Source organism: Neomonachus schauinslandi, chromosome X (genome assembly GCF_002201575.2).
Source record: "Neomonachus schauinslandi chromosome X, ASM220157v2, whole genome shotgun sequence".
NCBI classification, from domain to species: Eukaryota; Metazoa; Chordata; class Mammalia; order Carnivora; family Phocidae; genus Neomonachus; species Neomonachus schauinslandi.
This window is the reverse complement of record NC_058419.1, coordinates 100,471,430-100,593,770: the sequence shown is the minus strand read 5'-3', so window position 1 is coordinate 100,593,770 and position 122,341 is coordinate 100,471,430. Positions and strand designations below refer to the sequence as shown.

Here is a 122,341-nt window from a genome sequence, read left to right as displayed (position 1 = left end):
AAATGGTGATCTTTCCTATTATATGACTGCCTATCAATATTCCTGCCAGTTTTCACACACATGAAGGGAATATATATGATTCAAGTAATTACGTGCAATGGGGCCATAGGTAATTACACATAAGTAATTAATATTCGACTAAATCCATGTGGCAAAAAAAGTGGGAAAATCCCTGGTGTGGACGATTGCTGTATACAGCTCAACGTGTTCCCTCTGAAAAGAAAGACTGCTTTTTGGTCAGAGTCCACAGGAAGCTTAACCATGGGTTGGGGGTCAGAAGAGAAAGGGGGAGCAGTTTGCTTTGGAGCTAGCCTTTAGGTATGAGTAGAATGTTGACAGAGGAAGGTGGAGTAAAAAGATGAGATCATGAGGTGTGTTCAGCACAGGGAAGGTGGTAGACAATGGCTGAGTTTAAGTCAGTCCACCTGAGGCTAAATCATGTATTACCTGCATTACCCTTGACAACACTGTAGGTCCAGGTAGTGGGAACAGGAATTGCGAAGGCCCGATGGGCAGCAGAGGATGGGCTTGGAGAGGTAGCCACAGCTTTGCCGATCATGATTGAATAGCTTTGATCAACAAATGTAACAAAATAAGAATGGGATTTTATGTTAAAAAAAATTCTAAGCAAAAGTACAGTAAGATGGCTCAAAAGGCAGAGGAAGGAAGAAAAAATAAGGGGTAAATGTAGCCATCTAGAGAAGAAGCAAGGTGGTGGCCACATTGATGGAAAAGATGCATCCAATTCAAAGCCTGCTACAGAATCTGAATTGTCAGGACTTAAAGACCAGGTAGATGAGGAGGGTGAAATCCAGGGAAGAAACATAGATGACTAATGCTTTGAAAGTATATGGAAGAAGTAACTTTAAAAGTAATCTCTATGCCCAAGGTGGGGCTCAAACTCACGACCCTGAGATCAAGAGTTGCATGCTCTACTGACTGGGCGAGCCAGGTACCCAGGAGAAGTAATCTTTGATACCAGCTGTATGCCAAGCACTTTATACTCCATGTCTCCTTTAATTTTTTTATTAATCCTAAATGGCATAAATATATCCTTCCCATGGTACAGAAGAGGAAACTGAAGCTACAGATGGTTCAAAAATGTGCCCAGTTTCAAGGGGTGGTAAAGTCAGAATGTGAACTGAAGCTCATGTAACCTCTGGTTGGCTGGGGGGATAATGATGTCATAAACACGGGGCAGAGTGGAGGGAGGGATGGATGAAGTGGAGGTTGAAACCTGCGTCTCAGGCACTGGCAAGCATTTGTGGATGGATATCCAACCATCAGGAGGAATGGGGACTTGCAAGGGTCTTGGAAGAGATCAGGAAGCAAATTGGGATCAGCTACGTTTGACTTCCCTCAGTTTACTTGCTTCACACAATCATACATGAGTAAATCCCTTTTTTCCCCCTAGGCAAAGAACTTTATTAACCTTGTTTCAAACTTTATTCCCAGGCTTCTTCAGCTTAATTAGCTGCAACAAATGAATTGTGTATAAGCAAAAACTGAAAAGGGCTGCAGTGTCCAAAGGGCTTGGGCTTAAAAGTATTAGAGATCTAGATTTTATGAGATCCATGAACAAAATTTTAAAAAGCAGTCATAATATAAAATAGCAGCTCCCAGTAACTTCTTCAAGTTTTATCTTCTTCAGAAGTTGACTCAATTCAGTTTGCTTCATTCTTGGAAGCTTCATTAAATTCTCCACAAGATCTGGAACTCCATCATCAACCTCTCCGGTGGCAAGTGGTGCTTTTCCATCCACAGATTGTTTGGGCAGAGCTTCAGCCAGTCTTCTTAAACTAGTCAGACTGTCTGCACCAAGTTGGTTTTACTGGGTAGCATTTCTGTTAGCTGCTTTGTGTCAGCATGGCCTGGAATGGTGAAAGTGTTCCCTGCCAGAGATGCCTGAACTTTGGGGTTGTTGAAGTGGATCACTGTTCCTTGGTTTGTGAACATACTCACTTCAATACCAGAGATATTGTTTACCCCTAACTTATTTAAGGAGAACTGAAGTTTTTTTTATCATCTACTGTAGCCATTTTATGAACCACCACCTTCTTTCGGCGAGCAGTTCCTTTCCCACCAATGCGCACTTGTGCTTGCACTTTGGCGAGTTTCTCCTGGTTCGTGATAGTTTCTTTCATCTTGTTGGAGCGGAAATGGGACCGCAAGGGGGAATAGGGTTGGCGCTCAGGGGGTCTCGGGCAGACCAGCTGAGATTAGGTGCACACACGCGGGGACGCAAGATGGCAGCTAGAGCAAGTAAATCCTTTTTTAAATAGGCTTTGCTTTTGCTTTTATTCTTTTGAAGATTTTATTGATTAGAGTGAGGGAGCACACGAGTAGGGGGAGGGACAGGGGGAGAGGCCGACTCCCCACCAAGCAGGGAGCTCCACGTGGGGCTTGATCCCAGGGCCCTGAGATCATGATCTGAGTGAAAGGCAGATGCCCAACCGACTGAGCCACCCAGGCGCCCCAAATCCTTTTTTTTTTTTTTAAAGTTTATTCATTTTAGAGGGAGAGAGAGCTAGGAAACGAGCATGAGCAGGAGGGGCAGAGGGAGATGCAGAGAGAACCCCAAGCTGACTCCGAGCTGAGCTTCATTTCAGACCCCCAAGATCACAACCCCAGGTGAAATGAAGAGTCGGATGCCCAACCGACTGAGCCACCCAAGTAGCCCATACACGAGTAAATTCTACTGAAACAAATTAAAGTTTAATTCTAAATAAAACGTTGCATGTCAGTTTGGATTCTCATCTATGTATGGAAGATCATCCCATAAATTTCATCTAAGCCAAGCAAGTCCAACCTTGATCACCTTGAACAGAATGAGTTATCTCTCAACCAAAAATAAACATCTGTTAGTTGAAGTGTTCTTTTAATGTTTTCAAGGCAACAGTAACACAAGGGATCAAGGTCTTGGATTACTGATGTTGATTTACTGTCCATTGAATTTGTAGGAAGCCAAGAACCAGAGAGTCAAATGCAGGTAAAATATTTGGAGAACTTGATATAAATACCTGTTATTTAATATTTTATGTCCATATTTTTTCTCCCTAGTATATGTGCTACCGAAGAGAGCACAGTATTCATTCTCCTTGGATAACGGGTTGGGAAATGGTCCAGTAGTGAATATGCTAGACTTTGCAGGCTTAGACGGTTTCCATCACAACTATTTAATTCTGTTACAACTACTCTGTCACTGTAACAGGAAAGCAGTCATAGAAGATATGTAAACCAAAGGGTATGGGTGTGTTCCAATAAAACTTCATTTGTATCCAAACAGTGGGCTGGGTTTGGCCCACAGGCTGCTCTTTGCTAACCTCTGCCTTAGATAATTATATAAGCTAGTAATGCTTTTTTCTGATTTACATGTATTTTGCAAACTTTAGCTTGGAATGGGGGTACTATAGTCCTTTTGTTTAGAAAATTATTTTGTGATTATGTTATCTGAGAATCTGGAATATTGGAGATCATTCAGATTTTGAAGGGAGTAACCATTTCTTGTTTATCTTTGTATCTCCTGCCCAGTGCTCAGTGCCTGCAATGTATACATTGCAGTTCCTGGCCATTTATACATTGCTGAATGAATTGCATGTTATTAACTGCCTTGTCTAAGAGGCAAGGATATGGTACCTTTGAAGAAGCAGTGTGGCTAGTGGGGGATGCTCAGAACTGCACAATAAGAAGGTATAGTTTCCAGATTCTGGCCATAACACTGAAGTGGTACAAGTCAACATCCCTTCTCTAGACCCATTTTCATCATCTGTAGAACTAGGGAGTTGGATTTGGGCAGACTTCTGGCTGCCTAGCTGACTGCCATTCCCAACTTCCCCTTCCTTGCCTATCTCCTTATAGAGGCTGAAAATGCCAAATCCTCACTTAATCCAGCCTCCTTTGCAGTCAGAATTGACCAGAATTGACCATATGACCCAATCTGGCCAATTGGGTAGAAGGGAAATGATAGGAGCTCTCTGGGAAAGATTGGCTTCCCCCACCCCACCAACCCATGAAAGAAGCAGGCCATGTAAGGAGAGCTCCTTTTCCTTGCTCCCTGTGGACACCCTGTCATGTGAGGACTTAACGCCAGAGCTGTGGCAGACATAGCCTATCATAAGGCCATAGGCCTTTAGGAAGCTTTGGTACCATTATTTTGTAGCCAAATGCATTTTAACCAATACGGTGAACTTTAGGGTACCTTTTATTTATTTTTTAAAATATTTTATTTATTTATTTGACAGAGAGCGCGAACAAGCAGGGGGGAGCAGCAAAGGGAGAGGGAGAAGCAGGCTCCCGGCTGAACAGAAAGCCCAGCACGGGGCTCAATCCCAGGACCCTGGGAAGATGACCTGGGCTGAAGGCAGATGCTTAACCGACTGAGCCACCCAGGCGCCCCTAGGGTACCTTCTAGATCTGTGACTGAAGGGCACCTGGACGGCTCAGATGGTTAAATGTCTGCCTTCGGCTCAGGTCATGATCCCAGAGTCCTGGGATCGAGCCCCGTGTCGGGCTCCCTGCTCGATGGGGAGCCTGCTTCTCCCTCTCCCTCTGCCTGTCCCCACTGCTTGTGTTCTCTCTCTCTCTCTCAAATCTTTAAAAATCTGTGACTAAAGTACATGTGCAGCTAATCAAAGATCTCAGCCTTGAACTTACTGATCTTAATTGGCTTTTACTGAAACTAGTCTACAAGGTTGTCATTCTCCTAGGGAGACATTGATACCCACATTTACATGGATGATCTCAAAAAGGACATGCACTCAACTGAGATATGCTTCAATAGAGGTTGAGGGTTGGGTGGTTTCTTTTTCTTTTTTTTTTTTTTTTCCAGATAAGTGATCAAATACAAAATATAAAATGATTTTTTAAAAGTTGGAAAACGTTGAACAGTATCATTTGATGCTTGATCAAAACCAAATGGTTCATCAAAGTTCTAATTAAGCCAAACAATACTTGCAGTTGAGCTGAAACAAAGTTGCTGTCAAAAGAAATGTCAAAAAGAAATACGTAGTCTTAGATTGTACCAGAAGCACTTAGAAGCTATATGCTAATCAAAATTTATTAAGTTGCCTTCAATTCAGAAAAATTGTTTTTCATTAGATTTAAAAAAAAAAAAGATTTTATTTGAGAAAGGAGGAGTGCACGAGTGGGGAGAGGGGCAGAGGGAGAGCGAGAACCCCAAACAGACTCCCCACTAAGTATGGAGTCCTACGTGGGGCTCGACCTCATGACCCTGAGATGATGACCTGAACTGAAACCAAGAGTTGGATGCCCAACCAACTGAACCACCCAGGTGTCCCCTTTAGGTATTTTCTTTATTTTCTTTTTTTCATAATGAGATAAACTACCTTTGTATAACAGTGAAACATTTGAGAACAAATATTTGGGGAAGATGGATTTTTCTGCATCTAATGTACCAGAGAGGATTTTAGAAAACTAGGGATAAATCTGAGAGTTGGAGGGAAATTAATAAAAATCTGATAATCTAGGCCATTAAAGGCAGATGGGAATGTCGGGAAACTAGAATATAAAAATACTGTTAAGATACTGATAACAGGGGTGCCTGGGTGGCTCAGTGAGTTAAGCGTCTGCCTTCGGCTCAGGTCATGATCTCAGGGTCCTGGGATCAAGCCCCAAGTCAGGCATGTTGCTCAAGGAGGGAGCCTGCTTCTCTCTCTCCCTCTGTCCTTCCCCCTTCCTCGTGCTCTCTCATGCTCTCTGTCTCTCTCAGATAAACAAAATCTTAAAAAAAAATATTGATAACAATTGAGTTAATGACAAAATGCTATCACAGAATAATTACACAATTATAAGAAGTTTATGAAATAGAGACTAAAACTGAGGAAAAAGGAAGGTAACAAGTTCATGATGTACGTAGGAATAACAAGTTAAATAATACTTGTTCTTTCTAAAGAACAGAATTTTTAGGCAAAAATTTTTTTTAGTAGAGAATGACTTTTTGGTGACAAAAATATCCTAGCCAGTCTTTCAGAAATGAGTCATTTTTATAATTATAAAAAATTGTTAAATATTTTTAATATTCTAATTTTGTATTTATGGTCTGCCAAGGTATGATTTTGGGCCTTCATCTCCCACATCATTTGTATTGTTGTAGAATGTCTCACTTTTGGGACGCCTGGGTGGCTCAGTCAGTTAAGCGTCTGCCTTCAGCTCAGGTCATGGTCCCAGGGTCCTGGGATCGAGCCCTGCATCGGGCTCCTTGCTCAGCGGGAAGCCTGCTTCTCCCTCTCCCACTCCCCCTGCTGTGTTCCCTCTCTCGCTGTGTCTCTCTCTGTCAAATAAATAAATAAACTCTTTAAAGAAAAAAAAATTTCCCTCTTGAGCCCAGCCCAAACTGCTGACCCATAGAATACTGAGCTAAATGTAGATTGTTTTTTTTTTCTTTTTAAAAAAAGATTTTTAAGTCGTCTCTACATCCATTGTGGAGCTCGAACTCATGACCCTGAGATCAAGAGTTGCATGTTCTGGGCGCCTGGGTGGCTCAGTTGGTTGGGCGACTGCTTTCGGCTCAGGTCATGATCCTGGAGTCCCGGGATCGAGTCCCGCATCGGGCTCCCTGCTCGGCAGAGAGCCTGCTTCTCCCTCCGACCCTCCCCCCTCTCATGTGCTCTCTCTCTCTCTCTCCTTCTCTCTGGCTCAAATAAATAAATAAAATCTTTAAAAAAAAAAAAAAAAAAGAGTTGCATGTTCTACCCACTGAGCCAGCTAGGTGCCCCTGTAGATTGTTCTTTTAAGACCGTCAGTTTGGGACTAGTTAGTTACACAAGCAATAGTTAACGGACACGATCTGCCTCTAACATGTTAGTGCATTTTTCCACTTTTATGTGTGTTTCTTACATGTTTATTCTTTTATAATTTGGTAAGCCTTAAAGATGCTGTAGGTGATAGAATTTAAAAATTTATAGTCGAGTATGACAAGAAGAGATGTGTTAGTTTGAGAGGGATTGGTCATAACCTCCTTCCCTTCCAACTTCCACTCAAGTTTAAAACTGATTAAGTGACAGACCCAGGAGTAAGGCAGAGGAGAATAACGTATCAGTGTAATGACTGGTTAGGCCTGGCTTGGAGGAAATGGCTTAGATTATGAGCTTTATGCTACTGAGTTGATGGAATGAGAATTATACCCCCACTCCGAGGCCCTGGCTGAACTGAATGACTTCAGGCCCCTCTGGGAGGTGCGGTGGGGGCAGGGAGAAGCCAAGCGGACCGTATGCCCTCTGTAGGCAGGAAGTGCCTGACGACCGAGAGGAAACATTGGGTCAAGAGGGACAGTCCCTTCTCCCACTTTTACCAACAGATTAGTCACTGCCCTCAGCAGAGGAGCAGAGAGAGGCCAGGTGTCCTGTTTTAATGGACTGTTTCCCCAAATGTAAAGCTACATCCGAAGCAGTGGACGAGTATCCCTGCTAACCACCATCACAAACTGGACATGCTATGGGCAACCTGTACATGACTCAAAAGTTAGTAGATTTACGGTAAGAAATGCAATGGAAAGGCAAAACTCTTTGTCATAGATAAGAGTAGTGATAATAGCTCATGGTTTTTGAGCATTTATTATGGCCGGGCAATGCCCTAAGGAAAGTACGTCATCATAGAAGCCTATGATATAGGTACCTTTGTTAGCCCCTTTTTATAGATAATGGGGTTAATGAGATAGACAGCCTGGTACCAGCCCCACAGTAGACAACATGGAATGGACTAGGGATCTTTTCTGGATTGTTTCCACCCACGAGTAACAAGTGTATTTTGAAAGTCAGGTAATAAATGTTGGTGGGTATGTGGAGAAATCGGAAGCTTCATGCGTTTTCAAAAAGATTTTAAGTAAACTCTACACCAGCATGGGGCTCGAGCTGACAACCCCAAGATGAAGAGTTGTGCGCTCCACCAACTGAGTCAGCCAGGCGCCCTGCCTCATAGGTATCTGATGAGAATACAAGTGTTGTGATTTCATTTCTTCCTCATCGACACCTATACGTGGGGATGCTGGATCACAGGGCCGTTCACTTTGTAAGCTTTTGAGGATCCTCCATACTGCTTTTCATTATGGCTGTTCCAGCGTACCTTCCCACCCAGTTTTCTTCACATCCTCACCAACACTCCTCTCTTCTCTTTGCTAATAGACATCCTAACAGCCGAATGGTGATACCTGACTATGGGCTTTTTTGAGAGAGGAAAAAAACACCTTATTCTTGAAGCTGCATCCGAGAGCTTCCACCCTATGTAAAACCCTGGCCAGCTGTGAGCTCTGCTGGGTCCAGAGAAAGTCCTCTGGGTTTATACTCCCTGGGCCTGGGCAGGGGGACTTTGCCCTTCTAGCTCTCTCCAGGCTCCCCCCATGGGGAGGCCCCGCTGAGTATGCTAGTGGGGGGATATAACTCTGCAACCCCGAGGGGGCAGTCCTCAGAACCTATTGCTCTGGCCCAATCTGGCTTTGTTCTTTCTGTCTAGCTTGGAGAGGGTGCTAGGGCAATTGGCAATGAGGGCAGGGGGAGGTGAGGCTGCACGAAGAGGCAGGTGGGAACAGACCACGTTGCTCCCTCTCAGGGCAGGGGCTGCAAGCATTCCAACTTCTCTCAGTTCTGTCTCTTTTCTTCATGGTCAGTCCTGTCCCTACCGTGGTCTCCCACCCCTGAACCTTTGGAGGAGGAAGTGGGGCCTGCGGGCCTATCACAGCCCCTCACCTAGCCCTCTGCGGATTGAGACCTCCCACATGGGGCTTCCCTACCTCCCCAAGGCCTAGAACACAGGAGCTGAGAAGATCCTTATCCAACTGGCTCACTGCACGGATGTGCTACGGGGAGGCGAGGACTGGGATGACTTGTCCAAGGTTACCCAGAAGGTCATTGGCAAGGCTAGGACTCAGGCCTCCTAGGCCTCACAGGAGCCCAATTCCCAGCTTCTGAGTCCCCAGGCCCCCAGCCCATAAGGGTGGGTGGGGCGCTGTGGCAGAGAAGTGCTTAGGGGTCTCGGGGAGGTGGCTCCGGGGAGGCTGGCAGAGCTGCGCTGGGGGTGACTCCGTGGGCTGGTGGTAGTGGCTGTGGGGGGTTGCTGCTGCTGTTGGTCCTGCTGCTTGTTCACGTCGCGCTCCTTTGGCCCCGGGTTTTGGAGCCTGATATTCGGCTGCACTTCGCTGAGCCCCAGATTGACGGCCAGCTCCGACTTCTGCCAGACGGTGACGCCGTGGCTCTAGGGGCCGCTCCTTTTCCAGCTCCATGTACTGGTCGTCTGTGTAGACCACTCAGTACTTACCCTGGGTCCCAGTCTGGGTAGCTCCACCAGCTTTAACTCAGCGGTTTCCAGACACGTCAGCACGGCACACACTCGGGGAGTTTGTGAAAACGCAGCTTCCAGGGCATCCCTGACGCCGGGAATTGTCTGTGTGGTTTTTTTTTTTTTTTTTTAAAGATTTTATTTATTTATTTGACAGAGAAAGACACAGCGAGAGAGGGAACACAAACGGGGAGTGGGAGAGGGAGAAACAGACTCCCCGCCGAGCAGGGAGCCCGATGCGGGACTCGATCCAGGGACTCCAGGATCATGACCTGAGCCGAAGGCAGTCGCTTAACCAACTGAGCCACCCAGGCGCCCTGTCTGTGTGGTTTTGATTTGCGTTTCCCTGATGATGAGTGACGTTGAGCACCTTTTCCTAGACTTGTTGGCCATTTTTAGCTCTTTGGGAAAATGTCCAGGTCCTTGGCCCATTTTTTAATTGGGTTATTCCTTTTTTTTTTTTTTGCTATTGAGTTGTGGGAGTTCCTTGTATGTTGCGGATATCAATCCCTCATTGGGGGTCCATCCTTCAAGCAGCAGCTTTAAAAGTTGGAGCATTGGATGTGTGGTCCAAACCCCTCCCTCTTTAGGAAGAAGCTGCAAGTTGGGGATTCCCTCCCAATTGCATGATGTTGTGCTGGAGTAGGATTTATGGTGAGAGCATGTCTCAGCCTTTCCCGATTACTTATTTCCATGTCGGCATTTCCTCAGTTGCCAACTATGTAGGAATCACTCAACTAGTTTCTGAATTTCGGAGGGATTTGGTCTGTGTGAGCTGTGTACTCAGTGCCTCTGTGGGAGTAGAGAAATTCAAGAACCTCCTTCGTTGCCGTCTTTCTCTAGAGTCTCCTTTGTGCTCTAAGCAATACCATCAAGTTAATGATTTTGAGGTATCCAGTTGATCTATTTTTCCTTTGATGCTTGTGCTTTTGGTGTCCTATCTGGAAACAGTGGTCTACTCCAAAGGTAGAAGGTTTACTCCTATGTTTTCTTCTAAGAAGAAAGTTGCAGTTCTTACATTTAGGTCTTAGATCCATTTTGAGTTAGTTTTTGTATATGTCATAAGGAGGGGGTTGAAGTTTATTCCTTGGCAGATAAATATCCAATTGTCCTAACACCACTTATTGAAAAGACCATTTCTCCGCCATTCAGTCGTCTCGGCACCATTGTTGAAAATCAGTTGGCCGTAAATGTAAGAGTTTATTTCTTGACTCTCACTTGTATTCCATGGATCTACATGTCTATCTTTATGGCAGTACCATGCTATAGCTTCATAGGAAGTTTCAAAATTGGGAAGTGTTGTCCTCCAACGTTGTTTTCTTTTCAAGATCGTGTTGGCTTCTGGTAACTTGCCTTTCCATAAGAATTTTAGGATCAGCTTGTCAATTTCTACAAAGAAATCAGCTGTGATTCTGATAGGCATTGCATGGAATCTGTAGGTCATTTTGGGGAGTATTGTCGTTTTAACAATGTTAAGTCTTCCAATCCATACACAATGGGATGTCTTTGCACTTACTTAGATTTATGATTTCTTTCAACCATGCCTTTTAGTTTTCAATGTACAAGTCTTTCACTTCTTTTTTAGTCCTAAGAGTTTTATTTTTGATGCTGTTATAGATGGAATTTTTTTTTATTTTTATTTTTCATGTGGTACATTGCTAGTATATAGAATGCAATTGATTTTCCATATCGATCTTCCACCTTGCAACCTTGCTGAACTTACTACTTGTAATAGCTTTTTTCTTGGATTCCTTAGGATTTTCTGTATACAAGATCATGTCATCTACAAATACAGATAGTTTTACTTTTTCCTTTGTAATAGAGATGCCTTTTATTTCTTTTTCTTGCCTTAGTACCATGGGTAGAACCTCAAGTACAATGTTGAGTAGAAGTGGTGAGTGAGAATCCTTGTCTTGTTCCTGGTCTTAGGTGGAAAGCATCCAGCCTTTCAACACTAAGTATAATGTTAGCTGTGGGTTTTTCACAAATGTCCTTTATCATGTTGAGGAAGTTCCCTTATATTCCTATTTTGTTGAATGTTTTAACCACAAAGGTGTGTTGGATTTTTGTGAGCTGCTTTTTCTGCATCAATAGACATGATCATGTGGTTTTTGTCATTGGTTCTATTAATGTGATGTATTAGATTGATTTTCAGATGTTAAATCAATCTTACATTCCTGGGATAAATCCCACTTGGTTGTAGTGTATAATCATTTTTATATATTGCTAGATTCAATTTGCTAGTGTTTTGTTGAGGGTTTTGGCATCAATATTTGTAAAGGATATTGACCTGTAGTTTTCTTGAGATGTTTTTGTCTAGTTTTGATACCTAGGTAATACTGGTTTCATGGAATGAGTTGAAAGTGTTCTTTTCTATTCTGTTTTTAGAAAAGGTTGCAAAGGATTGGTAATAATTCTTTACATATTGAGTAGAATTCTCCAGTGAAGCCATCTGGGCCTGGGATTTACTTTGCAGGATGTTTTTAATTATTAATCTAATTTTTTCCTTACACCTCTATTAAGCTTTTCTATTTCTTTTTGAGTCAGTTTCAGTAGTTTATGTTTCTCTTGGAATTTGTTTCATCTAAGTTATCTAATTTGTTGGCTTACAGTTGAATAATATTCCTTTATTTTTTAAAAGATTTTATTTCTATATTGAGAGAGAGTGCACGCGTGTGCACTCACAAATGGGGGGGAGGGGCAGAGGGAGAAGAAGAAGCAGACTCCCTGCTGAGCAGGGAGCCTGATACAGGGCTCAATCCCGGGACCCTGGGATCATGACCTGAGTAGAAGGCAGACACTTAACTGACAGAGCCACCCAGGCACCCTGATAATAATCCTTTATAACCATTTTTATTTCTGTAATTTCAGTAGTGATGGCTCCTCTTTCATTCCTGACTGAATAATTTGAATTCTCTTTCCTTCTCTTTTTATTTTTCATTTATTTTTTTAAGATTTTATTTATTTATTTGACAGAGACATAGAGAGGGAACACAAGCAGGGGGAGCGGGAGAGGGAGAAGCAGACTCCCCGCTGAGCAGGGAGCCCGACGCGGGACTCGATCCCAGGACCCTGGGATCATGACCCGAGCCAAAGGCAGACGCTCAATGACTGAGCCACCCAGGCGCCCCTCTTCCCCTCTCTTTTGAAAAAATACTTATTTATTTGAAAGAGAGAGTGGGAGGAGCAGAGGGAGTGGAGAGAGAGAATCTCAAGCAGACTCCCTGCTGAGCTCACGCTCAGCAGGGGCTGAATCCCGGGGCCATTAGATCACGACCTGAGCTGAAATCCAGAGTGGATGCTTAACTGAGGGAACCACCCATGCGTGCCTCTCTTTCTCTCTTTTTATTTTGGTCAGTGTTGTAAAGGTTTATCAATTTTGCTGATTTTTTCAAATAATCAACATTTCAGTGGTTTTTCTTTATTCTATTCTCTTTCGTTTAATTCTATTCCAATCTTAATTATTTCCTTCCCTGTTTGCTTTAGGTTGAGTTTGCTTTTATTTTTCCATTGTCTTTAGGTGGAAGATTAGGTTATTGATTTGACAACTTTTTTTTTTTTAATATAGGTGTTTACAGCTATAAATTTCCCTCTTGGGGCACCTGGGTGGCTCAGTTAGGTAAGCGTCAGACTTCAGCTTAGGTCATGATCTCAGGGTCCTGGGATTGAACCCTGCATCAGGCTCCATACCTAGCTGGGAGTCTGCTTGTCCCTCTCCCTCTGCCCCTCCCCGCCTTGTGCGCGCTCTCTCTCTCTCTCAAATAAAATATTTTTTAGTCATTTGTGCAAGCAAGAGTGAGAGAGAACGCATGCATGCACAGGGGGAGGAACAGAGAGAGAGGGACCAGCAGCCACTGTGCTGAGCGGGGAGCCCAATGCAGGGCTCATTCTCATGACCCTGCGATCAAGAGTGAGCGCTTAACTGACAGAGCCACGCAAGCTCCCCTCAAAGAAATAAATATAATCTAAAAAAAAATTTCCCTCTAGGCCCATAAGTTTTGGTATCTTTTGTCTTTGAATGTGTTGAGTTTGATATGTTAATGGAATGTTTAGATGAAGCAGTTTTAATAGGAAGTTGAAAACAGTCCTGGCATTTAAGAGAAAGTTCAAGAATAGAGGTAAAGGGAGAAAAGAGTCATCAGTGTCCAAATGACGATTGAGAGGAGTGAGTGGTTTTCTCCAAGGGGAGGATATGGAGCAAAAAAGAAAACAGGGCCAGTGGTGAAACACTGTGTCAACAGCATGAATAGGGTGGGCGGGGGAGGAGGCATCTAAGAAGGAGACTTAGAAAGTCATCAATAGTAGAAAGAAACCAGGAAGGTCCTGAGATATTAGAGGCCAGCCCAAGAGAGGACAAGAAGTAGTTAACATCACAAGGTCAAGTGAGATATAAGGCTTGAGACCACATCATTCTTTTTTTTTTTTTTAAGATTTTAGTTATTTATTTGAGAGAGAGAGAAAGAGCACAAAAGGGGGGAGCGGGAGAGGGAGAAGCAGACTCCCTGCCGAGCAGGGAGCCCGATGCGGGACTCGATCCCGGGACTCCAGGATCACGACCTGAGCCAAAGGCAGTCGCTTAACCAACTGAGCCACCCAGGCGCCCTGAGACCACATCATTCTTAATTTATTTTATTTTTTTTTAAAGATTTTATTTATTTATTTGACAGAGACACAGCGAGAGAGGGAACACAAGCAGGGGGAGCAGGAGAGGGAGAAGCAGGCTTCCTGCGGAGCGGGGAGCCCGATGTGGGACTCGATCCCAGGACCCCGGGATCATGACCTGAGCTGAAGGCAGTCGCTTAACCAACTGAGCCACCCAGGCACCCACATCATTCTTAATTTAAAAATCCATTTCAGGGGCACCTGGGTGGCTCAGTAGGTTAAGCATCTGCCTTCGGCTCAGGTCATGATCCTGGGGTCCTGGGATCGAGCCCCGCATCGGGCTCCCTGCTCCGCGGGAAGCCTGCTTCTCTCTCTCTCCCACTCCCCTTGCTTGTGTTCCTGCTCTCGCTGTCTCTCTCTCTGTCAAATAAATAAATAAAATCTTCTTAAAAAAAAATCAATTTCAGGGGCGCCTGGGTGGCTGAGTTCGTTAAGTGCCCAGCTCTTGATTTTGGCTGAGGTCCTGGGATCAAGCCCCAAGTTGGGCTCAGTGCCAGGCATGGAGCCTGCTTAGGGTTCTCTCTCTCCCTCTGCCTCGCCCCTGCTCACATGTACTCTCTCTTCCAAAAAAAAAAAAAAAAACCCAAAAAACCCCCAAAAAACAAAAAACATTTTCAGCAGGCAGTTTGGCGCCGAGTCCGGTCTATGGCAGAGGAATGCGTAGTTGAGAAAGAGTAGAAAGCTAGTATAAAGTTATAAGTGTCCCTGTGAAAGGAACAGGAGAGAGAGAGGAGGAATTTTTTTTTTGGGAAATCAAAAAAGTACAGTTAAAAAATTGAAGTCACGGATGCACATAGTTCAGATGATACAGAAGGACTACTACTGAAAAGCAACCGTCGTCTACCCCGAGGTAAACACTAACTCTCTGCCCAGTGTCATGTTGGTAAATCATAGGTTTATATAAATTCTTAACTTACCAACTTTCAATAATAACTAGTGACTTTCTGCTTCCACAGATGAGGATTTAACTCATTCACACCCACACCCCTTCTCCTCTTTCCTCCCAATATAGTCCTATTAATGACTGTAGTTACCTTCCTAGTTGCCTTTGAGACTTTAGTGATAGGCTTAGAGCTCTGCTTCTTAGCTTATCAACTATGGCCAGTGTCCTTTGTCTCTCCACTTGATAAGATTGGGACATCAATGCTAATGCCCTCTTTTTGTCACTACTCCCGCCTCCAGGCTGACGTCCTGTGTCCTTTCACACTGACCACATTGATAGCATTTATACTCTTTTCCTTAACCACAGTGCGCCCCTGATTTGGTCTCCAGGTTGATTCTAAAAGGTAACAACCAGTAGCGTTCATATTGCTCGGACTTTGTTAACTGTAGAACCAAAGTGGATATTGATGTGTTACCTCCTGGGGTTTCTAAGAAATTAGAACACTTCCTTCTGGAGCCTTCTGTTCACCTGTGGTGGTCTAAGCTGATGGCCCCTGCACAGCTGTTTTCCAGGGGCTTCTTTCATGGCTTTGCTAAGACGCACCATTGGTTTCCTACTTACTGTTCCTCCTCTCGCTTACCCCCTCATTTTGCCAGAACATATTCTCCAGAAATTTCTCTGAAAGCATACGGAAAAGGTAAACTGCTGAGTCCTGGCTTTGACTAAAAATGTCTTTATTCTGTTTTGAGACTATATAATTTTAGTTTGAAAATCACCTTGACTCAAAATTGAGGATGGGGGCGCCTGGATGGCTCAGTCGTTAAGCGTCTGCCTTTGGCTCAGGTCATGATCCCAGGGTCCTGGGATGGAGCCCCGCATCGGGCTCCCTGCTCTGCGGGAAGCCTGCTTCTCCCTCTCCCACTCCCCCTGCTTGTGTTCCCTCTCTCGCTATGTCTCTGTCAAATAAATAAATAAAATCTTTAAAAAAAAAATTGAGGATGAAAACACATGTGGTATTAATGTTGAGAATTCTCAAACCAGGCTGATCATTATTTCTCTTTGAGTGATGTGTTTATTCGTCCTGGAAGCTTTCTGGGTCATCCCATTATGATTTTTAGGTAAGCTCTACACCCAGCGTGGGGTTTGAACTCAAAATGCCGAGATCAAGAGTTGCACGCACCTCTTACTGAGGCAGCCAGGCACCATTGGGTCTCACCATTATTCAGGAAGTTCACTGTGACAGTGCAAGTCTTTCGCTACTGATCTTCAATATCACTGAGTAAACCTTGTATTTTCCTGAAATCCTAGGAATGTTCTCTTGTTTCTTCTGTGGTAAGTTTCTCCCTCTGTATCTGTTTTCTCTCGGGAACTCCGTATTTGGGGATTGAACCTCCTGAATTGAGTCTCTATAGGTCTTCGTAATTGTATTTTTTAATTTCAAAAGTTTATTTGGTATTCCAGTTATTCCATGATGTTACAGCATCATGTTCTAGCTTAAAGAATACAATTTCTTTTCCTATTTCTCCTAAAGAAATAATGTGCTTTGGTTTTGTAAGCTTGCTTTTTATCCCTGAATTTTCTTTGTTGTTGGTTGTTGTGTTTTTGCTTTGTTTTTTGGGTTTGTGTGTGGTTTTTGTTGTTTTGCTAGAGTTATTTCTATTGTAAGTTGCAGGCTTACTCAGCTGTCTGGTGATCTTGATTGTTGGTGACGGTACAGGGCTCACTGGGCACAGGACTTATTTACTGTCTGGCCATGTGAATGGGCAGGAAGCTGCCATTAGCTCCGAATTGTTCTCCTTTCTTAGAGGAAAATCCTCCATTTTGTTGCTGTTCCTTGCTGGACAATTAACCACGTGGTCACAAGCAGTGTTTTGAGTTGGAGTTTGGGAGTAGATGGTAGGTATTTGATGGTTATCCATTCGGCTTCTCCCTCCTGTCCTCTCCAGAACCTAGAGACTCTGAACCCAAGACATTCCGTGCACTTGGCAGTCCTGTCGGCTGCCTCTCACATACCCTTGGCTGCAGGTTATTCCCATCTGCTGTCATCAGTCTGCTCTTAACCGCCCGCCAGATATTTGTTGTCCTCTCTCGTCCCTCAATAACCCCCATTCTGTTTATTCAGTGTTGTGCTTTCGTACCTTTTTAATTCCTTTATTATCATTTTAATGGAGTCTTGATGGGGAGAAGGTAAAGAAGTGTACTCATTCCACAGCCCAGAACTCCAATTCTGGGAGATTTGGGGAGGATCACTTCTTATATAGATGTAATTTCAAACTTCCAAAATTATTTTGCTTCATTTGCATATCAGTCCCCTCTGTGTGTATATGGATACATATAGATCACAAAGCTATACACACACATGCGTCTATCAGTTTTGTTGTGAACAATTGGACAGTCTGTTAATGATACCATCCTTTTTACCCCTAAATACTTAACGTATGTACTTGCTGAGAATTGGACCCTTTCGGGGCGCCTGGGTGGCTCCGTCGTTAAGCTTCTGCCTTCAGCTCAGGTCATGATCCCCGGGGCCTGGGATCGAGCCCCATGTCGGGCTCCCTGCTCAGCGGCAGGTCTGCTTCTCCCTCTCCCTCTGTGATCTCTCTGGCTCTCATTCTCTCTCAAATAAATAAAAATCTTAAAAAAAGAATTGGACATTTTCTTACAAAAGACAGTGTAATTTCAAAAGCAGGGAAATTATTTGATGTACTGTTACCTAACCCATGGCCCTTAGTCGAGTATTGTCAATTTTCATCATCATGTTTTTATAGCAAGTTTTCCTGGTCTAGGAGCAAATTCAAGATCTTACACATTACACTGAGTCACTGTGTCTCATTAATATAGAACAGTTCTGCCTTCTTTGTCTTTCATAATATTGGTGTTTTCTGACCATTATTTCGTAGAATGTCATGGAATATTGGGTTGCTCTGATACTTAGGATTGGATAGAGTAGTGCTATTGGGGCAGGAATACCATGTGAGGGATGTTTTCTTATCAGGAGCCACATGCTGTCCATTGGACATACTACTGGTGATGGTAATTCTGATCACTTGTTTAAGTTAGTGTCTGACGGGTTTCTCCACTATCAAGCTATCCTTTTTCCTCTTTAAGTTATAAGCTGTTTGTTTTTAAAGATTTTATTTTTAAGTAATCTCCACACCCATCACTGGGCTTGAACTCAAGCCCTGACATCAAGAGTCACACGCTCCACCGACTGAGCCAGCCAGGTGTCCCCCGCCCCACCCCAGTTATAAGCTATTTGTAAGGAGATGAGGGTATTTAAGGGTGGGAAGCCCTGAACATATTTGAGAAGGAAGGAGCCCCTGGAGAAGCAGAGTTAGGGAAGACTACTGAAAGCATGGGAGCCTGGCGATAGGGAAGAAGTGATGCCATTGTGTAAATGAAAACTCCTACCTAAAGTACCATACAAAACAGTAGTAGTCCCAAGAATAGGCATGTCATTAATTCATTCATCTAAAACTATAGACCTGATTAATAGATGATTCATGTTATTTTAGTGCTTCTAACATCTAAAGCTGCTCCCCAAACTGGTATCAGGTTGTCACTGGTGAGAAGTACACCGGTGAGGAACAGGGGTGGAGAAGACAATTTTCTATTCTATGCTTTTGTGTAACATTTGGATGATGAGCTTTTTGGTTACATTACCTATTGTAAACTATAAATTAAATAGAAATTTTCTGGGTACCTGGCTGGCTCAGTCTGTTAAGTGTCTGCCTTCAGCTCAGGTCATGATCCCAGGATGCTGGGATCGAGTCCTGCATCAGGCTCCCTGCTCAGTGGGGAGTCTGCTTCTCCCTCTCCTTCTGCCCCTCCCCTTGCTCATGTTCTCTCTCTCCCTCTTTCTCTCTGTCTCTCAAATAAATAAAATCTTTAAAAAAATAAATAGAAAATTTCTGACCATTGTGAAAAGTAGTTGATAATTTCTCCTCTTTACAAGTTTAACTTGGCCAAGGAAATCAATATTAATATGGCTCATAATTATCAAATCGTATATCTGTAGCATTATTAATATATTCTTTGAGCACAACTATTTTTCCCTTTCTTTACCATTTTTTGTCTTTAGGTCTTTGTAATTAAACTTGTTTTTAAAAAGATTTCATTTTTAGGGCGCTTGGGTGGCTCACTTGTTAGGCATCTGCCTTGGGCTCGGGTCATAATCCCGGGGTCCTGGGATCGAGCCCCGCATCAGGCTCCCTGCTCTGCGGGAAGCCTGCTTCTCCCTCTCCCACTCCCCCGGCTTGTGTTCCCTCTCTCGCTGTGTCTCTGTCAAATAAATAAATAAAATCTTAAAAAAAATTCATTTTTAAGTAATCTTTATACCCAACATGGGGCTTGAACTCACAACCTTGAGATGAAGGGTCGCATGCTCTACCGACTGAGCCAGCCAGGTGCCCCCGTTTTTTAAAAAATTTTTCTTGTTCTTGTCTTCATTTATTTTTTATTACATATATGTATATATCATTGAAGTAAAATTAATAGGCAGTATTGTATTAGTTTAGGTGTACAACATAATGATTCAACAATTCTTTACGTTACTCAGTGCTCACCATGGTAAGCATAGACCCCATCTCTCACCAAACAACATTATTACAATCTTACTGACTATATTCCATATACTGTACTTTTCATCTCCATGATTTATTTTTTTTTACAACTAGAAGTTTGTACCTCTTAATCCCCTTCACCCATTTTGCCCAACTCATGTCCACCTCCCCTCTGGCAACCACCAGTTCTCTGTAGTTAAGAGTCTGTTTTTTTGGTTTATTTCTTAGTTTCTTTGTATTTTTTTTCTTTTTTAAATAAAGATGTATTTATTTTAGAGTATGTGCAAGCGAGGGGAGGGGCAGAGAGAGAGAGCGATCTCAAGCAGACTCCACGCTGAGCACAGAGCCCAATGCAGGGCTCATTCTCAAGACCCTGAGATCATGACCTTCTAGTGTTTTCATTTTCTTTGGATAAATACCTGGTGGTGGAATTACTGCCTCATATGGGAGTTCAATTTTTAATTTTTTGAGGATCATGCATAGTCTTGTCTACAGTGGCTGTACCAATTCAGAATCCCACCAACAGTGCATGAGGGTTCCTTTTTCTCCACATCACTGGCAATGTTTTGTTGTTTTGTTTTGTTTTTTTTTAAAGATTTTATTTGACAGAGAGAGACACAGCGAGAGAGGGAACACAGGCAGGGGGAGTGGGAGAGAGAGAAGCAGGCTTCCCATGGAGCAGGGAGCCCGATGTGGGGCTCGATCCCAGGACCCCGGGATCATGACCTGAGCCGAAGGTAGATGCTTAACCTACTGAGCCACCCAGGTGCCCTCATTGCCAATGTTTGTCTTTGTCTTTTTGATTTTAGCCATTCTGACAGGTGTAAGGTGCTATCTCAGTGTGGTTTTGATTTGCATTTCCCTGATGATTAGTTATGTTGAACATTCTTTCATGTGCCCATTGGCCATCTGTGTGTCGTCTTTGGAAAAACGTCTCTTGAGGTCCTCTGCTTATTTTTAAGCAGATTATTGGGTTTTTTGGTGTTAGGTTGTATAAGTTCTCTATATATTTTATTTTATTTTAAAGATTTCATTTATTTATTTGACAGAGACACAGAGAGAGAGAGAACACAAGCAGGGGGAGTGGGAGAGGAAGAAGCAGGCTTCCCGCGGAGCAGGGAGCCCGATGCGGGGCTCGATCCCAGGATCCTGGGATCATGACCCGAGCTGAAGGCAGAGGCTTAACGACTGAGCCACCCAGGCGCCCCTCTCTATATATTTTAGACTTTAATCCCTTATCAGACCTATCAGTTGCAAATATCTTCTCCCATTCAGTAGGTTGTCTTTTTTGTTTTATTGATGGTTTCCTGTACTGTGCAAAAGCTTTTCATTTTGATGTAGTCCCAATACTTTATTTTTGCTTTTGTTCACCTTTCCTGAGGAGACCTATCTAGAAAAATGTTTCTATGACCGATGTCAAAGAAATTACCGCCTATGTTTTCTTCTAAGAGTTTTATAGTTTCAGGCCTCACATTTAGGTCTTTAATTGATTTTGAATTGATTTTTATGTACAATGCAAGAAAGAGGTCCAGTTTCATTCTTTTGCATGTAGCTTTTGTGTGTATTTTTTAAAGCACCAGTCGTTGAAGAGCCCATCTTTTCCCCATTGTATATTCTTGCCTCCCCTGTCGTAGATTAATAGAGCAGATAAGTGTGGGTTTATTTCTGGGTTCTCTGTGCTCTTGCACAGACCCAAGTCCATTTTAGTGCCAGTCCTATATTCTTTTGATTATTATAGCTTTGCAGTATATCATGAAATCTGGAATTGTGATGCCTCCAGCTTCGCTCCTCTTTTTCAAGGTTGCTTTGACTATTCGGGGTCTTTTGTGGTTCCATACAAATTTTGGGATTATTTGTTCTGGTTCTGTGAAAAATGCTGTTGGTATTTTGATAGGCATTGCATTGAACGTGTAAATTGCTCTAAGTAGTATGGACAATTTAATGGTACGGATTCTACCAGTGTATGAGCATGGGATATCTTTACATTTGTTTGCATCATCTTTAATTTCTTTCATCAATTTTTTTATAGTTTTCAGAGTAAGCGTCTTTCACCTCCTTGGTTAAGTTTATTCCTAGGTGTTACACTCTTTAATGCACCTGTAAATGGGATTTTTTTTTTCTTATTTTCTCTTTCTGATACTTTATTTGTGTATAGAAACGCAACAGATTTCTGTATATTTTGTATCTTGTGACTTGACTAAAGTCATATATATCAGTACTAGTAGTTTTTTGATGGAGTCATTAGGGTTTTCTCTGTATCATGTCATCTGTACATAGTGACAGTTTTTTACTTCTGTCTTTCCAATTTGGATGCCTTTTATTTCTTTTTCTCGTCTGATTGCTAAGACTAGGACTTCCAGTACCATGTTGAAGAAAAGGGGTGAGAGTGGACATAAGGATGTTATTATGTTATTTGTTTCTGATTTTAGGCAGAAAGTTGTCAGTTTTTCACCACTGAGTTGATATTAGCTGTGGGTTTGACATATATGGCCTTCACTTTGTTGAGGTGTGTTCCCTCAAACCTACTTAGTTAAGAGTTTTTATCATGAAGAGATGTGTTTTGCCAAATGATTTTTCTGTTCCTTTTGAGATGATCATAGGCTTTTATCCTTTCTCATTTTTTTTAAAGATTTTTTTTTATTATTTGAGACAGAGGTAGAGCTAGAGCTATCACGGAGGCAGGGGGAGAGGGAGAAGCAGACTTGCTGCTGAGCAGAGAGCCTGACTTGGGGCTCCATCCCAGAACCCTAGATGATGACCTGAGCCAAAGGCAGGCACTTAACAGAGCCACCCAGGTGCCCCATATCCTTTCTGTATTACTGTCAATGTCTCCCTTTATGTCTGTTAATAGTTGCTTTATGTATTTAGGTACTCCCACCACTGGTGCATAAATATTGACAATTGGTACATCTTCTTGTTGGATTTTCCCTTTATTATTATGTAGTGCCTTTCTTTGCAGCTATAGACTTTGTTTCAAAGTCTCTTTTGTCTGATAGAAGCATTGCTTCCCCAGTTGTTTTTGTTTTTGTGTTTTGGAGGGATTTTTGCTTCCATTTACATGGTAGATGTTTTCCTATCTCTTCGCTTTCAGTCTGCACGTGTCTTTAGGTCTGAAGTGAGTTTCTTGTAGGCAGCATATAGATGGGTCTGGCTTTTTATCCATTCAATCACCCTATGTCTTTCAATTTGAGCATTTAGTCCATTTACATTTGAAGTACTTATTGAGGGGCACCTGGGTGGCTCAGTCGTTAAGCATCTGCCTTCAGCTCAGGTCATGATCCCGGGGTCCTGGGATGGAGCCCCGCGTCGGGCTCCCTGCTCCACGGGGGGGCCTGCTTCTCCCTCTCCCACTCCCCCTGCTTGTGTTCCCTCTCTCGCTGTGTCTCTCTCTTTCAAATAAATAAAATCTTTAAAAAAAAAAATAAATGAAGTACTTATTGATTACTTACTGCCTTTTTTATTACCTCACAGGTTTTTCTTTTTCTTTCTTTCTTTCTTTTTTTTTTTGGTAGTTCTTCTCTGCTCCTTTCTTTGGCTCTCTTCCCTGTGGTTTGACTTTTTTTTAAGTGTTATGGACGGATTCCTTTCTGGTTTTCTGTATATATGTATGTAGGATTTTGATTTGTAGTTACCATTAGGTTCATATATATGATCTGTGTGTTACATATAGCAGTTTATATTAAATTGATGGTTGCTTAAGTTTGAACCCATTCTAAAAGTCATAAATTTTTACTTCCCCCTGAATTTTATAAACATGACATCATATATATATTGCCTTGTATGTGTTTGGTTCCCTCTTGCTGCTTTTAAAATTCTCTATCACTCCTTTTTGCCATTTTAATTACTGCATGTTTTGGTGTGGACCTCCTTGGTTTTCATGTTGTTAGGGGTTCTCTACACTTCCTGGATGTCAATGTCTGTTTCCTTCCCTTCATTAGGGAAAATTTCAACTATTGTTTTTCACATAGGTTTGCCATCCTTCCCCCTTTCTCCCCCTGGGATCCCCATAATGCAGCTGTTACTATGCTTGATGATGTTGCTGAGTTGCCTTAACCTGTTTGTGTTTTTTTTTTTTTTTAAGATTTATTTATTTGAGAGAGCGAGAATGAGAGAGAGAGAGAGAGTACATGAGAGGGGGGAGGGTTAGAGGGAGAAGCAGGGAGCCCAATGCGGGACTTGATCCAGGGACTCCAGGATCATGACCTGAGCCAAAGGCAGTCGCTTAACCAACTGAGCCACCCAGGTGCCCCTCCTGTTTGCATTTTAAAATAGTTTTCTTCCTCTTGCTGTTTTGCTTAGTTGCTTTCCATTACTTTGTCTTCCAGATCCCCCATCCTCTCTTCTGCATCCTCTAATCTGCTGGTGATTCCCTCTAGTGTATTTTTTACTTCAGCCCCTGAGTTCTCCATCTCTGATTGGTTTTTTATATTTTCCTGCTCTTTGTTGAAGGTCTCACCGAGATCCTCCACTTGTTTCTCCAGTCTAGTATCTTCGTGACCATTGCTTTGAATTCTTGATCAGGCATGTTGTTTATCTCGAGTTCATTTAGCTTTTTTTGTTGTGATTTTGTCCTGTTCTTTTATTGGAAGAATACTCCTCTGACTCCTCATTTCATCTAAGTCCGTGTGTTTCAATGCGTTAGGAAGGTCAACTGTGTCTTCTGGTCTTGGAAGTAGTGGCTTTATGAAGAAGAGGTCCGATGCTGCTCTGTAGCGCAGTGCCCCCTGGTCACCAGAACCAGGCGCTCTCGGAGTGTCCCCTCTGTGGGCTGTGTGCGCCCTGCTGTGGCGGAGCCACGTTTCTCTTCAGCCCCGGCAGCCACAACGACCCACCTGGCCTGCACCCTGAATGGCAGGGCACCACCCCTGCTTGACCTCCTTCGAAGCTGTTGTTGGGGGGCCGGGGCTGGCAGTGTGCTAGCTGTCTGTAAGGGGCCTTCCTGCCACAGCAGCAGCTGCACCAAAGGGCAGGGCCTGCTCCCTGTGCAGCCAGCTGGGAGGCGAAGCTGCTGGAACTGTAGCCGTGTGTGTGGTTATTCCTACCTCGCCCCAGGGCAGGAGTCACTTCCCAGTGACACTGGTCCCTGCCCGTGCCGCCTGCAGGGTGTGGCTGGGCAGGAGCTACTTTGGAGGGACACCTGCCCATGTGGGCGGATGGGATGGGGGATCTCCACAGGGGAACGTGGGGGTGGTCACCTGGTGCTAGCAAGATAGGTGGGAAGTGTTAGCGCTGGCTCCTGCCAGTATCCAGCTATTTGGGCTGGGAGAGGGGAAGAAAAATGGCATCTGCCAGCACTTCGTTCCCAGAGATGTCTCCTGAAAAATCCCTGCCCCTCCAGTGCATGTTCTAAGTAAATACCTGTCCTCTACGTGTACCCCAGGTGCTTTTTAAACTACTGCTTCTACCCTGTGTCTCTGCCGGCTTATTTATTATCCGGGCTCTTGAGGGGTGGGGGCACCATTTCCTGTTGCCCTCTGGCTCTCCTGGAGTTAAGCTTCCTGATTTTTCAAGTCCCTGGAGTTAAGCCCCTCTGATTTTAAAAGGTCTCCAAGTTAAGCCCCACTGGTTTTCTTTTTTTTTTTTAAGATTTTATTTATTTGCGAGAGAGAGAATGAGAGACAGAGAGCATGAGAGGGAGGAGGGTCAGAGGGAGAAGCAGACTCCCTGCTGAGCAGGGAGCCCGATGCAGGACTCGATCCCAGGACTCCAGGATCATGACCTGAGCCCAAGGCAGTCGCTTAACCAACTGAGCCACCCAGGCGCCCGCCCCACTGGTTTTCAAAGCCAAATGCCATGGGGACTTGTGTTCCCAGTGCATGTCCCCCATCTCTGGGGTGTCTGGTGTGGAAGTTGACCCTCTTGCTTCTTAGTGCTTGTGGCATCCCTCCCATTGGTGGTGAGTCTCCTTGGGGTTTTGGTTCCCATCATTATCTCTGCTTCTGCGGTCTTTTTTGATGTGGCCTCCTTTCTATGATTAAGTGTGGAAGGTGTGTTTTGCTAGTCCTCAGGTCATTTTTAGAGGTAGTTACACAGATGTAACTCTTATCTTGTGTCCGTGGGAAAAGCTGCACTCAGGATCCTTCTTTTCTGCTATTTTCCTCCCTTTGATCACCAAGAAGTGTTTTAAGCCCTTGGGACTCAGCAGTGCACACTGGACATCCTGCTTATAAAGGGTCCCAGTCTCTACTCACAAATCATAACAACTGTTGTAATTATTCTAGCTTTTAGCAATCGTGTTTGTTTCTGCAGATATATCCATATCACACTGAAATACTAAGCATTCACTTTCTGCCATTGAGACTGTAGTCATCACTAAATCCCTCTTTTCAAATAGGCAGAGTGTTTTCTTTCCTGCTATGAGAAGGGTTTTCTATTTCACCCAGGCTTTTTTGTTAGGATGAGAACACCTCCAGAGTACATACGACTGGAAAAGAGACATTCCTTATATTCTACATTGGTTTGTTGACTTAATCCCACCATCACATGTCCTCTGGGCTACAGCATTCTTAGTTAAAAACTAAGAATATAACAAAACACATAACAAAACACACAGTCTGTATCATTTCTTTATATAAAGTTCAAAATAGGCAAAACTGATTTATGACAATAAATTAAAATAATGGTTATCCTTTGGGGGAAACCAACATAAAGAAGCCGCAAGGGAGCCTTTGAGGTGCTGGAAATATTCCATATCTTGATGTGGTTGGTGATTTATATGTATGTCTATATATGTAGAATTTTTCAGCTTGTACCTTTAAGATTTATGTACTTTTATATATCCTCATTTACATAAATCAGCAAACAGACCCTTATTATCCTCTCTCATTAAAATCTTGTCTTACTATTTGTGTTACTATGATTTATAATGAGAAATACATATTTGTTCTTTGTCCCTTTCCTGGTACGGAGCTCCTAAAAGCATTAGCATTTCCTGTGATGAGAGTGGTAAAGGTGTTTGTTACGTTAATAAGTGATTTTGGGAAAGCACCTAAGGATGGGGGCTGATTGCCAGGGGCACCGACCACATGCTTAGACAGTTGAACTGTTCCCTCCTGCTGCCTGACCTCTGGGGAGAGGAGAAGGGCTGGAGATGAAGTTCAATCCCTAGGGGCCAATGAATGAATCATTCATGCCTATGTAATGAAGCTTCCATAAAGACCCCAAAAGGGGTGGGGTTCAAAGAGATTCTGAATTGGTGACCGCCTGGAGATTCAGGGAAAGTCATGTGCTGGAGAGAGCCCAGCAGCTCTGCTCCTTTCCTCTTCCCTTGCTCTGTGCATCTCTTCCATCTGGCTGTTCCTGATTTCTATCCTGATATAATACACTAGGAATCTGGGAAGGCAAATGTTTCTCTGAGTTCTGTGAGCTGTTCTAGCAAATTAATTGAACCTAAGAAGCGGGCAGTGGGAACCTCTGATGTATAGCCAGTCAGACAGAAGCGTAGGTGACCAACTGGACTTGTGATTGGTGTCTGAAAGGACAGGCATTCTTTTAGGACTGAGTTCTTAACCTCTGGGATCTGATACTATCTTTGGGTAGATAGTGTCAGAATTGAGTTGAATTGTAAGACACCTGGTTACTGTCTGCTGAGAATTGGATTTCACACACACACACACACACACACACACACACACACACGTTTATCTCTGTAGAGTAGTTCCACTTAATCTTACATTTATTTACATGTGTAGGTTTATTTTCAGTTTTCAGTTCAAGAGCTCTATCAAAACTGTTTAGGGGCACCTGGGTGGCTCAGTTCGTTAAGCCTCTGACTCTTAGTTTCAGCTCACGTCATGATCTCAGGGTCCTGGGATCAAGCCCCACATAGGGCTCTGCGCTTGGTGCTGAATCTGCTGGAGACTCTTTCTCCCTGTCCCTTGGCCCCTCACACTGCTTGTGCAATCTCTCTCTCTCTTTCAAATAAATAAATTAATTAAAAAAAAAAAACCTCTTCCTTTAGCTTTGCATTCTAGAATATTAGTAAAATCCCTGGTATGGTAATATGGTAGGCAATCTGGAGTAGGTTAGAATTGCGTGGAGAATAAAAGTTCTCTGTTAAATCACAGAAACCCTCACATATAACACAAACAGAAGCCATAGACTTTTTTTTTTAAGATTTTATTTATTTGACAGAGAGAGACAGTGAGCTAGGGAACACAAGCAGGGGGAGTGGGAGAGGGAGAAGCAGGCTTCCCCCTGAGCAAGGAGCCCAACGCGGGGCTCGATCCCTGGGACCACGATCTGAGCCGAAGGTAGACGCTTAACGACTGAGCCACCCAGGCACACCAGCCATAGACTTTTTTGCCATAAACTTGAACTCAAGGGGTTGTAGAACTACGGAAGAGGTAGAAAATGAGTCCTGTGGGACGCTTAGGAGGCTCTATCAGACCACATGTTCTTGGGAACCCTCCAGACCCTTCACAAGTGTCCACTTGTGGCAGAGGAGGCTGTCAGGGCGAGGGAGGTGGAGAGCCCACTGCTGAATGCCCACTGGAGCTCAAGTTCTCAGCTGTGTCTTCATGTCCATTTCTGATAACTTAAAAATTTCTCCCGCCATTTATGCTCCAGAAAGAAAACAAAGAGGCACAGGACACTCTTTCCCTCCGTGTTTTTCTCCGTGAAGGAGTGATCCTCTACAAGGGCGCTGGCAGCTGATAAACACTGTGCGTGGTTCCGTTCGTGCGGACGGCCTGGGTTCCAGACCACTCTCCATGGTCTTTTTTTTTGATGTCTGATCTTATTTGTCACTCTTAGAAAATCTAATTTTTGACTGGACTCAGACTTAGAGGTAGGAGCTCTCAGAGAGGACAGCCTCCGTCTCTTAGCAATCTGTTTCTGGTGTTTTTCTTTGGCCTCCTTCATTCTCTTGGCCAAAAGTTTAGCATATTCTTCAGCGTCTTCCTTATTTTTCCGAGTGCGCTGCTTCTTCAAAGCAATACGCCGATGTTTGGGCTAGAGGACACGTGGAGTGACAAGACGCTGAATCGTAGGCGCTTTGGTTCTAGGTTTCTTACCTTCTTTGTTCAGGGGCTTTCTCACAGCATACTGGTGGACATGATCTTCTTTAGAGAGATGAAAAGTTTGCGGATTTTGCTGGCTCTTTTGGGCCCCAGGCGACGAGGCAAAGTGAGTCCGGGAATATCCTTCTCCCCTTTTTCTACAATGACCAAGTTGAGAACACTGAGATTGGCGTCCACAGTGAAACCCTGAACAGATTTGCACTTTCTCTCTCCCATCCTCCTTGGTCTATAGCAGGAATGCCCCTTAATCAGCAGCAGGTGGACACGGCCATGGGTCAAGACACCCTGCTTCATGGGGAAGCCTTCTTTGTCATTGCCACCACTGATTCGGACCACATAACCCTTTCATTCTTCACCCAGAGCATCAGCAGCAACTTCTGTAGCCAATACACTTCTCATAAAAGGTATGAAGTTTGCGTTCATCGTCCACTTCAATGAGTTTCTGGCGGCCAGTAGCCACCTGCAGCTGGCTTGGTATACCAAGCTTCTGTTTCCCTTAGGACAAAATCTCTCTCAGTGGTCTTAATGTGCATTCATAAAATATGATTTTGTCAGCACCCTGTCGCCCCTCCCATTAACACTCATTAACCCACTACATTCGTTAACTCAAGTATAGTAGACATTGATTCAACCGGGTCTTCATTAAGCATCTCTTATTTGCCAGGCAATGTGCACTGTGTCTATGTGTATATAAAACACCTCTGGGGACACGGGTTGAGTTTTTCTTTAGTCCGAAGTTGCTCCGTCTGTGGTATATACTTCAGGGGATGAAACTAGGGAGTAAAGAGATGTCACATAGGGGCGCCTGGGTGGCACAGTCCGTGAGGCGTCCGACTCTTGGTTCCAGCTCAGACCCTGATCTCAGGGTCGTGACATCAAGCCCCACACTGGGCTCCATGCTCAGCACGGAGTGTGCTTAAGACTCTCTCTGCCCCTCTCCCCTGCTCTCACGTGTGCTCCCTCTCAAGTAAATAAATCTTCAAAAAAAAAAAAAGTTGCTTAAATCTACCTACCAGAAGACTGAAGTCCCAGCCCCAAGTTAGCCAAAACACTCAGTTATGTTTTCTTGTAAGAGAGGGAAAACCTAGACTGTTCCACATGGAAAGCTTGTTCATTGCCCAAAGATAGTGTGTGTATGGCAGCCCCAATATCTGGTGAGCAAAAAGTCAGCCCGAATTCTGAGGCTAAAATTAAAAAGCGTGTGTGTGTGTGTGTGCACGTGTATACACGAGACGAAGGGGAGAAAGAGGGGTACTCTTCACTGGAATTCTTCTTGTGCTAAAAACACAAAATTTGTCCGAGTTGGAAAAGAGCTAATAATTTAAGGGTACTTCAGACCAAATACGTCTTGATGAGCATGTGATTCAACCACATCTATGACTCAGTTCCAATGACAATACCCTTAAAAGTCTCACAAGGAATAAGCCCCACTCCCACAGAATTGGCACAGCCACATTGTTGAGGCAGTTGCTTTATGCGCACAGGACCGCGGGCACTTCACTAGCTGGCGGGTCTTTAACTGAAAGAGGTGATGTGTCAGGAGGACCAAATCCTAGTGCTCGGACATTTTAAAGTAAACGGGCTAGCCTGGTCTAGTGGTTCTAACCCTCGGCTGGAAATCAGAAGTACCTATGGGGCTTTGTTAAAATGCTGACTGCTGGGTTCTCCCAGCCATAAATTCTGACTCCTGCAGCCTGGGGCGATCCTGTAGAACAGCACTGTGCCTTCGAAGATTGGGGAGTAAATCTCTGTTGTCCACATTGGTCTCAAAAGCCAATAAAAGGAATAAAACAACAATCCATCCATCAACTGAAATTCCGTAAGTGCAGCAATCTTAGGAGACCCAGTCATTAGGTATCATGCTCCGGGCCAACATCCTTACAGACGACACCAAGGACAAAGGTCATCTGCTCAAAGCAGATGAGGCAAAAATGGACTCTCATCAAGTTTCTAGAGCATAGATGAGCCAGCCCCATCCCACTGCTGGGGGTGAGATATGGGGCTCCCTCCGAGGAGACCTAGAGATCAGAGATGAAGTCATCAGATGCTTTTGTCAAAATACCCATGCGTGAGAGTTAGCTCGAACTTAGGAACATGAAAAAGCAGTCCATTGGATAGTCTTAACACAGTTGTGAAGTCATCTGCTGCCAAAGCTTCCCTAATCCTCCTTCTGTAAATAATTAGAATCCTTTTTAGCCTGTTTTTGAAAACCATAGACTTCAGCCATGGTTTAGAATTCTAAACTTTTTGGGGGGTGAAACAATTGAAAAGACCCTAAAAATTAGACACATTTTCAATGAGGCTAGCATTTGAGATCCACACAAATACATGCTTGGCACCTGCCACACACATTGCTTTGTTCTTTTGATTTCACCGCCCTGAGAGGGAGTGTATGCAAGTGTATGGAAGAAATACTTTCCAATTGGGGAAGTAAGGCATGGTCTATAAGAATTTTTATCAGGGGGGCGCCTGGGTGGCTCAGTTGGTTAAGCGACTGCCTTCGGCTCAGGTCATGATCCTGGAGTCCCTGGATCGAGTCCCGCATCGGGCTCCCTGCTCAGCAAGGAACCTGCTTCTCCCTCTGACCCTCCCCCGTCTCATGTGCTCTCTCTCTCTCTCTCATTCTCTCTGTCTCAAAAAAAATTTTTTTTTAATTTATTTATCAGGGCACACGCAATGATTCTGGGAAAAAAGCAGATATCTAAGCAGACAGAGATCAAGCCTATATTTCTCTACGAACGAACAAATATTTGTGTCTCCAAATGCACAAATACATGTGATGTTTTTCTTGAGGTGTAATTGACATACATTATATTTCAGGTATATAACATAATGATTCGATATTTGTATACACTGTGAAATAATCACTATAGTAAGTCTAGTGAACATATGTCACCATATGTAATTACAGAGTTGTTTTTTTTCTTATGAGGACAGTTACTAAGATCTGCTCTTAGCAACGTTCAAACATGCAACACAGTGTTAACTGTACTCACCATTCTGTACATGACATACTCATGACTTACTTTATAAGTGGGAGTTTGTACTGTTTCTCTGCCCTCACCCATTTGCTCCCTTCCCCTGGGACAACCACCAATAGGATCTCTGTATGTGAGCTTTTTTTTTTTTTTTTTTATGATTCCACATACAGGTGCGATCATACAGTATTTGTCTTTCTCTGACTTCATTTAGTATAATGCCTTCAAGGTTCATACATGCTGTTACAAATGGGAAGATTTCCTCCTTTTTATGGCTGAATAATATTTCATTGTACATATACATCACATTTTCCTTATCCATCTGTTGATGGATGCTAAGATTATTTCCATGTCTTGGCTCTTGTAAATAATGCTGCAATGAACGTGCAGGTGTAGATAGCTCTTAGAATTAGTGTTTTCATTTTCTTGGCATAAATGCCCAGAAGTGGAGTTGCTGAAACATATATGGTAGTTCTATTTTAGTAACTTTTGAGCAAGCTCCATACTGTTGTCCACAGTGCTTATACCCATTTACATTCCCACCAACAGCACACGAGGGCTCCCTTTTCTCCACATCCTCGCCAACACCTGCTATTTCTTGTATTTTTGAGTCTAGCCATTCTGACAGGTGTAAGGTGATGTCTCCTTGTGGTTTTGATTTGCATTTCCCTGATAATAAGTGATGGTGAGCATCTTTTCATGTACTGAGGTCATTTTTATGTATTTTTTGGTAAAATGTCTCTTTAGATCTTCTGCCCATTTTTAAGTTGGATTGTTTATTTGCTATTGAGTTGTAGGAACTCTTTATATATTTTGGTTATTAACCACTTATCAAATACGATTTACAAATGTTTTCTTCCATTCAGTAAGTTGCCTTTTCATTTTGTTGATGGTTCCCCCCCCCCTTTTTTTTTAGAGACGGAGGAGGGGCGCGGAGGGAGAGGGAGAGAATTTTAAGCAGGCTCCACGCCCACTGTGGGGCCCTAACATGGGGCTTGATCTCAGAACCCTGAGATTATGACCTGAGCCAAAATCAAGAATCAGATGCTGGGGCGCCTGGGTGGCTCAGTTGTTAAGTGTCTGCCTTCAGCTCAGGTCATGATCCCAGGGTGGTGGGATCGAGCCCCACATCGGGCTCCCTGCTCCGCGCTGCTTCTCCCTCTCTCACACCCCCCTGCTTGTGTTCCCTCTCTCGCTGTGTCTCTCTCTGTCAAATAAATAAAATCTTTAAAGAAAAAAAAAAGTCAGATGCTTAGCTGAATGAGCCACCCAGGTGACTCAACGGTTCCCTTTTCTTTCTTTTTTTTTTTTAAAGATTTTATTTATTTATTTGACAGAGAGAGAGACAACGAGAGAGAGAACACAAGCAGGGGGAGTGGGAGAGGGAGAAGCAGGCTTCCTGCAGAGCAGGAGGCTGATGCGGGGCTCGATCCCAGGACCGTGGGATCATGACCTGAGCCAAAGGCAGACGCTTAACAACGGAGCCACCCAGGCGCCCCAACGGTTCCCTTTTCTAATGTAGTCCCACGTGTTTTATTTTTGTTGTTGTTATCTCTGCTTTTGGTGTCAGATCCAAAAAATCCTCTCCAAGACCAACATTAAGGAGCTTACCCCTATTTTCATCTAGTAGTTTTATGGTTAAAGATCTTACATTCATGTCTTTGATTCATTATCAGTTAATTTTTGTGTATGGTGTAAGATGGTGGTCCAGTTTCATTCTTTTGCATGTAGCTGTCCAGTTTTCCCAATACCATTTATTAAAGAGATTGTCCTTTTCCCATTGTTGATTATTGGCTCACTTGTCATGTGTTAATTGACCATATGTGCATGGGTTTATTTCTGGGTGCTCTGTTCGGTTACCTTGATCTGTGGGTCTGTATTTATGCCAATACCATACTGTTGTGATTACTACAGGCTTTAGTTTGAAATGAGGCTGTGACAAAGATTCACATCCCCACCAGCACAAATACATGCAAATTTTAATGCCATAATTTTTTTAAAGAACTAAACTGTTTGGGGGGGCGCCTGAGTGGCTCAGTCGGTTAAGCAACTGCCTTCAGCTCAGGTCACTGTCTCGGGGTCCTGGGATCGAGCCCCACATTGGGCTCCTAGCTCAGCGGGGAGCCTGCTTCTCCCTCTCCCTCTGCTGCTCCCCCTGCTTGTGCTCTCTCAGTCTCTCTCTCTCTCTCTCTCTGTGTCAAGTAAATAAATAAAATATTTTTTTAAAAGTAAACTGTTGGGGCACCTGGGTGGCTCAATTGGTTAAGCGACTGCCTTCGGCTCAGGTCATGATCTCAGGGTCCTGGGATTGAGCCCTGCGTCGGGCTCCCTGCTCGGCCAGGAGCCTGCTTCTCCCTCTCCCACTCCCCCTGCTTGTGTTCCCGCTCTCGCTATCTCTCTCTCTGTCAAATAAATAAATAAAATCTTTAAAAATAATAATAATAAAAGTAAACTTTTTAAATTTATTTATTTTTAAATGGAATATATTTGAAATATGAAACTAAATTGAAGGTGTACAGCATGTTACCCTGATACACTTCTCTATGGTAAGAGGAGTGCCATCGTAGTGACGATACTGTTAGCGGTTGGATTGGGAGCAGAGTTTTAAAAAACTCTTAGGAATGACAAAGGAGGAATGAAATAGTTACTTTTGGTATGTTGCTGAGGAAATTTCCATAATTAGGTCTAAAAATTGGAGTGAAAATTTTTATGATTCCATTGTATTAACATGAAGTTCAGGGGCGCCTGGGTGGCTCAGTCGTTAAGCGTCTGCCTTCAACTCAAGTCATGATCCCAGGATCCTGGGATCGAGCCCCGCATCGGGCTCCCAGCTCTGCGGGAAGCCTGCTTCTCCCTCTCCCACTCCCCCTGCTTGTGTTCCCTCTCTCGCTGTGGCTCTCTCTGTCAAATAAATTAAAAGTCTTTTTAAAATAACTTATCAAACTCAATACCACCCCAAAAAAAATCTAGTTAAGAAATGGGCAGAAGACATGGGGCACCTGGGTGGCTCAGTCGTTAAGCGTCTGCCTTCGGCTCGGGTCATGATCCCAAGGTCCTGGGATCGAGCCCCACATCGGGCTCCCTGCTCGGCGGGAAGCCTGCTTCGCCCTCTCCCACTCCCCCTGCTTGTGTTCCCTCTCTCGCTGTGTGTGTCTCTCTCTCTCTCTCTCTGTCAAATAAATAAATAAAATCTTTAAAAACAAAAACATGAAGTTCACTTGGGTCTAATTCAGATTTTCGAAAGTCAGCATTACAGAGCATTCTTTTCAAAATGAGGGTTTGTAGCCACATTGTGAAAACTTGAAGATCCCGTCTGCATGCAGCATTCAGTGAATCACTTTGGAGAGCAGGGTTACGGTCTGGGTACCTAACATAAACTGATGTCTTTGCAAACCATTGGGACCATTTTTTATTTATTTAGTTTTTAAGATTTTATTTATTTATTTGACAGAGAGAGACAGCGAGAGAGGGGAACACAAGCAGGGGAGTGGGAGAGGGAGAAACAGACTCCCCGCCGAGCAGGGAGCCCGATGTGGGGCTCGATCCCAGGACCCTGGGACCATGACCTGAGCCAAAGGCAGACGCTTAACGACTGAGCCACCCAGGCGCCCCTGGGACCATTTTTCAAATGCTTTTATTTTGGAATAACCGTAGAGTCACAGGAAGTAGCAAAATAGTTCATAGAGTCCCATGAAATCCTATAGGGTCCCCTCACCCAACTTCTCCCCACAATGGGCCCATCCTATATAACTGTAGTTTAATGCCACAATAACATTTTATATTGATAATGGTATTAAGTTCAGTCACGATTTGCAGTAAAGCAAACCAGCTGTTCAAATAATTGTGTCTTTGAGATAATGTCTTCTGATTTTACTGAAGAAGATTGTGTAGAACAAGAGTCCTGGCCTGCTCTTTTAAGACAGATAACCTTTAATCATATACAAGGTGGTAATTCTTTTGTGCAGGGGAATCCTTCTGTAGTTAGAACATGTTTTGCTAAAACTTCATCTGCTTTAAATTTAACAAAGTGTATAATTATTAGTCGAGCAAACTTTGATTCTTTCTAAACTCATATATCCTCAAAATTTTAGTTGAATGTCTTCTATATTCAGTTGCCTATAATTAATGTGACAATCCTTAAGTCACATCATAAGACATTCAATTCTGTAGAGTAAATTGTGCTATTCTAAGAAATGATGTGGCAGTTGAAAACCTAATGATACACCTACAGATTAGTATTTCAATATAAATAATCATTATATTCACTACTTGATATCTGCTTAATTGAAGTATATATAAATATTTTGACAAAGCAGCCCATCCACATGGATGGATGAAAAGAGCTAAGATTTCCAGTATCTTACTTTAAGTTCATAATTTATTCTGTAGACATCTTAAATTTGCCTTGTAGGCATGCTGAGACCTAAGTGATAGAGACCAGCAAAGTCAAGAGAAGTTGAGAACCATCAAGGCCAAGACCGACAGCACTAATTTGATTGTACACCTGATCCTAGGGAAGCATATTTTCATTTTTTTTTTAAGATTTTATTTATTTATTTGACAGAGACACAGTGAGAGAGGGAACACAAGCAGGGGGAGTGGGAGAGGGAGAAGCAGGCTTCCCGCTGAGCAGGGAGCCCGATGCGGGGCTCGATCCCAGGACCCTGGGATCATGACCTGAGCCGAAGGCAGGCGCCTAACGACTGAGCCACCCAGACGCCCCGCATATTTTCATTTTTAAATAGAATGTTTTCTATGGTGGAAGCTTTTTTTTTTTTTTTTTTAAGATTTCACTTCTTTATTTGAGAGAGTGAGAATGAGAGAGAGAGAGAGTGCACAAACAGGGGGAGTGGCAGAGGGGGAGGGAGAAGCAGGCTCCCCGCTGAGCAGGAAGCCTGATGCGGGACATATTTATTGAATGATAGATAGTTTAGGAGAACAATCTTCAATCTCTTTAGTATTAGCATGTGTTACTATATTTTCTTCAGAAGGATGTGGGAACTTCAACATACTCCAAATTGATTGGATCGCTGTTAATCGTAGGGGATTCTTTCTAGTTCTAAGAAAGCCCAGGCAAATGTTAGGTTAATTTTTTAATTAGTGGTTTTTCTATTTACTTATTTCCATGAGACTAACAGTTTGCCCTGAATTAGAAACATGGTCTACTTTAGATGCACGTGGACTCGATCCCAGGATCCTGGGATCATGACCTGAGCCGAAGGCAGACACTTAACCAACTGAACCACCCAGGCACCCCTATGATGGAAGCTTTAAACATGTTGGTATTACCTGTGCATTTATTTTTCAAGGGGAGGAAGAAAAACCTAATAATTCGCAGAAAAAAGTTTGCCAATTTAGAACGCATCATTTGCTTTACCTTTTGATGTAACAGACAAGGTTAGATGTAATTCCAACCATATTTTCTTATTTTTTTAAGTAGGCTCCATGCCCAAGAGGGCTTGAACTCCGGACCCTGAGGTTGAGAGTCACACGTCCTACCCGCTGAGCCAGCCAGGTGCCCCCCAACCATATTTTAAAGAACTATGCTTTACATTGGGGATTTTCACTGAGCTGATCTCAGCCTTTTATGGGTGGTGGTATGCCAACTCATCTGCCTGGTACTTGGGACATCATCTGGATCAGGACAAAAATAGTTTTAAAGGACAGAAGAAATATTTTCATGATGTAAAGAAATCACGATATCAGCTGATTTTGGACTATACCAAAGCTTGATTATAGTTATATTTTGCTTTTCTTAGCAATTTGAAATGTGTCACCTGAAGTATTTATTGCTAGACACAGTAACTTGAATTTGCCAGGAAAGAAAGACTAGATAATAAAAGTTGAAATCATCTGAAATGGGTATTTGAGAAATGGTACCAGTGCTGCTGGAAATGGCTACCACTGGAGTTAGGCCAACGAAGTTGTTTTGTATAGGGAATTAGATGCTCACACCATCATTGGAAGGGCCAGAGGAGTAGAAGTCTGGGGAGTCTGCCATAATCTTCCAGATTAACTGAGATCCAGAAATTAGGAAGGCCAGCACACTTTGAAATAAGCATCTAGATTTCATACCCTTCTCCCCACACAGCTGGTATATAAATGGTGATGGGTGGAACATGGCCACTGCAAGAATTCGCGAACGTTCGAAACTATCAGCCACCACCCTGCAAGATTTTTCTCTTCTCAGCCATCCAAATCTCACATGAATTGACTAAAGTTGAATTGCATCCAGTGCCTTAATGGAAAGCTATCTGTGAAATAAAATTTTCAAGTTATTGTAATAGAAGAAGGAACCGAGAAGGGATTGAAAAGATGCCAAGTGCTATTTGACAAGATGTGGGATAGAAGTAATCTCTATGCACTTGGAAATCCCATATGTGTGTATGTTACATGGTTCAGCATGGCCCAGAGAGTAATCCATGGAACATTGATTCTGCAGATACTTATCAGGGAGAGATAGGACTCATGCTCCAAAGTGTTTAGAGATCTCTGCATCCCCACCTTTTGCAAAGTCCTGATGCAAATTAGCACATTCAAGACTCGGAGAAGCCGCCTTTTCTTTCTGGAGAGTGCACATCATACGGTCACAGTGGTGATCTCTGGGAAGTGGAAAAGGGCCTCAAAAGACCGTTCCTTGCCACTCTCTACTGTTTTGAACAAACAGAACTTGATAGAATGTTAAGAAATTCTTATCTTTTATAAAAATAAAGTTTGTTTTCCTTCTTTCTAAGATTCAAATAAGAAGTTGAGATGTAGGAGCTGAAGGCATGAATCCCCTGGAGGAAGAGGCCCCGGTGTTATTTACAGCCAAGGAACAATACCAGTGGTTTTCAGTGTGAGATCTTAGGGCTCCCTGTATCAGAATTACTTGGGGGGAAGAGTGGCTTATGACTAAAATGAAAATTCTGGGCCCCTCTTGAGATCTACTCTATCAGAATTCCTGAGGTTGGGACGTGATTATTTGCATTTTTTAAACAGATGTCCCATAAGTTTAGTTTTTTTCACTTTCTTAGTGTGATAAAATAGATATAACAAAATGTGCCTTAACCATTTTTAAGTGTACAATTAAGTGGCATTAATCACATTGACAGTGCTGTGCACCAGTCACCACTGTTTCCAAAGCTTTTCATCACTTGAAACAAAGACTCTGGGGGGCGCCCGGCGGGCTCAGTCGGTAGAGCATGTGACTCTTGATCTCAGGGTCGTGAATTCAAGCCCCATGTTGGGCATGGAGCCTACTTAATAATAATAATAGTAATAATAATAATAAACAACAGAGACTCTGCAATTATTAAGCAATAGTTCCCATTTCCCCCTTTCCCCTAGGCCCCTGTAACCTGTAATCTACTTTCTGTCTCTATTAATTGGCCTATTCTAGATATGTTATGTAAGTGGGACCATACAGTATTTGTCCTTTTGTCGGGCTTCTTTCAATTAGCATAATGTTTTCAAGCTTCATCAGTGTTGCAGCAGGTGTCAGGACTTGATTCCTTTTTTTTTTTAATGGCGGAAGTGTCCATTATGTATGCATAGACCACATTTTATTTATCTCTTCCTCTGCTGCTGGACACTTGCGTTGTTGCCATCTTTTGGCCTCTGTGAATAATGCTGCAGTGAACATTGGTGTGCACGTAACTGTTTAAGTCTCTCTTCAATTCTTTGGGTAGTGTTTTCCCAAGAATATCCGAACATTTTAATGATACTAATGCTTGCAGCCCATGAGCATTGAGTATCTTTTCATTTGTTTGTGTCATCTGCCATTTCTTCTTTTAGGTACTTTTATCTCTCTCTCTCTTTTTTTTTTCCTTTGTCATTATAACTAAAGGTTTTTTTCTTTCCAGAGAGCCAAATTTTGGTTTCATAGGTTCTCTTATTTTTTCTCTATTTTATTTCTCTCTGCTCTAGTCTTTACTGTTTCCTTCCCTCTTCTAGCTCTTAGTCTGCTCTTCTTTTTCTAGTTCCTCAAAGTGTAAATTTAGGTTACTGATTTGAGATCTTTGTGGGTTTTTTTTTTTTTTTTTAACACAGGCATTTATACTTAGAACTTTGCCTCTAAGTCCTGCTCTCACAACATCCCAAAAGCTTTGGTAGTTGTATTTTTTTTTTTTTTTTTTACTCTAAATATTTTCTGTTTTCCTTTGCAATTTCTTCTTTGATGCACTGGTTGTTTAAGAGTATGTTGTTTCATTTCCACATACTTGTGAATTTCCCAGTTTTCCATTTTTTAAGGTGATTTCTAATTTTATTCCCTTATGGTTGGAGAAGATACTTTGTAAGATTTCAGTCTTTTAAAATTTATTGAGACCTGTTTAGCCTAGCATCTCTCCGGGAGAAGGTTCTGTGTGCACTTGTGAAGACTGTGTTTTCCAGCATGGTTGGATGGAGTGTTCTTTGTGTCTGTTAAGTATAGATGGTTTATAGTGTTGTTCCAGTTCTCTGTTTCTTTATTGATTTTCTGTCTAGATGTTTTATCCGTAACTTAAAGTGTTATATTGAAGTGTCCAACCGTTTGCAGAACTATTTCTCCCTTCAGTTATGAAAGTTTCTTCCAATGTTAATAATTTTTATGTTTTTTAAAGATTTTATTTATTTATTTTATATAATAAATAAATATAAATATTTATTTATTTATTTATTTATTTATTTATTTATTTTAAAGATATTATTTATTTGACAGAGACACAGCGAGAGAGGGAACACAAGCAGGGGAGGTGGGAGAGGGAGAAGCAGGCTCCCCACTGAGCAGGGAGCCCGACATGGGGCTCCATCCCAGGACCCTGGGATCATGACCTGAGCCGAAGGCAGACGGTTAACCGACTGAGCCACCCAGGCACCCAATGTTAATAATTTTTAAAAGTAAAAATAACATAATAATAATAGCTAACAGCTTTTGAGCATTTAGATTATACTAGGAGCTCTTCTATGTGCCTCAAATAGAGTAATTCATTTAATCTTCACAACAACCCCACAAGGTCGAGTGCTGTTAATGTCCACATTTCATAGAGGAGGTGATTGAGTTTGAATGAAATTAAGCAATTTGTAGAAGATCACACAGCAAGTAGGTAGTTTACCTCCACAGACAGAATCCTTAACCATTAATGCTCCAGGCACTTCTCCCTGCTAAAACAAATACAAAACACTGTCATAAGAATTTGTGTGGCACTAGACACACACACACACAGCGTGTGTGCTTATAGAGGAACATGGTTATTTTAGAGAATAAACACAAATGGAGGACTGAATATAGTGCTTCATCCATTGTGGCTCTTGGAAGTTAAACTGGTGTTCTTTGTACCTAAACATCGATCCTACGACTAATTCATATTTGCTCTTGGAAACTAGCATATTGATGGGATAGGAAGACAGATTTATTTTATTTATTAAATTTTTAGTCCTTAAAGAATTTTTTTTACTCCTTGGTGCAAATTCTCCTTCTAAAATGAAAATGTTCTTAGATACAACGTCAGGGATTCTAAGTTTTTGGTCCCCAAATAACTTCTTTATCACATTTTTTAAAAAGATTTTATTTATTTGAGACAGAGAGAATGAGAGAGACAGAGAGCACATGAGAGGGGGAAGGGTCAGAGGGAGAAGCAGGCTCCCCGCCGAGCAGGGAGCCCGATGCGGGACTCGATCCTGGGACTCCAGGATCATGACCTGAGCCGAAGGCAGTCACTTAACCAACTGAGCCACCCAGGCGCCCCTCTTTATCACATTTTAAAAAATGAATAAAATCGACAAGACTTGGCAGGTTAGGAAAGGTACAATTTTCTTGATTCTCTGTGTAGAGCATGTAACTGTGTCTCACAGATTTTATATCAAGATATTCCCATCTTGCATCACCTCTTTATTCTTCCTTAGACTTCTTGACAGTTATGATTATGAAATTATTACATGCCCATTATAAACAACAATTCCAATATGGACTTTATCATTATTAAGGCATGTTCTCTCTCAACCCATTTTCTTGAGAGTTTTTGTCATGAAAACATGTTGTATTTTGTCAAACGCTTTTTCTGCATCTGTTGAGTTTCGTTATATGCCGTTTATCTTTCCTCTTGTTAATGTGATGTATCACATTCATTGATGTATAAATTTTGAACCACCGTCATATCCCTGGAATCAATCCTACCTGATCTTGGTGAATGATTTTTTAATGTATTGTTGAATTCAGTTTGCTAATACCTCATTGAGGATTTTTGCATCTGCATTTACCTGAGATACTGGTCTGTAGTTTTCCTTTTTGTAACGTCTCTCGTTTCAGTATCAGAGTAATGATGGCCTTGTAGAGTGAATATGGAAGTTTTCCTTCCTCTTTTATTTTTTGGAATAGTTTGAGAAGAACAGGTATTCTTTTTTACGTGTTTGCTAGAATTCGCCTGTGAGGCCATCTGGTCCTGAGCTTTCATTTGTTGGGAGTGTTTGGATTGCTGATTGAATTTCATTACTAGTAATTGGTCTGTTCAAATTGTCTATTTCTCCCTGATTCACTTTTGAAAGATAGGATGTATCTAGGAATTTATCCATTTCTTCTAGGTTGTCCAATTTGATGGCATAAAATTTTTCATGACATTCTCTTACGATCCTTTGTATTTCTTGGTGTCCATTGTTATTTCTTCACCTTTACTTCTGATTTCAGTCCTCTTTTTTTCTTGATGAGCCTGGCTAAAGGTTTATCAGTTGTTGATCCATTCAAAGATGCAGCTCTTGGCTTCATTGATCTTTTCTTTTGTTTTTTAGTCTGTATTGCATTTACTTCCACTCAATTTTTATTACCTTCCTTTTACTAGCTCTGGGTTTTATTAGTTCTTCTTTTTCTAGGTCTTTTAGGTGTAAGGTTAGGTTGTTTGAGATTCTTCTTGTTCCTTAAGATAGACCTGTATTGCTATAAAATTTCCTCTTAAAACAGCTTTTGCTGAATCCCACAGATTTTGGACAGTTGTGTTTTCAATATCATTTGTCTTCATGTATTTTTTAAATTTCCTTTTTGATTTCATGTTTGGCCCACTTGTTGTTGAGCAGCATGTTATTCAGCTTGCATGTATTTGTGTGTTCTCCAGATTTGATTTCCAGTTTCATACTGTAGAAATTGATTGTCACTGTAATTGATTTCTAGTTTAAGACTTTTGTGGTTGCAAAAGATGCTTGATATAATTGCAGGCTTATTAAATTTATTGAGTCTTGTTTTGTGTCCTAACATCCACCCTGGAGAATGTTCTATGTGCACTTGAAAAAAAATTTGTATTCTGTTGTTTTAGGATGGAATATCTGTATATATCTGTTAGATCCATCTGGTCTAATGTGTCATTCAAAGCCACTGTTTCCTTGATGTTCTGTTGGGATGATCTATCCACTGATGTAAGTGGGGTACTAAAGGCCCCTACTGTTACTTCTATTAATTTCACTTTGTCCTTTTATGTCTGTTAAAAGTTGCTTTATGTTTATAGATACTCCTGTGTTGGGTATATGGATTAATATTTCTGTCATTACATAATGCCCTTCTTTTTTCTGTTATTAGTCTTTGTTTTATTTTTTTAAAAGATTATTTATTTTAGGGGTGCCTGGGTGGCTCAGTTGGTTAAGCATCTGCCTTCGGCTCAGGTCATGATCCGGGGTCCTGGGATTGAGCCCTGCATCGGGCTCCCTGCTCAGCAGGGAGTCTGCTTCTCCCTCTCCCTCTGCTGCTCCCCCTGCTTGTACTCTCTCTCTCTCTGTCAAATAAATAAATAAAATCTTTTCTTAAAAAAAAAAAAGAGTATTTATTTTAGAGAGAGGGCAAGCGGGGGGAGGGGTATCCTGAAGCCGACTCCCCACTAAGCGTGGAGCCCAGTGTGGGGCTCGATCTCACAACCCTGAGATCATGGCCTGAGCTGAAAGCAAGAGTCCACTGCTCAACCGACTGAGGCACCCAGCCACCCCTAGTCTTTGTTTTAAAGCCTTTTTTAAATCTGAAGTAAGTATTGTTACCCCTACTTTTTTTTCACTTCCATTTGTATGGTACATGGTTTTCCAACTTTGCATTTGCAGTCTGTGTCTTTACATATGTAGTGAGTCTCTTGTAGACAGCATGTACATGGGTTTTGCTTTTTTATCTATTCAGTTTTTTGATTGGAGCATTTAGTCCCTTTACATTTAAAGTAATTATTGGGGTGCCTTGGTGGCTCAGTCAGTTAAGCACCCAGCTCTTGATTTCAGCTCAGGTCATGATCTCAGGGTCATGAGATGGAGCCCTGTGTCAGGAGTGGTGCCTGCCTAAGATTCTTTCTCTCCCTCTCCCTCTGCCCCCCCCAATTCACTTGCTCTCTTTGTGTCTCAAAAAAATAAATAATGTACACTTAAAAAAATAATTATTGATAGGTTTTACTGATTGCCATTTTGTTAATTTTTTCTGGTGTGTGTGTGTGTGTGTGTGTGTGTGTGTGAGAGAGAGAGAGAGAGAGAGAGAGAGCGCGCGCACAAGCTCCACACCCAATGTGGGGCTTGAACTCAGGACCCCAAGATCCAGAGTCATACACTCTACTGACTGAGCCAGCCAGGTGCCCCTTTCTGGTTGTTTTTGTAGTTCTTCTTTGTTAGTTTTTTTCTTCTCTTTCTCTCTTCCCTTGTAGTTTGATAGCTTTCTTTATTGTTACATTTGGATTCCTTTCTCTTTTTTTGTATGTATTGCAGGTTTTGATTGTGGTTACCATTAGGTTCACATATATATTATATGCATAGCACCCTATACTAAGTGGATGGTAGCTTAAGTTTGAACATGGTCTAAAAACACTACATTTTTACTCCTCCCTCCTCATTTTATATAGATGGTGTCATATTTTATATCTTTTTCTTTTGTGTATTCCTTGACTATATTTTGTAGATATCATTGATTTTGCTATTTTGGTGTTTTATCCTCCACATTAGCTTTGTAAGTGATTAATGTACTACTTTTACTATATCTTTGCTTTTACCTGTGGAATTCTTTCCTTTCACAATTTTCTTCTTGTTACGGACTTTCCACTTAAAGAATTTCCTTTAATATTTCTTGTAAGGCTGGATTAGTGAGGCTGAGTATCTTGATGACCATTATTCTGAATTTTATCGAGCATATTGTTTATCTCCATTTTATTTGGCTCTTCTACTGATTTTGTCTTGTTCTTTCATTTTGCGGAGATTCCTCTATTTTGTCTTAGTTTCAGTGTTGGTTTCTTAAAAGTAGTGGCCTCATGTAGCACAGTCCCCCCCCCCCCCACTCACCCCACCCCCCAGTTACCAGAATTAGGTGCTCCAAGGGGTATTCACTCTGTGGGCTACCTAAACACTACCACTGGAGCTGAGCCATGGGTTATCTTTAGCTGAGCCAGCTGCAATGAGCTCCTTTGCCTGCTTTGGGTCCACAGGGCAGGGTTTGGTCTCTGCATTGAGAGGTTTGAGGCCACTGTGAGTTCTTTGGTGGGCAGGGCTGACAGTCAGCCAAGATGTCTGCAATTAGCCTCTGGGCCATCACTGCAGGTGCACCCAAGATCAGGGTTTGCTTCCTGTGTAGCCAGCTAAGAGGCAACGTTGCTGAAACTTGTGTGTGGAGTTATCCCCACCTCTCGCCAGGGCAGGAGTCACTTCGGAGTGGCCCTGGTCCCTGCTGGGGCTGCCAGTGGGGTGTGGCAGGGCAGGAGCTGCTTTGGGGGGGACAATTGCTCTGGCAGGTGGGTTGGATGGGTGGGTCTGCAGGGGAATCCTGGGGCAGGGCATGTGCTGCTAGCAAGATAGATGGGAGAGCTATCTAGGCTGGGGGAGTGGAGGAGAAATGGTGCCCACCAGCTTTTTTCTTCCCGGAGACATCTGAAGGTCCCTGCCCCTCTAGCACATGTTCTAAGATTAGTCAATAAATCTTCACAAGTACTGGGGCGCCTGGGTGGCTCAGTCATTCAGTGTCTGCCTTCGGCTCGGGTCACGATCCCAGGGTCCTGGGATCGAGCCCCGCATCGGGCTCCCTGCCCCGCGGGAAGCCTGCTCCTCCCTCTCCCACTCCCCCTGCTTGTGTTCCCTCTCTCGCTGTCTCTCTCTCTGTCAAATAAATAAATAAAATCTAAAAAAAAAAAAAAGTCTTCACAAGTACCCCAGGCAGTTTCAAACCACTGTATGTGCTGTGTCTTGGATGGAGTTATTTATTCTGACTCCTGAAGGGCAGGGACTCCATTTCCTTTTGCCTTCCTGCCCTCCTAGAGGTGAGCCCGCTGGTGTTCAAAGCTCCCACAATTACACACAACAGGTTTTCAAAGCGAGGGACTCATCTTCCCCGTGTGGGTCCCCAGTGCCAGGGGTGCCTGGTGTGAGGTCTCATCGTCCTGTTTCTCCTGTCTGTGGTTAGTCTTACCTGGGATTTGGTTCCCAGCTGCATCTCCGCCTTCCCGTTTTGCTGATGTGGCCTCTTCTCTGCAGTTAACTGGAAGATGTGTTCTGCCAGTCTTCAGGTAATTTTCAGAGTTAGTGGCATAGATGTATCTGTTTGCTTCACGGTGTCCGTGGGATGAGATGAGCTTAGGATCCTCCTATTCTGCCATCTTCCCCCTCAGTCTAGCCTTTCTTAGTGATGAAATCCGTTTCTGTTGAGCTGAAGTTCTTCTCCAGATAACCACCTATGTATGGTTTTCTCCTGTATGTTTCCTTAAGTGTGTGTGACAGGAAAACAAGAGACAGCAAATGCCTGTTCAAAGATATGACACACGTAGGACTTCCCTCCAGTATTCCTATGACCTGGATCGGTCAGTATGCTGGCTTCTTTCTGCTTTGTGTCCCTGCATGAATTTCGAGATTACAATAAGTTGTAAATTGTAAATCCCATACATCATATTGGTAGTGGTTTTCTCACCAGAATGCTTGTGATTATGGATATATAACCAGCATTTTTGCGCAGACTTTATCACATAATTCACTTTGGTATGGCTTCTCACCTGGATGACTCATTACATGAGTTTTCAGCTGGTTACATGGGTATCTTTCCACACACATGGCAGCCGTAGAGTTTGACCCCTTTATATAGTCTCACATACCTTCTCAAGCTCTTGGCTTGGATAAACACTTTGCCATATATGTTACTCATCAGCCTGGCCTTGGAATATGGGTATCTCTGGCCTTTCAAAAGTTTGTGATACACCACTTTGCTTTTACAAAAGACCTACATTCATACATGTTTTTGCTAGCCAAAAGAAATTGGAAGAGGACTAATTTTTACTGAAAAAGGCAGAAAATGAAAGGTGTTCAGCAGCATGTGACCCGAGCGGTGAGAGTGGCCCCACCAAGCACCCTCGCTGGGAACTGCACTGACCATCTCAGCATCAAGCTGCCATCACTTTAAACTCTGTGAGCATCTGTGCTTGATCCTGATTTGTGTGTGTGTGTGTGTGTGTGTGTGTATCTATTAGCAAGATGTGTCCTAAGGTATCAGAAGAACCTTAAATTTAAAGAGGTTATTTTTGGGGTCTGGGAGTGCTCAAAAAATGTCTCATATAAATTAATGGTGACTGCTTCTTTCCTTTATGCCATTTCAGCTTACAGAAGCTTTTATAGGAATGCTCTACTTCTGGTTAGCTGGGAAACCTCGATCTCTGATCCAGTTTTTCCCTGGAGCTCTCCACCTCATCAGGATTCTTGACATGGGCCGTATTAGATACAGCGTGTTCTTTCAGAGTATAGTTGAGCTGTGATTTTCCACATTTCTCTTTCACTGTTTGAGTTGGCACAAAGACTTCCTGTGCTGGAAATGTATTTCATAGAGTTCTGAATTATCATTTCTTTGTGCAACTTGTTCTCTCACAGGTGTAGACAATGTATTTGCATGTAGAAATTTTTCCACGGATGCATTCTCTAAAACACAGAGATACTGTGTTTTATTCTGCCCCGTTTTCTGGGAGTTGAAAGCCTTCTTTTTAGTGTCAGATAACATCTTTGCTAATGCCCCTTGTTAAGGATTTGCCTGAACTAAATCTGATTTTATTCTTAATTCCAGTTTTTAATCAAGTTATTTAGAAGAGTTTTTTAGTTTTCTTTCTGGTGGCTTGATTTGTTTTTAGATTTAATGTCTCACAGTCAGAAAAATGTGGCCTGTATAATTGCTTTAAAAATTTCAGTTTTCTGGATTTTTTTTTTTTTTGTAAATGTTTGGTAAACATTTGAAAGAACATTTAGTCCATGTGAGATATGTAATTTTATTACATGGAGGTTTCACTAAGCTGATTCTAGTACTATTTGTCTGTTTTGCATTTCACACTCAGAGTTCTGTTCAAGCTTACCAGAAATGCAGGAGAATTCTGATGTCACTTTTATCTTTGTAGGTACTATTTTTTTTTTTTTAACCCTCCCACCATGAGTCTATTTTATTTGTTGCTTCTCTCCTATTTGCTGTTTCATTTCTTTTTGTATTTTTAATTATTGCTTCTCCTAGATGTAGATTTCACATTTGTTGTGTCAGCTCTTCATCTTTCTTCTGAATTCTAGAATAATTTTCTATTGACTCAGGTTTCTTAAGTTTCACTACCTGTATTTGTAGTTTAGGATTTGGGAAAAACCAGTTTTCATTTGACGGAAACCATTTTGATCTGATTGATCCTTTCTGAGAGATATCTCATCACTGTACATTTTGTTTGGAATTAAAATTAGAAATTAAAGTTTTCTGCTCTGATTCTGTAGGATGAGGTCCTTCTTTTAGAATGCTAAATCTTTCCAAGCGTTTACTGATTTTTAAGGAATCTTTAAAAAGATTATGTGGATCCCAATGCTCAGATCTTTTAATCCTTAATGAAAAAGAAAGCTCAAGGGGGCGCCTGGGTGGCTCAGTCGTTAAGCGTCTGCCTTCGGCTCAGGTCATGATCCCAGGGTCCTGGGATCGAGCCCCACATCGGGCTCCCTGCTTGGCAGGAGGCCTGCTTCTCCCTCTCCCACTCCCCCTGCTGTGTTCCCTCTCTCACTGTCTCTCTCTCTGTCAAATAAATAAAAAAATAATAAAAAGAAAGCTCAAGCTTTGTACTTTCTTTCTATGGATTTTCCTCCATGAGAAAATGCTTGATAACAGAGCATGGGAAAGACAGGGAAGTGCATGTTCTGCTAAGCCTTTGTTTTTAGCCAAGCACCTGTGGGTACTGCTTTAGGTATTTCCTGGGGAGTTGAAAATTGTTCCTTGGAATCCTCAGCTAGGCCAAGCAAATTTTTCCTCCGTGTTCGTTGTGGTAGCTGGAAGTTACTTGGTGCATCATGCCCCTTATCTCAGTGGCCAAACTACTCCCTTAAAGGCCTTGCTTATTTAGTGAAACCCATGGTGCAAGTAAGACAAAGACCAAAGCTGCAGTCTCAGTGCTTCCTGTCCAGCACACTTATCCTTGCATAGAGCTTGGGGGTTACCACGGGCTCTCTCGGGGAGTCCCATAGACGTGCTCTGCAGGTTTTCCTTGATGACCTTCATTGGTGACTGGAATTGTGGGCTGGCTGATCCTGGTTGCCGCTGCCTTCAGTATGTCCCCATCTGTACCTTGTCATTTCTGACCCCCAGAACATCATTTCCTGTTCTCCAACCATTAAAGATGTTTTCATTAGTTATTTTAGAACTTGGGAAGAGAAACTCAAATCCAAATCTTAAAATAGGAGTTCCCTTGCCACGTGTGACCGTTTGATTCCTTGCCAAAGTATATAGGGAATGCAAGCGACTTTAATTATGCTTAACCCAAAGATCTTTTTTTGAATTAAACCTAACCTACCCAGGGCAGACTATTCTTAGTGATGTAGAAGAAATCAAAATTGGAGGATGGGATTTTAAAAAGGCTATAAATGTTAGTGGTTCTTGACCACTGCAACAGTACTCCCTGAAAACCACCTTGGTCCCCAAGAGAATAAAGGCACAAATAAGTCCAAACCAAGCAAAGTAATATAACAAGCACCATGTTCCCAAACCACAGTGCAAAACTTGAGGAAGCCCGGCTGTGTGAGAAGCACCTGATTTTCCCTGCACTTTTTTTTTTTTTTTTTTAAAGATTATTTATTTATTTGACAGAGAGAGACACAGCGAGAGCAGGAACACAAGTAGGGGGAGTGGGAGAGGGAGAAGCAGGCTTCCCGCTGAGCAGGGAGCCCAATGCGGGACTCGATCCCAGGACCCTGGGATCATGACCTGAGCTGAAGGCAGACGCCTAACGACTGAGCCACCCAGGCACCCTGCGCTCTGTATTTCTTAACCACCAGAATGTCAAGAAAGGGCAGTCAGAAGCATACCCATCAAATTCCAAGAGGCAGGAAAAGTGTGGTGGTTTGCCTGATAGGAGAACCTGGAAGTGGTGAACCATAATATCACTCACATAATCTGTATCCCGTTAAAACCTTTGAAACCCCTATCACAAAACATGGCCAGAGCACCATCATAGGAAAAGGCCAACAGACCAGTTAAGTAGGGAGTCTTTGGAGGAATGCAGGTGGGAGACAAACACCCTGTACCCAACAGTGCCCCAGACTTCTGTGTGGAAAACTGAGCTACTCAATACCTAGAGAGAAATTATGATAAAGATCGTGGGATTGTAATAGGGAGATCATGTAGTTCTCACAGATGCCTCTCTTAATTACAAAAAATGAGTACCATAATGACTCAGTATTGTGTTAACAGATTTGAAGTCATTTTCTACTTCAAAATCCATTACTGAAAAGGGACAACCTAGGGGCGCCTGGGTGACTCAGTCATTGTGTCTGCCTTCGGCTCAGGTCATGATCCCAGGGTCCTGGGATTGAGCCCCGTATCGGGCTCCCTGCTCGGCCGGAAGCCTGCTTCTCCCTCTCCCACTCCCCCTGCTTGTGTTCCCTCTCTCGCTGTGTCTCTGTCAAATAAATAAAATCTTAAAAAAAAAAAAAAAAAAGGGACAACCTAGGATGTGGAAAATAAGGGAGCAGGGGAATTAGAAAAGTAGTCCACCTACCATTGTTAAAATTGTCTTGGATTTTCTGTCTATGCATTACTTTACTTACTGTAAGATGTGGTGGGGAGGTAACCAAATAGTAATGAGGGAAAGTTTGATTTCAGATATGGAGAGAAAACACTTGTGTAGTTTCAAGATGTAAGGGACAACAATTTTAAGTATTCTACTCAGACCCTAATTGAGAAGTGCTTGTAAAAAAAAAAAAAAAAAAAAAAAGCTACTTGGAAAATATAACATAGGGTATGTGATATTTTGCAAGGTGCGATTGGAGTATATGGTGCTTATGTTTTGAAAAAAGTTGATAGATGAATTGCTATGATGCCTAGGATTTGTTCTGTTTCAAAATAATTAGGGGGAAATGAGAATACAGATGAAATTCATTTGCTTACATAAGGGTCCTTTTGGAAGCTGGGTAATGAGCAAAGGAGGGATCATTCTACAATTCTGTATTTGGGTGTGTATATAAATATAATATATTTTTAAAAAGTAATAGATATGTTTTGACTTCAAATATGCTTACTCGCTGAAAAGGCTACCTCCTAGAATTCATCTGTGCTGATTGCTGTGCAAATGTTGGAACATGGACTATAGACTCTAGCAAGTGGGTCAAGGCCTCTGACAATTTGCCTTGGACAAATGACAAGTGACCCTTGAACAACATGGGGGTTCGGGGGCACTGGCCCCCTGCACCGTGGTAAATCCGCATGTAACTTCTGGGTCCCCAGAAACGTTATAGTCTAATGTGGGCTGGAAACCTTATAGATACCATAGTCCTTCACCACATATGTTGTATGTTCTATGTATCATAGACTCTATTGCTACAATAAAGCACACTGAGGAAAGGAAGTATGGAGAAAAATCACAAGGAAGACGAAACACATTTGTAGTCCTGTACTGTCTTTATCACAGTCCACACATAAGTGGACCTATGCAGTTCAAACCAATATTGTTCAAGGGTCAACTTGTAGCTAGCTACAAATGACAAAAAAATTGAGAAGAAAATTACTCATTATTTAACATATTCCACTGTTTTCATAAAATTTGCTTATATATCCTTCTACCCAATTTTAATTTTTTTTATTTTTATTTTTTTTAAAGATTTTATTTATTTATTTGAGACAGAGAGAATGAGAGACAGAGAGCATGAGAGGGAGGAGGGTCAGAAGGAGAAGCAGACTCCCCACCGAGCAGGGAGCCCGATGCGGGACTCGATCCCGGGACTCCAGGATCATGACCTGAGCCGAAGGCAGTCGCTTAACCAACTGAGCCACCCAGGCGCCCCCCTTCTACCCAATGTTTATTTTATTTTATTTTATTTTTTTTTTTAAAAATTATTTATTTGACAGAGACACAGTGAGAGAGGGAACACAAGCAGGGGGAGTGGGAGAGGGAGGAGCAGGCTTCCCGCCGAGCAGGGAGCCCGATGTGGGACTCGACCCCAGGACTCCGGGATCATGACCTGAGCCGAAGGCAGACGCTTAACGACTGAGCCACCCAGGCGCCCCTCTACCCAATGTTTAAAGTTAATGTACACTTAATGCCCAAATCTAACATTACGACGTGTTCTAATATAGGAACAGAAATATGGAACATTACATTTTTGAGACCGCGTATTTCAGTCTAGAAAATGTGTTGGACTAGTTTGATACTGTAGATCATTTCTAACTACACAGAAAAGATGCAGAATGTAGTGTTTGCTTTTAGTTTATTAATTTATTTTGCAGGAATCTTTGACTTTCCGAATATGTACTGTTTGGAAGTACGATGCATGCATAGCCTTTTAAGATGCCTTTGTACAATTTCACCTCAAAATGATTCACAGCATACACAGAAATCTAAAAGAAACATGGTATTTACAAGATTTAAGAAGTTCTTGCTGTTTTAATGAAGAAACTGATCAATTCTTTTACAGTAGGGAAACATGGACATTGGGTGTCATTATAAATAAGAATTCAGAATTGTTCAGTCTCAAAGCAACTTTTCATGGCTTTAGAAACTAAGACTGCGTCACCATCCTATTAATCTCTGAATGCCCAAGCCATGCAAAATCTACTTGTATTAAATATTTGGGGATGCAAATGATAAAAAAAAAATGCAGGTCTAGTGAATGTGAAAACATCATCAGAATTAACTTTTACAATAAAAATACTGTTAATTCTTTCAAAGAGATACAGTAGTGGTGCAACAGACAGTGCCCAATTCTGATTTTTTATAGTAATATTTCAATGGTCATTTTTCTTGCTCGACCAATATACAGACACACACTGTAACATGGATTCATTCAAAGTCTGAACAGTGGTTACAATAGTAAAATAAATCAAATTTAACTATGAAGGGACATCTTCACATTCCAGGATACATCACCGATATTTTCAAAGGACAAATTTTCTATGCCTTATATCCTTGCTTTTTGTTTATACTGTCAAAGACATTATTACAGTCACCTTTTAAAATACTATTTAAAACGGAGTTGCCACAGAAAGCTGGATATGAACCCTCAATATCCGGGACAAACCAATGACAAAATTTACGGAAACGATAATTTTTTTTTTAATAATTAAAAAGTACTAAAATCGAGACCAGCTCCTTAAAAATTAAACTGCTCATCACACTTCCCCTTTCGTTCAGGGAAATAAACAAATTAGCAACACTTTCCCCACCATCCTTTATCTTCTCTAAAACTACCTTTTCTACAATGCAGTTCTTTTATTTCTTTAAAACCTCCTGCCTCTTTGCTCTCGCATACAAGGTCATTATGAATTCCAAACATTTGACAATGCGTAGAAAGTTTCTGGCTCCTCCATTCCCACTTTAAACTCTGCAGACCTACTCCAAAAGTTAAGGGGCCATGTACTTTTAACAAAACAGCAAATGTGCTTTCTAAAAACCCAGTTTACAAAGCCATGAAATAGTGTGACATGTATCGTCAGGCCTATGTGTTACCAGGTACATCAAACTAGTCATGTTTTCAGAAACAATACTTTTTACTAGAAACACAAAGTGCACCCACGGAACCAGAGAGCCGAAGTAGGGCGGCGGATGGGCACCGCGCACCTTCTCTCCTCCCACTCCGATGCCGACCGTGCCTGCACGTCCATCTGACTGGGAGACCTTTTGCAAAGGCACCGTGAGAGTGGACTGAATTCTTGCTTAAAGCGGTCACAGGCAAGTATATACAGGGAACACAGGTAAACCTCCCAAATGTGTCAGTGTAAGACAGTTTTGCTTATTTGAAAAACTGAATACAGCCTACGCTGGCCTATGAAACTTGGGCATAACCAGAACTGAACACAGACGAAACGCCTTTAAAATCCAGCTCTGATGTCTCCTACCCCACCCTCTACACCTATCACAGACACTGGTTGCTTCTTTTTCCTGGCAGGTAAAAAGGATGATTTACTAGATCACCAAAGGACTGGAACCATGCATCTAGGGTATGAGAACAGCTTATTAACCTGGATGTGTGTTCATGCAATAGTTGTAAAGTCATCTACAGGGTTTTAATATAGCATCCGACTGTTTGCATACATGCTACTTTCATTCTCAACCGACAAGTGCCAAGTTACCTGCTGCCCCTTCAGCAGATCGAAGAATACTGGTAAACCTTTAGCTAGAACACCAAGCAGGATACATATTTTTCCCTAAATTGTTATTTAATACCAAGTGGGGTTGATCATCCCTAAAGAGATACGAAACCATACAAAGGCGAAGGCCTTGGCGTATTAGAGAATAGTAGGACTGAAAGACGGCTACTGGAGACGGACAGATCCCAGTGTCACAGAAACCTTAAAGAAAGCCGTTTTCAGGTCGCTTTTAAGCCCACCTGTTTTCTCACCATTATTTTCACAGTTTGGCCACAGTTTCATGAGAGATGGTTTATCAGTGTCATCACAGAGCCACGCATACTTTTGTGAGACGAGTGGATATTTCGGGGGGGGCGGGGGCGGGGATTTCCTACATAGGAAAAAAAATGTTTTCAAAGCTGTAGGCCGAGTGTGAAATTAGATGATTTCGATGGAAAATGATGATGGGTTATTAAGCCTTTGGTTTCATTATACTATTAAGTGCAGCTTGTTTTTCCAGGTCTGCCAGATATCACTTCTAAAGTAGAATACAATAAGAGCTTAAAGAGCGTGCGTGTGTGTTTGTGTGTGTGTAGCGGGACACACAGTATGGTGTTTTACCTCTGGTAAAATCCTTTAGGATTAGAAACCCTAATGACTTTATTGCTATTTATAGTCACCCAAATAACAAGAAGATTCCAAAATCCAATTCTGAGCTAGGAAGGAAATTCAACAGTGATAGAGACCTTAATTAAATGTCCTATTCATAATTTTCCAGTGGTACACCCTAGTGAATCACATGATCTTATATCTCTTCAGTTATTCATACCCTAAAGTTGGGGTTTCATAAACAAGGAGTGCTTTAGTATCACCTGAACTACTTGAACAAACTCAATATTACCTCTGAATACAGTATGTTAAATTGAAACAGTTCTTAGTTTTAAAGTCCTTTGTAATTCACCTTTCTCTTAATCCTGTTTCTTGACTAGCCTTCTCTTCCTCCCAAGTAATGCAGTGTACAACTTTATGATCTTGGCCAACTGTAATTAACATGTGCAAATCAATCTGTATTGAACAGCTCTTTTTTTTTTTCCAGCTATGTAAGGATTCTGGCACAAAACACTGTGCTGTAAACATCGTGAATTCGTCACAAAACTGGAAGGAGGAAAAAAAAAAAGGCCCTATGGACTGCAAACATTTCTTACAGAACCACAGCTGAGCTCAAGATTTCCGAATGGATTTTGGAATGGATTTACATTTGGCGTACATTCACTGTGTTATTGGCAAAGCAGAGTTTTACGAGAAGGTCATTCATAAAATCGTACTTGGTAAGGACTTGTTATTTTTAAAGCCAATGGCCTAATAAAAGCATGCAGTAACTTAAAAATAATATCTACTATGTGGCATCATTAGGTCTTAGTTACCAGTGTTGATTGAACTCGATGAATTATTGTACAAGTAAAAGGGATCTTACCACCTCTGATTGTAGTTTTGAAGGAAGGGCACGATATGCCTCATTCCTGACTGCTACAAATCACATTTTAAGCCACTGTGTTTGTGTTTGAAATTACCTCTGAAAAAAGCAGCAATTACAAATACCCTTATTATTTTGCTCTCCCCCCCGCCCCCCACACAAAAAAGGTCATATTCTGGGTGCTTTTTCCTGTCCTTCTCCTCAGTAGGCAACAACGGGAAGAAGCCTGGGGAACCTTGGTTTTCTAGAGAGCTGTGACCAGGGCAGTCTGCTCCGGGAAGTCACAGTCAGTCTGCATGAACTGTATGTAACATGTCACAGCATGATTGAAAGTTCTAGTTTATAAAGTGAGGGCCGCTCAGCAGTAACTTTAACTGGGAGTCCACAGAAGAGTTCTTGACTTCTCTGTGGACATTCTTTCAGGAGTGAATCCTTTCCCAGTTTCAAGTATCCCTTTCTATCTCACTCTGCAATGAGTCAAGAAAGGAAAAAAACAGAAACACAAAATAAAGAGAACGCCCCATTTTTCTTGAGTGAGCACGAGCCCTACAGGGGCGCTGCTCCTCCCCCGGTGGAATCAGAAATGAAAAGGCCAGGCAGATGCACAGACTCCCAAGGTTCCTTTTCTTCTGGTGGGTGCTCCCAGTTTCTCTCTCAAGTCGACGCAGACTCTTGGGAGTTCAAGTGTACCGTGGCATCTCGCACTGCTCACAGCGGTTCAGTGCGGGGTGGTTCAGGAAGGTGCAGCTATCACAATTCCATGGGGCCCCCTCATAGTCTTCATCGCGGGGTTGGGTCCGGGGACTCTGTTTGGAGCCAGTTAGATGCTCTGAGGGAAGTTAGGATCAAGAGAGAAAAGAGATTGAATTTTTCCAAATATAATCCAAACTGAAAAAAACACACACAAAAAAAGAGTTTCTACTTGGCCTAAGGTGAAAGCCAATGAATGTCCACAGCTACTAGAACAGGAGGTTTATGATACAAATTGTACTTGGTTTAAGAAGATAAATTGAAGTCCAGGATAGACTACCTTCCTCATTCATTATCCAGAGATAGTGGTTATACTGTATTGTAGCCGAATGAACAGAAGGAGAAATATCAGGCAGCATGTGAAATTCAGCCCCCCCCCCACCCCCCCCCCCCCAAACTTCAGCCCCCCAGGACACGCCCCCTCATAGTAGTGGCTATACTGTATTCAATATCCGCTGGGAGACCTGCAGCTTCACAGTATGTATGTGTTAGTTAATTATTATGGTTCACAGTGACTGTGATGGTTCCTCACGGAGTTGCTCCCAGAATGGTTAAAAGAGAGAGACTCTAGTTTTTCATAAATGCTAAATTCATTCAGTGTGAAAGACTGTTTTTTATTCTCGTATTTTTTCCTTTTTGGCATTATAAGGTCCTTCAGATAGTTTTTTAAAAAATGTCTATATCTGGCAATGTAAAATGCTCGCAACCTTAGGTGGGTCCTCAGGATTTTTTTTTTTTAAAGATTTTATTTATTAGAGAATGAGAACATGAGCTGGGGTGGGGTGGGGGGAGGCAGAGAGGGATGAGCAGGGAGCCTGAGCTCCACAAGACCCCAGGACCATGGGATCATGACCTGAGCCAAAGGTTAACCGGCTGAGCCACCCAATAGCCCCAGTCCTCAGGATTTTCTTTAAAAATAATACTTGAAACTTAGGGTGCCTACGTGGCTCAGTTAAGTGTCTGCCTGTGGTCAGATCCAGAACCCAGGGTCCTGGGATCGAGCCCCACGTCGGGCTCCCTGCTCAGCAGGGAGGTCCGCTTCTCCCTCTTCCTCTCCCTCTGTCCCTGCTCATGTACGCTCTCTCTGTCAAATAAATAAAATCTTAAAAATACTTGAAACTTAGATCCTCATCTCTCTGGCCTTGAGCTCAAAAAAAGGCTCTTTGCTTTGGAAGTTAATTTGTAAATCCTGCTTTTTAAGAACAGTCCCTACTGAAAGTGGCAGCAGTGAGTAGGAGGCTAAAGATATCTGGGTGGAATTCCCCCTGGAATCCGGAGCATGGCCAGGAGGCTGGGAAAATCTACCTGTAAAACACTGGAAATCATCACTGTGGACGCAAATGAGATTAAGATCTAAGGTAGGCAGCCTACCTAAGCCGGTCACAGAAGAAACTAAGATGGAAGGCTTTAATCAATTACCATTTGGGGTTAAGTTTATCTTCCAGTGGAAATTAATGAACTCACTTGTGGTTAGCAATTCGTATTTCATGACAAATGGCTGGTGTGAAAAGAGACCTAAGTTTTAGACCTCAAACCTTACAACAGGCAATAAGGCGGCTCAGGTTGAAACAGGAGGGAGATGTTAGCTTTACAACAGAATAGACGACCACTGGGTTCATCAACCAATTCCTAGAACTATAAAAAGGAGAATGGGTTTGTTTCTCTGGCCTCCACTGGCGATCTGAGTGGCCATTATCACCCACCTTGTATCTTTTGGCTCATGACTCCAAAACACAGAGACTTGATAGTTTTCTTTTTTGTACAATATGGAAGAATAAAAAGCACATTTAACTGTTACAGCCTTCTGTTAGAGGAAAAATGTTCTCCACGCCACTTCCAGAAAAGGTCCTCTCTCATACAATACTCTGGTTTTCAGGGCATTTTGTTCTCCTAAAAGGTAAACACTTAAACCGTATTGCTGTTGGTTTTTAATAAACAGGCTCTGAAAACTCACTTTTATACTTTTCTAGAGCAGGCAACTTTTTACTTCATGAAGTGTAACTCCAAACCTAGCCTTAAATTTTATTTTCTAAACTCCATAAATACCTGCACAACCCATTTTAACGTAACTAATACAGGATACTTGGGGCTCCTCTTCATTGTCTAATACTGTACGCAAAGTAAAAATAATTTCCCCTCTATATTTCTGAGTTCTTGCCTGAGACCCACCCTATAATAAAAGACAAGAGAAGAAACCAAGTTCATTAACATGTGTACCTCACACACACACAGGGCAGAGACCTAGGAAAAATAACTCCCCAAAGGGGGCCAAGCTGCCACTTAACATACCATCTACAGCTAAAGACAAAAGAAAGATGCTGGAGGCAGGGCAGGGGAAGCCAGTTAGGGAAGATCTACCTAGATTTAAGTCAGTTCCCTTCTCCACTGATCCAATTCTCTTTGGATTTAGTCACAAGGCTCTCTGGGAGGGGCAGGGAAACACTTCTAGGTGGAGACTGCCTTTATCAATGTAGATGTTCCTTACTCAAGGGTAACTTGTACTCTGTTGTCAGGGCTGCTCCAGCCTTCACAGTCCGTCAGAGTAACCCTTCCTCGTGCCAAAGAGGTGTGTTTGGTGGGGGCACGTTTTCTCCTTCAGGACCGGGATGATTTAACTTGGAATCAAGTCACTCTGAAGTAACTTATCAGAAGTTTTCAAGGCACCTAATTTACAATTATTGTTGGTAAGACACTGCTCATTTCATCACAGGGAAGTACTGTTTAAATAGAAGCCTCCAGGGGCGCCTGAGTGGCTCAGTTGTTGGGCCTCTGCCTTCGGCTCAGGTCATGATCCCAGGGTCTTGGGATCGAGCCCCGCATCGGGCTCCCTGCTCTGTGGGAAGCCTGCTTCTCCCTCTCTCACTCCCCCTGCTTGTGTTCCCTCTCTCAAATAAATAAATAGAAGCCTCTAAAACCCAAAAGACATTTTAGATGTCCGTTTTCATTTGACTGACAGTTGTAAAATCTTGTCTTTTTATGGACTGTTTAACAAAATATTTCAGGCCTCATAGAAAAAAAAACCTTAAAATATGCATATTTATACACAAAGGAAAAGTGAAGTCAATATGTTTTTCCTTTAAGACTATTTTTAGGGGCGCCTGGCTGACTCAGAGGAGCATGCCACTCTTGATCTTGGGGTCATGAGTTAAAAGCCCCACGTTGGGTGTAGAGATTCCTAAAAAAAAAAAAAAAAAAAAGACTTAAACTATTTTTAAATGGGTTAATAGGCCAGATTTCCATAAGAATAATCATCCTCGAAAACATCATAAATCAACAGTTTCACCAATATTGTTTATATTATACAGTCATACTTACATAAACATAAACAGTCTTTTTAGAACCCTTATTTCAACTGAATCCCAGGGTAAAATTCAAGAAGCATTAGAAAATTGCAGTGAGAAGTTATAAAATCCCAAACTTTCAAGTTATTTCTTTAATTACTTGGCCTTGCTTTCTAGAAGCTATTATTAAGAGCAATCTGTCCAATATGGTGACTACTGGCCACTTGAAATGTGACCAGTGTGAACGGAGATGTGCTCTAAGTGTAAAATGTACACCAGATTTCAAAGATGTTGTATGAAATCAAGAATGTAAAATATCTCGCTAGTTTATATCGACTTCATATTGAAACGATAATACTTTGCAATATACTAGGTGAAATATTTTATGTATCTGCCTTGTATTATATTTCTATTGGACAGCACAGCCTTAGAAACTCGGCTAAGAGAATAATTTTCAAAAAGTAGTCTCTACACCCAACAAGGGGCTCGAACTCAAAATCCCAAGATCAAGAGTCGCATGCTCCACCAACTGAGCCAGCCAGTCGCTTGGAGAGAGTTATTTTTTTAAAGGGGGACCAAAAAAGGCAGCCTTTACTTGTGGTAACTCTACACGGGCGGACACGTGTCTTTGGACTTTGTGCACAAAATCTGGACACACAAGTACAAACCCTCAGCAGCTGCTGCCTGGGTGTCGTGGACGTCTGCCTGTACTTTGGAGGTCACGCTAATTCTTCGGGCTTTCCTCTCAATTGTGCAAGGGTCTGACGAATCTGCATGAAAAGAAGCAAAGCCAGGAGAAAAGGGATTAAAGCCATCCATGAGAAGAGTGGACAGGCTCCCAAGGATCTCCCATGGGACATGGACAGTTGCCTGTTTACCCTTTCTGTTGCTTCATGTTCCCTTTAGTTCTCCTGTGAGGGTAAGTGCCATTTTTAATATTGCTTTTACAACCTATACAGAACAGTACTCTTAGAACTTTTTCCATCCTCTACAATTACTTGGAATCAATGCCTAATTTCACCAGTTGCCCCCCTTCCTAGTGCAAATTCAGTGATGGTAATTAAATGTCAATGTAAGGGCAAACTGTGGAAGATGATACTCTAGCAACTGCCTTAGTAAGCAACAGTTATTAGAAAACCACAGGTTGAAAGTACATGATGTGTAAGGCTAGCCAAAGAATCCATTAAAATAAGAGAAAACTATAGTACATCATAATGAAAGAGTAGGAGTAGCAGTAACTGAAAAAATCAGAACTCAAAATAATATGGACTGCAGGTATCCCAATTTTTTGCTAGAATTTTGTTTCTATTAATTTATACATTATCAGTAAGTAGTCCTTTCTTTCTATTAAGACTTGGTATCATTTGCCCTTAAGAACAAAGAAAGATCTTGTATTTTCTGATCCGTTCTGAGCCCACATAAGCCATCCCCTAGGACAATCCACCTTTGGAAATCACTTCTCCAGAATTCTAAGCGTGGTGCCTCGGCACTTAAACACTCCGTTATCAGAGTAAACAAAAGCAGAGTAAATGGTCTCCTTAGGCTCCAAAGAGTAAATTCTATTTCTTAAATTTGTAAAGCACTTCTTTAGTGTCACATACTTACTCTCACAGACTCTTAACAACAGCCCTGTAAAATACACAAACTATTAAGTATTTGGACTGATGGCCTTTCTGGTGCACAGACTAGATCTGAACAAGGTCAGGTGGCCAAAACTACCCAGACACATGCTCCAGTAGTGGGACACCAAGGTCAATGCTCTCACCAATGATAGCTTGGGGAGGACTTGCTGAGTCCGCCGAGGAGCTTACATGCACACTGCACTGCTTCAATACAAAGTTCAGTTCAAAAGGTTTCCAGGTCTCCCTCTTTTTCCTTCTGTTTCTTTTTCTTACTCTCTCCTTTTTATCACCATACTTCAGACAAACATCCTTATTCCACTTGGATTTACCATATATGTCTGTAATAACTCCAAGGCATTTATTCTAACCAATAAATCAATTCTACCAGTTATTTATACTTGATCTTAAATTAAGTGATACTGCAAGAAAACCTACATTAAGCTACTTTTTAGAAGAAGCCAATGTAGTTAAAAAATCTGCAAATGCTTAGAAAACAAATTTGACTTCATAGAGAAAATCAAATAGCTTTTAGAAATGTAATGAAAAGCCTTCTTGAGGAATTGTAGCATTAAGTTCTATTCATAAATTTTAAGAGGTGAAAGGTTTAAAAAGTATAAGGGTTACATAATAATACCATTTTATACTCTCACCAACAGTATATATAATGAAAGCTCAAGTGGATTTCTATAGTAGAGATTCATTTATAGTGAAGATGTTAGTTCTCTAGTCTACTCAAAACTGTAGAGGTAGACGATAAGCTGCCTGGGGGAGGAGTCCTGTCTTTGTAGCATCAAGCGTCTATCTACATAATCCATCTACATACTGAGCATTTGCTACATAATTTAAAAGTTGATTGTAACTGTAATTTAATTACAGCTAACTCCAAGGGACTATCCAATTATCAGCTTTAGCAAAATTTGTGTGAATTCAAAGTGCCATAGAACAGAGCTTTTTTTGTATGAAAGTACTTGTAGAGAGCCCGCTGAAGCTTGATATTACAGCATCCTAATAATGCAAGCCCTGCACCTTTCCTAGCTGAGCCAAACACCAGCTCCCCACCTCAAATACATGGTGTTGGTCTCAAAGACAGCAGGCAGAGTGACCGTCTGCCACACCAATATCACCACTGCTAGAACACGGAGTGTATGGGCTCCTGGCAGCTGATCTATCCCATTACCTCAAGAAAGTGTCCTTTTATTTTCTTCTGAGTTCTCAAGGTAAAACTTACACAATGAAATACACAAACCACATGTGTTGCCATTTGAGGAGTTTTGACAAATGCATATACAGCTGTTAATAACCCAAATCCCGATCAAGACATTCTCATTAGCCCATAAAATCCTCCCATGCCTTTTCCCAGTTAATCCCCGACCTGTAGAGCTGTTATCCCAGAGATAACAGCTGTTCTGTTTTTTTGGCATAAATATATAGCTTATGAGATGGATATAAACAATCATACAGTATGCATTCTTTTGTGTTTTATTTCTTGCAGCATTATGTCCTTGAGGTTGGTCCATGTGATGTTTAACAGTAGTTGATTTGTACTGCTCAGTAGTATTCCATGATTTGAATATATCAGTTTCTTTATCCATTCATCTGTTGATGGCCTCTTGGTATGTTCCCAAGTTTTTGGTTATTTTGAGTAAAAATGCTATGAATCTTCTAATACAAATCATTTTGTGGACATAGGCTTTAAATTCTTTTGGATAAGTCTTCAGAAGGCGAACTGATAAGCTACCGGGCAGGTGAATGAATGTTCGGTTTCATAAGAAATGGTCACCCCATCTTAAACTTTTACCAGAAATGTGTAAGAATTCTGTTTGTTCTACATCCTCCTTAATGTTTCATACCATCATTATTCAGGAATCTCAGGATTTTAATTTGCATTTTCTTAATGTCTATTCAAGTAGAGCACTTTCATGTACTTACTGGCCATTTATATATATTTTTTTGTCAAGTGTCAACTCAAATGTTTTGACCTTTTAAAAATTGGACTGTCCTTTTATTACTGTGTTATAAAAGGTCTTTATATATTCTAGATACCAGGTTGGTTGGTTTTTGTTTTTTTGTTTTTGTTTTTTACCAGATATGTTTTCAAGTATTTTCTCCCAGCTGCCTGGCTTGCCTTTTCACTTTCTTAATAGTGTCTCTTGATGAGTAGAAGTGTTGAATTTTAATGAAGGCTCAAGTACCAACTGCTGTGGGTCCGAAAAATTCTAAGCTAAACTCAAGTTGCAAGGATATTTTATGTTTCGCTCTGGAAGCTCTATAATTTAGCTCGACACTTAAGTGTGTGTGACTTTTGTGTATAGGAGGTAAGAATCAAAACTGGTAATTTTTCCATATGGTTATCTAGTTCTTCCAGCACTGATTGCTCCAGCGACTTTCCCTTCTCCATTGGTTGCTTTGCTCAAGAATCTGGCAGTGTTAAGTGAGGGTCTAGATCTGGGCTATTTATAAAGCTACAATCATTTCTCTATCTACTTTTTATCCCTATGCCAATAACACACCGTGATGACTGTAGCTTTATAGTAAGTCCTAAGGTTAGTTAGGGCTAAGACTTCCAACTTCATTCTTTTTACAGATGATTTTGGATAATAAGTTTCCCAATTTTTATTTAATTGTAAACATGGTGTATTACTCTCATTCCTTTTGGCAATGTTTTGTAGTTCTCAGCCTATACTGCTGGTTAGATTTATTCATAAGTGTAATGTGTCTTTTGATGGTTTTGTAATTCTTTTTAATTTCGTTAAGGTGTTTGCTTAGTATATAGAAATATGGTTCTTGTATACTGACCTTTCATCCCAAGACCTTGTTAAATTCACTAATTAGTTCTAACAGTTTGTTTTTTTTTTTTTACCTTAGGTTGTCTTTGCAAATAACCATGTTAATTGGAATGGCTGCTGACTTAAGTCAGATGCTTTCCCTGCATCTAGTAAAATGATAATGAGCTTTTTTTCTCCTTTGATAGTACATTCCTAAGCTAAAACAAACTTGGTCATGATATATTATCCTATTTATTGTGAATATTAAGGATTTTTTTGCTTTAAGTGCAGGAGGGTTATTGATCTGTAATTCTGTTTTCTTTTTTTTGGCGGGGGTGAGTAGGTAATCCTTTATCAGGTTTTGAAATCAGGGCTCTGCTGACTCCATAAGACCCCCCCCCCCAAAAAAAAAAAGGTGGGGGGAAGCTTTCCTTCTTCTCCTGTTTCCTCAAAGAATTTGTGTAAGATTGGTAGGATCTCTTCCTTCAATGTGTTACAGTATTCACCAACCAGTGCAATCATCTGGATTTGGAGTTTTCTTTGTGGGAAAATTTTTAAGATAATGGATTCAATTTCTTTAATAGATATACAGCTATTATTAGGTCCTATATCACCTCGTTTTCAGGTTGAGTAGATGCGTCCATTTCACATAAAGTGCCGAGTTTCCTGCCATAAAGATGTTCATCACATTTTATTTTAATGGGTAACCCATCTTTTGTTTCTGATTTCGATAATTTGTGTTACGTTTTACTTATCTTTACATGTCCTTGACTTTGTTGTTCTTTCCTAGCTTAAGGTGGAATTTTAGGTCACTGATTATTAATCCTCAGGTCTTGTGTATTTACAAATTTCTTTGTAACCACTGCATAAATTCTGTGTAAGTAAAGAATCTGACCTTGCCTAAAGGTGGGTCTAGCTTTAATCCCTAGCTCCTGGGAGATAAACACTAAAATCTTGAAATTTCCCAAGTGATCAGAGGGTCTTTGTTATTTACAGTGGGCCCTTTGGACCATACCTGAGAGTTTATGCTAATGAGATGGCTCATGGTGGACACACTGTCTGCTCATCAACTGGGTCCTCTAGGCTCAGGTTAACAACTTTTCAACATACTCCCTTAAATAGAGTGATTCTTCTATAACAGCCCTTGAATCAATTATCTGTTGGATTAGTAATAGGTAGTGCTTCTTTAGTAGACACCCAGGCAACATCAAGTTTAAAGACTCATGTATTATTAATCCAAATGGTTACAGTGATCAGTGATACATAACTCTGACTTTCAGCTTGAAACGGCCAAATCTAATACTTGGAAGTCATCCACTAAGATACTTATGTGTATTACTCTTAGGAATCATACTATTTTAAAGGCAGATCAGATGAAACACCTATGGTGGTAGTAGTATCGCACTGCAACCTATAAAGCAAGTACTTAAAATACATAGAAAACTGTTCAACTAAAATTTAGGTGACAGAATTTATATATTACCTAGGGAGTAGTAACTCTGACAACATTTTAACATGTTTCACCCTTAAGTTGCTTAAAGCAAAATGGATTAAGACCTGAAATGCATACTTCAGCTCAGTCTTGAGAACTATATAAAAGAACATGAGCCTTGAGTAAGAATGGGACAGAAAATATTTATCTAAATTCAATGACTCAAATTTAATCCAAATTAGTTTTTTAAGACACTGAAATGCCAATTAAACAGTGCTAACCTAAAAATAGAACAAAGCCAAAAGTGATGCCTCCAAATCTTGGTTACAGAGGATTTATTTTTGTCTTTTATGAAAAAACACCTAGTCCCTATCTAATTATTATTATGTTCACCTGTTGGGCACACAAGGCTGCTTTTGCGACCTGCCAATTTAACATTCTAACTTAAGACCTTTCAAGTTCTCATTATTTTGTAAGAATTATCTTTTAGGATTATAGTTATTACAGAGGTAAGTAAATTTATGTTAGCTATATAATATATTCTTTAAGTTCTTTTTAAAAAATTAAATTGTATATCCCACTTAATTACCTTTGACCATAATTCCATGAGTTACTAATTTTAGTGCTTTTCAAAGTTTGGTTAACTTTTTTTATGCTGAACAAGTTAATATCTCTAGTGGAAATTTCTTCAGCTGAAGAGGTGAACTCTCAAAGAATTCTGGTATTTATTTCTATGATGTTTATGGCATTTCCCTACTCACCTTTTTTAGATGGCTTGGGTGGTACAACTGGGCCAGGTTCTATGTTGTCATAAAAATTATTCATGGCTTTTGGATCAAAGTTTCCTATAAAGAAAATAAAATCACCATGCATTTAAGGCTCTTTCTCCTATTTGACTTTTTTGTTAAAGAATATACAGAAATATCTAAAAAGGGAAACTGCTTTCCAGGGTTTCAAAACTCCTATCACCTTCCCACTGAAAATGTTCTTCTTGATCACTGTGAGAAAAGACGCAAGCAAACTACCACATCAGTGTTGGCCTATAAACTATCACTTGAAGGAATATTTTTCTAACTGCAAAGCTAGTCTCTTTCAGCAGGATTATGTACGTGGCACACTTACAGAGGTAAATGAGGAAGAGAAATTAAAGGATGGCTGAACTATTTCATGTCATTCATAATTTACCTTAAAAAGTTATCCATTCTAAATTCAACAGTGGAAGAAGTCAAACATACAAAGATGAATCCAGTTATAACAGCAGCAGCTCACAGATTCCTATCTTCAAGAACTGGAGAATACTGAATGTTGTCTACAGATTTAACAAAGATGGTAAGGTGCCAATTTCAGAATGATAAATGATCCCTAAGAATTTTGTCTTGCCACAAAATTTTCAACTCTCTTACAAAGTTCACTCCTTGGCCTTGTGTCGATTTCAGTCCCAATTCCTGCCATGACTCCTCCAAGGTGGGTTCTGAGACAGTGGCAGCCTGAGGTCCTACCTTCACTTCAATCACTGTAATCAGCTTGTTCTGCACAACTCCAATTAAGCATTGTAACTACGCATGCTATCAGGTACTAATAGTTCAAATATATTAGATGTCTTGATTTCTAGACATTACTTCTCCCCCCACAAAGTTTTCCTCACCGAAACCAACAATAAACCTGCTTTTCAGCAAACCAAATAATGATCTGCATCTAAGATCCATTCTCTCACTTCAAAGTTTGCATTGGAATTCAGTATACAATTTTTCCAGAGTGTGGAAGAGTAGAATTCAGTATAAAATGGACATATTTGGACCCCTTATGAAAGGAGATTTAGAAATACTTAAGCACCAAAAAGAGCTCTTTGTTGCCCAATGGAGACCAAAAACACAGCTCTTTGCTTATAAAACTTTAATAGTGGTTTCCCTTGCAGGTCCTATTACAGATGCTTTTATCCATTTGGAAGATAATGAAAGCCACAGTGCTATAAGGTGTTGCATATGTATTTCTTCAATTACTTAAGTTACAGCTGATGTTTTAATTTCTAGATCTCCTAAGGCTTACTATCAATACCCTAACCAAATGTTTGTGTGTTTTGCTTTAAAAAACACCCAAGCAAAAACTGATGCAGTCTTCCAATACACTAACAATAATCTGTATCACCCCTCCATGATGCAGAGCTCCACTGCTTCAAGCTATGAGTCTCTACAGGGATCACCTTCTGACCTGGCCAGTCTGCTCAACTTTCACATTCAGATTGGTGGGCATCTTTTAGGTTCCCCTGCTTCTACTGTGAAAGTTACCTCATTGCCATTTTTAGTCAAGATTTATTATATACTCTCAGAGTAGATGCTCTCTTAGCTGCCATAATTGAAAACAGTAAGTGGTGGTAATGGAAGAGGCTGATTGATTACTAGTCAACTTCAATGTTGGACCAAGACTTTTTTTTTTAAACATGTGTCCACTGAAGTTCTATACTGTCTTTCTTACATAAACTACACCTGTGATGAGCTACAGGGGGAGTGGGCAAACTTTTTTTTCTGCCCCAAACCTTTTCTTATGTAAAAGTCCAGAAAATCAACAATTTTATGCTTTGTGAACCTGTAATAGTCTGTTGCAAGCTCTCGAGGGTGCTGGTGAAGCACAAAAGCAGCCCCAGACAACATGTGAACAAATGGGCATGACTATATTCGACTAAAACTACAAAAGGAGCCAGCAGGCTAGTTCCCTGAATCCTAAGTTCTACAATTTTGTTTTATTTTGAGTAAGAGAACAGAATCCTCTTAGATTTTTGTGATTTCTCCCCTTAACCCTTTCCAGTTTTCACCCGTATCTAATTCACAGACCACGCCCCCCCCAACCGCACCTTCTTGTTTTTTTAAGTAATTTGCCTTTGGTTTTTTTTTTTATAGGAAGAACAGCTCCTCCATAAACATTACAGAAATAGAGTAACTGGCATATACAGGTTAGGGAACAGGTACAACTCACTCACTGAGCGGACAAATCAATTGCTAAGAGCAACAGTACTTGAACATGCCAGTACGTGGCCAGCAGCTGTGGACAGGGTCAGAGTATTTTACAGGGGAAATGAAGAACAGCTCTAACCTGGTGAGCTGGGTAAATGAAAGTTAAGAGAGCTTCTACTGTAGTACAATTCTATAAGAACGTTAAAAACAAAACAAACCCCATTCTCCAGAAAGTCTGAGATATACTTGGATGTTTTCATATGATATATAAAAAATGGCATATAGAATTTATTTTAAAAGTGATAAATCTGATACATGATTCCCTATTTTTATAGATACTTTTGATGATTATCACAGCATCAATCTAGGAAGTTTTATAAATGCAGAGTAACAACATAGAGCAGTCTAAATGACAAATTTAATGATGGAATTGCCAAAGTAAAACTATTTTTGATCCCCCAAATCTATGACCATGGGGTGGAGGGATCTCTTGAATAGGATCATAATGGATAAAAACTATCTCTTAAATCTGTAAAACCAAAAATGATTGCTATTTAAGCAGCTTAAAACCCCACACTATTACTTATGGTTTACCAAATAATCAAGTCTATACCTCTAGATTGAAGGAGGTCAACTTCTTTCAGTGTACAGTCAACATTTATCTGGAGTTGTCTGTTCATGCTTCTCAATCTTGTCATTTCCTCAGGCTAGTAAGAAAGGACCCAAAATAGCAATTGTGGGAAAGTCATTATCAAGCCCAACATTTAAGAACTGCTATTCATGTTAATAGTTCTGATTGGTTATTACCAACAATATGGCCTTAGTCTATAAGAGGGCATGTATAAGAAGTCCTAAACGTTTAAAGGAACAGTCAGGTTAAATGGGGACATATCAGTATGGCCACATAAACACAAAATCTGCATAAAACGTGGCAAGCTACAGTACTAGACTATGTCTTATCATACAAAATATCATTTTAATCACAGAGCACTAAAAATATTTTACTTCTATGTTTTCATGGTAAGGGAATCTATGAGAATCAATCTGTAAAACAAGCAATGTCCATGATTTTAGTGTTGTCCAGGCTTGAAAAAAATAACAATACTAAGTGTCAGGCACTGTGTTTACCAGAGGTCTCATTCTTTCCTCAAAACATCTTTCAAGGCAAGTAGTAGTAATATCGCTAATTTATACATGAAGAAGCTGATGCACCCAGAGTGCATGTAATTTTCCCAAGGTTATAAAACATAGTGATTGGTAGAACCAGGATTTAGATCAAAGGAAGCAATCTATTACAGGAAAATTTCACAAACAAATGGATCCCATTCTTCCTCCAACTTTGTTTCCTTCTTCCTTGATTTCAAGCCCAGTCTACCCATCCTTAGGCCTTTTAGAGGCATACATGAGACACTGAAATGTACAGTAATGCCCTATTCTTCAAAGTTTTTTGGAAGCCTTTACATCCCCTGACCTTCTAGATTTCTTTACTATATATACATACATACATATACATACACAGTAACAAAATTAAGAGTTTGAATTCCAGAGGCATGGATACTGAAGCTTTCAGCACAGCCCAGATATTAACTCAGTTACTGATGTGCGTTCAACTATACGAAGTAAAAGATAAATATCTGCTATGACAGAATAAAATCCTCTTCTGTTAAAAACCTGTATTTTTGGGACGCCTGGGTGGCTCAGTCGGTTAAGCGGCTGCCTTCGGCTCAGGTCATGATCCCGGGGTCCTGGGATCGAGTCCCCCATCGGGCTCCTTGCTCGGCGGGGAGCCTGCTTCTCCCTCTGCCTGCCTCTCCCCCTGCTTGTGTTCTCTCTCTCTGACAAATAAAATCTTTAAAAATAAAAAAAAAAGCCTGTATTTTTCTACAAAGGAGCAAAAAGGTTCTTAATTCACAATAATGCAAGCTCTTATGCTTTTAGGACATGTTATCAGAATAATTGGGACTGCCCCTTACATTAGCAAGTATGAAACATTTAAAATAAGGGATGATGAATGTATGGTGATTACCATAACATAAGTGACAGAATACAGTAAGAACTACAGTCCCTCAGAATGGTCATTCAGAAATATTTATTAGGGATTGCTTTCCTTTTTTCCTATCTGATATGGGACATTACCATGTAAAATGCTTATACCTTGTCTACCAGGCAATAGTAAAAGGGTTTAAAATATACCTGAGCATTTATACTAAAAATAAAGCACTTGTCCAGGGGTTTCAAAGATACTGTCTTCGTAGGAATATGTAAAAGAACCCATTCTCCGTAGAATCACAACAGGAAAATTACGTACCTAAAGGAGTTGATTCTTCCTATTTTTGGGGGGGGGGGGGGGGGGGGGGGGGTTTAGTCACAATGGTCCTAAATAGTGAAGCTCTAGAACTAAGTATGCAAGGACTGTAATACACTTTATAGTCTAGAAGCTACAGCACATTTGCTTATAACAAGAGATCTAGTCAACAAAATCATTTCCAAAGACAGGAGAACCACTGGAATTTACTAAAAGAATAGTTTATCTGTAAGATTCATATGTCCTTTTTCATAGTTTCTGACTAAAGCAATGTAAAAAAAAAAAAATTCTGAAAAGTCCGTACCATTTGCCAAAAAGTACACTGTCTTTTCAGGGAAGAGGCGTTTCAAGATCAGCTGTGTGTAATTTAGAGCTGTTTGTAAAAGATCTGACATTTCAAAGTGAAAAATTCTAAGCTTTTTCAAAAGGTGGCAAAACTACCTTAAGTCAACTGAGCACTTTAAGAAGTTGTATCACAGAGACCCAGTCGAAGACCACTGTTGTTCAGTGGCTTGGCCCTAATTATGCATCTGAGACTAACAAACGTGGGTTATTCCAAAAACCCACTTAGAACAAGACAAATGACAGGAAAAACAGGCATCTCTCAGCTTAATCCAATCTTATTTATTTTTCAAGGTTTAACTTAAATGTCCCCCTCTGCCATGAAACTGTCTCATCTTTGAACCCTACTGGCAAAAAGCTAACATTTCTATCTCAAAACCCTGAAAGTACTTAATATCCTTACCATTTAACTGGCCAACACTTCTGATTTAATGTCAATTTACATGAACTTTTCTCTCTCTCACAAATACATGCAGGTTCACAGACACACATCTATCCTTTCACATACAGATCTCTTTATGTGACGACCTCTTCGACAGCACTTAACACAGGGCTTTGGGAACAGCAGATTATGGCCATCTTGCACTTCTGCCCTCCTTAGATTATTTCACTGGTGCTCTAAGCTTCTACAGCTGGTAACAAATGTGCATTTCAGTCTCATGAGGCACACACGTTTTTTTAATACACTGCTTGATAAAAAATGTGAAAACTTGAAGGTAGAAATATGTGCTTAATAGCAAAAAACAGTCCATTCTCTATCATGTAATCCTACATGCGAGTGGGACAAAGATAAAGACAGCCATTTTACTGAGCACCTAACTCCATGCCAGGCACTTTACATATATTTTTATCTTGACAATATTAAAATATACTTATTAGAATTCCCATTATAGATAGGGAAAATCAAATGCAGATAAGTTAGATACAGCCAGTGATTGCCAGAACTATTCTGCCTCCAGAGCCTATGTGGGCACTTTTTTTTTTTTAAGATTTATATTAGAGACAGCAAGTGGGAGAGCTTGGGGGAGAGGGACAGAGGGAGAGGAAGAGCAAGAATCTTCAGCAGACTCCTCGCTGAGCATGGAGTCCGATGTGCGGCTCGATCCCATGACCCTGAGATCATGACATGAGCAGAAATGAAGAGTCGGCTGCTTAACTGACTGAGCTACCCAGGCACCCCTTATGTGGGCATTCTTTACAACTATGTCATGGCACCTCGAATGAGCCTCTATCAACAAAAGGGAATTCTGACAAAATGCTTTACTTCTGGATTAATTTCCTACATAATATACCTTATGTTATGCATACACCTAAGGCTAAATCTAAATTTTGCAAAAACAGTTCGTGGGGGTGTGGGTGTGTATCTCAAGCAGGTTTTTCCAGTGTTGTCCAACCAACATTAGTAAGAATACTTACTATTTATTGGGGACTGCATAAATTATGTATATTATCTTATTTAATCCCATGCGATAGGTACTCACAGATAGTATAGGTAAGAAAACAAGCAGAGAAAGTTACTTCTCCAAGGATATATGAGTGACAGGTAAGTAGCAGGAGGATTTAAATTCACATCTCAATAGAGGCACTGTCTGAACCTCCACGCAGAACTGTCCGTCTCTCAGCCATGCATTGCTAATAGTCCTTCATTTTACTCTAGGCCTGGCAGCAGAAACACAAGGGAATCAAACAAATTTCTTCTCTCTCAAAATTGTCACCCATATGGGCTACCAATTTCTGAAGCTGGGTGATGGCTACACAGGGGGTTCACTCCACTCTTCCGCTTTTCTTAAGTAACTCATCAATAAAAGTGCTCATCTAAAATCTGGATTTTTTTTGAAGCACTAACCTATGTTACCTTTGACAGTTCTCTACTTTCTAACACAACAAAAAAAAATCAGTAGGGCTCATTTTAGCAGGAATTACCACACAGCAAGAGGTTACTAAACAAAACTTACTTGGTTAAGTTAGGGTAAATGACTTTTATGCTAAGAAAATCTGTTTATGCTCCGTAAGTACCTAAAAGATTCTAAAGTGCCCAACCACCAGGGTAGATTCCTATGTGGGTTATGTTCTTCAATACCTCCCCCAATCAGAGAATTCAATTAAGATTTCAAGTGAAGAAAACAATGAGAAACTTACTACCTTTCAGTTAAAGATAGCTTTGTAATTTTCTAAGTGTTTTAAGTAAAACCCTCCCTTCTTACTTCTAATACTGACTATATTTAGGAATTTCGTCAACATTAGAAAAAATTTCATTAGGTTACTAAATATGCCTGTTTATCAATAATTTCCTTCTGAAAAATTCCACTGGTTCCCCATTACCAGCAGAATGACGTTCAAACACCTCACCCTCAAGGTCTAAACCCCAATCGGCAGATGCACACTAACCTGTTAAGACATCAGAAATCTCAGCTTAAGTGTAAGACCTGTATTTGCTGCCTCCTGAAAGTCTGTCCCTGTCTTAACTTCACATCTTATCTCCATGTTCTTTTCCCTCCTTTTCTCTTTTCTTTCCCCCTTTCCTCTATGCCTATACAGCAACACTATGCTGTTTAGAGCAGTGGGTCCTCACCCTTTTCCCCTTCACTCTATTAACCTTACGAAAATCAGATGAAAACTGTAGACATGCGTCCATACTGCACATAATTTCAGAAGTTCACAGACTGCCTTTGAAGCCATGACCCTCCATTAAAAACTTATATACGAAGGCGGAGCTGCAGACATGCTGTCTGCAAGAGGCCTGACATACATGCTCACCTCTCCAAACCTGTAAATGCGGAGAAATTACCCTCCGTTGAGAGAGGTCAGGAAAATAAGGAATGGCTCCAGAGACAAAGTAAAGGGTAAGGTGAAGCCCTGAAGAATACACAGGACTTACCCACGAAGAGCTTCAGGAGGGCATTCCAGCAGAAGAAATGCATTGAGTACATACACAGACTAGTTGATGTACGAGTTCTCTCATTACCCGTGAGCATCACCAGCACTTACCACACTGAATTCTAATTATCTGTCCATGGGTCTATTTCTCTCGCTAGCAGGTATGCACTAAGCACCCAGCGCAGGACCACATTCATAAACTCAACAAGGACTGCTGCACCAATAAATGTCAAAAGGTGAAGCGATAGGTCGGATCACAGAAAGCTTGTATTGTCACAAGATTTTAGGAGACTGGTTTCAAAACGTTCTGAATAGCTTAACATTTTTTAGAACTCAAATAGTACTTAATATGTTAAGAATATATTATCCAAATCTTTTCATTAGGGCAGTTTCGATTAGGACCGCTGTCAATACTGTTACCTTCGTTCCTACAATTATTTATACTTAACAAAATTGCTCTGCCTTAAAATGCTCTACAGGGCACACTTGCCCAGATTCATACTGATACTGTTCTAACTCCTCTGAATCAACGTACTTAAGAAAATAACTTTTAAATCTTTGGAATTTTTAAGCGTATTATATGCTTAAAAGAAAAAATGAACACACGAGAAAAAAATATAAAATGCTTGGGCAGGGTACACTTTTCTATTTTGACAGAAAGCAATTCACAGTAAATGAGATGCCATACCTTCGTTATAACTGTCAGTTATTTGACAATACTGATGAACCTATGGAATTCATACATGTGAGAAGACATAAAAGCATTGAATTATTGTGATGAGAACAACCGAAGGTGAAAGTCTCTCATCCATTGTGGAAAAAACAAAAAGGCCCTGCCAGGAACAGAACCTAAAAGAAAAACACATGCCCTGGACAGCCATCCTCCCCAGCTTCCTGTCCATGCAGGCCAACAGAGGACTTACCGTGGGGACCGCAGTGGTGCAGCTGACCCTTCTGAGCCGTCTCTGCATCAGGTCATGCTCCATACTGTTAACTTCAGCCTTCAACCGCTCTAGCTCCTCTTTCTCAAGTTTCAACTGCTTTGCTAACCTCTCCATCCTTGCTCGCTGATGTAACAGCAAAGCTATAGTGTTACAGATAGAGTCATTGCAGAGGGTAACATTGAACAAGTGACTGGGAAATTTCTATATGCACTGCTAATGCATAAAATACTCAAAAGAAACCCTGTCCTCCATTTTGAGTTGGCATTTACTCTTGTGTCTTGCTAATGCTATTTTGCTTTAATCTGGCTCTTGTAACTGCTGCCAAAATGACATCATCTGTACGTCCCTCTTGCTCTGTTGACCTTCGTTTCCCTATGATTGTCTTTTTAACTGTACCTGTGTGGGTTTTAAACAGGTTTAATACCAGGCATGTCGAACTACAGTCATAATTACTACTCTTATATAATGAAAGAATATTAAATTCTCAGATACCTTGAAATCTAAATAGACTTTTACAAAATTCTGTCCTCCTTTTAGTTAGGTCCACTATTAACTAATCCTACATTAGTCTTCATCACCAATCCCACTTATAAATATGTATCACTTATAAATATTACACCCTCCAGGCCAATCTCATTAGAAAAGATTCTAATTCCTTAACCTTGATAAACTTTAGCCCATCCACTATGAATCTCCTTTTCCCACTCTGTGGTTTGTTTTTTGACAGTATCAATTTCACTTGTCTATGCTTTTGTCCCAATGAATGTTATTCCTAAAAACAGCCTTCTTAGGTCACTATTATCATGCCTATATTTTCATATTTTAAAACAGAGCCTGTAGAGAACTCTGAAGCACTGACCGTATTTTTTTCTAACCCTATTCTTGGCAGCGATGCTATTGCCCAATATTTAATAAACACTAGCCATTTAATTAAAACTAAACAGCTAATATAAATTTATTTTGAAAAAGCCACCTCACCACGAAGATGAAATTTCATAAAAGGGCTCAAATTACCTTGCGTATAGGCATAGTCATCTGATCCAGAACTAGAACTCCTCTGGTATTTATGGCTTCCCTTTTCTCCCCCAGAGCCTGGTACCACTGAAATGGGCTGAATAGGTTCTGGCGCAGCAGAACGTTCTTCTTGGTCCACTAAATTTAAAAGATTTTCAGTCGTTGCTCGACCTACAGTAATTTTAAAAACTGTTGTTGGGTTTGGTATCACTCGAGGAGATGGTGATGGAGCACATGAAGGTCCGGTTGGCTGTGTATATGTAATGTACACAGGATTAACACTAAATGGAGGTTTTGGTTGACTGGATATTCCTCTCGAAGGAGAACTTGAAGGTGGTGTGGTGGCTGTGTACAGTGAGTGCTGATTCCGTGGAGACGGCTGATTACTGATAGGTGAAGGGCTCCTGTTCATTGCTGTCCCAGGTCTTTGAGAGGGTTCAACTGTAATTTCTATCTTCTTCATGGATCCTTTGGGTAAGCTAGATGTTGTGTATGGGAGATAAGATACTGAATGGCTTCCCTGTTTCTGATAGCCAGGAGGTCCTTGTTGATATGGATGGGGTGGAGTAGTTGAAGGACTAGGTGGCATAAAGACGTGGGAACTTGGGTGGCCCAGCTGGGAAGGTTGCACTTGATGCTGTGGAGAGCTGAAGGGTGAAGGACACTGAGAAGGAGGTGGTGAATGGTAAGCAGGTTGAGGAATCTGCTGCTGTTTGGGAGAATACTGAGAAGGTTGATAGTTCTGTTGATGTGCATAAACAGGTAAAGGACGCTGGCTATAATGAGGCACTGGGCCCTGTGGTGAGGACTGCCATGGTGTAGTCTGAGGAGTTTGTCTTCCTGATGAACTCTGAGATGTCTGTCTAATATAAATAGAACCGGGAGACCCATAGAGATTGCTTGGAATTTGTGGAAGAATTTGTAAAGCTCTTGGTACAGTCTGTCCAGAAGGGAGGTTCTGGGATACTGTAACAGTAATCGGATTTGTACTATACCGAGGTATGTGCATGTATGAAGGAGGTGGCGGCGGCGGCGGCGAAGGCCCTTGCATAGCAGACGGATTCATTCCTGTTGGCATGGAAGATGGTTGCTGAGGTGGCTGTGAAGGAGGAGTGGCTGCACTTCTATTCTGTTCATTCATAAAAAATGGATTGTAGTTTGGAGTAGCAGCCACAACAGCTGGAGCGGAGTGTGGTTCCTGAACTAAACATATCAGCTGCTTACTCGCTGCATGCTGTGGATCAATATGTCCATCACTTGAGCTATGTACCAGTGTTCGACCCCCATTAAGTTGTGTTCCATCTCCTGCGTGGTAGCTACTAGGAGAATGGATACCCAGATTAATATGCAAAAGGCGATTTCTATTCATCCTGTTGTCATCTGGACTATGGTATTCCATATATAAGTATTTGCTACTCTCCTGGGAAAGGGCTCGACAACAGGCTTCAAGATTGTTGTTGTTCTAGGGGAGAAAAATGGTAAAATTAACACTGACAAAATGAACAAATCCTAATAGAAGTCAAGCTTTGCAGGTTATACAAAGACAACTATCATAAAATAAGTAGAGAGCAGCATTTTAAGCACGAACAGCTTCATAGTCACCTACCCTGACAAGGAGATCCCAAACAATTCATATTGTTTCACAGACATTTAGTTCCTATGACTGGTACTCCCGCTACTGCTACACAAATGGAAAGCACCCACTAATGAACAGTGTGACTCAACTCCAAGTCTTCTGAGTCCAAATCCAGGACTCATTTTAGGTCTGATGCATCTCCACAAATTAACATGTTGGGCCAATCTTGGATTCACCACAATGCTCTAACATATAAGTTAAAGCAATATTCATCATTAATATTTAATCTGAAAAACGTGGGGGCGCCTGGGTGGCTCAGTCGGTTAACCATCTGCCTTCAGCTCAGGTCATGATCCCAGGGTCCTGGGATCGAGGCCCGCGTCGGGCTCCCCGCTCGGCAGGAGGCCTGCTTCTCCCTCTCCCACTCCCCCTGCTTGTGTTCCTGCGCTCGCTCTCTCTCTCTGTCAAATACATAAATAAAATCTTTAAAATAAATACATGAATAAACAAACAAACTGAAAAACATGAAAATAACCATGCTTTAGTTTTCAAAAGGCACTGAAACCACAAAAGGAGAAAAATTATAATAGAATTCCTAGAGTCAAAACAATAAAAATTCTAAAGCAGCCTTTTCTTTTAACCAAATTTATCCCTATATAATTTCAACTATCATTAGGAGAGATTAAGCTAAACAAAGAAATCAGTAAAAACAAGCACACTTTTTGAACTATGGTTCCACAACTTGCCCAAAGTTAAGGCTATGTAACAGAAAACCAGGTCTCGACTGCCTTAATGAAATTCATTCACACTCCCACAGTCTCAACATTTTTTACCCACTGAAAAGTAGCTTGGTGAACTTTCAAATCATTGTAGGATTTGAATTTTTTGAGTCACTACACATACACTCAAAGATGGTAATACCAAAGTGACATTTTAGATACTCCAACAATAATCAACGAATGAAGGAGGTTCCTCTTTTTTTAATATGAAAATTATAAGGTAGTTTTCCATTAAAATACAAAATTCTGAACTATTTTATTAGCCTAAAGCACTATTATCCATTGCCCTTGGAATAAAATTTCTCAATTTCTGTGACTTTCTCTGTAGTTCATAAATACACAAATAAGCACATACATACCTACTACTGCATACTGATTTTAGTAAAAAGCACATTTTATATAAAAATAAAAGGAAACACTTTTACTTCTGCTGGGAAGCAAATAAGGTTAAACCTAAAACAGAACGTACAATGCTGTAATTTTAGAGCTGGAAGAACTTTTAGGGTTCATCTATTCCAACTCAACTAACTAATATACAGATGAGGAAAGAGATGCCCAAAGAGTTACATGGCTTGAGAACTAGCACTGAACTAGTTAACAGGAGAGCCAGTTCTAGATTCTCCATCTCCTACTCCCACTGCTGTTTCGACTATAACACAGTAATTTCAACGGAGAGGATGTTAAGCCAAAAGTAAATTACTATACTAAAGCTTTAAGAAGTAAACAAAGAGGGCGCCTGGGTGGCTCAGTTGGTTGAGCGACTGCCTTCGGCTCAGGTCAGGATCCTGGAGTCCCAGGATCGAGTCCCACATCAGGTTCCCTGCTCGGCAGGGAGTCTGCTTCTCCCTCTGACCCTCCCCCCTCTCATGCTCTCTCTCTCTCTCTCAAATAAATAAATAAATAAATAATCTTAAAAAAAAAAAGTAAACAAAGATTCAGTTAAGGAAACCTTTGCAAAATGAATTCTCAGAAATTTAAAGAATTGGCTTCATCAAAACTCCATACATAACCTGTATCTGTTTCCTTACATAAAACTTTGATACTAAAATTCTGAGCCATAGAGAAAAGTAATTGCTGAAATTTAAGAAGAAAATTATTAAAACTCAAAGTTTGGCCTTTTTAAAAGTCCTGCTTAAAAATCACTGTGATCAAGGAAGAGAAGCTAGGTATTAAGCAAATTTGGATCCAAAGGATTTAAACTGACTGCCAACTAGCAAATGTCACTGACAGATATCTGAAAGAAAAGAATATGTATGAAAAGTGAAAATAAGGTATCTCTGCAATTGGACTAAAAGGAGAACAAAAATTAGCCAGTTTTATATGAAATCTAAAGCACTCGTGGATACTTCACTATTTGACATTTGTATCAACGCTGCTGAAATTTCATGTTTTCTACAGTGAATTAGGGAGCCTGAACAGTATCCTCACACGAGGACCCAAATTCACAATGATACAAAGTTGGTTTGTCAGCCTATTCAAATGCATGTCTATAGTAACAAAGTAAGTAAATTTTCACATGAAGAAAAAATTTAAAACAGCAATACAAAGTATTTAAGTATTATTTTTACGAAATCATTTTTAAAAGAATACCACCAAAATAGATTCAAATGTTATCTTTAACCTGCAGAATGCCTTCAAAAGAAAAAAAATGGATACAAAATTTACCAAATAGTAAATATAAATAAAGAAATCAAAATTACTTAGTTGGATAAAGAGGTCAGAATTCTTTTCTCTTTCTTTTTTTCTTTTTTTTAAGTAGACTCCACGTCCAATGTGGGCCTTGAACTCACGACCCTGAGATCAAGAGTTGGATGTTCTACTGACTGAGCCAGCCAGGTACCCCAAGAGGTGAGAATTAAACAAACAAAAACCATATATAAACTCTTGAAAAGATCAAGGCAAAAAAAAAAAATCATACTCCTAAAAAGTGACCCTAAATTGAGAGATGATAGCTCCAGAGAGAGAGGCTTTAAGACTGTATATTAAATGTAAACTGCTGAGTCTTTAAATGCAAACAGAAAAACTTTTCAAAAAAAAAAAAAAGGGCGCCTTGGTGGCTCAGATGGTTAAGCATCTGCCTTCGGCTCAGGTCATGATCTCAGGGTCCTGGGATCGAGTCCCGCATCGGGCTCCCTGCTCCTTGGGAGCCTGCTTCTCCCTCAGCCTTTCTCTCTCGCTCTGTCTCTCATGAATTTTAAAAAAAAAAAAAAAAAAAGAAAAACTTTTCAGAGCCACTCTGTGGTAGTAAGTCTCCATACCAATAAACTCTATTAATCCCAAAGGAACAAAGAAGAGAAAGACTTGGGTCAATGTAAATTAGCAACAAATGTTCATTAAGCTCAATTTAAAGTTCATTCCTTCAGTTTAGTGTGATAAAGACACTAAGCCATGAAAAAATACAGGTGATAAAGGGATAAATTAAATTTGAAAAAAACAAAGTCAGAGATGGGGGATAGGTGGTAAGGAAGGTGACTGCTAGAAAATGGTTTTAGCTAAAAGCCTCACTCATGCTTGGTTTTACTCCAGTGGGAAGCACCTTTGCTCTACTAGAGACCAAAATGTGACTGAAGTAAAGAACGGAAATTCAGACTGGGAATGTGTGTTGGAAAAAACAAAAAGCAAGCTATAATACAAAAACCGTAAGCCTGAAGGTCTAGACCTAGCAGAAGGGCTAGGAAGCACCTCTTTTACCACAATTGTTCTGTTCTATTTGTAATTAACCTCCACTGTATATAGGCTTAGGTGATAACCTGAGCTGCTTACACTGCAGTAAGGTAGAATTTGAACTGACTGTAGTGTGAGGAAGTCCAGTGGGCAAGACAAAGGTGCTGTACCCAAAAGTGAACCAAAGAGGGAAATGCTGTAACCCAAAACACACTGAGATCCTGTGGAGGATGATGCAAAATTCAATAAGGGAAGCATTAGGCCGGTTTCTCTCTTGTCCCTTGAATGGGAAAACACATTATTACCCAATATTAAAGATACATTTCACTACAAGACAACCAAACCAAAGGAATATGATTAAACTTAGAGAAAGTGGCCTTATACTTAAAATTACCTATTGGTAAGCATTTATCAACCAGAAAAACAGTAAGAAAGGGACTGGACTCTCTATAGACTTTAAAAAATAGGCTTGGGGTGCCTGGGTGGCTCAGTCATTAAGCATCTGCCTTTGGCTCAGGTCATGATCCCAGGGTCCTGGGATCAAGCCCTGCATTGGGCTCCCTGCTCAGCGGGAAGCCTGCTTCTCCCTCTGCCATTCCCCCTGCTTGTGTTCCCTCTCTTGCTGTCTCTCTCTCTGTCAAATAAATAAAAAAAATATTAAAAAAAAATAAAAATAAAAAATAGCCTCGAAAGTATATAGCCTAAAAAGTTATAATGATAAATCTGAGATTCAAAATTCAAATCCAAGGATTTGGGGACTGATCAAACAACTCTAAAAATGTAAAAAGTGAAATATGAACATAATCAGTTTTTGTTTTGCTGCATGCCTTTTTCCACCCCCCAAAATCAGTGGTTCTCAATGGGGTAGAGGTTTTGCCTCCCATAAGATATTTAGCAATGTGTGGAGACATTTTTGGTTGTCACAACTGCAAGAGTGCTATTGGCATCTAGTGGTAGAGACCAGGAATGCTGCTAAACAGCCTACAATGTACAAGGCAGGGCCCCACAACAAAGATTACCCAGCCCAAAATGTCAATAGCACCACGGTTGTGAAATCCTGCTCTAAATATCTCCTACTGCCCTCCACATAGACAAGAAAACTTAAGGAGAACTGTAGCTTAATATCACTATCATTGCTGGGTAATCTACCTGTAACATGCACTGAGATACAACACCCTCTGGAATCTCCGGGAAACGTTGTCGGAGGTCATGGAGAACCTGCATATCAAGCTGTGGAGTGCTCTGCGCCATGCCAGAACAAATGGTGGTCAAGTATCTGTTGGGAAATTGATGCTAACCGGCCTTCCAATAGTAATGATCTTCCAACACCGCATTCATTTTCTATTAAAAGAAATCAAAATTAATCACTGTGTTTGCACACCTAAAACTCATGTAACATTGTGTGTCAACAATACTTCAATAAGGTACGGTTGAATTTACTTACATATTTCACTTTATTCAAATAGAAATGATCACTATGTTAAAATGGAGAGTTGTAAAATTGACAGATTCAACTTAGCCAGAGTTTTCTGATATAATATAGCCAATCACTGGTTTAGAAACAAAAAAAAGCCAAAAAACATCTGAAAACCTGTTTCATTTTAATGCTTAAAAAAATAAAGCAGCAGCTAGATTAAAACTACAGAGTATTACTATTTGGCAACCATATTTTGCTAGCCTTGAGAAATGCTACTTATGTATAATCACTCATATTTTCCCAAGGTCTATCACATCACTCCCCTAAAGCACAGTAATCATTTTGATGTCCGAAATAATAAGAAAACAAGGAAGGACGTGATGATAACACCAGAAAGCATTACCTGTCCTGTCTTACATCCTACTTGTACTCTGAGGCTGAAAGATTTGAAGTATGAGTAAAGGAAACCCAAAGTCTAAAGGAAATAACTTAGCAAACAAAAACGGAAACTTAGAATCCTTTGTTTTTAACCATGATGCTTTGCTGGAGGTGAGGTGGGAGGGGATGGGCTAAATGAGAAATGGGAATTAAGGATGGCACTTGTGATGAGCACCGGATGTTGTATATAAGTGATGGATAACTAAATTCTACTCCTGAAACCAATACTACACTACATGTTAACTAACTTGAATTTAAATAAAATCTTGGAAGACAAAGAAATTTATTAATTAAAAAGATCATGCTGCTGGCCCATCATTAGCCAGACCTAAATAGCTAGGCTTTCACTTATTTCTGATGCCACTGACAGAGGTGCTAAGATGGCAGGATTTAAGGGTACAGTTTGAGTGGAGAAAATTAACATCCAATCTCACCGGCACTACTCAAGTTGAGCACCCACATACAGATAAGGCAACTAGTGAAATAATGAATTCATAAATTCACTGGCAGCATCAAGGGTCAATGAACTGATACATGTTTTAACACAGCTGACTTTTGAATGGCATAAGGGTTATGGACACCAACCCCAGTGCAGTCGAAAATCCATATTTAAGTTCTGACTCCCCCAAAACTTAGCTACGAACAGTATACTGTTGACCTTACTGATAACATAAACAGTCGATTAATATGTATTTTGTATGTTAAATGATGTATTATATACTGTACTCTTACAATAGAGTAAACTAGAGAAAAAAACATTACGAAAATAGTAAGAAAAAACATCTATAGCACTGTACTGTACTTATTTTTAAAAATCTGCATATAAGTGGACTCACACAGTTCCAACGTATGTTGTTCAAGGGTTCAACTGCACATATTTCCCATTTTTTTAAAGGGGAAAAACGTAGTGTATACCATACAATCTCATAATTTCTGCTGTGTTCACTCACTAGATGGTCAAATATTTTTAAGTATGTGAAGTAAACACCTGCATCATCTTTTTTTTTTTTTTTTTTTTAGATTTTATTTATTTATTTGAGACAGAGCGAGTGAGAGAGAGAGCACGAGAGGGAAGAGGGTCAGAGGGAGAAGCAGACTCCCTGCTCAGCAGGGAGCCTGATGTGGGACTCGATCCCGGGACTCCAGGATCATGACCTGAGCCGAAGGCAGTCGCTCAACCAACTGAGCCACCCAGGCACCCAACACCTGCATCATCTTAAGAGGCATGGAAACCATGATTGTAAGCTACATGGTCTAAACCACACTCATAAGGAAGGGTCATTCCACACCAAATCTTCTTTACCTTGCAAATAAGTCCTGAAACTTTAAATCATGCCATTACAATGTAGAGAACTACAATCAATACTTCAAAAATAAAAAATGTTCGGATGGGTGTAAGAAGGCAGCATAGGAAGACCCTGAACTCATGTCCTCCCATGGACACACCACATTTACACCTATATATACATCAATTCCTCCCAAAGAACGAGGGGCTGACGGGACAACTTCCACACAATACAAGGTTAGAGGGACCTCAATCAGAACGGCAAGAGAAAGAGATGCATGGTAACAAGGGCAATCTCCCCCGCTTGATGCCACAAACTGCAATAGTGGAAGGTATCACTGCCCAGTGCACCGAAAAAAAGCTGCAGTTTAAAGGGTAACTAGACTATAAGTGAAGGAAAACCATTTATTAACCCCAGAACATCCACCAAACTGGGGTAATGACTGGAAGTCTCCCTGGGGTCAGAGGTGCTGGTGAGTGCCACTGGTGACCTGCCCACTCCCACCGTGACAGTCCACGAAGGAGCAGGGACTGGATGTTCTAGACAGCCTGTCTCTTCGGCTAGTGCTGGGCCCCAAGCACACACCAGCCCCAGCCATCTAAGCAGGGGAGCCCCAGTGAGGCACACACCAGGGCACACCTCGCCTATATCCAATACGGCTCCAGTAATCTCACCAAGGGGGCACAGTGCAAAGCCCCCTGAGATACCTCCATCCACACCAGGTGCTGCTCCAGTTTTCCATTAGGGTAGCCCTGCTGCAGAGTGCCCCGGGACCCGGGGACCACACGGATCGCAGCTCCAGACAGCCAGCTACCCAAACGCGCGAGGAACACACAGTCTGCGTGGGGGATGTGTCTACACAAGGCCACTCCTCTAAGACTGGGAGAGGCGGCTCTTTCACCTCATTCATAGAAACAAACACAGAAAATCAGATTTAAAAAAGGAGCAGAGGGGCGCCTGGGTGGCTCAGTCGTTAAGCGTCTGCCTTCGGCTCAGGTCGTGATCCCAGGGTCCTGGGATCGAGCCCCGCATTGGGCTCCCCGCTCGGCAGGAAGCCTGCTTCTCCCTCTGCCACTCCCCCTGCTTGTGTTCCCTCTCTCACTGTGTCTCTCTCTTCAAATAAAAAAAAAAAAAAAAATTAAAAAAGGAGCAGAGGAATATGCTGGTAAGACAAAATTTCAAGGAAATAACTAAACCAAAATGAGATAAGCCATCTACCTAACAAAGATTTCAAAGTAACGATCATAAAGTTGCTCAACAGACTTGAGAGAAGAGAGGATGAATTCACTAAGAACTTCCACAAAAAGACACTGTTTTTTTAAAAAAAAGTCTGCGGTAAAGACTAAAATAACTGAAATAAAAAATATACTAGAGGTAATCAACAGGAGATTAGATGATGCAGAAGATGGCAGAAGAACAGATGAGCAATCCCGAAAACAGGGGAACAAAAAACATTCAAGCTGGACACCAAAAAGAAATGGAATTTTAAAAAATGACAACATCAAGCAAATTAACATTCTCATGATATGGATCTCAGAAGGAGATTGAGAGAGAAAGGGGCAGAAAATTTATATGAAGAAATAACAGGGGCACCTGGGTGACTCAGATGGTTGGGCATCTGCCTTCGGCTCAGATCATGATCCCAGGGTCCTGGGATCAAGCCCCACATCGGGCTCCTGGCTCAGAGGGGAGCCTACTTCTCCTTCTCCCTCTGTCTCTCTCCCTGCTCATGCTTTCTCTCTCTCTCTTATCTCTGTGTCTCAAATGAATAAATTAAATAAAAAAAAAAAAGAAAGAAATAACAGCTGAAAACTTCCCTAACCCAGAGAACAAAAGACATCCAGGTTCAAGAAGCAGAGAGCCCCAAAGAGGGCCATACCAAAACACGTAATAATTAAAATGTCAAAGATCAAAGATAATGAGAAGATCTTACAAGCAGCAAGAGGAAACCAAACAGTTATGCACAACAAAAAAACCTATGAGGATATCAGCTGATTTTTCAGCAGAAACATTGCAGGCCAAAAGAGAGTGGCAAGATGTACTCAAAGTGCTAAAAGGAAAAAAACTGACAAACAACAATCCTCTGCACTACAAGGTTATCACATAAAATCAGAGAGACAGAGTTTCCCAGACAAACAAGTTAAAGGAGTTCATCACCACTGAACCAGCCTTACAAGAAATGCTAAAGAGACTTCTTTAAGTGCAAAAGAAAAAGCCATGATGAGAGGGTAAGAAAACAATGAAAGGAAAAAATTTCAAGGGTAAAGGCAAACACACAGTACATCAATCACTTACACTGCTAGTATGAAGGTTAAAAGGCAACAGGAGTAAAATCATTTGTACTTAAAAAATTAAGGAAGTCACAAAAAGATGTAAAACATATAAAAGATGGATGGGAAAGTAAAAATATAGTTCTTTTAGAATGTGTCATAGAACTTTAGCAATCAGCAACTTAATATAAACTGCTATATACTTAGGATGTTATATATGAATCTCAAGGTAACTACAACACAAAACCTGTAAGAAACACACCAAAAAATAAAAAGAAAGGAATCCAAGCATAAAACTAAAAGTCACCAATCATGAGGGAAGAGCAAGAGAATAAAGAAACAGACAACTACAAAAGCTATCAGAAAAAATTAACAAATGACAATAAGTACATACCTATCAATAATTACTTTAAATGTGAATGGTCTAAATATTCTGATCAAAAGCCACAGGGTATGCATAAAAAAAAACAAACAAGACCCATCTACATGCTGCCTAGGAGAGACTTAACTTCAGACAAAAAGACATATACAGACTGAAAATGAAGAGATGGAAAAACATTCCATGCAAATGAAAGCCAAAAACAAACAAACAAACAAACAACCTGGGTAGCAATACTTCTATCAGACAAAATAAACTTTAAAACAGACTGTGAGGCACCTGGGTGGCTGAGTTAGTTAAGCGGCTCAGGTCATGATCCCAGGGTTCTGGGATAGAGCTCCACATCGGGCTCCCTGCTCTGCGGGGAGTTCACTTCTGCCCCTCCCTTTGCCCCTCTCCTCACCTCCCTGCTTGTGCTCTCCGCTCTCTCTTGGGCTCTCTCTAAAATAAATAAAATATTTTAAAAAATAAAATAAAACAAAGACTGCAACAGAAGAAAGGCATTATGTAATGATAAAAGGATCAATCCAACAAGAGAATATTACAGTTGTAAATACACACCCAACAATAGGACACCTAAATACATAAAACAAATGTTAACAGGGGCGCCTGGGTGGCTCAGTCGTTAATAGTCTGCCTTCAGCTCGGGTCATGATCCCAGACTCCTGGGATCAAGCCCCACATTGGGCTCCCTGCTCAGCAGGAAGTCTGCTTCTCCCTCTCCCACTCCCCCTGCTTGTGTTCCCTCTCTCGCTGTCCCTCTCTCTGTCAAATAAATAAATAAAATCTAAAAAAAAAAAAAATGTTAACAAACGAAAGGGTTTCAGAGTAATACAATAATTGCAACACTTTAACATTCCACTTACATCAATAGATAGATCACTGACACAGAAAATCCATCAAGATACACTGGCTTTGAATGACACATTAGACCAGAGGGACCAAATATATACAGAACATTCCATCCCAAAACAGAAGAATACATAATTCATTTCAAGTGCACATGGAACATTCTCCAGGATAAATCACATGTTAGGCCACAAAAAACACTACCATGCAGAAGCTAACAAATATGCTACTAACCAACCAATGTGTCAACAAGGACATGAAAGAGAAAATTTAAAAATACCTGGAGACTAATGAAAATGAAAACACAACAGTTCAAAATCTTTGTGACACAGCAGAAGCACTTCTAAGAGGGACGTTTATAGTGATACAGGCCAATCTCAAAAAAACAAGAAAAATCTCTATACCTGAAGGGACCAGAAAAAATAAGGACAAACAAAGCCCAGGGTTACCAGGAGGAAGAAAAGAGTAAAAATTAGAGTGGAAATAAATGAAATAGAGACTGAAACACAATAGAAAAGATCAGTGAACCAAGAGCTGGTTCTTTGAAAAGATAAAAAAGAACCCTGACAGACCTTTAGCCAAACTCATCAAGACAAAGAGAAGAATCAAATAAAATCAGAAATGAAAGAGGAGAGGGCGCCTGGGTGGCTCAGTCGGTTAAGTATCCAAGTCTTGATCTCAGGGCTGTGGGATCAAGCACACACTGGGCATAGAGTCTGCTTAAGATTCTCTCTCTCCCTCTCCCTCCCCACCCCCTTCTCCTTATGTGCTCTCTCAAAAAAAAAAAAAAAAGAAAAGAAAGAAGAGAAAAATGAAAGAGGAGAAATAACAACTGACGCCACAAAACCACAAAGAATTATATACCAAGACACTGGACACTGCAGAAAAGATGGGTAATTCCTAGAAATACACAATCTTCCAAGACTGGATCAGAAAGAAGAGAATATCTGAACAGTGATTAGTTCTAGTAACAAAACTGAATCGATAATCAAAAAACTACCGCCCCCCCCCCCACACACACACACACACAAAGTCCAGGACCATATGGCTACACAGGTAAATTCTACCAAACATTTAAAGAGCTAACACCTAACCTTCTCAAAGTATTTTAAAAAAATAGAAGGAAAACTTCCACATCCATTCTATGAGATGAGCATTACCCTGATATCAAAACTAGGTAAAGACACTACAATAAAAGGAAATTACAAGGGTGCCTGGATGGCTCAATTAGTTAAGCGTCCGATTCTTGATTTCAACTCAGGTCATGATCTCAGGTTCATGAGATCGAGCCCCACATCGGGTTCCACGAGGAGTCCACTTAAGATTCTCTCCCTCTTCCTCTACCCCTCCCACCCCTGCTCACGCACTCTCTTAAAAAAAATTAATTAAAAAAATGACAGAGTACTATCCCTGATAAACAAAGATGCAGAAATCATCAACAAAATATGAGCAAACCAAATTCTACACACTGACAAAGACATTCACCACAACCAAATGGGGTTTATTCCAGGGATGTGAGGATGGTTCAATATCTAAGAATCAATGAACATGATACACCACATTAACAAAAGGATAAAAAGTATATAATCATCTCAATAGATGGAGAAAAAAAATTTTCACGAAATTCAACATGCATCCATGATAAAAACCCTCAACAAAGTGGGTTCAGAAGGAAGATAACTCAACATAACATAGGCCATAGATGAAAAACAGTACACTGAATGGAGAATAAGTGAGAGTTTTCCCTCTAAGGTCAGGAACAAGACAAGGATGTCCACTCTCACCAGTTTTATTCAACACAGTACTGGAAGTCCTAGTCACAGCAATCATACGCTAGAAATAAAAGGCATCCAAAGTGGTGAGGAAGAAATAAAACTCACTATTCACAGATGACAAGACACTATATATAGAAAAAACCCCAAAGATACCACCAAAAAACTATTAGAATAAATGATTTCAGTAAAGTTACAGGATACAAAATATACAGAAGTCTGTTGCATTTCTATACACTTAACGACAAAATGAGAAAATCCCATTTACAAGTGCATCAAAACAGAATAAAATAATGTAGAAATAAACTTAACTAAGGAGATGAAAGACCCGTACTCTGAAAACTATAAGACACTGATGAAAGAAACCGAAGATGACACAAACAAATGGAAAGATACATCAGGCTCATGGAGTGGTATAATTATTATTGTTAAAATGTCCATACTACCCAAAGTAATCTACAGATTCAATGCAATCCCTATCAAAATACCCACAGCATTTTTCAGAGAACCAGAACAAATAATCCCAAAATTTGTATGGAATCACAAAACACCCCAAATAGCCAAAGCACTCTTGAGAAAGAAGAACAAAGCTGTAGGTGTCACAATCCCAGATTTCAAGCTATACTACAAAGGTACAGTATTCAAAACAGTATGGTAATGTACAAAAATAGACACATAAGATGAATGAAACAGAACACAGAGCCCAGAAAGAAACCCAGGCATACACGGTCAATTAATCTACAATAAAGGAAGCAAGCATATACAATGGGGAAAAAAGAGTTTCTTCAATAAATGGTGCTAAAAAAAAACTGGAGAGCTAATGCCAAAGAATGAAACTGTGCCACTTTCTTACACCATACACAAAAATAAACTCAAAAGGATTAAAGACCTAAATGTGAGACCTGAAAGCATAAAAATCCTAAAAGAAAACATAGTCAGTCATGTCTTAGACATCGGCCTTAGCAACATTTTTTTTTTTAAAGATTTTATGGGGCACCTGGGTGGCTCAGTCGTTGGGCGTCTGCCTTCGGCTCAGGTTGTGATCCCAGGGTCCTGGGATCGAGCCCCATGTCCAGCTCCCTGCTCGGCAGGGAGCCTGCTTCTCCCTCTCCCTGCCACTGTGTCTACTTGTGCTTTCTCACTATCTCTCTGTCAAATAAATAAATAAAATCTTAAAAAAAAAAAAACTTTTAAATAAATAAATAAATAAATAAATAAATAGGGAGTGAGAGCAGGAACACAAGCAGGGGGAGTGGGAGAGGGAGAAGCAGGCTTCCCGCAGAGCAGGGAGCCCACTGCGGGGCTCGATCCCAGGACCCTGGGACCATGACCTGAGCCGAAGGCAGACGTTTAACGACTGAGCCACCCAGGCGCCCCAGCAACATTTTTCTTGAGGTCTCCTTAGGGAAACAAGAAAAACTATGGGGACTACATCAAACTAAAAAGCTTTTACATGGCGGGCGCCTGGGTGGCTCAGATGGTTGAGCGTCTGCCTTCGGCTCAGGTCATGATCCCAGCGTCCTGGGATCGGGTCCCGCATCGGGCTCCCTGCTCCTTGGGAGCCTGCTTCTCCCTCTGCCTCTCTGTCTCTCTCTGTCTCTCATGAATAAATAAATAAAATCTTTAAAAAAAAAAAAAAAAGCTTTTACATGGCAAAAGAAACCATCAACAAAGAAGACAACCTATTGACGGGGAGAAGATATTTCCTATTGAAGGGGAGAAAATATATAAAGAATGCATACAACACCAAAACCAAACCAAACCAAACCACCAAACATTCCAATTAAAACATGGGCAGAAGAACCTGAATAGGCATTTTTCCCAAAGAAGACATCCAGATGACCAAGAGACACATGAAAAGTCACTCAACACCACTCATCAGGAAAATGCAAATCAAAATCAAAATGAATTAGCACTTCACTCTTGTCAAAATGTCTAACATCAAAAAGACAAAAGTAAGTGTTGGCGAGGATGTGGAGGAAAAAACCCCTCATGCACTAATGATGAGAATGTAAATTGGTGCAGCCACTATGGAAAACAGTATGGAGGTTTAAAAATTAAAATAGAAAAATTAAAAATAGAACTACCATACAATCCCAGTGATTCCACTGCTGGGTATTTACCTGAAGAAAATAAAAACCCTAATTTGAAAGGATACACGCACCCCCATTTTTACTGCAGCATTATTTACAATAGCCAAGTTACAGAAACATCCCAAGTGTCCACTGATAGCTGAATGGTAAGGAACATGTAGAATATATACACAATGGAGTATTACTCAGCCACAAAAAATAACATCTTGTCACTCACAACATTAAACTACAGGGTATTATGCTAAGTGAAATAAACCAATCACAGAAAGACCTATACTATATGATTTCACTTACATGCGGAATCTAAAAAAACAAAAAAAAAGAACAAGCAAGCAAGAAAACAGAAACAGACTCATAAACACAGAGAAGAAACTGGTGGTTGCCAGCGGGGAGGAGGGATGGGCAAAATACATGAAGGGGATTAAGAGGTACCAACATCTAGTTATAAAATAAATAGGTCACAGGGATAAAAAGAGTAGGAAATACAGTCAATAATATTGTAATAATGATGTATCATGAAAAATGGTAGCTACACTTACTGTACTGAGCATTCCTAATGTATAGAATTGTTGAATCACTCTGTTGTATACCTCTAATATGACATTGTAAGTCCACTACCCTTGAAGAAAAAAAAATTTTTTTTAAAAACTGAATGAATCGGGGCGCCTGGGTGGCTCAGTTGGCTAAGCGACTGCCTTCGGCTCAGGTCATGATCCTGGAGTCCCTGGATCGAGTCCCGCATCGGGCTCCCTGCTCGGCAGGGAGTCTGCTTCTCCCTCTCTCCCTCTTCCGTCTCTTGCTCTCTGTCTCTCATTCTCTCTCTCTCAAATAAATAAATAAAATCTTTAAAAAAATAAAAATAAAAATAAATAAAAAATAAAAACTGAATGAATCTTTGAAAAACAAATGAAGAAATAAAGATATTTAAGGAAAATACTGAATTACTTTTGCTCGTTTATAATTAAATAGATACTTAAAAAACAATCATTATGTAATCTCAAACTTGATTTCATTTTGCAAAGAAACTGCTAGCTTTCACTGGGCGTCTGGCTTGCTCTCCTCTTCCTTCCAAGCTAAGACTGTCAAGAGTTATGTACACTCTTTTTGTCTACCAAGTGACCACAAAGCCCATACCTATGAGACTCTGCCTAACCACAGGTTAAAACAAAAAGCCATCAGTGACTGTTTTAATGACTTCCAGCCACAACATGAAAGCTATCTAATGAACATGAAGAAAAATTAAAATGTGGGGGAATATGACTGGCACATATATGGGCTTTCTGTCCACCCTGTACTCTTCTCCCTACAATTCATTTAGTCTGCTTTAATCTGGCTCTTATCAACATTCCACTGAAATACCACAATCTCTCTGCTCCCAAATCCAGATATATTTTCTGGTCCCTATGCCCCCTTATCTCTGCAGCATCTGACAATACTGATCGCTCCCTTTTTTAGCCTCTTTGACAACACAGTAGCCTGGTTTCTTCCTACCTCTTTTGTCCCATTAACGTCTGTCTGGTTTTTGCCCTAAGTTGCTTCCTCTTTTCATTCTACATCCTTTTAACCAGTGATCATATCCACTAGTAGGCATTCAGTAACATTTAAAGGCTGAGGATTCCCAAATTGGTATCTTGAACATCATGCTCTCTCCAAGACTCCAGACACATATAGCCACCTGCCTACTACAGAGCACCATCTGGATATGCCCAAAGATAATTGTCAATATGTTCAAAAAGGAAATCCTCACCACAACCCTTCCCCAAATGCTCTCTGTTCTCTCCACGAATGTTACCACTATTCACTCAGTAACACTACGAGAAACCAGGGTGTGATCCCTGACTTCCCATTCTTGCACAACCAACTACAGGGTGAAACGAAGTGGTCATGGTTGCCACCCCAGTTCTGCCATTTGCTAGTGTCTAAGAAAATATTCAATCCTTACACCTTTGAAATTTCACCTATAAAATGGAAATAATAGTAGGGCTGTAGTAAAATTTAAATGTCAAACGTTAGTAAGTCAGCATTAGTTACTATTATTCGGGGCATTTTTTAATACTGTCATCAACATTATGGCTCCAACTTCGTGCTGCTCTCTCACCTCTGGTCTTGCCTTCCTCCCACATCACAGCCAGAGTATTTGTGTTCTAAGATGCAGATCTGATCATGCCCCCTCCACTCTGCATCCCAAAGGAACAGAGCCAGGTGTGATCCTGTGCATGGCTGTCCTGTGCTACCTCCTCCTAGGGCATGAGACCATGATCATCCATCTGCCTGAGATGCTTTTCTTCCTCCCTTCCCCACTGCTTCTCGAAGCCACATCGATCCTGCACATGTTGGTACTGATGGCACCTCCTCTAAGGGGGCTTCCACTGACAACCCCCTTCCCCGAGTCCTACCGCCATGCCTCTCCTCTACCCACACCGTGCTAGAGGACCCTCCACTGTGCTTTCACTGCAGGTTGTGCTTATCCTCACAGGCGCACTGAACACACAACACTGAAGCCACCAGTGTATCTGAAGGTCTCTCATATAAACTGTAGCTCTACCTAGAACATGCTGTTACACCACAGAGCGGGGGAAGTACTCAAAAATGATGGGAGCTTGGGCGCCTGGGTGGCTCAGTCATTAAGCGTCTGCCTTCAGCTCAGGTCATGATCCCAGGGTCCTGGGATAGGGTCCTGGGATCGAGCCCCGCGTCGGGCTCCCTGCTCCACAGGAAGCCTGCTTCTCCCTCTCCCACTCCCCCTGCTTGTGTTCTCTCTCTCACTATGTCTCTCTCTGTCAAATAAATAAAATCTTAAAAAAAAAAAAGATGTTTAGAAAAAGAAAACAATATTTAAAAAAAAAAAAAATGATGGGAGCTTGTCCTAAGGACCTGGGAGCCAGTGTGAAAAGGCTCCCACTGGCCAAACCTGTGTTTTGAGTACCAAAATAATTAAGGACAGTAATGAATTACAGGCCTGTAGAAAACAGGAACCCATGAGTCGCTATCAGTATTAAATACACATGTACATAAATGGAGAAGGGAGGACTTTTATTTATAGTAGAATTCAACTGGTAAACATGCAAGGAGTGCTGAAGCCTTAAAAAATCATCATTTTGCCGATATCACAGTACAGACTGCTTCAAGAAAAAAAATCATCTATGGATGCTAAATCTAGGAGTAGATTTAGATGAAGAGTAGTATGTATGAATGGTCTTCAAGTATCTCCCCCAAAGAACTGCTTATTAATTGCGGGGGGGAGGAGGAATTACACAGTAGATAAATCAAACAGTATCACGATTAGCTAATCAAAATTAACATCAATGAGGGAAAGATGGACAACGTACACCTCTAGAGGGACACCCTGAGAAAACATATTACTTTACAGTATTCCAGTCAGGAATGCAGAACCTGAGGGGCGCCTGGGTGGCTCAGGTCATGATCCCAGGGTTCTGGGATCGAATCCCGCATCAGTGGGGAACCTGCTTCTCCCTCCCCCTCTGCCTTCTATTCCCCCTGCTTGTGCTCTCTCTCTCTCTCAAATAAATAAAATCTTAAAAAAAAAAAAAGGAATGCAGAACCCGAAACTTATGAGAAAAAAAAAAAAGCAAAAAAGAAAAATTTTTTATTTAAAAAAAAAAAAAAAAAAAGGAGGGGTGGAGACAGGGTGAGAATGTCATCTTAAAAATGCCAATGTCATAAAAGAAAAAGGCAAGAAAAATATCACAGATTAAAGGAAAGAGAGTACATAACAACTAAATCTAATAACTAATCCTAGACTGGGTCCTATACTAAGTGGGGAAAATGTTACCAAAAAATGGATCAACTGACAAAATTGAAAGATGGTAGATTATGAAAAGTATTCCATTATGTTTAATTTATTGAACTTACTAAGTTTACTGAATTGATAACTGTGCTATGGTTCTATGTGAGACTACATTAGTTTTAGGAAATTAGGTAGTGAAATATTTAGGGGTAAACAGTATGACAACTTACTCTCAAAATGATTCAGGAAAAAAATATATACCATGTATGTGTACACATGTCCCTGTACACAAACACACACACACGTACATGCACAGAAAGAGGGAACAAATAAAGCCAACAGGGGAAATGTTAATAGGTGAATATGGATCAAGGATATAAGGTGCTCTTTGTAAAAATTTTTACTCTTGCAACTCTGTACTTCTGGAATTATTTCCAAATAAAAAGTCAAAACAAAACAAAAAGGCTGTAGTTCTATTCAAGGGCTATGCTTTGTTCACCCCTACATTTCCAGAGCCTGAGCTCACAATTGCTCAAATGTCTGTTAAATAATTAAATAATGAAGAGTCACTTTTACTATACCAAACCAATCTACCTAATAAAATAATTATATATAGACGAACCTTGTCCCCTACCTCCTATACACACCCCCAATAAAATATTGGGGGATCAGGGATCACCCCTGTAGAACAATTTGTGAATGCTTAGGAAAAAGGGAAAATAGATTTAAGCTACTCAATCTTTGAGTATGTTTTTCCAGTTTTCTACTCTTAAAATATCCCTGATATCTGAAAAGCTAAATTCTACCAGATTAACAATCCAGGCTTAATTTAAAATGTACATTATTTCAAAGTCCTTAGTGTTAACTTTAGTCCTTAGGGTCAATTCAAACCTGTTCGAGGGCACCTGGGTGGCTCTGTCGGTTAAATGGCCAACTCTGGGTTTCAACTCAGGTCATGATCTCATGGTCGTGAGATAGGGACCCGTGTCAGACTCTGCGCTCAGCGAGTAATCTGCTTCAGATTCTCTCTCCCTCTCCCTCTAGCTTGCGTGTTCTCTCTCTCAAATAAATAAAATCTTTAAACCTGTTTGAATTACCCACCATTTTCATCAAAACAACCATCATCTGCCATTTTCACAGTAAGGTGATCTATAATTTGCACTAGCCAAAGGAGTCCTAGATGAATAACCCTGCCAAGTCACTGAAGGTCTAAGATAGCACTGTCTAATAAAAATATAATGCAAGTCCCTTTAAATGTTCTAGTAGCCACCTGAAGGAAAAAGCAAAGGTGAAATTTCAATATATTTTATTTAATCTATCAAAAATAGTATTGTTTTACTATATGATCAATATAAAAATCACGGATGAGCTATTTTACATATTTCTCTCCAACGAGGTCCTTGAGATCCAGTGTGCATTTTATACGAACAGCACATCACAATTCAGACTGGCCACGTTTCAAGTAGTCAGCAGCTACCTGCAGGCAGCTCTAAGGCTTTAGGATTTGCATTCAATTAAAAGGCTAAGACCTACAACTCTTAGATTCTATAATTCAGTATATCCTTTGAGGGTATACAATTGATTAGGCACAGGGTCTGGCACAGACTAGGTATTCAATGAACATTTGTTAGGTGAAATAGAAAAGAAAAATGGAATTCACTGAATTTAATGATAAGGATGACCTTAGTCATCAAATCTGCTTGTATTTACAGAAATGATGACAACTTTCCCACTAGGAAATGATACTTCAATACTTGAGGGGCTAACCATATTCAGAACACTTGCTAGCTATTTAACTGTCGTCAAAAAAGAGTTTCTGAAGCACCCAAAAGCTTAACTCAAGCTTCTCTAGTGGCTCCAAAGAACTGTTTTATTCATTTCTCAACCCTAATTTCAAGCCTTTAAAATATAAGGATAATACAACTGCCTCCTTACGCGACAAGGGTAAACAAAAACAAAGACGCTTCAGGCGTCAAGCAAGAGCTTGGGTTCTGTCCAGTTCTGAGCTCTTGGGAGCTGCTAGCTCTCTGCCAGCTCTGTCCACCTTTAAAACCTCAGGAGCCACCAACACCAAAGTTACCATTAATTTCACCACTACTGCTATCCGATACCATTTACTGAACAACTGTGCCCTCCAAGGTAGCTGTGATTATCTCTAGCTTACAAATAAGAAAACAACCTCCGGGCGCCTGGGTGGCTCAGTCAGTTAAGCGTCTGCCTTCAGCTCAGGTCATGATCCCAGGGTCCTGGGATCGAGCCCCACATCGGGCTCCCTGCTCGGCGGGGAGTCTGTTTCTCCCTCTCCCACTCCCCTGCTTGTGTTCCCGCTCTCGCCGTGTCTCTCTCTGTCAAATAAATAAATAAAAATCTTTAAAAAAATAAAAAATTTTTAAAAATAAGAAAACCACCTCACAGAATGGGCATATGGCAGAATCACGACTCAAATCCAAGCCTGCCTTCTCCAAAGGCTGTGTTCTTTCCACTATGTCACTGGTAGGTATCAAGGACACTGCCAGTAGGGTGAGAATGAGCGTCTTTCTTTGGGGAAAAAAAGACAAGAAACCCCCATCAACTTATCCAAAAAGGGGGTTACAGGGGTGGGAAGTGAAGGGCTCAGAGGGGTGCAAAGAACCCTTGTATAAATAAGCTGTTGTAGGATATATAAGAGGCAGAGCTAAAAGGAAAAAAATCGCCCTTAAGAGTTACAGATACTTGCCTTTGAAAAAAACATATTAAAAAATCATCTTTAAAATCAAAGCCAACAACTTACCCACAAAGATGGCTACCATCTGAGAAGATGATTTTTTAAAATTTATTTAAATTTTATTTATTTATTTGACAGAGACAGAGAGAGCACAAGCAAGGGGAGCATCAGAGGGAGAGTGAGAAGCAGGCTCCCCGCTGAGCAGGGAGCCCGACGTGGGGCTCAATCCCAGGACCCTGGGATTATGACCTGAGCTGAAGGCAGATGCTTAACCAACTGAGCCACCCAGGCGTCCCCTGAAAAGATGATTAACAGCAGACCTACTTTTCACAGCAAATATGAAAATGTCTTCTCTTTAAAGGATTATGTACGTAATCTGAACAGTGGTTAGCACTCTGCCCTATACAGTCATTTTCATAAGCACTAACTGACATGGATAATCATTAAGTATTTTGCAATATACAACACTCTGAATAATTTCCTGATGATTAAAAACATGTTAAAATTCTTCTTTAAGGGCGCCTGGGTGGCTCAGTTGGTTAAGCGACTGCCTTCGGCTCAGGTCATGATCCTGGAGTCCCTGGATCGAGTCCCGCATCGGGCTCCCTGCTCGGCAGGGAGTCTGCTTCTCCCTCTGACCCTCCTCCCTCTCATGCTCTCTGTATCTCATTCTCTCTGTCTCAAATAAATAAATAAAATCTTAAAAAAAAAAAATTCTTCTTTAAAAAAGCAATTTCCTTTCTGCTGAGAGGTTAAAACAGATAGTTTACAAATAGAAAGTATTCTAGCCAGTAAGATGAGCCTGTTTCCCTAAAAAACAAAGTTTTAAAATAAAGTACTACACTACGTTTTTGCATGTAATCCCACAGAATACAACTAAGATGAAACACTGGCCTACAGTATCTTATATTACAGATTTCAATGTGATGCACATCAAAACACACCATCTATTCCTGTCCAGATATTATCAATGTATGCAACAACTATGCTTAATAGATATGGACTTTGTTTCTTAACCTTTTAATAGGCTGCTTCTTTTTATACAATTCTAAAGTGATGAGTCATGATCTGAAACCAACCAGAGGACTCAAGCAGTATCTGAACTGTGCTGGCTAGGCTGGGCTGTGACCTAACTCCTGGGACACCCTTGAAACACCCCCACTAAAGCACAGATGGCCACAGCTGTGGCTTGTGGAGCTGTGTAGGCGGTAACCCTAGATCAAAAATAAGAAGAAATACTAAAGGCATAAACCCCACGATCGTCATAGGGTTCTAAAGCCACATAAACCAAGAAGTTCTACAGGGTGGAGCCTTTGTGGTCTGTCAGCTTTGCAGGCAACTCCCAATTTCTGAGGGCAGCATAGAGAGTAGGGGGCCCAGACGCTAGGCTCAGCGGTGGAATCACTCTGAGCCTTCTTCCAGGGTTGCAGCTACCCCCACCCCCATTCAGGAGTGCCAGCACCACAAGGCGCAGTGGGTTCTGATCCTCAGAAAGCAGCTACTGGGATTTCTCCAACAGAATTCCTCCTCCCAAACAGAGAGAAAGCTCCCCCAAAGCTCTGTTCTGATGCTGCCGTTCTCCGCACTCTAGAAAATGACCTCACACCTAGTGCTTTGTTTCCACAGCAAATATTTTCTGAGATCAGCAAATATGCAGGGTTGTGCGGTTATAGGCCTGAGTGTTTACTTCTGCCACATTTTAGCTCACTACCTAAAATAATTATAGCAGAGGTTACAAACCAATGGTCTATAGGCCAAATCCAGCCCACTGATCTGCTTGGTTTGACCTCAATAGTGTTAAAGAAAAAAGCTGAGCCACATTTTTTTTTTTTTGAAGATTCTTTATTTCTTTAAGTCATCTCTACACCCAAAGTGAGGCTCAAACTCACACCCGGAGATCAAGAGTCACGTGCTCCATTGACTGAGCCAGCCAGGTGCCCGGAGCCACACTTTAAAATAGAGAAATTTTACCTAACCACCCGGATACCCAACTTCTCGCTGAAAAAATCAGAAGCTACAGCAATAGCAGGCAAGTGGCTACAGCTGAGGCACGGCTGCGCCCTGTAGAAGGGACACGTACTTTCCAGCCTGCCTACTGTCCACACTCCCTAGGCCGTCCCAGACACAGAGGCCTGAGGTTGCCTCACCCACTGGCATACCAGCAGGGTCTGTGCCACCTGCAATATGTTCCATAAAAGGTTTAAAGCCAGTACTGTATCAGTCTAGTCTAGTGTGTCTCCACAGTCGGCTACTGATCCGGTAATTTGGGGTACAATAATGCTTCATCATGCAAGCTTGCCCCATGTGTCACAAGGTGGTTAGCATCCTGGCCTGTAAAATGCTAGAAGCGCCCCCAGGTGGTCCCTAGAGAGACAACAGTATCTCAGGCTGACAGCCACTGCTAGCATCTTAAGTTTGGTGAGGTGAACACTGCTGAGGTTTGAGGAAAAGTTAGCCTGGCCTTGAGAGAACTTTTAAGGAAAGGAATCATTCATTTTTCTGATTAGTCTGGCCCAGCCAATAACCACTGAACAAAAACATGTATACTCATATAAACCTTTGGAATTTTCACCCATATTCTTGTTGCTTTGGAAGTTTTGGTTTTAGATGATATTTATTGAGCCATATGTACGTACCAGGCACCGGCTAAGTGTTTTGTCTCATTTAACCCCCCTTATCCCACAGGAGAGGCAAATAATATCATCCACATTTTACAAATGAGGAAATGTGAGGCTCAGAGAGGGTAAATAATTTGCCTGTAGTCACAGAGTCAACAAGCAGCAAAGCTAGGAAACAAACATTATTCTCCTATACTTCTGGCTACATCGTAAGACTCTGATGATGTCAAAAACTCTTAAAGACAGTTTAAATCAAAACCTGATTATAAAATAGAAGGGGTTTTTGTACTAGATAGTAAATTCTTCTAGGTAAGCAGCAACAAGAAGTGGCCAGTAGTGGAGCATAACTAATGATCTTTTACTGGTACAGGTAAGGGTTCCAATTTCAAGATTTTTCATGCATATGTAAAGGTGCAACTAAATAACAAGGAAGGGATAGGAATACGATATTATTTCCCCTAAATGAGCCTTCCAGATGATTTCTAAGACAATCGTCCCACAGGATTTTGATTATAATGGAAACCATTCTGAAACAGTCACATATTCGTTGCATCTATCTTACATTCTACTATATTCTCAAAGGAGATATACTAGGGATCAATATTTATATTAAAAGAATCAAAAGTATCTTCATGTTAAATATAGTCCCCCAGAAACAAATAGAAGCATATTCAGTTTATTTTTTGTCTTTGTTTTTTTTTAAAGATTTTATTCATGTATTTCAGACAGAGAGAGAGCACGAGCGAGCGCACGAGCAGGGGAAGGGGCAGAGAGAGAAGGAGGCTCCGGGCTGAGCAGGGAGCCCGCCTGGGATCATGACCTGAGCCGAAGGCAGACACTTAACCGACTGAGCCACCCAAGCGCCCCCATATTCAGTTTAAATTTAAAATGAGCACCCGTCCTCCCAAGTGAGTATCTGCTTGCTAGCTGCCACCTCTACAGAACCCATGATATGTGCCACTCCTGCTGCCCCCCACGACCTCCCCAACAAAAATAAAAATAAAGGTACTTGGGATCTTTTCCCAATTCTGAGTATGGTAACAAAAAAGCAGGATATGAGTATTAGTTTTTTTACTCTTTTTTTTTTTAAATTATTTTTTGGAGAAAAGGGGGACGGGGAGGGAGCTCGAGCCAGCAGTGGGGAGGGGCAGACGGAGAGAATCCTGAAGCAGACTCCCAGCCCAGTGGGGAGCCTGACACGGGGCTTGATCCCACAACCTAGGAGATCATGACCCGAGCCAAAACTAAGAGCCAGATGCCCAACTGACTGAGCCACCCAGGTGCCCCAATTATTAGTTTTTAAGTCAGCTCTATGCCCAACATGGGGCTCAAACTCATGACCTCGAAATCAGGAGCCGCATCTTCCATCGACTGAACTACCCACGTGCCCCAAAGAAGTAGGATATTAAAAAATGAAGCAAAATGCCCTTATAGAGTGGTATATGAAAAAAGAAATGGGAAAGCCTTGATTCTTACTAGAAATATTTTGTTCATTTAGGAATACTGATTGGTGGTAGGAAAAAATGGTATCTAGGTTAGAAAAATCAAAGGTTTCCTACTATAAAAATATCTCAAGAACATTCTGGAAAAGGCAAAATTATAGAGACAGCAAAAAGATCAGTGGTTGCCAGGGGTTTGTGGGGAGGGTTCATAGATGAAGCATAGGCAATTTTAAGGGGGTGAAATTATTCTGTATAATACTCTAATAGTAGATACATGACATCATGCACTTGTCAAAACCCATAGAACTTTATAATACAAAGAGTGAACCCTTTTTCTTTTTGAGGAGGCGAGGAGCAAGGGAAAGGGAGAGAAAGAATCTTAAGAAGCCTCCATGCCCAGCCCGGAGCCTGATGCAGGGCTCAGTCTCATGACCCTGAGATCATGACCTGAGCCAAAATCAAGAGTCAGATGCTTAACCAACAGAGCCACCTAGGCGCCCCAAGAGTGAGCCTTAAAGTATGCAAATTTAAGATCATTTAGTAGGTCAGGGGATCCCAGGAAGGAACAGACACCATATGACATAATCTAACTGTATTACAAATGCGTGAAACAATGTCATTCCAGAGGGTTGGGGGGGAAGGTGCTGACCTACATAATTTTGGAAATGAGTGGCATTTGTAAGACTAAAGTAAAGGCAAAAGGAAATATACATAAGCAACGCACTCTAGTTGATAAAGCTGTTTCCCATAGGGGTAGAAGTTAACAAAACTGATATACATCTATATTATATATATATGTGTATATATATATATATACATACACACACACACACACACACACACACACACACACACACACACACCAGGAGTGAACAATTAAGTACATTGATGGTGAATGGTGAAAGCCAGGTTTCTCACTGTTTGGGACAGGTTACAGACAAGCAAGGAGAGAAGGCTAGAATGATCCATGTGGTAATGGATTAGGTTGAAGACATCAGTAAAAACTCATGTTTAGCTTAATATTGATATAAATATGTAAAAACAGATACAGAGAAACATGTATAGACATGCATAAATATACAGATAGTGTATACGTGGGATTTCAGCTAACAGAGCCTAGAAAAATCACCCCCCCAAAGTAGCAGTGAGCCTACCTAGTACTAAGATCTTGATTTCTAATAACATTAGCATTCTCTAATAAAAGGAACCAGGGCTTTGAGGAGAAATGGCTGATTCTAGAACTAAAACAGGGGATACACAGGATAAGTCTGGAGTATCTTACAATGCCCGAAAGTAAGGAAGTGCTCAAAAGGAACCCCATCCCATGACAATGGGGGCATGTTAAGGTAACACATGGGCCAACCAAAAGAGCTCATCAATGGCCAAAGCTAGAAAAATTTAAGCAACAAAATAAAGTGGTAAAGGAATATGACCCAAAGTATAAAATAATTATCCATGAACCTCTAATGATACAAAGAAATGACTAAATAAATAAGCAAATAGGGGAGAAGAGACAATCTCCCATTCAGAAGAATTCCCAATAATTTATGTAGAACACCCGAACGGAGATGCAGTATAACTTCCGACTCCTTAAGTGGCGACTACACAGTGCCTTCATTCCAAACAACACAGTACAAAAGAGAATTTAAAAAAAAAAAAAAGTAACATTAGAGTGGAGAATGGAGAAAGCGGACATAAACCTTCTCAGCCAGGTGACCAAAGCCAACATTAACAGTGATAAATCATGATGACAGTACGTACTCTTGACGTGATGTGACAAGAATATAAGAATGGCACTTTACCTCTGTGGTCTTCCTCCCCAAAACCCAGAACACCAGTCTAACAATGAGAAAAACATGAGACAAATCCCGATTGAGGGACATTCTACAAAATACCTGATCAGTTCTCCTCACAACTGACAAGGTCATCAAACCAATGAAAGTCTGAGAAATTGTCACAGCAAGAGGAGCCTAAGGAGACATGACAACTAAACGTCATCCCGGTGGGATCCTAAAACAGAAAAAATACATTAGTTAAAAAGGAAAAGGGAGTGAACTATGGACTTTAGTTAATAACAGTGTTTCAATATTGGTTAATTAACTGTAACAAACGTACCATGCCAAGGTCATCTATTAATAATAGAAGAAACTGGGTACTGGGCATATGGGAACTCTCTGTATTATCCTCTCAGTTTTTCTGTAAAATTAAAACTGTACAAAACAATCTACTTAATTTTAAAAAATTTACCTCAAGATGATTTATGATCTCTGGCACAGAAGTCTTATTCACATCTCCAGCTCTAAAAGCACCTTCTTTTCAGTAGTCTAGAAAAGTGACAAAATGAGGAATTAGTTATCCTTTTGCTAACTTCCTAACTCAGTATGGAAACATGACAAAAACTCAAGACTTCTGGTGCTTATAGGTAACAGCACACAGGAGGCTAGACCACACTTTTAGGGCAGGTGGTTCCTTCCCAAGTACCATCACAAGCTGAATCATCATCTTTTCTTTTAGGTCACAAGTATTTTCTACAGTAACTAAATTCTACATTATCCCAAGAAGAGAGCAGCAGTCCAGAAAAATAAAAAAATAACCCAACATTTGTTTTCTTAAGGCTTTTGAAGCACACCTGGTTGTGACGTAGCATCCTGAGCCATCTATTTATAGAAGAAAGGATGAAGCCCAGGCCCTGCAAGCACGTAAGAAACTTTAAATTGTACGGCCAAAATAATAAGTATCTTTTTAAAAAAATGCTGGATTAGGTACAATCCATTTCTGTTCCATGAAGAGCAATTTATATAAAGAACAGTAACCTTACTGGCTTATTTTGACAGATGAGTATTCTCTCTCCCCATCATTCAGAAACTACGATAGTCCCCTCTCACATGTGGTTTCGCCTCCTGCAGTTTCAGTTACCCGTGGTCAACTGCAGTCCAGAAGCAGAGGATCCACCTTCCAACAAAGCATCAGAAGGTCAATAGTGGCCTAACGCTATGTCACAGTGCCTATGCCATTCATCCCACTGTAGATCAGGCAGGCATTTTATCATCTCACATCATCATCATAAGAAGGGTAAGTACAGTACAATAAGCTTTTTTTAAAAAAATATTTTATTTATTTATTTCAGACAGAGAGAGAGAGCACAAGCGAGGGAGAGGGGAAGAGAGAGAAGCAGGCTCCCGGCTGGGCAGGGAGCCCAACGCGGGGCTCAATCCCAGGACCCCAGGAACATGACCTGAACCGAAGGCAGATGCTTCACCGACTGAGCCACCCAGGTGCCCCTAAAATAAGCTATTTCTTTTCAAGATTTTATTTATTTATTTGAGAGAGAGAGAGAATGAGAGAGAGCACCAGAGGGGAGAGGTCAGAGGGAGAAGCATACTCCCCACTAAGCAGGGAGCCTGATGTGGGACTCGATCCTGGGACTCCAGGATCACGACCTGAGCTGAAGGCAGTTGCTTAACCAACTGAGCCACCCAGGTGCCCCAAAATAAGCTATTTTAAGAGAGACACCACATTCACATAACTTTCATTACAGTATACGGTCATAAATATTCTATTTTATGACTATTAATCTCTTCCTGTCCCTACTTTACAAACTTTATCACAGGTTATATACAGAAAAAAACAGAGTAGGGACGCCTGGGTGGCTCAGGCATTAAACGTGTGCCTTCGGCTCAGGTCATGATCCCGGTGTCCTGGGATCGAGCCTCGCGTTGGACTCCCTGCTCAGCGGGCAGTCTGCTTCTCCCTCTCCGGCTCCCCCAATTGTGTTCCCTCTCTCGCTGTCTCTGTCAAATAAATAAATAAAATCTTAAAAACAAAACAAAACATAGTATTATGGGGTTTGGTACTATCTGCAGTTTGGGGAATCCACTGGGTATCTTCAAACGTATTCCCTGTGGATAAGGGGGGGGGGGGAACTACCATACCTTCATCCAGTAAACCTAATAATCCAATGTTAACTTTATCATTTGGGGGCAAATAATGCCTTATATCAGAGGGACCACAGATACAAGTCTCTAATTAATCTCCTGACTGAACCTCATTTTATAACCACAGGAGAGTTAACATACCCTGTTTATCTGTATATTTTCAGCACTTTACCATATTTTTTCTTACTTTTTAATTTCTCAATTACTTTATCTTAAACATTACCCAAAAAATGAGCCAAAGTCCTGGGCACCTACATGAATGCTGTTTTCTACCACATGTAATAGCTTTTTCGGATCTCTGATATGACAATGAGAAATCCACCCCACATTCATGCTTTCTCCCAGTGACCTAAATCACCACAGCTTTCTCCCCTTCCTAAATGCCCAAAAAGTCATGCGTTTATTACCACTATGAACACCTGAAATAATGTTTTTTAACTTTTTATTCTCCTCTAGGTATTATCACTGTAAATCTTGAGAACAAAAAACCAACAGCGCCTTGTGCACACTAAATACTTAGTATAAATGACAAAATACAGGATTTTACATTAATTGGGAATCAAGGTGTTTCAAGGTCTTGTTTTTTTTTTTTTTTTAAACAAAAGGGTGTTTATTTGTAAAAAGCCAAAGGGGCTCCTCAGGCAACAGGACAGACAGGCCGGCTTCTCAGGGGTCAGGGGCATTTGGGCAGATGTGCTTGAGTAGGGGGAGGGGGTGCCCTCTGAGTCCTCTGTGTCACCCTGGTCTGCCCTGGGGACAGGCGGCACTAGCTCAAAGACAGGGTAAACTCCAAAGGCCTCAGCCTCCAGCAATTCTGGAACAGAATCCTCCTTGGTCAGCACTGGGGTTCATCAGTGCTGCCTGCAGTAATGCTTCCAGGATTGCTCTCTTTAGCCCAGCCATGGGGGCCGAGCATCCTCTGCGACCCCTTCTGGTGGTCTGGCAAGTGACAGGGCAGCTGGGCTGACAGATGCCCCCAGGGCTGGGCTCGGTGCCCTTTTGCAGGGAGCCTCCCGAATGGAAACTGATTATGGTTCTCAGGGAGATCCAGCAGGATGAGGAGGGCCACCCTGCGCCCGGGGACTGGTGTCCCTGCCCTGCCACTCTAGGCCTGAGGATTTCTCTGCACCCCCACCTGCCCTCTGTCACTCTTCCTCCTGGGGATCCACCACTAGCACCCACTTGAAGATGTGAAGGGAAGTGTTGCCCACAGTCACCCAGGACATCTCCCATCTCCAGACCTTCTCGATGGTTGCCATCACTTTCCTGATGTCATCCTTACCCCAGCTCTGGGTCTCAGTCCATATGGTCCAGCCAGCCATGCTGGCAGGGCCAAGGTCGAGGCTGCGGGTGGGCTGCCTCCCGTCCGGCTGGCTTAGGCTCGGCACCGGACCCGGGTGCCGCTCTCTTGGCCTGCCGTCCCTCCCTCCAAGGTCTTCATTAGGTCAATTCTTAAATGGCATTATTTAAAAAGAAAGACAGGACAACTGACTGGTAACACATGCTAGAGGCAGATCATATCCACATTTTATTAAAGAGATTACTTATAACAGTGTTTTTCAAATGGTAAGTTGTGGCCTATTAGTGAATTGTGTAACAAATTTATTGGGTGATGACAAGTATTTAAGGAAAAAAAAGAAATGTCATAGAAAGTATCAGAGTGCTTTATACACAGTAATGGTCAACAGTGGTTCAAAAAACTTGTTTGAGTGTGGATATGTATTAAATCATGATTTAAATGTGTTGTTTATTTTTTTGTTTTACTGTGGTTTGCTATGAGAAACACTGACTTACAATATAGCAAGGTATTATAGGTTATGTAAGAAAGAATATTTACTACCTTTCCATTTTACTTTTATCTGAATAGATGGCAGCTTTCTAATTAACCAAATGGAGTTGAGAAACATCTGGATATAAAAGCCAAAACATCTCGGGGCGCCTGGGTGGCTCAGTTGGTTAGGCGACTGCCTTCGGCTCAGGTCATGATCCTGGAGTCCCTGGATCGAGTCCCGCATCGGGCTCCCTGCTCGGCAGGGAGTCTGCTTCTCCCTCTGACCCTCTCCCCTCTCATGTGCTTGCTCTCTCTCATTCTCTCTCTCTCTCAAATAAATAAATAAAATCTTAAAAAAAAAAAAAAAAAAGCCAAAACATCTCTTTATGTTATGAATTTTTATGTGACTTTATCTTTCTCAAATGCAGCCTCAATGTGTTTTGTGTGGCTTCCTCACATACTACTGGAGGTTCCTGCCTTCTAAAAAGATTTTTTTAAGTAATCAGTTTCCTAAACCCAGAAATTCAAGATCACAAACTGTGGGAATTTCCAAGGTAAGAAAGATGAACAAAAATATCATTTATAATCATTTATTTAACAATGACAAACCTGATAATCCTCCCAAATCCACTGTTCATTCATTTAACAAAATCTGAGTACGCAGCTTAGAGGTAGAGAAGACCCATGCCCTCAAAGAAACACAATGACAGAGTAGAGTGGGATTAAGTTTTATAATAAGTTGTCAGATACAGAAACAATTAAAATAAGACAAGGAAAAAGAGCATGAAGGAAAGCTTCATCGAAGAGATGATATTTAAGCTAGGTTGCAAAGAATAGGATTTTTTGAAATAAAAACAATAGAAATAGAAAGTTGGAAGGAACTCTACGCATCATGTAACCAAGTGGCTCCCAACTGGGGATGATTTTGCCCAAAAAGGCACATTTGGAAATGTCTGGAGACAATTATAGTTGTCATAGTGGAGAGAGATGCTACTGGCATTTGGTAGGCAGAGGCCAAGGACACTGCTCAACATCCTACAGGCATAGGACAGCCCCTGACACCAAAGAATTATCTGGCCCCAAATGTCAATAGTGCCAAGGTTGAGAAACCCTGAATCCAACCTCAGTACAATCCCCTTGTTTTACACAAGAAGGTAACTGAAGGCCACAGGGATTTTAAAATTTGCTAAAAAAGCTAAGTTTATAAAACAGGCCTCATAACATCTTGTCCAGTGTTTAATTCACAACACACACCCACACATGTTATTATACTAGGAAACAGATGTTTTAAAAGAGTGGGAACGTTTGTATAAGGTGGAAAAACAAACTATCTAGATAGAAATCAAAGGTGATATTATTATGCCGTCTTTCTTGAAACAGATCTATCAATGGCTCAAAGCAAGAATGATGCTACCATTTAAAAAATTATACCCGTATTTGTTTATAATACTAGATTTATCATCTATACAACTTGGTTGTTGAACATGGCCCTGTAAGAAAAATTACAACAAAAACTAGGAAGTTGGAAGATCAGCATATGCACACATCACACTCAGTTACTCCTGAGGGCAGGTCTTTGAAGCTCTACCAGCTCGAGCCACAACCACTGGGTGTCTGGAACCTGGGTAGGATTTGCCCCTTTAATTCAAAATCAACTGCTAAATTACCCTTCCGTTGGCTGGTGAGGCTTCTAATTAAAACAATGAAATCTACAAAGACCTCCTTAGGGTCCTGAATTAAGGGCCTGGACATCTGAGGTTACCTGGACATCTTTTATTTTCTCATCCTTGCTATTCAATGCACAAAAGGGATGGGAGTGAGGGGATAAGATAAACATGTTAACAGCAATACAGATCAGATTTCAAAAAAGGCTGTTGTTCTAATAACTACAGAAATAAAGACATATATATAGATATACACTCCTTACCTCCAATTTTTCAAATGATGAAGCTTCAAATAAGATACCTTGTCCAGTTTGACACACAACAATTCACGGTGAAAAACTTGAGAAAAGGCTGCAGACACTATCCTAAAAAAATTAAAGACCCAACAGGTAAGATTTCAACTATGAAAGGTTTAAAGAAAAGAGCATGAGCAAGTTATACAGCAAATAAATGGTCATGAAAGAGAAAGCAGCTGTTTGTACCGCTTTACTACATGAAATTCCAGAGAATAAAGTTGATGTTCCATCAATACTAATAGAAAGTTCACCTGACTATATCAGTCACCTTGTTCCCCTTCCCACTAAGTCACTTCCAGTACCTAAGGGAGAGCCGGCAACAGCAGAGGGTTAGGGTTAGGGCAAAGCTTTTCTGAGGTTTCGTCTTCACAGAAAGCTAGCAAGAGGAACTTTAACTGCATCTCTGCCAAACCATCAGGGGTCCCTACAGCTCCCCATTTATACTAGCCATTAAAATTAATGGGTTTCAGGCTCTTTAAGAGCCATAGGTCTTAAAATTTAAATGACTCCATACCAAGTCTAAGTTATTCTCTGGTAAAGTAAAGGATTTTTTTAGATTTCCACACCCCAAATGAGCACCACACCCTCACTGCAAAGCCCAAAAGCAAAGAGGGTATATGGTTCTTTGTCACCTGCTATACCTTCTCAATAGAATTACAACTGCTCACTAAAGACTGGGAGGCCCTCCCCATAACCCAACTCACAAAGTCACTCATCTATCACTCAAAAATATGAAAAAAGAAAAATACTTGATCATAAGCCTCAGTGAAAAAATAGCCTTATATAAAGAGGAAAGCAGAAATAAGTACATACCTATCAATAATTACTTTAAATGTAAATAAACTAAAGCTCCAATAAGAAGATACAAGGTTAAGGGTTGCCTGGCTGGCTATCAGTACAGCATGCAACTCTTGATTTCAGGGTCATGAGTTCAAGCCTCATACTGGGTGTGGGGCCTACTTAATTAAAAAAAAAAAAGATACAGGGTCACTCAATGAATTAAAAAAACAGGAACCATCTATACACGGTCTACAAGAGAGTCACTTTAGAACTAAAGACACATGTAGACTGAAAGTGAAGGGATGGGAAAGCATTTATCATACAAATCAAGTGAGGAAAAAAAAAAAGCCAGGGTAACAGGGGCACCTGGGTGGCTCAGTCGGTTAACCACCTGACTCCTGATCTCAGATCAAGTCTTGAGCTCGGGCCGTGGGTTCAGGCCCCATGTTGGGCTCCACAGCCTATTAAAAAAAAAAAAAAAAGCTTACTATGTACAAAAGCCAGAGTAGCAACACCTATAACAGACAAAATAGACTTTAAAACAAAGACTGGAGCAAAAGACAAAGAAAGGCACTACATAATGATAAAGGAAACAATGCAATAAGAGGATATAATAATTGTACGCATCTTTGCACCCAACATAGGTGCACCAAAATACATAAAACAGTTATTAACAGACAGAAAGGGAGAAACAGACAGTAATGAAATAACAGTAGCGGACTTTAACACCCCACTTCTATCAACAGATAGATCATTCAGACAGAAAATGAAAAGGAAAGAATGGCTTTAAACGGCACATTAGACCAGATGGACCTAACAGATATAAACAGACCATTCCATCCAAAAACAACAGAATACACATTCTTTTCAAGTGCACACAGAACGTTCTCCAGAAGATATCATGTAAGGCCACAAAACAAATCTCAATAATTTTAAGAAAACTGAAAACACATCAACCATCTTTTCTGACAAAAACAGTATGAAACTACAAATGAATTACAAGAAAAAAATCTGGAAAACACAAATACATGTAGGCTAAACAACATGCTACTAAAAAACGGGTCAACCAAGAAATCAAACGGGAAATCAAAAAAATACATGGAGACATATGAAAATGAAAATATGCTGGTCCAAAATCTTTGGGATGCAGTAAAAGCACTTCTAAGAGGGAAGTTTATAGCAATACAAGCCTTCTTGAAGAAATGAGAAAAATGTCAGGTAAACAACCTAACCTTACTCCTAAGGAAGCTAGGAAAAAACAAGGCCCAAAACTAGTAGAAAGAAGGAAGTAGTAAAAGATTACAGGAAAAATAAATGACATAGAGACTAAAACTACAATAAAAAAAGATCAATGAAACCAGGAGCTGGTTCTTGAAAAAGATAAAATCGATAAATCTTTAGCCAGATTCATCAAGAAAAAAAGAGAGCTCAAATAAATAAAATCAGAAATGAAAGAGAAGTAACAACTGACACCACAAAAACACGAAGGACTGTAAGAGACTACTACCAAAAACTATGCAGCATGAAAATGGACAACCTAGAAGAGTTGGCTAAATTCCTAGAAACATATAATCTTCCAAAACTGAATCAGGAAGAAATAGAATATTTGAACAGAATGATTACTATAGTCGCAATAAAACTGAATTAGTAATCAAAAAACTTACAAAAAACAAAAGTCTAGGACCAGACAGCTTCACAGGTGAATTCTACCAAATATTTAAAGAGTTAATACCTATCCTGCACAAAGTATTCCAAAAAATAGGAAGGAAAACTTCCATTATCATTCTATGACACCAGCATTACCCTGATACCAAAACCAGACAAAGATACTACAATAAAAGAAAATTACAGAGCAATATTCCTGATGAACACAGATGCAAAAATCCTCAACAAAATATGAGCAAACCAAATTCATTATTACATTAAAAGAATCACTCACTGTGATCAGTAGGATTTATTCCAAGGATGCAAAGGTGCTACAATATTCGCAAATCAATGAGATACATCAAATAATCAAGAGAAAGGATAAAAACCTTATGATCATCTTAACAGATGCAGAAAAAGCACTTGAAAGAGTACAACATCCACTCACAATAAACACTCCCAACAAAGTAGGATGAGAGAACATACATACGTCAATACAATAAAAGCCATATATAAAAACCCACAGCTAACAGCATACTCAACAACAAAAAAGTGAGAGCTTTTCCTCTAAGATCAGGAACAAGATAAGGATGTCCACACTCAACACTTTTGCTCAACATAGACCTGGAAGTCCTAGTCAGAGCAATCAGACAAGAAAAAGAAAAAAAAAAAAAGGGCACCAAAGTGGTAGGGAAAAAGTAAAACTCACTATTTGCAGATGACATGATACTATATAGAAAAAACCCTAAAGGCTCCACCAAAAAATTATTAGAATTGATAAATGAATTCAGTAAATTGCAGGATATAAAATTAATATACAGAAATCTGTTGCATTTCTATACACTAATAATGAAGTAGTAGAAACAGAAATTAAAACAATTCCATTTACAATTGCACCAAAGAGAATAAAATACCTAGGAATAAACTTAACCAAGAAGGTGAAAGACCTATACTCTGAAAACTATAAAACACCGATGAAAGAAACTGAAGAGACACAAATGGAAGGATACTTTGTACTGATGGATTAGAATATTTTTTAAATATCCATAATACCCTAAGAAATCTATACATTCAGTGTAATCCCCATTGAAACACCAGGAGTGCTTTTCACAGAACTAGAACAAATAATACTAAAATCTATATGGAACCACAAAAGACCTTGAATAGCCAAAGCAATCTTGAGAAAGAACAAAGCTGGAGGTATTACAATCCCAGATATCAAGACATACTATAAAGCTGTAATAATTAACACTATGGTACTGGCACAAAAACAGACACATAGATCAAAGAAACAGAATAGAGAGCACAGAAATAAACCCACACTTAGTCAATTAAGCCATGACAAAGGAGGCAAGAGTATACAATGGGGAAAGGAGTCTCTCCAATAAATGGTGCTGGGAAACTGAACAGCTACATGCTAAACAACGAAAATGGACCACTTTCTTACACCATACACAAAAATAAACTCAAAATGGATTGAAGACCTAAATGTAAGACCTGAAAATACAAAACTCCTCGAAGAAAACATAGCTAGTAATTTCTTTGACATCAGCCTTAGCAACATTTTTCTAGATATGTCCCCCAGGCAAGGGAAACAAAAGCATAATTAAACTACTGGAACTACATCAAAATAAAAAGCTTTTACACAACAAAGAAAAGCATTAACAAAATGAAAAGGCAACCTACTGAATGGGAAAAGATACTTGCAAATGATATTAACTGATAAGGGGCTAATATCCAAAATATAAAAAGAACTTCTAACAACTCAAGGCCAAAAAAACCCTCAAATAATCTGACTAAAAAATGAGAAGACCTGAATGGACATTTTTCCAAAGACATACAAATGGCCGACACAGAAAAGATTCTCAGTCATCAGGGAAATGCAAATCACAATGAAATACCACCTTAAACCTGTCAGAATAGCTATTATCAAAAAGACAAGAAATAACAAGTGTTGGGAAGGATGTAGAGAAAAGGGAATCTTCATTCACTGTTGGTGGAAAGGTAAATGGGTATAGCCACTGTGGAAAACAGTATGGAGGTTCCACAAAAAATTAAAAATAGAAATTCCACTACTGGGTACTTACCCAAAGAAAATGAAAACATTAATTCGAAAAAATACATGCACCCTTATGTTTACTGCAGCATTATTTACAATAGCCAAGATATGGGAGCAACTCAAGTGTCCATCTGTAGATGAATGAACGAATGAAGATACAGCATGTATGTGTGTGTGTGTGTGTGTGTGTATGCGCGCGTATGTGTGTATGATGGAGTATTACTCAATCATAAAAAATGGTTATCTTGCCGGGATGCCTGGGTGGCTCAGTCGTTAAGCGTCTGCCTTCGGCTCAGGTCATGATCCCAGGGTCCTGGGATCGAGCCCTGCATCGGGCTCCCTGCTCCGCGGGAAGCCTGCTTCTTCCTCTTCCACTCCCCCTGCTTGTGTTCCCTCTCTCACTGTGTCCCTCTCTGTCAAATAAATAAAATCTTAAAAAAAAAAAAAAAAGGTATCTTGTCATTTGAGACAACATGGATGGGACCTAGAAGGTATTGTGCTAAGTGAAATAAATCAGAGAAAGACAAATACCATATGATTTCACTTACATGTAGAATCTAAAAAGCAAAACAAACAATAAAACAGACTCTTAAATGGAGAGAACAAACTGATGGTTGCCATAGGGGAGGTGGGTGGGGGAATGGGTGAAACAAAGGGGAGTAAGATGTGCAAACTTCTAGTTATAAAATAAGTCACTGAAATGAAAAGTAACATAGGGAATGTAGTCAGTAATATTGTAATAATGTTGTTTGGTGACAGATGGTAACTACACTTGTGGTGAGCACTGAGTAATATATAGAATTGTTGAATCAGTGTATTGGACATCTGAAACTAATGTAACACTGTACACTACTTACACATCAATTTAAAAAAGAAGAAAGCAGTCTTCAGTTCCCCAAAAGGCATTATTAACAACTCAAGAACTGACTAGATATTTTAGGTTAACCAAGTAGCCCTACTGAATGAGGAAAAATTCTTCTACAGAGAAAGATTACAGCTAATAATGGCAGAAGTGACCAAACCAGAACAATCACTACTTTGTTTTATTTATTTATTAATAAGTAAACTCTACGCCCTATGTGGGACTTGAACACATAACCCCAAGATCAAGAGTCACATGCTCTACCAACTCAGCCATCCAGGCGCCCCTCAATTTTTTAATTTTTAATTAAATAACTAATCCATGCATTGGTAATCAATGGATAGTAAAAGAATTAGGTAAAAAGTGGGGCTTCATGAAGGGATCAGGATGTTATCACCTAAGCCTGCTGACAAATCAGACTATATAAAAAAATTTTTTAAAGAACCAGGGAAACTTGAACCTGGACAAAATACCATATCAGCTATTAAGAAATCATTATCAGGTGTGTTGTATATGATAATGCATTATTGCAGTAATGCAAGAAAAGGTGCTGTTTTAGAGACGTATTATTTAGGAATAAAACAATGTCTTAGATATGCTATAAATTCTCAGCAGAACAGTGGGCTGGGGGAAGAGGAAACAAGTATGGTGAAATGTTGATGACCGCAGCACAGAGGTTCACTGAACTTAATTTGTGTACATTTCGAAATGTTCACAAATAAAAAGGCAAAAATAAAAAGCAATCAGCTAGGAGTCACTGCGGAGTCCTTTAAGGAGAAAACATCAATGAATTCAAATTAACATTTAAAAGCTGACCATTTTCATTATTTTGTACAGAGACTGCAGAAAAAGAAGCTGGGGATATAAAACTACTGCAAGGCTTCTTAAAGCAGTCCAGAGAGAAAATCCTTAAAAAGCCAACACTGTTCAATTTAACTATCAGTTTAATATTAATATTAAAATTAGTAATCCTATTATTAATTATAATTATCACATTATCATTTATAACTGATTATATTACACATATTAATCTACGTATTTAATGAAAAGTTGTTATATGCAACGCTCTGCAATAAGTGATAAAGCAAGACTGTGAAGCCCATGCCCTGTTTTAAAGCTTCCACTTGAGCTGGTGAAAAAGAACATACTGCATACCCTAGTAACACACAGTTCAGAGAAGGGAGAGATGGGTTCAGGTAAATCAAATTTACTGAAGAAAAATAAAGTAGACAACAAAATAGAGGAGTTTAAAAAAGGAAGGGAAAAAATGCAAATGTTCTGATGAGGATATTCAAAAGATAATGGCACCAGTCACAGTTCTATCAACATTTTATTTTTTATTTTTTTTAAGATCTGAGAGAGAGAGAGAGAGCGCGCGCGCGCACCCAAACAGGGACAGAGGGCAGAGGGTGAGGGAGAGGAGGAGACTCCCCACAGAGTGCAGAGCCCCACACGGGGCTCAAATCTCACGACCCTGAGACCATGACCTGAGCCGAAAGCAAGAGTCTGATGCCTAACCAACTGAGCCACCCAGGCGCCCCTCCATCAACATTTCAGAGCATGACAGATTTGTCAGTGGGACAGGAGGCAAAACTAATAAATGAACTTTCAAGAAAAGAATCCTTACAGGGATTTAAAAAAATAGTTCTTGAAAAAAAAATGGAGTAATATTGAATTTGAGGCCACATCCGCATACCCTTTAATATGTAGTAAACGAACACTATGTGACTGAGTATACTCCAAGTAAACAAGGACATCTGACATTCACAGACCTAATATAACTGTTCAAGGTTACCATAACCAGGGCACTGCAAATACGATGTGAGCACCATGCAGAAGCAGAGGCACCACCGTACTTGTGGTGAAGCACTGACTCTAATGCTGCCAAAAGGGTCCAAGGCAGAAACGCTTTTTGTTCCCCCTAAGATTCACGTGATCAGAGCAAACAAGATTTTGACTAGTATCTTAATCAAGAGTGATTAGAGAATAAGAAAAGAAGCCTTACAGAAGATATCCAGTAAAGGAGTTAGAGTTTGATTTTAACCATAAGAATGACAAGGATGGCAAATATGTTAGGGGAAAAAAAGGTATGTCTCAGAACTGGAAAAACTGAAACATGTCTAAAGAGAAGGAAAGGGACTGACTGTACATGTGGGGAAGACAAAAGACTAGTAACAAAGCAAGCTTTCCAACAGGGCAGCGGAGTTGGCAAATTCCAGAGCTTAGTGGAACCATGTTCTAGAAATGGCCGGGGCGGGGGGAAGTCAGTGAGGATCGGATATGAAGGAGTTATCTCCCAACTGTCAAAATCCTTAGGACATGAGTCATGAAGTCATTCTATCATTTAGTTTATAGAAAGAAAAAAGCATAACATGACAAAACTGGGCAATCGGTGAGTATCTACAGACAAGCTTTAACAGGTCACAAGAGATGAAAAAACGCTCTAGTGGTCATTGTCCTTAACCAGGTGTAGAGCCACAGACAAGTCACTTAACTTCTCTTAGGCCCTGTTTCCTAATCCTTTGTGTAATACCACATAACTATCACACCACCTCACAAGGCTATTATGGAAACTATACAAAGAAGGAAAATGGTTCTCACTTGTAAAGGACTATATTTTTTTTTTTTAAGATTTTATTTATTTATTTGACAGAGAGATAGCACAAGTAGGCAGAGAGAGAGGGAGAAGCAGACTCTCCACTGAGCAGGGAGCCCGATGCGGGGCTCGATCCCAGGACCACGGGATCATGACCCGAGCCGAAGGCAGCCGCCCAACTGACTGAGCCACCCAGGCGCCCCAAGGACTATATTAATTTATGAGGCTGTTTGAGAGCTCTCATAGGACAGCAAAAAGGAAACTCTGCACAACGGCATCTTTCTTTCTATTTCAAAAGGACAGATATATATCTTACCTACAAACAGATAAACTGAGACATATGTAATGATGATAAAAGTGTAGCTAGGAAAGCATTCTTTTCCACGACATTAAAAAAAATTAGTTGATATTGCACATCCCAATTTCAATAGCAATGAAGAGGGATTCCACGTTCTGAGACTCATTCCAGACACTATTTTTGGCTGAAACTTAAATATAACAAATGTGTCCATTGTCAAGGTCTAGAAACTGCCCAACGTTGAAGAGACTTAAAACACTGAGTATTCTGGTAAAACTTTGTATTTACACACACACACACAGAATATAACCTTTTAATACAAACGTACAAAAGTATCAAAGTGAGTACAATTACATGTGCAATTACATAAAACTTAAAGCGAACTAGGGGCTGAGTCTGAACTCTTAGAGAAACATGACAAAATCATATTCTGCCATAAAGAGCCAACAGAAGGACCTCCTCTCTTGGTTATGGCACATTAGGTGATCTGAACCAACCTTCCTGCTGAAGACATGTAAATAGAGCTGCACAAAATATAAGAAATGACTTTTGTAAATGACTGAAGAACCGACAGGATAGTGCTTTTGGACTGATTAGAGGACCAGAAAATTCTGAGAAGTTACCCCAACAATCCAGAAGAAACGGAGGTTAAACTGTATCTGACAGCCTGACAAGCTGAGAAGAACAAAAGAAAATCCTCTTCTCCCACCTTCAGGTTAGGAATCTGAGGAGCAGCACCTTATTAGTAAGGGTGAATCAGAAATGAAACAGTCCAGGGACGCCTGGGTGGCTCAGTTGGTTAAGCGTCTGCCTTCAGCTCAGGTCATGATCCCAAGGTCCTGGGATCGAGTCCTGCATCGGGCTCCCTGCTCCGCGGGGAGTCTGCTTCTCCCTCTGCCTCTGTCTCTCTGTTTCTCATGAATAAATAAATAAAATCTTAAAAAAAAAAAAAAAAAGAAATGAATCAGTCCATACACTGAATGCAATTTGGCCTTGATTCATCTGGTTGGCCCAGAAAAATCTTGAAAGTTGAGATGAGGCTAAGTAATCCTGGATTCTTTCAAGCAGACGCCACAAAAATATGGGGCACCTGGGTGGCTCAAGCAGTTAAGCATCCAACTCTTGATTTTGGCTCAGGTCATGATCTCAGGGTTGTGAGTTCGAGCCCTCTATTGGGCTCTGCACTGGGCGTGGAGCCTGCTTAAGATTCTCTCCCTCTGCCCCCCCTCTCTCGCTCTCTTTAAAAAAAAAAGCAGATGCCACAAAAATAAATCCTTTCTGGAAGATATCCTTGGTCTCAAATAATTTGTAAAATAATTTTCCAAATCCAATGCCCAGCATACAATTGAAGAGAACTGGGCACTTGAGGAGACAAGAGAACAAGATCAAAAGCCACAGAAATAGCAAACAAAACAACAAAAAGTGACTCACAGAGACTACAAATATTGGAATTACCAAACAGATTTTTAAATTACAACTCGATCTCAGCAATGAACTAAAATACCATAAAAAGTGATATAGCAGGTTTTAAAAGAAATAAAAAGTAATTGTTACTGAAAAATATAAAAACCAAAATTAAGAATTCAATATACAGGTTTAACAGCCAGTGAAATAGTAAATCAGATCGACAGTTGAGACAGTAAATCAGAAGACAGATCAGGAAGAAAAAGTAGAAGGTCTACCATATAACACAGTTAATTGGACTCCCAGAAGAAAAAAAACAGTATGGGGCAGAAGCAATATTTGAGTAGCTGAAATTTTCCAAAAATGATACATGAAGTCAAACCACAAACTTAAGATTCTCAACGGGAGCACCTGGGTGGTTCAGTCAGTTAAGCATCTGCCTTCCGCTCAGGTCATGATCCCAGGGTCCTGGGATCAAGCCCCACGTCGAGCTCCCTGTTAGGCAGGGAGTCTGCTTCTCCCTCTCCCTCTGTACCTCCACCCACTCGTGAGCTCTCTCTCAAATAAATAAAATCTTAAAAAAAAAAATTATCAATGAATTCCAAACTCACAATCAACAAAGAAAAACTCAAATGCATGGGGGGTGGGGGAGGCGATTACTTTCAAAGAAGCAACACAAAGATAGCTTAATTTGCAACAAACATGGAAGCTAAAACAATCTCTAGGAAGCAGAAAGAAAAACAACTGCCTAGTATTGCACTGCAGAGAAAATATCCATCAAGAATGGAAATGAGGGGCACCTGGGTGGCTCAGTCGTTAAGCGTCTGCCTTCGGCTCAGGTCATGATCCCAGGGTCCTGGGATCGAGCCCCACATCGGGCTCCCCGCTCTGCAGGGAGTCTGCTTCTCCCTCTCCCACTCCCCCTGCTTGTGTTCCCTCTCTCGCTGTGTCTCTCTCTGTCAAATAAACAAATAAAATCTTTAAAAAAAAAGAATGGAAATGAAATATATTTTCAGACAAATAACAACAGAATTAACTTCCAGCAAACCCAAAAAATCATAAAGCAAAAGAAAACTGATCCAAATTGGAAAGTCAGAGATGCAGAAAAGAATGAAGAACCATGAAAGTTTAAGTAAGCAGTTTAAAACCTAACAAAACACTGTATAAAATAATGTCTTGGGGAGTTTAAGATACATACAGAAACTTACCTCTGAACTCATTAAGTTATATATACTAAATGTGTATAACTTTTATAAAAAAATATATACAGAATATGAAATTACAGGACAACAGCATGTATGTCAGGAGGTAGTTAAATGGAACTGAGTTTTAATATTCTTGCTTCAACCAAGAGGAAAGTAAAAGTATCACTTAACACTAGACTTTGATAAGTGAAATATACATGCTGTGAGGGCTGGGATAATCACAAAAGTATTAAAGTGAATATGTGGTATGTGAACCAATAATGGAAAAACTGATATAAAAAATTATCAAAATAAAGGAAGAAACAAAGAAAATATCTAACAGGTGAAACAGAAATGTGATGCTGGAAGTAATCCCAAAATACCAGTAATCATATTAAATGTGAATCAATTAAATGTTCTCCAAAAAATTAAAGATTATAAAATTGGATTAAAAAAAACAGGGGCGCCTAGGTGGCTCAGTTGGTTAAGCAACTGCCTTCAGCTCAGGTCATGATCCCAGGGTCCTGGGATTGAGCCCCGCTTCGGGCTCCCTGCTCTGCAGGAAGCCTGCTTCTCCCTCTGCCCACTCCCCCTGCTTGTGTGTGCACTCTCTCTCTCTCTGTAAAATGGATAAATCTCTTAAAAAAAAAAAAAAAAGACTAAAAGGATAGAAAATTACATCATGCGAAATTATCACTAGACTTAAGTCACTTCAAAAACAAAGTGTTTAATTCACCAGAACAACATAATTAACTAAATTTGTATGTGATTGGTAACATGGCCTCAAGTTATATACATAGGTAAAATGGATAGAATTACTAGGAGAAACAGACATAGGTCAGTATCACAGTGGCAGATTTAAAGATCTCTCTCTGGGCGCCTGGGTGGCTCAGTCGGTTGAGCATCTGCCTTCAGCTCAGGTCATGATCCCAGGGTCCTGGGATGAAGCCCATGTTGGGCTCTCTGCTCAGCAGGAAGCCTGCTGCTCCCTATCCATCTCCCCCTGCTTGTTCTCTCTCACTCTTTGTCATATAAATAACATCTTTAAAAAAAATCTCAGTAGTTAAAAGAATAAGAAGACAAAAAATCTGTAATGATACAGATATAAAACAATTAACAAACTTCACCAATGGGCACATAGAACACTGAATCCAAGAGCTACAGAATATATATTTGTCAAGCACTTATACTGCAGAAAAATGACAACAGGTTGACCATAAAGTAAATCTGAAAAAATTTTAAAGTCACTCAAAGGAAGTTCTCTAAGGAAAATGTGATTAAGACAGAAACCAATTGCAAAATACGCATACTTAGAAAATTCTATTACTAGAACTTAAAAAATACAATTTTAAATAACCAATGGATCAAAGAAGACATAACAATGGAAATTAGAAAATGATGTGAAATAATGAAAATATTACCCCCCAAAAATTACGGGATTCAGGTAAAGCAATACTTGAAAGTGAAATGATAATTTTTTGTTTTGTTTTTCAAGTTTTATTATGTTCAGTTAGCATATAGTACATCACTAGTTTTTTTTTTTTTAAGATTTTTTTTTTTTTTATTCATGAGAGACAGAGCGAGAGAGAAAGGCAGAGGGAGAAAGGCAGAGGGAGAAACAGGCTCCCAAGGAGCAGGGAGCCCGATGCGGGACTCGATCCCAGGACCCTGAGATCATGACCTGAGCCGAAGGCAGACGCTTAACCATCTGAGCCACCCAGGCGCCCCATCACTAGTTTTTGATGTAAGGTTCAACAATTCATTAGTTGCACATAACACCCAGTGCTCATCACAACACATGCCCTCCTTAATACCCATCTCCCGGTTACCCCATCCCCCATCCCCCTCCCTTCTGTAACCCTCAGTTTGTTTCCCAGAGTCCAGAGTCTCTCATGGTTTGTCTCCCTTGAAATGATAGTTTTAAATCCATGTGTTAGGAAGGAAATAAGATTGCAAATTTATACCTAACTACCCCTGTTAAGAAGTTAGAATAAGAAAAGCAAAGTAAACTCTAAATAAAGTAAAAGGAAATAATGAACATAAAAGCAGATATTAACAAGATAGAAAAACACCTAAAATGGTTTTTTGGAAAAATTACTCTAATTGCTAAACCACCACAGAAATTTTTTTTAAAGATTTTATTTATTTATTTGAGAGAGAGCACACAAGCA

The 122,341-nt window shown here is 40.7% G+C and overlaps 1 protein-coding gene and 2 pseudogenes across 1 annotated transcript; all 3 read right to left on the bottom strand.

Annotated features, from left to right (window-relative positions):
- Window positions 1–27,912: 27,912 nt before the first annotated feature.
- On the bottom strand, window positions 27,913–37,973 carry LOC110569849 (annotated as a pseudogene).
- Window positions 37,974–55,799: 17,826 nt separating this feature from the next.
- On the bottom strand, window positions 55,800–81,914 carry TAB3 (TGF-beta activated kinase 1 (MAP3K7) binding protein 3). The gene is made up of 7 exons (XM_021705860.1): window positions 81,811–81,914; window positions 75,643–77,104; window positions 74,608–74,768; window positions 68,774–68,867; window positions 65,974–66,057; window positions 60,062–60,163; window positions 55,800–56,191 (listed from the first exon to the last, which is right to left on the bottom strand). The coding sequence occupies exons 1-7, from the start codon at window positions 81,910–81,912 to the stop codon at window positions 56,043–56,045; spliced, it is 2,154 nt and encodes a 717-aa protein (XP_021561535.1). The 5' UTR covers window positions 81,913–81,914; the 3' UTR covers window positions 55,800–56,042.
- A 24,296-nt stretch (window positions 81,915–106,210) lies between these two features.
- LOC110594329 lies at window positions 106,211–106,934 on the bottom strand (annotated as a pseudogene).
- Window positions 106,935–122,341: the final 15,407 nt, after the last annotated feature.

Coding starts and splice junctions, on each gene's coding strand:
- TAB3 (XM_021705860.1), bottom strand. CDS start 81,912: ATGGCGCAGAGCACTCCACAGCTTGATATGCAGGTTCTCCATGACCTC. Junction 77,105..81,810: donor TATCTCAGTGCATGTTACAG/GTAGATTACCCA, acceptor TTTCTCCCCTAG/AACAACAACAATCTTGAAGC. Junction 74,769..75,642: donor TGACTATGCCTATACGCAAG/GTAATTTGAGCC, acceptor GTAACACTATAG/CTTTGCTGTTACATCAGCGA.